The sequence below is a fragment of the Salvelinus sp. IW2-2015 genome, linkage group LG2 (genome assembly GCF_002910315.2).
Source record: "Salvelinus sp. IW2-2015 linkage group LG2, ASM291031v2, whole genome shotgun sequence".
Classification (NCBI taxonomy): Eukaryota; Metazoa; Chordata; class Actinopteri; order Salmoniformes; family Salmonidae; genus Salvelinus; species Salvelinus sp. IW2-2015.
The window spans coordinates 38,739,400-38,882,794 of record NC_036839.1 but is presented as its reverse complement, the minus strand read 5'-3'; the positions used below and the strand labels follow the sequence as shown (position 1 = coordinate 38,882,794).

Below are 143,395 nucleotides of genomic sequence, written 5' to 3'. Positions count from 1 at the left end.
CACCATATACACACCTCCCCTGAGGTACACACCATATACACACCTCCCCTGAGGTACACACCATACATACACCTCCTCTGAGGTACACACCATATCCACCTCCCCTAATGTACACACCATATCCACCTCCCCTAATGTACACACCATATACACACCTCCCCTGAGGTACACACCATATACACACCTCCCCTGAGGTACACACAGACCCCCAAAAGCTCCAGGCCTGAGTGGTTATTATTTCCTACTAACCTTTTCTCCCTGTTCTGGTCTGCACCAGGAATGTCAGAAGAAGCTGGAACATAAACTGGGCTTGGATTCCTATCTCCTGAAACCGGTCCAGAGGATTACCAAATACCAGCTCCTGTTGAAGGTATATAATCTTTAAAGATCTAATCTGCATTTGGGGAAACAGCACCACTGACTCACCTCTCTGCCCCTCATCCCCTAAATTCCATCCCTCATCAGCCCAGCTTTATCCTCTCTCCTTCACTTCCTCATGCCTTAAAGCTGAAATCCATACAAGGGGACACAGCACCACTGTTCGCCCCTCTGCCCCTCATCCCCTATAGTCCATACCTCATCAGCCCAGCTCCATCCTCTCTCCTTCACTTCCTCATGCCTTAAAGCTGAAATCCATACAAGGGGACACAGCACCACTGTTCTCCCCTCTGCCCCTCATCCCCTATAGTCCATACCTCATCAGCCCAGCTCCATCCTCTCTCCTTCACTTCCTCATGCCTTAAAGCTGAAATCCATAAAGGGGACACAGCACCACTGTTCTTCTTTTTGTTTTGTTGATGAAAGAAGCATCCAGCATCGTGGTAAAATAAAGTTGCAGTACATATTCCGATGTTCTATCGTGCGTGCAATGATGTCAGATGGCGAAAACTGTGTTGGTTGTTTGTAGTAACTTCTTTGATGTTGTAATATCCCAAAGGGACGTGGTAGTTTCACCAATTAAGGATTCTAGCTTTGTTGTCTCAAACATTAAAATATTTAGGTCCATATTAATATCCTTTGTACTTTGTTCTTTATACACCATTCCATTACAGATCCAAAACGTCAATGTGTGTCTTTGAATTGTAGGAGCTGCTAAAGTACAGTAAGGGCTGTGAGGGGTCAGAGGCCCTGCAGGAGGCGCTCACCTCTATCCTGGGAATCTTGAAGGCTGTCAATGACTCCATGCACCTCATTGCTATCACTGGATACGATGTGAGTTTATCATCGCTCAACTTCACATTGTATGAAATGTACTGCATATTGTATCAAATGTATTGCATATTGTTATGAAATGTACTTCATATTGTATGAAATGTACTGCATATTGTTATGANCATATTGTTATGAAATGTACTTCATATTGTATGAAATGTACTGCATATTGTATCAAATGTATTGCATATTGTTATGAAATGTACTTCATATTGTAGGAAATGTACTGCATATTGTATCAAATGTAGTTCATATTGTATCAAATGTACTGCAAATTGTATGAAATGTACTGCATATTGTTATGAAATGTACTTCATATTGTATGAAACATATTCCTTTCGTGGCGTCAACATCACATTACATCAGAGATGTGAATATTACATGAGTCAGCAGCACCATAGCTTATGATGACACATGAACTTTCTCCTGACCTGTGACCCCTCCTCTGATAGGGTCACCTGGGTGACCTGGGCCGGCTGCTGATGCAGGGGTCATTCAGCGTGTGGACGGAACACAAGAAAGGTCACGCCAAGGTCAAGGACATGGCCCGCTTCAAGCCTATGCAGAGACACCTGTTCCTGCACGAGAAAGCCCTGCTCTTCTGTAAGAGACGCGAGGAGAACGGGGAGGGCTATGAGAAAGCCCCCTCCTACAGCTTCAAACAGTCCCTTAGCGTGAGTCAGTCAGTCTGTCTGTCTGTCTGTGTTGTGTGTCTGTCGGTCTTACCAAGTGTTTGATATTGCAAGTGAGTTAAAATAGATGTTTTAGAAGGTAACATTTTCCAACACGGTATGCCTTCTACCAGATGAGTGCTGTGGGCATCACTGAGAATGCCAAAGGTGACAACAAGAAGTTTGAGGTCTGGTGCAACTCACGAGAGGAGGTGTACATTGTGCAGGTGCGTGACCAGCACTCAAATCCTGCCCATTCGACTGCTATAGATTACATGACAATGTATTTATTTTTTACAATGATACACAAATCACATCTGACTCTGTTTGGAATGTAACACATATATCTGCACTAACCAGTAATGGGTTTCATCGTTGTAATTCAGGCCCCGACGAATGAGGTGAAAACGACGTGGGTGAACGAGATCCGGAAGGTTCTGACAACACAGCTGGAGGCCTACAGAGGTAGACCTGGGGTCATATAGTATTTGTTTTCTTTCTAATACTTAGAGTGTATTATATTCTAATTACATTGAGTATTACATTGTTCAGTGCTCATGATAAGGTGGGACTGTGGTAGATCTCCCTGCATGTCTTCCAGAAGCCAGCCAACAGAGGTCGTCAGACGGACTGTTCCAGTTCCCTCCTACCGCTGGAGAACCTGTCAGCCTCGGGTCAGTCACCTGACACATATTGACCAATCACAGACCCCCTCCCACACTTGTCCCATATCAAATCAAATTTTATTGGTCACATACACATTGTTAGCAGATGTTATTGCAGGTGTAGCAAAATGCTTGTGCTTCTAGCTCCAACAGTGCAGTAATATCTAACAAGTAATATCTAACAAATTACACAACATATACCCAATACTCACAAATCTAAGTATAATAAATATAAGACTATATACATATGGTCGTGCCATGTCAGAGCGGAACTGACTAAGATACAGTAGAATAGTATAGACAAACAGTATATACATATGAGATGAGTAATGCAAGATGTGTAAACATTATTAAAGTGACTAGTGTTGCATTCCATATTGACCTATCACAGACCCTCTCCCACACTTGTGCCATATTGACCTATCACAGACCCTCTCCTACATTTGTCCCATATTGACCTATCAAAATACTTTAAAGTACTACTTAAGTTGTTTATTTGGGGTTTCTGTACTTTACTATTTATATTTTTGACAACTTTTACTTTACTACATTCCTAAAGAAAATGATGTACATTTTACTCCATACATTTTCCCTGACACCAAAAAGTACTTGTTACATTACAGGAAAATGTGGTCTAATTCACATACTTATCAAGAGAACATCCCTGGTCATCCCTACTGTCTCTGATCTGACGGACTCACTAAACACAAATGCTTTGTTTGTAAATTATGTCTGAGTGTTTGAATGTGCCCCTTGCTATCCGTAAATACAAATTGTGCCGCCTGGTTTGCTTAATACAGTGGTGCCCAACCAGGGGTACTAGGTCCCCTGAGGGTACTGGGCCTATCCACAGGGGGTACTAGAACACCTGAGGGTACTGGGACTATCCACAGGGGGTACTAGAACACCTGAGGGTACTGGGACTATCCACAGGGGGTACTAGGTCCCCTGAGGGTACTGGGACTATCCACAGGGGGTACTAGAACACATGAGGGTACTGGGCCTATCCACAGGGGGTACTAGGACCCCTGAGGGTACTGGGACTATCCACAGGGGGTACTAGGACACCTGGGGGTACTGGGCCTATCCACAGGGGGTACTAGGACACCTGGGGGTACTGGGCCTATCCACAGGGGGTACTAGNCACAGGGGGTACTAGGACACCTGGGGGTACTGGGCCTATCCACAGGGGGTACTAGGACACCTGGGGGTACTGGGCCTATCCACAGGGGGTACTAGAGAAGAATCATGAGACCAATGGCCTACTGGTAAAATGCACATGAGGGGGTACTTCAGGGGTCCTCCAGGCAGAGCAACATTCAGTTGGTGGTACAGTAACTGACAAAGGTTGGGAACCACTGGCTTAATAATTTAAAGAATGTGAAATTATTTATACTTTTACTTTTGATACTTAAGTATATTTTAGCAATTACATTTACTTTTGATTAGTAAGTATATTTAAATCCAAATACTTTGACTTTTACTCAAGTAGTATTTTACTGGGTGACTTTCACTTTTACTTGAGTAATTTTCTATTAAGGCATCTTTACTTTTAGTCAAGTATGACACTTGGGTCGGGGAGGTACTTAGATCCAGACTCATTGTGGAGAAGATACTAACGTCCGTGGGCATGACGTAGCTTTTGGCCGGTGCAAGGAGTCTGGGTAGCCAAGCAACTTGTCTTCGCCTCTCTTGCACCAATGAGAAGGATTTATTTTCCAGTCTAGTATGTCTAGTATAAATCACATGGTTCTGTGTTTTGTGGGTACAGAATTGATCATGGTTATAACCTGAACACAACATGTTGCGTACCCTCAGTGGGTTGCAGTGTGTTTCTGACTGACCCGTTTCATCCTCCTGTTTCCCCAGTTCATTTAGAAGAGAGGAGAGGAGCATGAAGGTGAAGAAGGGAGAACCCAGCAACCCTGACGCTAACTCCTCCCCAAAAACCAAAGGTGAACAGAAAGGGGGGGTAGGAGGGTCTGCTGTATAACGCAAACCCAGCTCAGACCACCACCTTTCAACTGGGTCTAATGCTAAATTCAGCACTATTCTTTACTCTCACCTGTGTCTAATACTTATCACTTTCCTAAAGCTTTCCTTGTTCATCTAAACAACACTAGCTTCTGACTTTTACACTTTACTAAACTTTGCTTCTCCCTCTTTGATGAGATGACTAATCTTTCTCTTCACTTTCCTCTCTTACACCTTTTTCCCTATGTGGTCTCTTCTTTCTATTTCGGATGTCTTTCTCTCATTACTGCACTTTCTATCTTTCGCTCCCTTTCTTCTATTGTGTCTCACATACCTCTCCCTGTCACTCTCCTGTTTCTCATCCAACTCGCCTCTCCCTCCTTCCCTCTCTACCCTGCTCCTCTCCTTCTCCTGGCCCAGACGAGGCAGTGACCAGTCCTACCTTAGACAGAGCAGCAGTAGCTAAAAAGCGTTTTACCTTGCAGGGCTTCAGCAACTTCAGCAAAGGTAATAGCACTATCTCGCCACCAGGGGCTGCCATAGTACCTTACGTTACTACATCATGACAGGACTTTACAAGGCTAATGTCAGCACTGTAGCCTACAACATGAAAAAAATGGCATGCTTCCTTCCACAGACCTCTCACCTCCTGACAATAAAAGCTTAACTTTACCCAGGATGCCTCTCTCTCTGCCAGGTACAGATTAGTGTCTAGAGAGGTAACTTCGTCCCATAGCTTTAGCCGACCAATTAGAGCTGTACTGTAGCTGATAGTGAATAGACCGCTTCAGACCCTGTATCTCTGTTTTTCAACCCTGTGGTGTGTGCTACTACTGACAGAGTAGACATACTTCCTGTAACTTCCACTTTAAAGATGTGCTACTACTGATTTCTACTTCCTGATAGTGTCTAGCTGCTCCTCTTCACTCTCTCCTCTTGTATTCGGCTAGGTTCTGCCACAAGCCCTGACCATAAAACCAAACGTCATGAGATAAAGAGTGATCCCACTCCGTTCGGCTTCAAAGGTACACCATCCCATAATAACTCTGTTCACTGACTCTGTGGTCGACCACGGTCACTGTATTTGATCCTTTCGACCGTGGTTGGTCAGGGTGATTGTTTTACACACAGCAGTTTCTCCCCTCAGACAAAGAGAACATGGTTCATCAGGGAATCTATGAAACATTGTGTTGACTGACAGGCAACAGTGGTCGTAGTTACCACGCTCGGTCATTTACTGTGGTTGAGCACGTTCGCTGCGGTCTATCCCTTTGACTGTGTTTCATTGCGGTCGTGTGTATCTATCTCTCTCAGACCCAGGACCTCACGCTCACCTCCACCTGGGCAGAGTCAGGTGGCTCAGCACCTCGAGTCTCTTACAGACCAAGAGGAGAGGTAACCGTACAGCACTCGACTGGACTGGTTTAGACTATTGAAATGTGGAATGATCACAAAATGGCTGCCGAATTTCCTTGAGAGGTTTGCCCCACATCTTTCTCACTCCCTACACACTGTGTTCCCAGGCCTGAGTGTGTGTATGCACATGCAATACATTTATCAAGAAACGGGCACGTTCCTGGTTGCTTAGTGGTGTTGCGGTTCTGAATGGTCCAGCACGATTACTGTAGGCTCACTGATGGCTTTGTGGTTGAGTTCCACTGGACTTGGTCCTGTTCTCTCTGATTGTGGTCCACCCCGTCACTGACCGTATCTGGTCTAGCAGAAGTTGCTGCAGTGCCTGCTCTCACTCTCTGTGTGTGTTGTGTGTGTGTGTGTGTGTGTGTGTCGTGTGTGTGTGGTGTGTGTGTGTTGTGTGTGTGTGTGTGTTGTGTGTGTGTGTGTGTGTGTGTGTGTGGTGTGTGTGTGTGTGTGTGTGTGTGTGTGTGTGTGTGTGTGTGTGTGTGTGGTGTGTGTGTGTTGTGTGTGGTGTGTGTGTGTGTGTGTGTGTGTGTGTGTGGTGTGGTCCACACCATACTCTTATGTCCCCTCTCTCCCTTCCTCTCTAGGATGGGACCAAGGGCTCTCTCTCATTGGAACGCCAACGAGGAGAATGATGGGTACTCTAGCACTGAAGAGCCCCTAACCTCAGACCTCTTGAGGACGAGGGGGGAAAGAAACTGGAGTGTGTATCTGTGTGATGATTGTCATCCACTCCAAGCTGTTTTGTAAGCGCCACGTACAAAACCGTTTTAAAAGAATAGTTTTACAATCGACATACAATGTAACACCCTATCTTGACTGGGTTGTGCAGTGTGCAGGAAGTTACACAGTGGTGTCTGACTATGAGAAGTGCAGCGCCCAGGATCTGTCAGTCAAGAGTGGTGAAACGGTTTCAGCTGATCAAGGAGGGAGAAGATGGACCAGTTGGTGAGAATATTACCTCGGACACTGGGTTTCACACAATCACACAATCACAATGAGTCCTATTCAAAAAGGGTAATATTCATTAGGACACATCATAGTAAAAGGTAGCTAGTGAACATGATGATGGGCGTACGGGGTTGTGTGTGTTTTCTGGCAGCATTTGGTGTTGTGATAGAATCTGAAGACTAAGCAGGAGGGCGGGTGGCTGCTGCCAACCTTTACACCCTGATTGGAGAGTCCACGTCTGTGCCAGTTCTCTCACCAGCTCAGGTACAACTCTCCATCTAGGTAACAATTATGTGTGTGTGTTGTATCGCTATCTCTCCTAAACCATCTCCTCTAACCTTCTGTGTGTGTGTCTGTGTCTTGTGTTGGTCTGTTGTCTGTGTCTGTGTGTGTGTGTGTGTGTGTGGCGACGTGGTTGTGGAGTTGTGCCCATTTACATATATTAAGCCTAATAAGGTCACACCTTCATGATTCATGTGTGTGTGTGTGGTGGTACATATATATATATATACACACATATATGTGTGTGTGTGTATGCATATATATATATATTGCAGAGGGCAGTGGCTCAGGGAACCTCAGCACTTCATCCAGCTGCTGTGAGACCAACACCAGCTCCTCTGACATCAAGCCCTGAACCCTCCAACCTTCCCAGGCCACATCAGGCCGCCCCTGGTCTCCGGAGCCGAACGCTACAGCACCAGCTGGTGGCTCCCCCAACAAAGCAGTACTTTCTCCCCCACCCAAAACCCAACTTTCCCAACTCTCCTTACCCAGAGGCAAGCCCCTGGATTAGGATACTGGTCAGCCACTTCAAGAAAATGCCAACTAATGCCAGTGTTCCAGTGACCAGTCTATAGATAGTAGTGTCATTGATTAGAGAATGGATCTGGTGCCCTGGTGTAATTGTAGAGACACAGTGCAGTGTTTGTATTAAGAAGCTACATTCATCCATCTATCCATCCATCCACAGGATGAGCAAGTGGAGTATGAGGTCTAGGATTGGTGAAGGGTGAACTGTTCCTAGATCTGATCGTCAGCTATGCAAGCAGACCTGGGGCAGGCTAATATCAATGGCACTACGGCAGACAAAATGCCATGGACAAGATGGAACCTGACATAACCAATAGAATTTGAATAACATTCTAGAATGAATTAGAATTCTAATTCTTTGAATCTGATCAGGTGTCAGTGATGACATGGATCGTGTTGACCCGGTCTTGTTGTACTGTAGGCCTGTGTCACTGTTACAATTCTGTTGGTCCACATCATGGTACCTTTGATTGTCTAGAATTAGACAAGACTCTTTGTATTTTTCAAATAGAAAGTTATTGTAAATAAAAAGATTATGAATGCAAGTATACCTTGTTTAGCGTTTCAGATTGTTGCTCTGAGTGTTGCCAGTCACCTCAAACATGTGACCATGGAAGTAATCAGTATGACCTATGGTAGTAGGCCTATGACTATCTTATTGCCTGTTGGACAGTGAGGAGACACTGTGCATTTGAAAGCTGAGGGATGTGAATGACTAGTTATGTACTTTGATAAAGATGTTATTCTACATATTTCTATCTCTGTAATGTAATCTCTCTCTACTCTTTCTCCCTTGCTTGGCCTTCTTCCCTCTTGTCTTCTTAATTAGCTTACCCTGTCCTGCAACAGTTTTGTATGACTCAGAGTACAGGAGGCTGCTGAGGGGAGGACTACTCATAAAAAGGCCTGGAATGTAGTGAATGGAATAGTATCAAATGCATGGAAACCATTTATTCCGTTCCAGCCATTACTATGAGCCCTGTCCTCCCCAATTAAGGTGCCTCCAACCTCCTGTGATTCAGTCACAGTATTCACTGTTGGTTGTCCTCGTCAAATAACTTTGAGATCCCTTTTTCATCCACTCCACCGGCTGTCCAGTCACACATGTATTAAACATGACTTCGGATGTATGCTAGTCATTTTACGGGCATTTCTCCATGTGTACTGTGAACTTTCCTCCTTTTGTTAATAACTCAGAATCCAGTGTATAGTCTTAAATTATTTATTGCTTTACAATCATTTATAAAGATAGTTTATTACCTCACTCTTTTCTTTCAGAAAGTCTCTGTCAGCATTGTCTGTTTTTTTATATTAAAAAGGACTTTGTGTCTGTGTTAACTAGTGATGACCCTAAACCCCACCTATTTCTACAATTTATCCTAAAATGTCCCACACAATCATCCTATTTCCCAAGTAAAAATAGCCTTTGCATGACCAAAACATAGCCCATAATATATTTACACCATTAAAATGCTCAGAATTGAAGAAATTGTACATTCATCTCTAACTATCAGGAAGCCTGAAAGAGCGGGCTGAGAGGGCGGAGCTTATATTCATGAGCTCGCCTTGACTGACAGCTCTTTGAAAACRCCCTTGTGGCCTGGTAACAAGGTAAACAATCCTTACCTAAATTGTAATGTAGAACCCATTTTCTCTGCAAAATGCTCTCATGGCCTTGACGTGTGTCACGTTTACATATCATTCTAGATGTACAGTTGCACTGTGTTTATGCATATATTAGTCCAATRACAAAGCTGCATGTTTCCAAAATAGAATACAGCATTCCTTTTCTCCATATGAAGTTTAGTCAGACTATTGCTTTGTAACTAATTACAGAATACACTTCACAAGAATGAGTAAAGCCCGAGACACCTTAGAAGCGTAGACATGTGTATGAAAACATATGAGTGTACTGGACAATTTATTGGTGCCTCTTCATTAGCATTATAAATAACAATATGTTCAGAATTGTATGTATTGATCATTTACAAATTAGGCCAGCACAACCGAAATATTGATCAACATAAAWTAAGGTGAGATAATGGTGAGACATCATTTGACATTTAAAAGATATTAGAGCCATATGCCTTATATAGCCACCCAACAGTGTGCAGGACCCCTTGACTCATACAATTTGTAACACTGCTCTCCTGTCCGAATGCTTGAAGAAACAATACAAAGTAACAAAGTGTGATGTCATATCACGTAAATTACTTTGACTTTAGAAAACTCAACCACCTACAGAGATTGATGGGACCTGCATACCCTGCTTCAGTCAAGCAGGCTTCAGTCATCCCCAAGACTGAAGTGGGAGACAAATCCAGCTATGGCCGCCTCCTCGTCAGGCCTCTCACATGGGGCCGACAGGGGTCCTGGGATGGACAGCTAGCACAGCTTCCACATATGCGGTGCTGGATCAAGGGTGACCTTGTTAAAGAGGAGATCCAGGAGCCTGTCTCAGTAGCCTGTAATATTTTTTTTAAACAAGGGAAATGTTTGTTAAATGGATAGTGAATTTTATTTATTWACTGTTCCGAGTTATGACACCATCAATTCATTGATGTAGTGTTCTACAATGTGTTTTTGAAGTACCTGATCTTGTACTGTAGGCATCAGTAACGATTACTGACTGCGTCGCCCCTGTGTCTCGTAAGATTTGTATAGGCTTTTGATCAGCTTGTTCTCCAGTTAAGGAAACACAACGGCAGAGATAAACGAAGCATAGACAGGATCCGGTTTCTCAAATGCTGAATCAATAACTCGGGCCAACGGACGAGMCAAAGACTTGACTAAACTTTTCATTTTTGGGGACGGTGACTGGGACCGTTTCGGTTTATTATTCAAAACCGGGCAGTCTGCAATCACGTGACCCTTTTGGTGACAGTAAAGACATTCACAGATTTCATGAAAAGGCTTAGGGTTGTCAGAGGAAAAGCGACCTGAACGAGGCACTGATGACCTAATCGTTCAGCCTTAAACGAGGCGCACCAAAGACAGTCTTGTGTGTCAAAGCGTATTCATCTGCCAACACTGCTGCCTGGACCAATGTCGCCACTTTCTGAACATTTAAATGAACTACAATTCTATCAGGCAGGTTGCTGTTAAAATCCTCCAACAGCATCAACTCCCGAATATCAGCAAAGGTGTTAGCTTTGCTGGCTGAACACCAGCGATTAAACAGACTCCTTGTCCCTAGCAAACTCAACAAACGTACGGTGAGAGTGTTTTTTGTGGTTCCTGAAGCGCTGTCTATAAGCTTCAGGCACCAACTCATAAGCCCGCAACACGGTAGTTTTAACTGTATCATAGTGTAAACTGTCTTCCAGCGAGAGAGCAGCTACTACTTCCTGGGCTTTACCAGACAATTTACATTGTAACAGGAGCGGCCAAACGCTCAAACGCAGGGAAATATGAATCAACTTCCGACTCTCGAAATGGAGGGACTAAAGCTATATTTCTACTCACATCGAAGTGGGCTTGATAAGCAGCTTGTGGAGTTGCACTGGAACCAGCATCTAGCTCCAGTTGTCGGATCCTCACCTCCTTGTCGGCTTCTATTTTCCTAATTTCAAGATCAAACTGCATCTGTCTCTCTTTATCTTTTTGCTGCATTTCTAAATGGGCCAGCCTCACCTTCAGCCTAGCGGTCCCGTCTGAACGACCCGAAGCAGAAGATAAAGGGTCAAATCGGGGCAATGTAAAGGGGGTACGAGCAACCCCTTCCTCCGCCCTGTCCTCCGACTTGGCATCGGAAGGTCTACCCATCTCCTCTCCTGAAGCCTCCCGCTCCTCATCTTGCAATGAGAGAATTCGTTCTCTCACTAAACCCTCCCTGATTAGCACCAAAATCTCAGCCTTTCTCAGGGATAACGATTCCATAATGGTCAGCTACAGCGAAAAGGTCTACTTTCCGCAACCGCACCAAACTATCAACAGAGGCCACTTCAATGAACTTGGATAGCTGAGGTAGCCATCTTGTACACTGCAGACTACTGAACACAATAACTAAACAAGTCATCCAAACTCACAACCTACCATCACACCTCAATCACTAACCACAGAGAGCTCAGTGCAGCAGGGTCCGGTGGGTTTAATGGAATCCCGGATGAGCCCCCATTATGTTACGCACACCTCTAGGAACACTCAACTCCCTACTACAACTCAACTCCCCGTGGTGTGAAAGAGGTACGGGACGGCAGGTGCGAGTAAGGATGACAAAAGCCAGAGAATTTACCGTTTACTAGGAATTTATTCCTTCACGCGGTAATATGGGGAAAAGGGGCTGGACGGAACCAAAGAAAGTAAATGTCAAAGCCTCCTCTCCTATCTTACCTGCCTACCCACTACCTAACTAGCACCACCTGGTGCACTAACCAAAATACAGGGGGTGGCCCACCCAGGTCTTACCTAGTGTGCCTAGACAGTGAATACTATGGGTTATGTATGCCCGTAGGCCTCTTGCCTTAGCACTCCCTAGGTGCCTTCCCCACTGGGAGCAAATGAAACAGAATATTATAAACAATTTCACAAACAAACTGAGAAACACAGGACATCAAATAAGCTCAATCTGACTGAGCAACAAACTCACACAGAACATACCAAAGCTGCTCCCGTCAACTACTAACACAGGCAGTTTTGATATGTACTGTCTCACTCTCAACAACCAACAAATGATATAGCCATCAGCCTCCTCCTTTTGCTCAGCAATCATCTCCCTCTGAGAACAACCAACACAGTATATAGCCATCAGCCTCCTCTCCCTTCTGAGCAACAGAACTCTGCCTTATATCTTCAGAAGGAGTTGGTAATTGGAGACAGCTGCATCCTGACGAGGGGGCAGGGTCAGCTCTCCCATCATCAATGGGGCTGACCAATCAGCTGCTTGGGGAGAATTTCAGGAAGCTATTTCCTGAAATACATACATGCAAATACACAAACCACAACACAGAAACTGGGGAATGTAACACTGTGTCACTGTTACAATTCTGTCACCCCCAAGATTCATGGTTCCTTTGATTGTCTAGAAATAGACAAGACTCTTTATTTATTTTTAAATTAAAAGTTAATGTAAATAAAAAGATTATGAATGCAAGTATACCTTGTTTAGCGTTTCAGATTGTTGCTCTGAGTGTTACCAGTCACCTCAAACATGTGACCATGGAAGTAACCAGTATGACCTATGGTAGTAGGCCTATGACTATCTTATTGCCTGTTGGACAGTGAGGGGTTACTGTTATTTGAAAGCTGCCGTGCAGAGGTTTTTTCCTGTTTTTTTTATTTTTTATTCAGGGGAGTCCAATTGAGACCAGGGTCTCATTCACAATAGTTCTCTGAGAACAAACAACTCACAAAATGATATTTCAATAAATCAATGCAACAGCAAAAAATAAAACTACAGTACACAACCAGCCAACACACTAATAAACGTCCGCAACCAGCCAACACACTAATAAACCTCCGCAACCAGCCAACACACTAAATAAACCTCCGCAACCAGCCAACACACTAATAAACTCCGCAACCAGCCAACACACTAAAAAACGTCCGCAACCAGCCAACACACTAATAAACGTCCGCAACCAGCCAACACACTAATAAACGTCCGCAACCAGCCAACACACTAATAAACCTCCGCAACCAGCCAACACACTAATAAACGTCCGCAACCAGCCAACACACTAAAAAACTCCGCAACCAGCCAACCACTAATAACCTCCGCAACCAGCCAACACACTAATAAACCTCCGCAACCAGCCAACCCACTAATAAACCTCCGCAACCAGCCAACCACTAATAACCTCCGCAACCAGCCACACACTAATAAACGTCCGCAACCAGCCAACCACTAATAAACTCCGCAACAGCCAACGCACTAATAAACCTCCGCAACCAGCCAACACACTAATAAACCTCCGCAACCAGCCAACACACTAAAAACGTCCGCAACCAGCCAACACACTAATAAACGTCCGCAACCAGCCAACGACACTAATAAACTCCGCAACCAGCCAACACACTAATAAACCTCCGCAACCAGCCAACACACTAATAAACGTCCGCAACCAGCCAACACACTAATAAACCTCCGCAACCAGCCAACGCACTAATAAAACCTCCGCAACCAGCCAACCACTAATAAACCTCCGCAACCAGCCAACGCACTAATAAACCTCCGCAACCAGCCAACGCACTAATAAACCTCCGCAACCAGCCAACACACTAATAAACGTCCGCAACCAGCCAACGCACTAATAAACCTCCGCAACCAGCCAACGCACTAATAAATCTCCGCAACCAGCCAACGCACTAATAACCTCCGCAACCAGCCAACGCACTAATAAACCTCCGCCAACCAGCCAACACACTAATAAACCTCCGCAACCAGCCAACGCACTAATAAACCTCCGCAACCAGCCAACGCACTAATAAACCTCCGCAACCAGCCAACACACTAATAAACCCGCAACCAGCCAACACACTAATAAACCTCCGCAACCAGCCAACACACTAATAAACCCTCGCAACCAGCCAACACTATAAAACTCCGCAACCAGCCAACACACTAATAAACTCCGCAACCAGCCAACACACTAATAAACCTCCGCAACCAGCCAACGCACTAATAAACCTCCGCAACCAGCCAACACACGAATAAACCTCCGCAACCAGCCAACGCACTAATAAACCTCCGCAACCAGCCAACACACTAATAAACCCTCCGCAACCAGCCAACGCACTAATAAACCTCCGCAACCAGCCAACGCACTAATAAACCTCCGCAACCAGCCAACACACTAATAAACCTCCGCAACCAGCCAACACACTAAAAACTCCGCAACCACAACACTAATAACACTCCGCAACCAGCCAACACACTAATAAACCTCCGCAACCAGCCAACACACAATAAACCTCCGCAACCAGCCAACACACTAATAAACCTCCACAACACTTGCAAACCTCAGTGAGTTCATTCCCATCCTCAGCCTCATCCTCATTCCTCATCGTGTTCTAAACTGCCCTTTTGGCACCAGGGATTCAAGACTTAATGTTTGTAAACTATTCCAAACTTGGGGGGGGGGTTAAAACTAAAGACTGATTTACCTGCGTTGGTAGAGACACGAGGGACGTCAAGAGTTAACCAACACCAACCCTGTGAGTAGGTTAGGTGCCCCATATTTTTTATAGAAGTGAGATGTTGGAAGCTTGTGCAAAAGAGCTTTGTAAAATAATAAGAGAGAAGTGAAGGGATCTATGGAAATTAAGGAGGTGCGGCTGATCTGATAAATGATGCAGTGATAAGTATTAAACCTGTGATAAAGCAAAGCTCACTATGGTACACTGCATCCAAGGGTTTTACAGTAGTGGCTGCTGCATTCTGATAAATGTTGTCACCATATAATCAAGAGCTGGCAGGAAGGTTTCCTGTACAACCTGCTTCCTGCTCTAAGGAGAGGCATGATATTTTTCTATAAAAAGACACCTACTTTAAATCTCAGCTTCTTAAATAGCTCAGTGTTTTTTTTTTTTTAAATGTCTAATTTTTGAAAAGCCAAGATAGATATTTATAGACTGGAACCTGCTTGATGAAAGAACCATCCAATGCAAAAATGTGTAAACCATCAAATATTTCTAGGAGAATTACACTGAACACAAATATAAATGCAACATGTAGTGTTGATCCCATGTTTCATGAGCTGAAATAAAAGATTCCAGAAATTTTCCAAAAAGCTTATTTCTCTCAAATGTGTTTACATCCCTGTTAGTGAGCATTTCTCTTTTATTAAGATAATCCATCACCCTGAGAGGTGTGGCATATCAAGAAGCTGATTAAACAGCATGACGATTACACAGGTGCACCTTATGCTGGGTACAATAAAAGGCCACTCTAGAATGGTCACACACACAATGCTACAGATGTCTCAAGATGAGGGAGCATGCAATTGGCAGAGTTGTTGCCGGAGAATTTAATGTGCATTTCTCTACCGTTAGCCGCATCACAACCACAGACCACATCTAACCACGCCAGCCCTGGACCTCCACATCCGGCTTCTTCACCTGCAGGATCGTCTGAGACCAGCTACCCGGAAAGCTGATGAAACTGTGGGTTTGCAATACCAAAGAATTTCTGCACAAACTGTCAGAAACCGTCTATGGGAAGCTCATCTGCATGCTTGTGGTCGTAGCCAGGGTCTTGACCGGAGACTGCACACACAAGACGTAACATAGTAAACGTCAATCCGGGACACTCAAATTAGTATGATGCGTTACCATAACACAAGTTACGTAGGGTGGTTGGTTGGGCGTGTAACACGAACATCTAGCAACCAAAAGTTTGCTGGTTTGAATCTCATCACGGACAACTGTAGCATTTTAGCAACTACTTAATACTTTTTAGCTACTTTGCATGTTAGCTAACCAAATCCAAATGTATTTGTCACATGCGTCGAATACAAMAGTTGTTGACTTTACAGTGAAATGCTTACTTACGAGCCCTTTCCCAACAATGCAGAGTTCAAAAGTAWGAAAATTTGGATAAAAAATTCAAATGAAATAGTAACATCATGAAATAACGAGGCTACAGTATATAATAGGAGTGCCCCACTGAGTCAATGTGCAGGGGTACCAGGTCATTTACGTAATACAGTGCATTCGGGGAAGCATTCAGACCCCTTGCCTTTTTCCACATTTGGTTACGTTACAGCCTTATAAAATGTTTGACTTTTTTCCCTCCTCATCAAACACACAATACCCCATAATGACAATGAAAAAACAGGTTAGAAAGTTTTGCAAATGTATTAAAAATTAAAAATATTTACATAAAAGTATTCAGACCCTTTGCTATGAGACTTGAAATTGAGCTCAGGTGCATCCTGTTTCTATTGATGATCCTTGGAGTCCACCTGTAGCAAATTCAATTGATTGGACATGATTTGGAAAGGCACACACTTGTCTATATAAGGTCCCACAGTTGACAGTGCATGTCAGAGCAAAAACCAAGCCATGAGGTTGAAGGAATTTTACGTAGAGCTCAGAGACAGATCTGGGGAAGGGCACCAAAAGATGTCTGCAGCATTGAAGGTCCCCAAGAACACAATGGCCTCCATTCTTAAATGGAAGAAGTTTGGAATCACCAAGACTCTTCCTAGAGAACCTGATGTTCTTGGTCACTCTGACAGAGCTCCAGAGTTCCTATGTGAAGTTGTCCTTCTGGAAGGTTCTCCCATCTCTGCAGCACTCCATCAATCAGGCCTTTATGGTAGAGTGGACAGATGGAAGCCACTCCTCAGTAAAAGGCACATGACAGCCCGCTTGGAGTTTGCCAAAAGGCATCTAAAGGACTCTCAACCTGGCACCATCCCTACGTTGAAGCATGGTGGTGGCGGCAGCATCATGCTGTAGGGATGTTTTTCATCCGCAGGGAATGGGAGACTAGTCAGGATCAAGGGAAAGATGAACGGAGCAAAGTACAGAGAGATCCTTGATGAAAACCTGCTCCAGAGCACTCAGGACCTCAGACTGGGGAGAAGGTTCCCCTTCCAACAGGACAACAGCCCTAAGCACACAGCCAAGACAACGCACAAGTGGCTTTGGGACAAGTCACTCAATGTCCTTGAGTGGCCCAGCCAGAGCCCGGACTTGAACCCGATCAAACATCTCTGGAGAGACCTGAAAATAGCTGTGCAGCTATGCTCCCCATCCAACCTGACAGAGCTTGAGAGGATCTGCTGAGAAGAAATGTGAGAAACTCCCCAAATACAGGTGCCAAGCTTGTAACGTCATACCCAAGAAGACTCGAGGCTGTAATTGCTGCCAAAGGTGCTTCAACAAAGTAAAGGGTCTGAATACTTATGTAAATGTTTTTGTTTTATACATAAACATTTCTAAAAACCTGTTTTTGCTCTGTCATTATGGGTTATTGTGTGTAGATTGAGGGGGGGAAATCAATTAAATCCATTTTAGAATAAGGTTACAACGTAACAAAATGTGGAAAAAGTCAAGGGATCTGAATACTTTCCGAATGCACTGTATGTACATCAGGATAGATAATAAACAGAGTAGCAGCAGCGTATGTGAAGAGTGTGAAAGTGTGTCTGTGTGTGAGGCGTCAATGTGTATGTGTATATTTTGTGTGTGTGAGCGTATGTAGCGTATGTAGTGTGTGTGTGTGTGTGTGTGTGTGTGTGTGTGTGTGTGTGTGTACAGTCAGTGAGTGTGCATAGAACCAGTGCAAGAAAGTCCGTGCAAAAAAATAGGGGATCAATACAAATAGTCCAGGTAGCCATTTGATGAACTATTCAGCAGTATAATGGATTGGGGGTAGAAGCTGTTCAGAAGCTTTTTGGTCCCAGACTTCGTGTTCCAGTACCACTTGCCATGCGGTAGCAGAGAGAACATGGGTGGCTGTAGTCTGACAATTGTTAGGGCCTTCCTCTGACACTGTCTAGTATAGAGGTCCTGGATGGCAGGGAGCTAAGGGGAAAGAGGCGTTGTGCCCTCTTCACGACTGTGTTGGTTTGTTTGGGCCATGATAAGTCCTTAGTGACGTGGACACTAAGCTCTCGACCCACTCCACAACAGCCCCATCGATTTGAATGGGGGCGAGCTTTGCCCTCTCTTTCCGGTAGTCCACGATCAGCTCTTTTGTCTTAATGACATYGAGGGAGAGATTGTTGTCCTGGCATCACACTGCCAGGTATCTGACCTCCTCCATATTGGCTGTCTCATACATTGTCGATGATCAGGCCTACCACCCTTCGTGTCGTCTGCAAACTTGATGGTGTTGGAGTCATGCTTGGCCACGCAGTCGTGGGTGAACAGGGAGTACAGGAGGGGACTAAGTACACACCCRAGGGGCCCTTGTGTTGAGGGTCAGTGTGGGAGATGTGTGGTTGCTAACCCTCACTATCTGGGAGCGGCCCGTCAGGAAGTCCAGGATCAAGTTGCAGAGGGAGGTTTTCGGGCCCCAGGTCCTTAGCTTAGTGATGAGTTTTGAGGGCACTATGGTGTTGAACGCTGAGCTTTAGTCAATGAACAGCATTCTCACGTAGGTGTGTTCCTTTTATCCAGGTAGGAATGGGCAGTGTGGAGTGCAATAGAGATTGCGTCATCCGTTGGAGCGGTATGTGAATTGGAGTGGGTCTAGGGGTTTCTGGGATGATGGTGTTGATGTGAGCCATGACCAGTCTTTCAAAGCATTTCATGGTACTAATGAGTGCTACGGGGAGATAGTCATTCAGATAGGTTACCTTGGTGTTCTTGGGCACAGGGACTATGGTGGTCTGCTTGAAACATGTAAGTATTACAGACTGGGTCAGGGGGAGGTTGAAAATGCCAGTAAGAGACACTTGCCAACTGGTCAGTGCATGCTCCGAGTACACGTCCTGGTAATCTTTGTGAATGTTAACCTCTTTAAAAGGTCTTGCATCGGCTACGGAAAGCATGATCACACAGTCGCCCGGAACAGCTGGTACTCTCATGCATGGTTCAGTGTTTCTTGCCTCAGCGAGTATAAAAGCCATTTAGCTCGTCTGGTAGGCTAGCGTCGATGTGTGCAAGAGGGTCCCTGGTTCGAACCCAGGCGAGGAGAGGGACGGAATCAAAACTGTTACATACACATGCCGCGTTCAACCAGTTAGCAAGTCAGAAATGCCTAAATTTCCTATGCGGATAAAAAGTTTGGATGGGAAAATGAATAATTTTGTCAACGAAAAGTGATAAATAGTCATCAAACACCTATTTTCCAGTGGCAATTGATGAGAGGATAACTGAATAAATTTACTATCTCCAAGGCTAAAATCTGACTAGTACATAGACTGTCTGGACAAGAGTTTTTGGAGAGATTGAGACCTTTTCAGTGTAATTTGTTTGGTCAAATCAAAAGCATAGAGGACATTAGCAGAATTGTAAGGCCAATGTTGCAATGCTGTTATTGATGGAAAATAAATACATATCGTGCCCCGGTCATTCACTAGTCACCGCTCTGCCCGGCAACCGTTCCCCAATCTGGCGGCAACAAATGATTGATGCAAATAAGGCACACGCCATGGCTACTCTCCCAATGGTACAAGCTGCCGGTAGAAAAAGGGGCAACATTTGGAGCCACTTTACTAATCGTGTCGATTCAAACAAGACCGAATGCAACGTTTACACGGGAGAAGACAGCGTTTGCACCCACAAGTTGACGGGGGAAAATACTACCAACCTCAAGAGACATCTGAAAGCGCATCATCCCAGTATATACAGTCAGGTAATGACAGGTTAAACACTAGATCGTTTGTTTGCTGCAACCTATCAAATCCACTTCTTATAACAGAACTTTGATTACAGTATAACTACAGTAAGTCAAGGGGTGTGATTTTGAACACATCTGCTGCAGAGTAATGTGTTCTTCTGCCAATTTGGCTGTTGGGATGAGACTCAAATACTCAATCATGGACACTTACTGACAGTTTAATCGGCTTTGCGTGATGTATTGTTGCCCCTCCTTCTTGCCCTTTGTGCTGTTGTCTGTTCCCAATAATGTTTGTACCGCTACCATGCTGTGTTGTCATGTGTTGTTGTCTTAGGTCTCTCTTTATGTAGTGTTGTCCCTCTTGTCTTGGTGTATTTTGTCCTATTTTTATTTATATATTTATATATATAAATAATACATGTTTTAATCCCAGCCCCGTCCCCTCAGGAGGCCTGTCATTGTAAATAAGAATTTGTTCTTAACTGACTTGCCTAGTTAAATCAAGTAAAAATGTAATAAACATGTGATAGGGGTGCAGGTAGCCTAGTGTTAGTGTTAGGCCAGTAACCGAAAGGTTGGTGGAACAAATCCCCGAACTGACAATGTAAAAATCTGTCGTTCTGCCCTTGAACAAGGCAGTTAACCTACTGTTTCTAGGCCGTCATTGTAAATAAGAATTTGTTCTTAACTGACTTGCCTAGTTAAAGGTTAAATAAAAAATAAAAAATGTAATCTAAACTAGGATGTTATGCTGAAAAACATGTTAGTAGGACAAGCTATGTATGTTTGTGGAAGTGAGTGATTTGTTTACTATAGGTTAACCTAATGTAGCAGGCATAAAAGAAAACACCTGAGCGGAGTTCCCACATCCGGTTTTCAGGGGAAAGGTAAATTAGGTTGGGTTGAATTAGCTGTATCCCTGAAAACATCTGGTTGATGGCAGGGTGACTATAGGTTAATTGGGCAATAAAAAGATTGATGTGACTAAAATGAACTTCATTGGCTGAATCCCTCCTGGTGATCAAGAGGGATCAGCCAGTTGTGAAGAAGAAAATTGACTACTTCAAAATGGAGATAGCCTCAATACTGTCAGACACTATATTGACACAGATACAAAGATGAGTCCTCTCGCTCTATGGGCTTTATCCTAATGCAACTGTGCAGCCAATTAGCATTGTCCACTTTAGATATAATGCCAGCAGCCACTTGTGGATTGACATCTCTAATGCAGTTCCACCTCCAACACAACCACTATGCGGATATCGGCTAAAGCAGATATGATTGAATAGAGCCTTAAGGGCTGGATTAAAATCTTATCACCCAAATATCGTGGAAGATCTGCGTTAAAATTTAACGGTAGTTTCCGATTGAGCCTACCTATGTTGTGTTTACCCGTGAATGCAGTCTCCGTGACAATGGGAACGTTGCTATTAATTGTCAATTTCGCTATAAAGCGGATCTTCGGCGCTACAGGTTGAATAGAGTCCTAGCTCTCAAACTCTAGGCGGCGTTCTGCCTTTTCCCGATTTACGTTTACTATGTTACGTCTAGTCTATGAGACCATTGTCTTGTCTCCCTTGTAATACAGCTTTCGAAACATATAGCCCTTATGGCGAGAAGGAATACTTAAAATAAAATAACACACTTACTGTAGCAGATTTGAATAGATCCATACAGCTATGGGTGCCTCCATCCAACGAAACTGCACTTCCAGAGTAGGCGCACGCTAGATAGCTAATTAGCACAGGTGGTCGCCTCCGTTCTCCGTTATAGTGCTGTAACATGGCGATATGCCCGTGTGGGGACACTAACCCTATAAATGTGTATCAATTTAACTTTTTGTTTTCTAGCTGATAAAGATAATGTCCTTATGCTCCCAAAACTGTACCACAAGCGATGTGTGTTAATGTTCAGACCGAGCATCCGGGCTCTTAAAACTCCTACAAAATACGCCTTTGTCCAATGACTAGTGTAATTTACATTTACATTTAAGTCATTTAGCAGACGCTCTTATCCAGAGCGACTTACAAATTGGTGCATTCACCTTATGATATCCAGTGGAACAACCACTTTACAATAGTGCATCTAACTCTTTTGAGGGGGGGGGGGGTTAGAAGGATTACTTTATCCTAAATGTAATGCAACTGAGAGTCAAGGGCTAATAGAACCCTATATCAACCAAAAAGTGCTCAAATGAACAGTGTAAAGTGTGTGTATTGCATCTTATCGGGTTTTGTATTGTTGTAAATGTCATTCTAGAATGCGTATAGAAGCCTACAGCTAAACTATTCTTTGCTACGGTAGTTTGCAGCCAGTTTACATCACATGCAGCGCGCATTGACACAGTTAAAACTACCCACATGATAACCCTACCCGCACAGCCAGAGAAGACCGAAAAAAATGGAAAGCAAAAAGCATATCACGGAAAACCAGAATTTGACACAAAAGATAAAAAATAGGGAGCTCAGAATCGTGAAAAACAGGGCACGAGTTAAATCAAATGTATGGGATCATTTTGGAGTAATCGTTAACGCTGACAAACAACATGTGGATGGATTCGCAGCATGCAAAAAGTGCAAGCGGGTGTTCGCCTATGATAGCCATAGAACAGGCACTTCCAGCTTGAAAAAACACATTGAGAAATGCACGGTAAGTCTATTGATTGCAGAGTAGCAAATTGTAGTGCAAAACGTGGAGCTTAAAATGCGCAGCAGGAAGGACAATTGTGGTTAGCTCGGGTTGTGGCCGTCGGTTCAATTCCACATGGTTCGGGTTGGGGTAGCAGTCTTTCCTAATGGCGGTTTGCAGTCGGGTCCGATAGATCCGTTTGTGCGGTTATGATTTTTTTTTTTGGGGGGGGGGGGCTCAAATTGGACTGTTTATGTGCGTGTGAGAATGAAAATAAAATGCGTGCTATTGTCAAGCAGAATGCTTGATTTATTATTTTCAAATGTTGCTTTTGTATGTATCGGCTATGTGGAGTGGTGAAGACGTTCACTTTTAATCCCAGCACATGCGCAATGAAATGTCGCAGATCCAGACGGCTACTAAAGACCGTATTTAGCGGTTGAGATAGCTCAAACTATCCTTCCATTACACTAAGAACCAGCAGTTGTGAGATATGGAATGTAGAAGCAGAGACCGTAAAAAATATAGAAGTCACACGTGGAGATATTTCAATGAAATATCTTCCGAAAGTGTGACTTGCAAGCTGTGTGCGGCTGTTCTGAAGCGGACGAGCGGTAGCACAACATCCATGTTGAACCATTTGGAAAGGATCCATCATCTGTCGCTAAGACATATCAAAACACAGCGAGAGCTGATGGCGACCGTTAGAGGTAAGAGTCCTGTAAGTGTTTTATTTATTTCTTAGGTAGGCTACTACAGCAAACTCATAAAAGTGTGATATCTGGACTCTTCACAAAGACAAGTTTCTCTTCTAGCTCCGCTTGTAGGCCTACCGTAATTACTCAGAGGTTGCCATAAACCTTTTTTGTATGGAGGTCAGTGTGTCGAATTTGGTCAACAAAAGTTGCTTGCTACTTGAGGCTTATTTGATCGAAACGAAGTTTAGTAATGGTTAGGTTGTTACGAATGCACTGATAAATGGACGCACGTGGCAATTTGAGAGAAACTATCGGGAGTTGTGCCTTTTTTTCAACGCGAATCTGCCCTCTAATTTGCTAGAATGGTCCCATCTGATCTCCATATTTGAGGATATGTATTTCCATTGTTGTAGCGGTCACTCGACTATCTTGTCGAAATAATATAAATTATTTGGTCACTCTCACCAGAGAGGAAGAGACGAAGCGAGAGGGTTCATTCCCGTCAAAATCTGTCCGCGGGAATACAGCGATAAACCGACTACATTCCCGCCTTTGGGACAACGACTTCCATTGTTAGGGCGGAGACAAAACCATCTCGTCATTATATACAGTATCTGCGCTCACATTCACGCAGCTCTTTTGGTGAAGGTAACCCGTAGGTTACTCTGCTGTTTTTGTTGTTTATTTGTTCTCTTCATTCACAATGTCTACACCAAGTTCACCCAGCTTTGGTTCAGCTGTGTGGCACAGCTTCGACAGAATAGAAGCTGCACTGGCAAAATGTAAACACTGCGACCGGAATATCAGATGTAAAGGAGGTAGCACCAGTGGCATGAAAAGGCATTTAGAGTCTCGGCATCAGGTAAACTGGACCTCCGAAAAGGACTAACGTTACCAGAACAAATTTGAGACCTCCGTCTTTTCTGACGCTGTGCTGGTAACCAGACAAAAGCAATGGAGCTATAGATATTGGAGCGCCCAAGAGACAGTAGGTATAAAAACGAGTTGGCACTAAATAGCTATACATTTGCTGATGTTAAGAGCTATATTTGAGACGATCAATACAGTTCTTGGAGTTATATTATATTAATTAATGACTATATTAATTCATGACTAATCTATCGATTCAATAATCATGCGCACATTTCCGTTACATGGATTTGCGGATATCCGCTTGTATGCCAGCCGGGAATTATTTTATTTTTTATCGATTTGACGTTCTGTTAAAACCGCGCTCTAAATAGTGTTTTTTAACTTGCTAATTTGGCTAGTGCAGCAAAGATCTAAAGGAAAGGTTTTGACTAGATAAAAGCTGTCACAATTTAAAACGGAAGCGATGTGACGTGCTCAAAGTAGCACATCTTAGATGTATTTCACCAGAAAAGGCATTGATATGTGTATATGTCGGCTATACAAAGCAGTACTCCGATACAACAACGGCAGAATGTTAAACCACATCAAATACAAGCACCCAGCCATCGTAACAGAAGCTTTAGGTGGTAAATCAAAAACGACCGTCGGGGTAAAGTAGAGAACTATTATTATTATCATCCACCATGTTAGTTTGTCCATCGAATATTAGTACATGTTATTAGGGTACCCGTAAAACTTAAATGAAACGCTGTCTCAAATAACCGTCTAACTGTCCCTTTTAATAGTCGACATACCCTAGTTTAAGCATTTAAAATAGCCTACTCTAATCATTCCAATCCCGATTTAAAATGCAAATGCAGTTTAGCGGGTTGTTAGGCAGACTTTAGGACCATGTGGACGCCTAAAAACATGAGGCAAGGCTGTTTGTACAGCTAGATGGGTTAGTTGACAACGTCACCAACGATGCGGAGATTCAATGGGCAGAAGTCCTTATTTTGTGTTTCTGGATGGCCAGATTGCTCGCATCAATGAAGCTCCATGTGGGGAATCATAGGTTGCTCGTTTCTGCTAGTTTTATCTCGTTCTTGATACCATGTCTATGCTAATATTGCAAACATTCGCAAGCTAGGTAACCATCGCTCCCGTGTRGCACAGTGGTCTAAGGCACTGCATCTCAATGCTAGAGGGGTCACTACACACCCTGGTTCGATTGGAAGTCCCATAGGGCGGTGCACAATTGGCCCAGCGTCATCTGGGTTAGAGTTTGGCCGGGGTAGGCCGTCATTGTAAATAAGAATTTGTTCTTAACTGACTTTCCTAGTTAAATAAATGAAACGAACAATGTATTTGATACAAGTGCTTATAGTGCAAGTGTATTTGTTTTCAATAAACATTGGAGACAAAATAAAGTTCGCATGTTTTCGACAATTTAAGCCAACCCCGTCGGTTTTGCCCCATAGTTACTAAACAACCAACTATGGCTGGCAGGCTTTATGGAGAGCAGTGTTGACAACTATTTTTCAGTGAGATCTATTGGCGTTTTGATTTGTCGCTATATGTTGTTTTGCCATTGCTGCGATGACGTCACACCACCAGTTTACCTTGCTGCAGTCCCCGCCGAAGTGTTTAGTAGATGACTTTGGCTAAGTAACTGCTGTTTGACGTGACATGAATCTAAATTAGTTTTAATCTCGGTGCTGAGCTAGTTCATAGCATTTAATTATTGTATGACATGTTGTAGAATGTTAAATCCCATATTGACTGAGGTGAATGAAGCTATAGCAAGGAGATAATGTCTGGAGTCCATTTTGTTTGTTTTTGCTGTGCTCCAAATTATATTTGAGAGTTTGAATTATGTAGGAATTCAGTTAATAAGCTTCAATTTTATAAAAATTCCTTGGGAACTTAGGTTTATCTGAAATGTTGCTAGCCATGGGTAGTCTGACTGACACCTAAATCAGTGTCAGCTTCCTTGCTGTGTGGTCACGTGGGTCGTGTCAGCCAGACTAAGCAATGGCGCCACCAAAAAGAAAGCACATCAAATTCCCAGAATTTGATCCAAAAGGAATGAGAATGGAGAGGGGGGGGGGGTAAAAGTAAATTAAAGGCTCAATTAGAAGCCTGTCTCTAATACCCAGCAGTTGTGTTCAGTGGTTGAAGTAAATAAACGCCCGGGGTATTAATTGAAGTTTACGAGTAGTCTATAAAACCACCCAACAAAATCTTCAGGGACCACATGTACAATTTTAAAACAAAAAAGCAGCTCAACCACTTGTTTTGGTATACATCTGGTGGGCGACGATATACTGAACAAAAATATAAACACATCGTGCAACAATTTCAAAGATTTTACTGAGTTACAGTTCATATAAGAAACTTTTTTTAGGCCCTAATCTATGGATTTCACATGACTATGCAGGTGTGGCGTTGTGACAAAACTGCACATGTTTGTGGCCTTTCATTGTCCCCACATGTGTAATGATCAGGCTGTTTAATCAGCTTCTTGATATGCCACATCTGTATGGTGGATGGATTATCTTGTCAAAGTCGAAATGCTCACTAACAGAGATGTAAACCAATTTGTGCACAAAAATTTAGAGAAAAAAGCTTTTTATGGAAAAATAGATACATTTTAATAAAATCAGCTCCTGAAACATGGGACCAACACTTTACATGTTGCGTTTTATATTTGTGTTCAGCGTATTATGCCGTTAATAGTAAATCTTATTGGAACATGACATACCATGATGTTTTCTATTAATGCTTATGTGGTATGAATGATTTTTCAGTCGTTGAAGTACAGCAAAAGAGAAGCTGCAATAAAGGAAGAGAAGACCCTGTCAAAGAAGAGCACACACGAGGATGAGGAAGATGAGCCATGCCCTAAAAGAGGGATGTCAAAGTGGGTACTTTAATTTACTTTTACCCGGTTAGTGTCATTGAGATTAAACATCTATTTTGCAAGAGACCCGGCCAAAATAGCAGCACACAAAACATGTACAACAAAGCGCAAAGCGCTGCAGTTGAATAATGTCAGTTTACTCATTGGTTTTGGTAGAAGGGGTTCCACTAGGAGTCAACACATTGACAGCTCCCCAATTCAGTGTATCATGTTTATTGGATGTTTAAACAATGGTAACACGTTTGTGTAGGCCTACTGTATTAGATTGTCAGAGACCATAATCTAATCTGACAGACTAGTTATATTTAGTTCATATAAATGTGTGATTTTAGTATTTTTTTTAAATGGCCAAGCCTTTGCCAGACTGTTCTCACGGTTTAACTTTGTATTTCTGTGTTCTTAACATCCCCCAGGCAAGAACCCAATACTTCAGAGATAGCCTTGACAGAAGGTTGGTTTCTGTTGTTGTATTAAGTTTCAATCCAAGATGTCCTGTGTAGTCAAATATGTGATCTTTCAGATTGTCTCGTAAGAAGAATATTGTGGTTATGTCTCTCATATACTGATTATTTTATGCTGTAGGTGGGGCTCCAGAGCAGTTTGAGTTTCAGTATGGACTTGAGGGACCAACATTTAAGAATGAGAATGGGGAGGTGAGTTGGGAAAGCATTGCTCAAATGAATAGGTTTTCTTTTACTCTTGTAGTTAGCTGCAGTTAGCCTGGGTACCAGTCCGTTTCTGTTATCATTCAACTTCTTGTCATGCCAAAAATTATGCTTGGCATGACAGAGTGGCATGATGGCACAAACAGATCTGGGACCAGGCTGAGTTACAGCACCTTTGCTCCTCATTTCTTCTACTCAAACCTCTTCCTTTCTGTCTTGGCAGTCCTCCAAGAGCCATCTGTCCATCATCAAAGTAGAACAACTGGACTCCCTCCTCCCAGACCAAACAGGTGTGTGTGGGGAGTTGGGACTATAGTGAATGTGTGCACTGAACTAAACAGTGAAGCAAGTGAAAATAATTTGCGGTAGCATTTGGACTATGATTGATTTACCTAMCTATTTACATATCCAATGTGCACTTATCAGGAGTTGACTCTTCCCCTTTCTGTTCCATCCCCAGACTCCAGCTGTGGTTCAGGGTCACCTGGGGATTCGGGGCCTCCTGGCTCGTCTGGTTCTGGGTCCAATTCTAGTCCGGCTTCACAGTTTTTCAGGAAGTGCCACCAGGCAGGCTGCACACAATTCATCTTCTCGGAGTTCGCCTCCCGTCTCAGCACCATCACTGAGAGGATCGCATCCCAGCAGGCCAGCGAGGAAGGTGAGATTGAACACCTGAGGAATTAAAGGGCACTAAATGGAATGATACGGGCGACTCCTTATAGATAAAACGGCTTGGTACGGTTGTCGGCTAACTAACCCGGATCAGCTAACTTAACCGGAGCATGCACGTTTTCAAAGTGCACTTGTCAACTGTAGTGTTGCCCATTGTAAAACTGCTCCTTGTTGGACGTGTGCTTGTAATACATTTTCATGTTAGTGTCAGTATAGGGGTATGATTCTCGCTTGGTGGTGCGAGAGGTCATGGGTTCAAATCTCGGATAAGCCCCCATTATGTTACGTACGCCTCTTGGAGGAGGGAACGCAACACCCTGCTACACAACTCCCTGTGGAGTGAAAGAGGTATGTGATTGTGGTTGCGGGTAAGGATGACAGAGGCAGAGAATATTACCGTTTACAGGGAATTTATTTCCTTAACACGGTAAATGTGGGGGAAAAGGGGCTGGATCAAAGCAAAGAAAGTTAGAGCCCCCTCTCCTACCTACCTGTTAACGTCACCTGGTGCGCTAACCAAAATACAGGGGGTGGTCCGCCCAGGTCTTACCTAGTGTGCATAGACAGAGTAAAGACTACAGGTGTATATACCTGTATGTATGCCCGACAGGCCTCTTGCCTAAACACTCCCACGGTGCCTTCACCTTCCCCCCTGGGAACAAAAACTGAATAATTACTAACGTAAAGTAACGTTAAAGTAAAGTAACGTAAAACAATTTCAATAATCAAAAACACTAAGTCCTTTTGGCATATGTAACCGATGTGAAATGGCTAGCTAGTTAGCGGTGGTGCGCGCTAATAGCGTATCAATCGGTGACGTCACTTGCTCAGACCTTGAAGTAGTGGTTCCCCTTGCTCTGCAAGGGCCGCGGCTTTTGTGGAGCGATGGGTAACGATGCTTCGTGGGTGTCAGTTGTTGATGTGTGCAGAGGGTCCCTGGTTCGAGCCCAGGTAGGGGCGAGGAAAGGGACGGAAGTTAAACTGTTACACATACCTCAGAAGTAGCGGCTACAAAATACTTTACAACAAATTTACCAGACTAACAACCAACACAGCACATACAAAGAAGCTCCCTCCTAACAAAGGAACACTGGCTTTTCAAGCTGCAGAAGGAGTCGGTAATTGCAGACAGCTGTATCCCCTGACGAGAGGGTGGGGTCAGAGCTCCAATCTGCAACCGGGGCCGACCAATCAGCTGCTTGGAATCCAGGACGCCATCCTGAAACACACACATACAAACCCACAACACAGAAACTGGGGAAAGTAACAATATTAACCTAAATAATTTCCTGTGTTCACAGATTTCAACCTCACCCTGAAAGTGCTGGAAGCCTCTGGGATGCTGCCAGACATCTTTACCAAAAGAGACCAAGGTAAAGTATTTTAACATCCCCAAAATGTTTTGCTTGTCAGCAATCAAGTTTTCAAGATGTGAATCTTTCAAAGGGGTTGATTTCTGTATTTTGAAAGTTACATATCTTGAAAAATTGATTGCTGACAAGTAAAACATTTGGGGACTATGTCAACAATGGACTAATGAAACAAATACCAGAAGATAGTTTTGGGGTGGAATTTTCCTTTAAGACAAAATACACACACTTTGTGGTGCATGGAATAAAGTCCCCATAAGTTAGCTCCTCATAGGAGTTCTGGTTCAGAAGTACAAGTAACCTTGCCTGACACCTGAAGAATGATATCTTCCCGAGCTAATGCCTAGGCTTAAGCTCGATGGGCTAACACAGTCATGTGGCATGCAGGAGTCCCTCCGGGCTCGTACCCTGACCGGTCACACCCACTGGCCAGTAGTCAGACACAGAGCCCAGAGAACTGCTGTCACCCTGATGCCCTGTTTGTTTTATTCCTTTTTCCAGAAATGGAGAAGAGACTGAGGGAGCTACAGAGAGAGACTGTAGCGGTGAGGACAGCCAGGTCTGCCATGAGAGATGCTTGCGTCATGAGCTTTACCTCATCATGACGGAGCACCGCTGAAGATCAAAGCGGTTTTATAAGGCGTTATAACCAGGGCCTGGAGTTTCTGACAACTTGACTGAATCAAATCAAATGTATTTATATAGCCCTTTGTACATCAGCTGATATCTCAAAGTGCTGTACAGAAACCCAGCCTAAAAACCCAAACAGCAAGCAATGCAGGTGTAGAAGCACGGTGGCTAGGAAAAACTCCCTAGAAAGGCCAAAACCTAGGAAGAAACCTAGAGAGGAACCAGGCTATGAGGGGTGGCCAGTCCTCTTCTGGCTGTGCCAGGTGGAGATTATAACAGAACATGGCCAAGATGTTCATAAATGACCAGCATGGTCAAATAATAATAATCACAGTAGTTATTGAGGGTGCAGCAAGTCAGCACCTCAGGAGTAAATGTCAGTTGGCTTTTCATAGCTGATCATTAAGAGTATCTCTACCGCTCCTGCGGTCTCTAGAGAGTTGAAAACAGCCGGTCTAGGACAGGTAGCACATCCGGGGAACAGGTCAGGGTTCCATAGGCGCAGGCAGAACAGTTGAAACTGGAACAGCAGCACGGCCAGGTGGACTGGGGACAGCAAGGAGTAGTCATGCCAGGTCGTCCTGAGGCATGGTCCTAGGGCTCAGGTCCTCCGAGAGAGAGAGAGAATTAGAGAGCATACTTAAATTCACACAGGACACTGGATAAGACAGGAGAAGTACTCCAGATATAACAAACTGACCCTAGCCCCCCGACACAAACTACTGCAGCATAAATACTGGAGGCTGAGACAGGAGGGGTCAGGAGACACTGTGGCCCCATCCGATGATACCCCCGGACAGGGCCAAACAGGAAGGATATAACCCCACCCACTTTGCCAAAGCACAGCCCCCGCACCACTAGAGGGATAACTTCAACCACCAACTTACAATCCTGAGACAAGGCCGAGTATAGCCCACAAAGATCTCCGCCACGGCACAACCCAAGGGGGGCGCCAACCCAGACAGGAAGATCACGTCAGTGTACTCAACCCACTCGAGTGACGCACCCCTCCTAGGGACGGCATGGAAGAGCACCAGTAAGCCAGTGACTCAGCCCCTGTAATAGGGTTAGAGGCAGAGAATCCCAATGGAGAGAGGGGAACCGGCCAGGCAGAGACAGCAAGGGCGGTTCGTTGCTCCAGAGCCTTTCCGTTCACCTTCACACTCCTGGGCCAGACTACACTCAATCCTATGACCCACTGAAGAGATGAGTCTTCGGTAAAGACTTAAAAGTTGAGGACCGAGTCTGCGTCTCTCACATGGGTAGGCAGACCATTCCATAAAAATGGAGATCTATAGGAGAAAGCCCTGCCTCCCGCTGTTTGCTTAGAAATTCTAGGGACAGTTAGGAGGCCTGCGTCTTGTGACCGTAGCGTATGTGTAGGTATGTACGGCAGGACCAACTCGGAAAGATAGGTAGGAGCAAGCCCATGTAACGCTTTGTAGGTTAACAGTAAAACCTTGAAATCAGCCCTTGCCTTAACAGGAAGCCAGTGTAGGGAGGCTAGCACTGGAGTAATATGATCAAATTAGGAAGGTATAGGACCTGGAGTATTCCATGGTCCAATCCCCTCGTCAGGAAAAACAGATCCTCCTTTTAACCGAAATGTAAATATTTCAAACCTTTTGTATTTGACATATTTTCTACCCATGTTCAAACTTGAACTCTGTGACATTTGAATGCAGTTTTTCACCCTGGCCACTAACTTGAGTGGCATGTTATACATTAAATTAGTAATATAATCTTTTGACAGACATTGTTTCTGAGGTTATTGGTGATGTTAGTAGGTGATCCTTAGTCTCCCTCTGTACTGTATGTTATATGCTCACTAACCCTTAACAGACTTAATATATCCTAATATACAGAATGTGCAAATTAGTAGATCAAATGTTTTATTAACGGTTACTATGTCTGTAATATTTGTGTTGTGGAGAAATGACCAGGCAGGAGACGGGAGTACAGTTAGTTTTCGTTTAGTCAAACCTCTCGGTTTGGCACAACCCAAGGGGGGCGCCAACCCAGACAGGAAGATCACGTCAGTGACTCAACCCACTCGAGTGACGCACCCCTCCTAGGGACGGCATGGAAGAGCACCAGTAAGCCAGTGACTCAGCCCCTGTAATAGGGTTAGACTATGTCTATGTCTGTAATATTTGTGTTGTGGAGAAATGACCAGGCAGGAGACGGGAGTACAGTTAGTTTTCGTTTAGTCAAACCTCTCGTGCTCTACAGTTCCCGGGCACACTAGTGCGCATGTGCATTTCCTATTAGGTGTAGTAACGTAACACTGTCGTAATACATCACCGCTTAGTAACAGTATAGTAACTAATATAAACAGATGTAGATCCCAGATACTACAATGTCCACTAGTAATATAAGATAAATTATTTAGAATACACTTTAATATAGTATACTTGTGAGTAAAGTTGAGACCTGTGACCTTCTGGGAATGAATTAAACTTGTTATGTAAATTAGTTGTGATTATTTCAGATGGAAAAATGTCCTGAACTTTACTTTTTTATATAGTGAAAGGTACAACTTACAAAGTTTCTGCACATGCTCTACAGTGGAAAGGGAGGAAACAACTAGGGGGCAAAGAGGATTTCTCAGAATGTATTGTTATACCAGGGTTCTGCAACTTTTCTGAGAAACATATTTAAACATTTTCATTGGACATAAAACACCAGGAAATGAGCTCCAGTTGATTTTAATTTAAGAAATATGTTCCCAACTATTCATAAGCTAAATAGAGACACGTGATGGTAACAAACGTGAGCAAGGTTTGAAATTAACCACAGACCACGTGTATGGTCATGTGGGCCAGCGGTTTGCTAATGTCAATGTTGTGAACAGAGTGCCCCATGGTGGTGGGGTGATGGTACACCATTGCATTTTATCGATGGCAATTTGAATGCACAGAAAGACCATGACGAGATCCTTTTCTTTTAGGGCGTCTTTGACCAACAGATGCATATCTGTATTCCCAGTCATGTGAAATCCATAGATTAGGGCCTAATTTATTTCAATAGACTGATTTCCTCATTAATTTAGTAAAATCTTAGACATTGTTGCGTTTGTATTTTTGTTAAGTATAGTTGACGATCCCTGCCGTTTACTGTGGTTGGCAGTGCACAATGCCCTCTTGCACCCCCAAGTAGAATGAAACTAAAACCACACCGAGATTTGTCTCGACAACATTTCTGAAGAAGCGAAACCGGATGCCCAGCCAACACGGAATTTCGAAGTGGCGGACTGACAACGGAGGTTGGCGCGAACAATTTTCTGATTTTGGGAAGTTGTTGCGAAAGAAAATACACGAACACCTACAGGATGGGTACCGATCAACATGGTAAGAAAGTCCAATGCGTACTTTGTCAAACGTCCGAGGAAAATCGGACAACTGGACCGCTATCAACGAAAGGTTCTGTCACCGCTCACCAGAACTGCTTGGTAAGATTAAAAGCTCTATTGCTGCGACCTGTTATTGAAACTACGCGGGTAATTTAGCTTTGGTTGAAGATGTTGGTACTGATAGGCTAGTAAAGAGAACTAAAACGAGTTAACAGGGTTTTCCAAACTCGGTGCACGTTTGCGTTTTTGCGCCAGCACTCGAGGTCCCCCAAGGGATCGTTTTGGTGTATTCCCTATACACTACACAGCTGATTAAAGTAATCATCAAGATTTGGTCATTTGAATCAGCTGTGTAGTGTTACGACCGAGTTTGGGAAACACTGAGCTAACAAGCTGTGGTAAACCCAGTTGACAGTGGGGCCACAGGGTTTCTAAACCCAGAGGTGCAACATCGCGAGAGTTCCGGGAACGTTTGCGGAATATACCGGTTTAGGAAGTGCGCGCTCTGGACGTTCGTAAATTCAGAGCATTGTCAGAATGTCCATTCGTAAATTCAGAGCGCACACTTCTCAATTCTAAAGCACAACATAGATTCGAGCCAGTGTCTTAGTTGAACATTTTGTTGCTCCAACCTCGTGAAAGTGACACATTTACATTTTTGTAAAAAAACAACTTCATATCGAAGGAGTGCCTTTGATTTGACAGCGTGCACATGACCGTTATGCCTTTGCTAGACAACGTCGCCATGACAATGCCTACAAGTGTGATCGAGGGATTTCTATTGGAGGAGCAGTTTTAGCCCATCTTCATACTGTACTGTTTTTGGTGGGGCACTATTTGGGCATGGTTACGATAGGAGACCACTAAAGAAGGACACCTTTACAGATTAGATAGGCTGCATGTGTAACGGATGTGAAATGGCTAGCTAGTTAGCGGGTACGCGCTAATAGCGTTTCAATCAGTTACGTCACTTGCTCTGAAACCTAGAAGTAGTGGTTCCCCTTGCTCTGCAAGGGCCGCGGCTTTTGTGGGGCGATGGGTAACGATGCTTCGTGGGTGTCAGTTGTTAATGTGTGCAGAGGGCCCCTGGTTCGCGCCCGAGTCGGGGCGAGGGGACGCCATAAAGTTACACTGTTACACATGGCTTTGTGGTTTACTTTCCCATTTAAATTCTCAATGCAGTTAGCACTAGGCAAAGGTCTTCTCTGGCCTAGGTTGGAGATGTGGGCCAGTTATTTGGGGGTAATACTGAACGATTAACCGAAATATTTTTTTTGTTATTAAATAACGGAGGTCGATTCCATTTAGTTCGTTTTATTTTTTTTGTGATCCCAACGCGCTTTTTCTCTAGAGAAATCAAATCATTCATGAGAGAAATCATGTCAAGAACGATGTGGGACGCTGGGCGAAAGGGAGTTTTCATTAAACAAATATTCAACCTAGTTCAGTGCAAACGTAATAATTAACTACAATGACCATAATCCATTGGGCCTGTTTTTTTCCGTTTCGTAATTAGTTCAACAGCCACAAAGTCATAAATCCCTCCTACATTAGGTCGGATGCTCGTAGATCGCATGAGAGAGGAATGTACACAACAACGACGAGATAGAGGGGTAGACAGTTTGAAAGTATTCCTCGTCATCTTTGAAGAACTAGTCAAACGATATAGTCAGACAACTCTGCAGCTAGCCTAGCTAAATAGRGTGGCTAAAGACAGGACAGTACGGGGAGTACAGAGAAAGGTCAAATCAAATTTGATTTGTCAAATGTGCCAAATACAACAGGTGTAGGTAGACCTTACCATGAAATGCTTACTTAAAAGCCCTTAATCAACAATGTAGTTTCAAGAAAATAGATTTAAGAAAATAAACTTAAGTAAAACAATAACGAGGCTATATATAACCTTAGGGGTTAACAGTACCGAGTCAATGTGCTGGGGTACAGGATAGTCAAGGTTATTTGTATATGTAGGTAGGGGTAAAGTGACTATGCATGGATAATAAACAGCGAGTAGCAGCAGTGTGAAAACAAATGGGGGGAGTGTCAATGTAAATAGTCCAGGTGCCTATTTGATTATTTGTTCAGCAGTCTTATGGCTTGGGGGTAGAAGGAGCCTTTTGGACCTAGACTTGGCGCTCCAGTACCGCTTGCCATGCAATAGCAGAGAGAACAGTTTCGCTTGGGTGGCTGGAGTCTTTTTAACATTTATTTGGGCTTTCCTCTGACACCGACTAGCATAGAGGCGCTGGATGGCAGGAAGCTTGGCCCCAGTGATGTACTGGGCCGTACGCACTACCCTCTGTAGCGCCCTATGGTCGGATGCTGAACAGTTTACATACCAGGCAGTGATGCAACTGGTCAGGATGCCCTCAATGGTGCAGCTGTAGAACTTTTTGAGGATCTGGGGACCCATGCCAAATGTTTTCAGTCTCCTGAGGGGTAATAGACATTGTCATGCCCTCTTCACGACTGTCTTGGTGTGTTTTGACCATGATAGTTTGTTGGTGATGTGGACACCAAGGAACTTGAAGCTCTCGACCTGCTCCACTACAGCCCTGTTGATGTTAATGGGGGCCTGTTTGGCCCTCCTTTTCCTGTTGTTGACGATCAGCTCTTTTGTCTTGCTCACGTTGAGGGAGAGGTTGTTGTCCTGGCACCACACTTCCAGCCTATAGGCTGTCTCGTCGGTGATCAGGCCTACCACCGTTGTGTCGTCAGCAAACTTAATGATGGTGTTTGAGTCGTGCTTGGCCACGCAGTCRTGGGTAACAGGGAGTGCAGGAGGGGACTAAGCGAGCACCCCTGAGGGGCCCCCGTGTTGAGGATCAGCGTGGCAGATGTGTTGTTACCTATCCTTACCACCTGGGGGCGGCTCATCAGGAAGTCCACGATCCAGTGACAGAGGAAGGTGTTCAGTCCCAGGGTTCTTAGCTTAGTGATGAGCTTTGTCGGCACTATGGTGTTGAACGCTGAGCTGTAGTCAATGAACAGCATTCACACACAGGTGTTCCTTTTGTCCAGGTGGGAAAGGGCAGTGTGGAGTACAATTGAGATTGCGTCATCTGTGGATATGTTGGGGCGCTATGCGAATTGGAGTGGGTCTAGGGTTTCTGGGATAATGGTGTTGATGTGAGCCATGACCAGCCTTTCAAAGCACTTCATGGCTACAGATGGAAGTGTGACGGGGCGGTAGTCATTTAGGCAGGTTACCTTAGTGTTCTTGGGCACAGGGACTATGGTGGTCTTCTTGAAACATGTAGGTATTACAGACTCGGTCAGGGAGTTGACAGTTGACAGTTGGTCCRCGCATGCTCTAAGTACACGTCCTGGTAATCCGTCTGGCCCTGCGGCCTTGCGAATGTTGACCTGGCTAAAGTTCTTGCTCACATCGGCTACGGAGAGCTGTTTGGCTGCTACTGTCTGAGCAGAGATGAGATGACTTTAAGGAATTCAAAATAAAGTAATAAAAAAAGTAATATACAAAACTGAAACAATGTATTATTTCATAGTAATTTCCTATTCTATTTATGTCTACCCCAGGGTTTCCCCAAACTCGGTCCTGGGTGTCCCCCAACTGCTCCCCAGAGGCATAGCGGTCTAAGGCACTGCATCTCAGTGCTACAGACCCTGGTTTAATCCCTGGCAGTATCACAACTGGCCATGATCGGGAGTCCCATAGGGCAGTGCACAATTGGCCCAGCATCGCCCGGGTTAGGGGATGGTTTGGCTGGGGTAGGCTGTCATTGTAAATAAGAATTTGTTCTTAACTGTCTTGCCTAGTTAAATAAAGGTTAAATAAATAAAAAATTGTGCTGAGCGATTACAGTGCTTTTCTAGGTCGTTTTGGTTAGACCAGAGTTTCCCAAACTCGGTCCTGGGGCCCCCACTGGGTGCACGTTTAGTTATTTGCCCTAGCACCACACAGCTGATTCAAATAACCAACTAGGACCGAGTTTGGAAACCCTGCATTAGGGGAAAAAATACTCATCAGCAGAGCGGGGAGAAAATCCCCCACCCCAAAACATCTTCCCGCGGCCTTACATGCCTTATGAGTTTAGTACAACTATCATACCCAATCAGAACCCCCAAAATAACTTTTTTCCATTGTTTGTTTGTAAACAATGTAATTGTAAACACACACTGAATGGCTTCAAAACATGGTTAAAACTAATGTTGATCTCATGGATGGTCAGTCCTCCCATCTGTGAATTTGATTGTTTACCTAACATTTAGACCTATTATGTCTTTTATTTGTATTTGTATTTTTGGGGGGAGATACGTGTTATGTAACCACTCAAACTCATAGATGCAAGGACTGACCATCTATGATAATCCCAGATTGTTGTTTGAATCCCAGATTGCCTCTTTAACTCTCTGCTCTTCCATGTGTTGTCTGAATTGCAGCTGTATTCCTCAGGGATTATTTGCCAGAATTCGCCAGAGTTTGACGACCTGTTTGGTTTCTCTGTGGAAGACGTCCTTATCGAGTTGAAAAGGGGAAACAGACTGGTGAGGTTATTTTATTGTTTCCCTTGGTTGTTTGAAGGTTGTTTGAAGGAATTAAGTCTGTTTTCGTCAGATCCTCTAGTTATGTATTATGTTTAGTTATCTAATGTAGCCATTACAAAACAAACTGTTGCTTACTGTACTTTTTGTCCTACCCAGATTTGTTACAGATGTAAGAGGAAGGGTGCCACGGTGGGATGTGAGGTGAAACGCTGTAAGAAGTCCTACCACTACCCCTGCGCTGTGCGAGATGGGGCCCAAAACTTCGATGACCATAGAGAAGAGAAGTTTACGTAAGTGCAAGGCACAACGTCTTTTCTTTCTAAACAACTGTGAAATATATTTTTCAACTTCATTGCAAATGAGAGGTGGTTCTCACTGACCAATTTAAAGGGATACTTCAGGATTTTGGCAATGAAGCCCTTTATTTATTTAGTTGAAATTTTGCAGGATGAATTCTTTTGAGATGCACCATCTTGTTTTCAAGTGTCCAAATGAAAARGGCAAAAACAAACAAACAATAATTATCTACTTCCCCAGTCAGATKAACTTGTGGATGCCATTTTTATCTCTCTGCGTGCAGGTGGAAGTTGCATACTAGGGTTAGCGCAATGCGCTACCATAGACTTTCAGTCATTGCGCTAACGATAGTTAGCATTGGCTCACGAAACTACCTCTAACGTCCTTCATACTGGATGCAGAGACATACAAATGGCATCCATGAGTTCATCTGACTCTGGGGAAGTAGATAAAGGTCATGAGCATGTTATTAAATGGGTCTCTATGACTGTCTCTGTGTTTTACAGGTTGTACTGTCAGAAGCATAATCTGGAGATAGCAGGTGAGGTGGCTGGTTCATGCCTAGGGGCTACCTGAGGACCTGTTAATATAGTAGTCATCAATTGATTTGTTCATCCCAATATCCATCTGGATGTGTTTAGTTGATTTAAATACCTATTAGTCAATCAGGGCAAATCTTCCTGGCTTTGTACACAAACACGCAGCCTCTGCCGGTCCAGCTGGCAGGTCCAGCTGGTAGGTCCAGTAAGTTATTGAGGTGTTTCTTTGACATGTTGATGAGGGATGTTTCTGTCTCAACACAGCAACCAATGAAACAGTGAGTAGAGCTTTGTCTTTCAACGGTGATTCAGACACAGCGATGAACAACAATGGAGAAACGTCACCCAAGGTCTGTATTCCACTGACTGAACTGTAATAACACACATACAGGACAATTGTGGAATGGATAGTTAATAGCTAGGCCTATATATGACTRATTACCTGGTCACTATCCCTGTCCGCTGGCCATCATTGAACTACATCATCCAGCTAAATTCTAAGAAGCAAATACAAATAAATGAATCAATTTCCGTTCCCATTTCCAGTTGTTTTGTCTGGTCTGTGAGAGGAAAGAGGAAAGCCTCAGTCTAGAACACATGGATAGTGGCATTGACAAGTGAGTATGAGGAGGTGTTTTTCATTCCAAAACAACATCTTTGCTCCTTGATTTCTATCATTAATGTCAGTACAGTGCTTTATTATGTWGTTGTGAGAGCCTGGCATGTCTGTCTCTGTCACCTAGGTTGTATTGTGAAAAGCATAAACCACAGTCGTTGCAGAAAGAGCTGAAAGGTAAGTCATTTGTCTCCAAWKACTCACATCAACATAGACTTGACTTCTCCTTTGGTTGTGTTTCCCTGTAGTTTAAAGATCAGATTTATCATGTAGAAATGTMTGTTTCMATTGTAAAGGACTTGATGCAGTGGCAGGACCCTCATCTTCCCATAGTGACTCCAACATGTCTACTAAACGACGGCAGAAACAAACACCCAAGGTGTGTATTTAGCTGTTGAGAATGGATGTATGTCTGCAGTTAAGAAAGTCATGGAACATGCTCATGTAATCATATATGATAATATAGTGAACCGTAATCTCTTTGCTTTTGCTGTTGAAACAGAGACGATTGAGCTGCTCTAGCACGTGAGTATGGGATTCTGTATGTTGAAGTTGGGTGATCTGTTTCTTTGATGCTGACCTGCCCTGTTCTGTTTCGCTTTTTGAGTGCATGTAGCTTTATTAACATTCTTTGCTGTCAAAAAGTTAAATATGTCTCTTTAATTCTCTGGGCACTATTTTTCTGAAAAAGTAAGTTGTTACTTTTTCTGTCACAGACCGGAAGTGAAATCATCAAAAAAGTCCAGAAAGGGAAGCAAGAGTATTCAGGACGATTTCTCAAACTCAGGTTACTTTATTCTTCCAGTAGGATCCCTTTTCATTATCTTGATTATTGTCGATTTATATTTATACTGAACAAAAATGTAAACGCAACAATTTCAAACATTTTACTGAGTTACAGTTCATATAAGGAAATCAGTCAATTGAAATAAGTTCATTAGGCCCTAATCTATGGATTTCACATGACTGGGCAGATGTGCAGCCATGGGTGGGCCAGGGAGAGCATAGGCCCACCCACTGGGGAGCCAGGCCCAGCCAATCAGAATGGGTTTTCCCCCACAAAAGGGCTTTATTACAGACAGAAATACTCCTCAGTTTYATCAGCTGTCCCAGTGGCTGGTCTCAGACGATCCCACAGGTGATGAAGCCAGATGTGGAGGTCCTGGGCTGGTGTGGTTACACGTGGTCTGTGATTGTGAGGCCGGTTGGATGTACTGCCAAATTCTCTAAAATGACGTTGGAGGGGGCTTATGGCAGAGAATTAACATTAAATTCTCTGGCAACAGCTCTTGTGGACATTCCTGCAGTCAGCGTGCCAATTGCACACTCCCTCAAAACTTGCTACAGTGCTACAGATACACTTGCTACAGAGACATCTGTAGCATTGTGTTGTGTGACAAAACTGCAAATTTTAGTGGCCTTTTATTGTCCCCAGCACAAGCTGCACCTGTGTAATGATCATGCTGTTTAATCAGCTTCTTGATATWCCACACCTGTCGGCTGGATGGATTATCTTGGCAAAAGAGAAATGCTCACTAACAGGGATGCAAACACATATGTGCAAGAAATATGAGAGAAATAAGCTTTTTGTGCATATGGAACATTTATGGGATCTTTTATCTCGAGAAACACTTTACATGTTGCATTTATATTTTTGTTCAATATAGTTTTTACAAAGACGAGTGTTACATTGCATTAATTAGTATTTGTGTATGTTCTGTAACAGACGGAGATGTGAATGGAATTGACATGGAGTTAGCCCCTTTGGAGTCTGATCTAGAAGACGGTGTGTTCTCTGAACACAGGTAATGATGATGGTGCTCCAGTCTGGTATCAATAAAACTACTTTCAATGGTGGCAGTGCATGTTTAGTCTGATGGGTATGAAAACCCAATCATGAGACATGTAATCTTTTCAGTGTTGAGGCGGTTCCTGTGTAGGCCAAATATTCTAGAAAGGGAGGGAGGGAGATAACAGTTGCCTGCCTCTGTATTGTACAGTGACGTTAGAAAAATAATATTTCTCTCTACATCCCAGAAATCATGCTGAGGCTCTCACCACAGGTAAAACATGTCAGAGTACACACACACAGCATATTGCCAGGAGGTTTAATATCAAACCTGATAATAACAAAACCACTGTGGTTTTCCTCAGGATGTCAGCCAGAACCTGAAAACAGAGACGATAGCGATGGGGACCATACAGTCATAGACTCAGTGAGTTACACAACTCTGACTATTCTTGTCCAACACTTCCTGTGGCATTACTGTGTCTCTATCCTKGTCCTAAACTATTGGTTTGATCATTACTGTGTCTCTATCCTGGTCCTAAACTATTGGTTTGATCATTACTGTGTCTCTATCCTGGTCCTAAACTATTGGTTTGATCATTACTGTGTCTCTATCCTGGTCCTAAACTATTGGTTTGATCATTACTGTGTCTCTATCCTGGTCCTAAACTATTGGTTTGATCATTACTGTGTCGCTATCCTGGTCCTAAACCATTGGTTTGATCATTACCGTGTCTCTATCCTGGTCCTAAACCATTGGTTTGATCATTACTGTGTCTCTATCCTGGTCCTAAACTATCGGTTTGATCATTACCGTGTCTCTATCCTGGTCCTAAACTATTGGTTTGATCATTACTGTATCTCTATATTGGATGCTGAGTCTCAGAGTCTGTTGCTGCCTGTGATGCTGTGTGTGGCGTCTGAAGAACCCTCTCAGGATACAAACATCTCAGGTAACTACTCACCTCCTACACTCCTTACTATCCCTACTTATCAGTTTAGTCTTGGAAAAGCTTTGATAATGCAGACATTTTTTGTCCTCTCTCCTCTCAGTGTGCAGTTCTCAGCCGTGTTCTGCGGCTAGTCCTGGTTCACCTGTCCTCTCTGGACATGGCAGCTCTCTCACACTTGGTCCCATATCATCCGTCCACTCTGGTCCACTCAATGTCACCAACACACCTACTCGTACCAGTCCACCCGTCCCCCCTGATTGCTGTTTCACCCCTGTGTCCTCTCCACACTCTGTCTCCAATCGTCCTCCGGCTGGGCCCGGAGGCCTGGGTTCACCTATTGCTTCTGGCTCTGACTCTGCAGCCAGCAGAGTGTTCTGGGGAAGGTGTAACGAAGCAGGCTGTACACAGTCCATCTTCACCACCTTCTTCTCTGACATGGTCAGCATCTCCAATAGGATCCTGTCGGATAAGGCCAGTCAGGAGGGTGAGTGGCACGGTTGGGTTGTATAAAATAAAACCAATGAATCCATGTTGGGAGCATATTGTCAGAATCAGTGACTTTGTTTCTCGCTCTCAGATTATGATCTCTCTCTGAGAGTGATGGAGGCTTCTGGAAAATTATCACAGATGCTCTCAGAGCAGGAGAGAGGTGAGAATTGGTGGTTTAATTACTGGTGTACAGGAGTTTTCATAGCATTGTGTGAATGTTAAGGCTTCTTATTTTTTTAAAGCTTGTGAAATCTAAATCTAATGTATTCTCCCCCTTTGTTCAGAGTTTAAGAAGAAGCAAATGGAGTTACAGAGAGCTACGGCAGCCATAAGGGATGCCAGGTCAGCCCTGAAGAGATAGGCAGCCCTGCCAGATCAACTACAACCCCCATAATCCACCTTCCCCCATTCAGTTCATTGGCATCACAAGATTTTATGGAGTGCATTATGCAGCCATATTGAGAATTTGTTTTCACGTAGTTCCACTTTCTTACCTTGTCAATATTATAATACCCCCCCCAAAAAAGTTCTGTTGTTGTTTATACTGTATGTTCAACCTCCGAGACCCAATTATGAAACAAGAGACTGCCGTTTTGCTTGCCAGTAACAAAAGGATGTTTTAACTTTAAACAATATATATTTTTATATAAATAGGTCCCAAAAAGTGTTGCTATTGTGTTGATAGCAAGTATACTAAACATTAAGAACACCTTCTCTTTCCATGACATAGACTGACCAGGTGAAATCTATAATCCCTTATTGATGTCACTTGTTAAATCCACTTCAATCAGTGTAGATGAAGGGGAGGAGACAGGTTAAAGAAGGATGTTTTAGCCTTGTGACATGGATTGTGTATGTGTACCATTCAGAGGGTGAATGGACATGACAAACGATTTAAGTCCCTTTAAACGGGTATGGTAGTAGGTGCCAATCATACTGGTTTGTGTCAAGAACTGCAGCACTGCTGGGTTTTTCACACTCAACAGTTTCCCGTGTGTATCAAGAATCGTCAACCACCAAAAGGACAGCCAGCTTTACACTACTATGGAGTCAACATGGGCCAACATCCCTGTGAAACTCCTTCGACACCTTGTAGAGTCCATGCCCTGATGAATTGAGGCTGTTCTGAGAGCAATGGGGGGATGCAACTCAATATTAAGGTGTTCCAAATGTTTAGTATACTCAGTGTATATTTGTATGTGAAATCGTTGCATTGCGTAGTACCTCAAAGCATTCATTTTTATATCCCGGACTGAAATGTTTAACGTCTTCTGTACTTAGAACTTCTTATAATCTACATGATTAGGGTTCAGAGTTATTCCTAAATCATATGGGTAGGAACAACTTGCATGTGTCTAATTGCTCATCCACTTTTCTTTTAACTGCACTGTTACATGTTTGCACACTTTTTATTAATTCAGCAATAAATGAAGAATCAAACTTGTCTGTGGCAGATTAGAGTTTCCCTTATTCTGAGGTAATAAACACCACACTTGGATTTGAACCATGAACCTTCTGCATGGCAACCGGCATATTATGCCCTCCACCCTCACTATTACATCATGCTGTAAGCTATGGTCTAAAGTACTTAAGTCGTTTTTGCGGTATCTTTACTATTGATATTTTTGCCAACTTTTACTTTACTACATTCCTAAAGAAAATGTACTTTTTACTCCATTTTCCCTGATACCTAAAAGTACTCGTTACATTTTGAATGCTTAGCAGGACAGGAAAATTGTCTAATTCACATACTTATCAAGAGAACATCCCTAATGTCTCTGATCTGACGGACTCACTAAACACAAACGCTTTGTTTGTAAATTATGCCTGAGTGTTGGAGTGTGCCCCTGGCTATCTCTCCAAAAACATAAATGGTGCTGTTTGCTTTGCTTAATAAGGAATTAGAACTGGTTTATACTTTTGATACTTAAGTACATTTTAGCAATTCCATTTACTTTTGAAACTTAAGTATATATAAAATCAAATACCTTTAGACTTTTACTCAAGTAGTATTTTACTGGGTGACTTTCACTTGTCATTTTCTATTAAGTCATCTTTACTTTTACTCAAGTATGACAATTGGGTACTTTTTCCACCACTGTAACCACTGGTCCCGTGTGGCTCAGTTGGTAGAGCATGGYGCTTGCAACGCCAGGGTTGTGGGTTCATTCCCCACGGGGGGACCAGGATGAATATGTATGAACTTTCCAATTTGTAAGTCGCTCTGGATAAGAGCGTGGATAAGAGCGTCTGCTAAATGACTTAAATGTAATGTAATGTAAGCCTGGTGTTTAGGCCAATCAGATAAGCTCTGAAAAAGATCTGATGTGATTGGTCAAAAGAACAATTAGTGAAAAAATATACAAATTGGGCTTCCTGTCCAAACACAATGCAATCCACGCTCGTACTTTGATTGGGATTCAATCATGTTTGTAGACAAGCAGCTTTCAAAGGCAAAGTTACCGTGTTCCAGGACATTGGATTAAAGGTCAAYGCTGCATATGTCGGTTCATTTGGAAACTACTGGAAGTCAAGTGCACTATTTTAGCATAGTTTCAGATTGCCTGCCTTTATTAGGCTATTGTGAAAACAGGTATACCTTTAAGAAAGGACATCAACAAGATTAGTTTTATAAAAAAAAAATTACTCACCTGGGGTGTTTTCAGTTGGATTAAACGTTTGCTGCGTTGAGTGACGGTTTGTACGGAAGGAATCCTTTCCCCAAAACGTTCTTCAACGTTCTTGAACAGACTTTGGAGTCTGTGTCATGTCATTGTCATAGTTATGTCATAGTCATGTCGTGGTCGTAGTCATGTCATTGTCATGTCGTAGTCATGTCATTGTCATGTCATAGTTATGTCAATAAATGACTGATTGTTGGAATGGAATCATAACTGGAACCTGACACTCGTATTTACTGACACTCGTATGTCAGTAAATATATCTACAAATGATTTTTAATAAGCATAATAAAAATAGGCAATTATAATATTCCTGTACAGCTGAGATACAGTATAGTGCATACATTACTGAAAAGTAACAATACCTTACGTCTGAAATAATCTGTAACATCTTTCAACACAGGCTGAAAATACTGCATCCAATAACTCAGCCAACCCAATGTTCTCCGGGAACTCTGGCATGGTTCAAATTCACCCCCCTGCACAGTGTTTTGTTGTTGCACTTTTTAGGAATGATGTGATTTCATGTGGTCCACAGATGTATCGCAGAAGATCCGTGTTATATCTCAATTGAAATTTAAAGGCAATGTTCCCGACGTGTGCTCAACTATGCCTCAACTTGGCTTAGATTAATGACAACATGTAAACTATATTGAAAAAAATACATTTTCACAATGAGTACTTGTCGCAATTACAGCGTTACAGTTGTTGGTTAGCTAGCTAGCGAATTTTTWGCCATATTAGCATTGACATGAAATCAGTCAAAACACCTAAAAACAACACATGGCATAAAACTAGCCAAAACGAACCAGGTACGATTCCGCCCATGGCAGCTTCGTGTCRTTGTCGCTAGCTAGTTGACCGTTCAGAATCATCACAAAGCACGGCTTCATCGATGCGTGCGCAGAATTTTCATGATGTTGTCGGCACAATCGGAAATTACCTTTTAACCTTTCACTGCTACCAAACCCGGATCCGGGAGCACMCCCCACAGTAAAAAAGCTGACTAGCATAGCATAGCATAGCGTCACAAGTAAATACAAGCATCTAAATATCATTAAATCACAAGTCCAAGACACCAGATGAAAGATACAGATCTTGTGAATCCAGCCATCATTTCTGATTTWAAAAATGTTTTACAGGGAAGACACAATATGTAAATCTATTAGCTAACCACGATAGCAAAAGACACAACTTTTTTTTCTCCACCATTTTTTTCCTGCATGGGCAGCTATCACAATTTCGACTAAATAAAGATATATATATATAGCCACTAACCAAGAAACAACTTCATAAGATGACAGTCTGATAACATATTTATGGTATAGCATATGTTTTTTTAGAAAAATGTGCATATTTCAGGTATAAATCACAGTTCTACATTGCAGCTGCAATCTGAAATAGCGTTGGAAGCAGCCGGAATAATTACAGAGACCGACGTCAATTACCAAAATACTCATCCTAAAACATTTCTGAAAAATACACAGCATACAGCAAATGAAAGACCAACATCTTGTGAATCCAGCCATCATTTCTGATTTTTAAAATGTTTTACAGGGAAGACACAATATGTAAATCTATTAGCTAACCACGTTAGCAAAAGACACCACTTTTTTTACTCCACCAGTTTTTTACTCCATCAGTAGTGTAAGAAATTGTAATAGATACTGGAAACTTGTTTTAACAACTTCTCAACACAAGCTATACTTGACACAACATGCACCCATCCCCCTCTTTACCCCCACACTTCGTACCCTTAATGATAATAACCACAGACCCACACACACTCCCCTCCCCCATGAACAGGCCCCTGCTAAAATAAAACGCACAYGCATTCTGCTCAAGGTTGAGACTCTAAGACAAAGAACTATGTTAAGAGCCAATGGAACGTCGACATCAGGCCCGAACAGGACTACCCACGACCCAGATCGACCAATCAGAAGGCCAGACTACCAGATTCAACCTACGTCATTTACTGCATATATAATCTGCACAATATGTTTAGGGCTCTCTTTTCCGACGATTCCATACGAGTCAGACAGAACGGGGCCGTGCAGCACGATTTGCCAGATATCTTTACATTGAATAAACTGTCTTACTAAATACCGATCCAACCTGTCCAGTGTCTTGACTTGGTCTCATTTCTCTAGTAACGAATCATCAACAGTAGCTATCACTAATTCGACTAAATAAARATATATATAGCCACTAACCAAGAAACAACTTCATAAGATGACAGTCTGATAACAAAGATCCCGTGTGGCTCAGTTGGTAGAGCATGGCGCTTGCAACGCCAGGGTTGTGGGTTCATTCCCCACGGGGGGACCAGGATGAATATGAATATGTATGAACTTTCCAATTTGTAAGTCGCTCTGGATAAGAGCGTCTGCTAAATGACTTAAATGTAAAATGTAAATAACATATTTATGGTATAGCATATGTTTTTTTAGAAAAATGTGCATTTTTCAGGTATAAATCACAGTTTACCATTGCAGCCACTATCACAAAACTCACCCAAAGCGACTAGAATAACTACAGAGAGCAACGTGTATTACCTAATTACTCATCTTAAAACATTTCTGAAAAATACACAGCGTACAGCAAATGAAAGCCCAACATCTTGTGAATCCAGACAATATTTCAGATTTTCTAAGTGTTTTACAGCGAAAACACAATATATCGTTATATTAGCATACCACATGAGCTAACATCACCCCAGCATTGATTCAAGGCAAAAAGCGCGATAACGTTATCACCACCAAAATATATTAATTTTTTCACTAACCTTCTCAGAATTCTTCAGATGACAGTCCTGTAACATCATATTACACAATGCATATAGAGTTTGTTCGAAAATGTGCATATTTAGCATCACAAATCGTGGTTATGCTATGTAATCAGTCAAAACATGGCATGCATTCTGGCCGGCGCCATCTTGGAAGGGCACCTAAGTTTACGATTATTTATCGATTAGATTGACAAAAAAAATACAGGTTGGACAGCTAATGAAAGATGCATTGGTTATTAATGCAACCGCTGATTTAGATTTTTAAAATTAACGTTACTAGACATACAGTGTGCGTTACAGCCAGACTCTGTCTCTTATACACATCTAGATGTGTATAAGAGACAGCTTCGTTCCTTGCCCTTTTATAAGCTCTGAGAAATACGTAGAAACACCATTCCACTTCTCATTGGTTACTGACATCCAGGAGAAGGCGGGTGCAGTTCATTTCGATCCATAGGGCACACACAGAGCTTTAAACTGATCTGAGAACAGAGACTATTTTTCTGACCTTCGCATGTCCTGTCATGATTTTCGCTGTAGAAAGAGTTCTGGTTCACCCACAGACATAATTCAAACGGTTTTAGAAACTAGAGATTGTTTTCTATCCAATAGTAATAATAATATGCATATTGTACGAGCAAGAATTGAGTACGAGGCAGTTTAATTTGGAGACGCAAAATGTCGAAGTTGAAACAGCACCCCCTGTAGCTCTTCCGCGATATGGATTGAATCCAGCCCTATGACAAGACAACCATTTTATAACCTGAGACCCTCTTAATTTTGGAGCATGGATATCACCAGAGTGATATCTGGCCATAGTGATAAGATACATACTAAATCTCACACACTCCCACAACCCACTGCACATCCGGAAGTGCAGACGTGCTCCTCACTTGTCAAGAACAAACTCAATCCACACGTACGATTGGAAGGAACAAAGGGAAAATAAAAACACTGGCCTCCAGAGACGCAGGATGAAACTACCAAATCGCAAAGGGAGACAGAAGATGATATCTAATACGTCCTCAGAACAATTCTTTAACTTCTCTAGGATAGATGGGACGGTAGCGTCCCACTTGGCCAAAATCCAGAAAAAATGTAGCACGCCAAATTCAAATATATTACTATAAAAATCAATCTTTCATGAAATCACTCATGAAAGACACCAAATTAAAGCTACACATGTTGTGAATCCAGCCAACATGTCTGATTTCAAAAAGGATTTACGGGGAAAGCACACCAAACAATTATGTTAGCTCAGTACATAGCCACAGAAAAACACAGCCATTTTCCCAGCAAAAGATAGTAGTCACAAAAACAGAAATAGAGATAAAATTAATCACTAACCTTTGATGATCTTCATCAGATGACACTCATAGGACATCATGTTACACAATACAWTTATGTTTTGTTCGATAATGTGCATATTTATATCCACAAATCTCGGTTTACATTGGCGCCATGTTCAGAAATGCCTCTAAAATATCCGGAGTAATTGCAGAGAGCCACGTCAAATAACAGAAATACTCATCATAAACTTTGATGAAAGATACATGTTTTACACAGAATTAAAGATACACTTGTTCTTAATGCAACCGCTGTGTCAGATTTAAAAAAAACTTTACGTAAAAAGCACACCATGCAATAATCTGAGACGGCGCTCAGATTTAACAACATTTTTCCACCATGTTGGAGTCAACAGAAATACGAAATTACATCATAAATATTCCCTTACGTTTGATTATGTTCATCAGAATGCACTGCCAGGAGTCCTAGTTCCACAATAAATCGTTGTTTTGTTCGATAATGTCCATTACTTATGCTAGCAAAAGTAGCTAATTGGACATGTGTAGTACACGTGTCCAAACGCTCGCGCAGATGCAGGCAAACGTCGGACGAAAACTTCAAAAAGTTATATTACAAGTCGAATAAACTGGTCAAACTTAGTAGAGAATCAATCTTCAGGATGTTGTTATCATATATATCCAATAACGTTCCAACCGGAGCATTCCTTCATGTCTGTATAAGTAATGGAACGCAAGGCGATATCATGAGGAAAGCGCGTGAGCAAGAACTGGCAATCTGCCAGACTAATGACTGAAACACCTCCCATCCGGCCACACATCACACTAGAGGCTTCATTCAGCATTCTACAGACTGTTGACATCTAGTGGAAGGCGTAGGAAGTGCAAACAGATCCATATATTACAGGGAATTGAATAGGCGATGACTTTAACATCGACCAGTCTCAGAATTCTCACTTCCTGCTTGGATTTTTTCTCCRGTTTTTGCCTGCCATATGAGTTCTGTTATACTCACAGACATCATTCAAACAGTTTTAGAAACTTCAGAGTGTTTTCTATCCAATAGTAATAATAATATGCATATATTAGCATCTGGGACAGAGTAGGAGGCAGTTCACTATGGGCACGCAATTCATCCAAAAGTGAAAATGCTGAAAATGCTTAACAACCCTAATACAGTGGTTAGGGTAGCTTCTTCTGAATGTCCTTTGCCACCAATATCATGTGCAGTAGACACAACCAGAAGCAGGCACTGTGGCTAACACTAAGGCTAACGGGACAGCTGGATGGCTCTGTATCAGACTGCAGGCCAGGATCTTGTTAGCGCAGCTTTAGCATAGCCCCCTTTGAGGGAGACTGTGGGAGGGGAATCCGCGTGKTTCAGTGGTCAGTTCTGGTTCCAGAGCGTCTGGCTCTGCAGATTAACTCTTTGAACAGGATGCTTTGGATCTGCCAGAAGGCCGCAGTCTGGTTCACCGCCGTCGGGTGGTGCACACAGAACTTAAAGCAGAACTCCTCCAGATCCGAGAAACACGACAGGGTTAAACAGGAAATAGCAAGTTAGCACTCCAACCATCACACCGGAATAGGAATTAAGCCAGAACTCAAACTGACSCTAACCCTCCTGGGTCGTGTTCAATAGGCACGAAATGGAAGAAAACGGTCTGAAACTGGGGGGGTACTAATTAAACCTGTCCAATGACAAACGCTCGTCCTTCTTTGCTACGGTGTGCCCTAATGAACACGTCTCTGGAGTAGGCTTGGTAGAAGTTGCTCCTAACCACAGCTACAGGGTGAAATATGTTAATGCAGATTGGATGAAGGGTTACCTGTTGCTAGGTATGAGGTGTGGGGGTGGGACTGACCTCTGCGTCGTGGCACACAGTGAGACTCTCTTGATGATGTACTGACAGACGCTTCAGGCGGTTGTCACAGTAGGCCATGGCCAGGTCCAGCAGACCTAACACAACGATACAGGATAGACAGCCTGGTTGTCACAGTAGGCCGTGGCCAGGTCCAGCAGACCTAACACAACGANTAACACAACGATACAGGATAGACAGCCTGGTTGTCACAGTAGGCCGTGGCCAGGTCCAGCAGACCTAACACAACGATACAGGATAGACAGCCTGGATCACTGTTGACTTTGGATGTTTGCTTGGTTATGTGTATGTATTGCATGTTTCTGGACCTTTATAACTCAATGACCCTTGGTCTATAGAGGAGTTATACCCCAATATATGACATTGACTGGTAGCAGTCAAGCTCTCACTGAGTCTTTAACCCTTCCCTATATTGATCAATCCCCTTGTCAGTAAGGCTTGGTGGGTGTGGCTGTGTATGGGGCTGACCAATAGCGTCCTCTGAGGGTAGGTCTATTTTGTCTGTGTAGAACAGGGGTGTCCAACAGGTCGCAGCCCACCTATGAGTAAGTAGCTGAAAGTATACATGTTCCACTACAAACTGTCATAAACAAATCTCACAAGAAATCTACTCAACATTTACATAATTCCACCCCTGGTTAACCACTATTGGCTTAAAAGGATCGGTGTCCTGCTAGCGGGACAACTTCCGGTGAAACTGGAGGGCGCGCAATTCAAATAAATAATCATAAATATKATGTATTTTAAACATTTAGGTACATATAAGTGTCTTATATCGGCTGAAAGGTTAAATTCTTGTTAATCTAACTGCACTGTCCGATTTACAGTAGCTATTACAGCGAAAACATGCCATGCGATTGTTTGAGGACGGCACCCCATATCAAAATATTTTTCCACTGGCACAGGTTTCATACATTCTCATATAAAGATTAAATATTCACTTACTTTTGAAAATMTTCCTCTGATTTGTCATCCAAAGGGTCCCAGCTATAATTTGTATTGTCGTTTTGTTAGATAAAATCCTTCTTTATATCCCAAAAAGTCTGTTTAGTTGGCGCCATCGATTTGAGCAATCCACTCGTTCAACTTGCAGAGAAAGGAATCTGAAAATCTACCCCTAAACTTTGTTTCAACAAGTCAAAATACGTTTATATTTACTCCTCAGATACCCTAAAATGTAAACAAACTATAATATTTATTTCGGAAAGAAGTATGTTCAATAGGAAACCAATTTTAGCAGGTGCGTAATTTCTTCATGGAGCGCGCAAACACRAATTTCAAGACTTGGTCCTTCTAGTAAAACTGTTATTTCTTATTTGTTTTTGAAGTTGCAAACCTGAAACCTTGACCACAGATTGCTGACACCATGTGGAAGCCATAGGAATTGCATACAGGGAGCTAATTTTCAATATGACATTTCTCTTGCATTTCTAAGAGGATGGTCTCTCTCAACAACAAAAAAATCCAGTTTGTTTTTCTTTGGATTTTCTCCTACCACATCTATTGTGTTATATTCTCCTACATTATTTTAACGTTTCTACAAACTTCAAACTGTTTTCTTTCCAATGGTAACAATTATATGCATATCCTGGCCTCAGGTCCTGAGCTACAGGCAATTTACTTTGGGCACGTCATTCAGGCAGGAAATGGAGAAAAAAAGGGCATAGCCCTAAGAAGTTTTAAAAAGTCAAACCTAACACAATATCTGCCAATACATTTCCAGCAATATTGCATGTCTGTCTTTGGTGTGCACGTTTGTCTATCACTCTGTGTGTTGCCAGTTGATGAGGTAACCATCTTGTGGGTTAGAAATACTTTCCCCACTCCTTCTCAATTAAATGTTACCAGATATGCATCTGTTGGTCACAAATACCCTTTAAAAAAAGTTAGGGGCGTAGATCAGAAAAGCAGTCTGTACCTGGTGGGACCAGATCAGAAAAGCAGTCAGTACCTGGTGGGACCGGATCAGAAAAGCAGTCAGTACCTGGTGGGACCGGATCAGAAAAAGCAGTCAGTACCTGGTGGGACCGGATCAGAAAAGCAGTCAGTACCTGGTGGGACCGGATCAGAAAAGCAGTCAGTACCTGGTGGGACCGGATCAGAAAAGCGTACCTGGTGGGACCGGATCAGAAAAGCAGTCAGTACCTGGTGGGACCGGATCAGAAAAGCAGTCAGTACCGGGTGGGACCGGATCAGAAAAGCAGTCAGTACCTGGTGGGACCAGATCAGAAAAGCAGTCAGTACCTAGCTTTGAGATGTTACTTCAATATATCCACATAATATCCCTACCTCATGATGCCATCTATTTTGTAAAATGCACCAGTCCCTCCTGCAGCAAAGCACCCCCACAACATGAGGCTGCCACCCCCATGCTTCACGGTTGGAATGGTATTCTTTGGCTTGCAACTATCCCCCTTTTTCCTCCAAACATAACAATGGTCATTATGGCCAAACAGTTCTATTTTTGTTTCATCAGACCAGAGTATATTTCTCCAAAAATTAAAGCTTTGTCCCCATGTGCAGTTGCAAACCGTAGTCCGGCTTTTTTATGGCGGTTTTGGAGCAGTGGCTTCTTCCTTGCTGAGCGGCCTTTCAGGTTATGTCGATATAGGACTTGTTTTACTGTGGATATAGATACTTTTGTACCTGTTTCCTCCAGCATCTTCACAAGGTCCTTTGCTGTTGTTCTGAGATTGGTTTGCACTTTTCGCACCAAAGTACGTTCATCTCTAGGAGACAGAAATCGTCTCCTTCCTGAGCGGTATGACTGCTTCGTGGTCCCCTGGTGTTTATACTTGCGTACTATTGTTTGTACAGATGAATGTGGTACCTTCAGGCATTTGTAAATTGCTCCCAAGGATGAACTAGACTTGTGGAGGTCTACAATTTTTTTATGAGCTCTTGGCTGATTTCTTTTGATTTTCCCATGATGTCAAGCAAAGAGGCACTGAGTTTGAAGGTAGGCCTTGAAATACATCCACAGGTACACCTCCAATTGACTCAAATTATGTAAATTAGTCTCTCAGAAGCTTCTAAAGCCATGACATAATTTTCTGGAATTTTCCAAGGTGTTTAAAGGCACAGTCAATTTAGTGTATGTAAAATTCTGACCCACTGGAATTGTGATACAGTGAATTTTAGGTGAAATAATCTGTCTGTAAACAACAGTTGGAAAACTTACTTGTGTCATGCACAAAGTAGATGTCCTAACTGACTTGCCAAAACTAGTTAGTTAACAAGAAATTTGTGGAGGGTTTGAAAAATGAGTTTTAATGACTCTAACCTAAGTGTATGTAAACTTMCGACTTCAACTGTAGGTCCTGGATTGCAGGAAGCTTGCCACCAGTGATGTACTGGGCAGTACACATTACAACAGTGGCGCTATAATTGACACATGCTTATATCTCTTGATCTGTTGTACTCAGAGTGATGCAATTTGGCACACATGCTCAGGGATGAGTCTAGTTAACCTGTATGATTCAGTTTGGTCGCATGGTGGCACTGTTGGATAGGAAAAATCATTCATGCAAGCTCATAGCGGCCATATTGTTTTGAACAATTGTCTTGGAAAATATATTGTATGAAAATGTGCAACTATAGCTGCTATRTACCAAATTTGGTCCCCCAAAAAGTGTCCAAAATACATCAAAAGCATATTACATTGCATGATCAGTTTGATTTTGAGTTCTGATATTTGGCAAGTGTGCTAAGCAGTACAGAAGTAGCTCATCCTATGGCAATATGTCCAATTTGTCCATATTTTCATTCTAACCTAGCACAAACCCAACTAATCATCAAGTCCTATTTGAATCAGGTGGGTTAGTGTTGGGCTGGAACAAATATGTGCAACCTGAGGAATGGATTGTGAAACACTGACCTTACCTGTGGTCAATTCTTAATCAGGTGACCTGAGACATAGGTAAAAAAAACTTGATACTGTTTTAATGCAGAGTGTCCGGAAGTGAGAGACAACAAATGATGTGACTTGTCAACATTCAGCAAGATCAATTGAATTCAGAGCTGCAGAGGCGGTCACTTTCCTATGAAATAAATAGGGCGAAGGTCACTAGAGCACTGTCTGACCTGACAAACACTAGACACAAGTCTAGATCATTTTGGCATAACATGCACAGAAATCGAAATTGAATCATTTTTTCAAGAACATCAACAAAAACACACATATAGTCAGATGCTTGGTAAACAACAGGTGTGTAGACTAACAGTGAAATGTTTATTTACGGTTCTTCCCAACAATGCAGAGAGAGAGCGAAAATAGAGGAATAATACAAAAGTATTAACACGCAACAATAAAAGTGTTACCGTGGCAATATACACAGGGTACCTGTACCTAGTAGATGTGCAGTGCTACGAGGTAGTTGAGGTTGATATGTACATACTGTATAGGTAGGGATAACGTGACTAGGCAACAGGATAGGATAGCTACCCAGACGTACTACTTAGCAGTCTTATGTTTTGGGGGTAGAAGCTGTTCAGTGTCTTGTTGGTTCTAGACTTGGTACATCGGTACCGCTTGCCGTGTTGTAGCAGACAAAACAGTTTATGACTTGACTAGCTGGAGTCTGAACATTTTTAGGGTCTTCCTCTGACACCGCATGGTATAGAGGTCCTGGATGACAGCAGCGACCATAAAATAAACACCCCCCAAACATGAATGATGCCATAATCCTCATAAGTCAGGTTTTGCAAGAAGCCTGATCTCTCTCCTGATCACTCAGTTAATCATGGGGGGTTATCAGAGGTTTGTTCACTGCGCTTGAACATTTGCTACATTGTGGAATGTTTTGTACTGAACAACAGGTCTCCTCAAAACATTCTCTTGCGTACTCGAACAGACTTTAAGATACGGTTGCTCCCGTTTGGTGGCTGTGGCAAGGTGTGGGTTGAAGCGATGAGTGACGTATTTAAAGGGCAGTGGCCATGTTAACAGCGTTCCCCAACCTCCCTGTTTTTCAACTGTTCGTTAAGTACATGTCACGTTCATATGAAGAGATTCGGGAGACAGGCGCAGGAATGCGTAATAGGGTTTTTATTTAGCCCAAATTACTGCGAGCCGTGTAAAGGTACAGGGACGAAGACCAAACAAACAYGTACACAAAACACAGGGTTGAAACCCAAACAAAAGAGCGAGGAGTACCTCGAATCAATACACACACGCACAATGATTAACACACAGGACRAGACCCGTAATAACCTGCGCAATCCACAAGGGCACGAAAGCCCAAAACACGGGTACTCACACGCACAATGTAACAATAATGGACAGCCCAATGGAAACCAAAGGGCACACTTATACAAGTACAATCAGTGGGAATAGGGGACAGGTGTGCGTAATGAAAGTTCCGGAGTGATCCGTGACCGTACAGCAGTTTCCGCACCAGAATGTAACAACGTACTGAACGCAGCCCAGTTGATTCAGTGGGTGTTTCCTGTTTTATTCATTCTCATCTAGGCTCAGAACAGAAGTACATTTAATACAGATCCTTGGTCAGATTGGCTGTGCCCTTCTGTTTGTTTGATAACAAGCATGTTTAACTCATCTTGTTGCCCCTCATGTCAGCAAATTGCACCTCCATCTCCCATTTCTGATTTTAGTAGCTCTGAAAATAAATTACCCACAATCAATTTCTCATCAACTACTTGAATTATTTAACTGCCATAGGTGTAACCCAGATGAAGCCAATGCCATGGTTACCATCCCCAGGGATTGAGATCCCAGTCAGCTGGGTTGATTAGTCCAATGGGAGCTAGCGCCGGCTTAGAAAGCTGCATGCAAACACATGAAAATAACTAGATGCTATCTCACTTGGTTATGACTGTTCAGTGACATTCAGCTGTGCTGTAGGAGCCTCCATTTCAGCACAAAAGGTGTAATGGCAAGCAGCTGGATTACATACTCACAGACCAACACAATAAAGAGGGATCAGGACCTTGCTGATAACTGAAGACGTGATGATTCATTTCTAACTAACTGATCTGCTCCACTCATTGGACTATTAAAGGACAAGCTTGGATGGACTCCAGCCAGATCTGCAGAAACCTTCATCTTTCATAAAAACCTCAACGTCCTGTCTGACATGGGCCTGGCCCTGTGCAGACAGTCTCACAGCCACACGGCCAAAGTGGTTCTAGTGGGCCTGGACGGGGCGGGGAAGTCCACCCTCCTCCACCGCCTTCAGAGGGGCGAGCTGGCGCACACCACCCCCACCGTAGGCTTCAACGTGGGCTCGCTGGAGCTGGACTCTGGCCCGGAGCTGACCGTGTGGGACATAGGGGGCCAGGGTGGCATGCGCGCCCAGTGGGGAGACCACATGGAGGAATGCGATGCCCTGCTGTTTATGGTGGACGGGGTAGACCGGGTACGGATCAGGGAGGCAAGGGCGGCGTTGGGGCAAGTGCTGGGGGATGAGAGGGTGAGGGGAGTACCTCTAATGGTGCTGGTTAATAAGATGGACCTCCCAGAGGCGATGGGGCTCCAGGAGGTGACGGGTGGGCTGGGGCTGGAGCAGTGCTGGGACAGAGACTGGGAGGTGCAGGGGTGCAGCACTCACAACGGGCTGGGGCTCCAAGAGGCCCTGGACTCTCTGGCCACACTGATCAGAAAGCGCTGAGGGGTAACTCAGACACACACACGAGGATATATGGAAAACTTTGGCAAATACACAGATCAATGGACAAGGCATGGGCTCTCATACAAACAGGTAAAGAAAATGTGTGTGTGCCTTTGGACAAAAGGGAACCTGTGAAGCTTTTCATAAGCTAACTGTGCTCCTATCACTAACTAGCCCCATGTCGCACAGTATGTATCATGCCAGTAGGTTATTTGAATATAGAAACAGTTGTGACATTCACTATGAAGGAAACTATTTAATGGGACTTGAGAATCGCAGATTGGAATTAAATGGCTACTTTTATCAAAAGGACAAAACCCAACGGGATCGTCCACCTGTTTTTACACTCACTCTAACAATGACATGTATTTTACATTCAACTAATCTCCCCACAGCAATGTCACAAGTGCCACTCATTTTTACAATTTACAGAAGATGCAGTATCCTTCTACACCACAAGGTGGTCTCCTTATTTAGCCACAACTCAGTCCTGCTGGTCATAGTTTCTCCCTGGAAGTTAAATCAATGGTTACTACTACAGATTGAAGTGTTGACACTACCAGAYTGAAGGGATTGGTGATATACAGTTACATTAAAATAGAACCTTTAGTCGTATATTCAGTAAAGCCGATTACTTTCATTGGTCCTAAGTATTTAAGAGCAAATGTGTCAGGTATATTTATCCAGGTAGCATGTACAGCAACTCTAAATCACATACATGAGAGCATAGTCACCTTGTACCTTCTTTCAGAATAAGAATCTCTCACCAATTTTTCCAGACACAGACAATACACCTTGATGTTACTGTATCAATCAGAAAGCTTGCAGCAGGGAGGATCCAATGGCTRACAGCACGTTTATTTTGGTTAGGATCAGTAGTACAGAGAACATGTCCTGAGGATGAGATGAGAGGAAGTGATGTCATAATCCCCTGATTAGCAGAATGTGGCGTTGATGGGTTTGTTTGTGGTGAGGTGAATGTACAGTCTCTTCAAAGTATTTACACCCCTTGGAATTKTACAGATTTTGTTGTGTTACAGCCTGAATATAAAACAGATTAAAATGTTGATTTTGTGACACTGGCCTAGACACAATACCCCATAATGTCAAAGTGGAATTGTTTGGACATTCTTACAAATTCTTTAAAACTTAAAAGCTGAAAAGTCAAGTCAATAAGTATTCAACCCATCTGTCATTTCAAGCCTCAGTAAGTCCAGGAGTAAAAATGTGCTTAACAAGTCGCATAAGTTACATGGACTCACTCTGTGTGCAATAATGGTGTTTAACTTGATTTTTGAATGACAACCTCATCTCTGTACCCCACACATACAGATAATTGTAAGGTCCCTCAGTCTGGCAGTGAATTTCAAACAGATTCAAACAAAGACCAGGGAGGTTTTCCAATGCCTCGCAAAGAAGGGCGCCTATTGCAAGAACGGTAAAAAAAAGAAGCAGACATTGAATATCCCTTTCAGCATGTTGAAGTTATTACACTTTGGATGGTGGATCAATGCACTCAGTCACAACCAAAGATACAGGCGTCCTTCCTAACTCCGTTGCCGGAGAGGAAGGAAACCGCTCAGGGATTTCACCACGAGGCCAATGAGGACTATAAAAGAGTTTAATGGCTGTGATAGGAGAAAACTGAGGATGGATCAACATTGTAGTTACTCCACGATACTAAATGACAGTGAAAAGACAGCTTGTACAGAATAAAAATATTCCAAAACATGCATCCTGTTTGCAATAAGGCACTAAAGTAAAACTGTGAAAAATGCAGCAAAGAAATTAACTTCATGTCCTGAATAAAAGTTGTGTTTGGGGCAAATCCAACATCACTGAGCATGGTGGTGGCTGCATCATGTTATAGTATGCTTGTCTTCAGCAAGGACTAGGGAGTTTTTGGGGGAGGGATAAAAAGAAACAGAATAGAGCTACTGTAAGCACAGGCAAAATCATTGAGGAAAATCTGGTTCAGTCTGCTTTACAGCTGATACGGAGACAAATTCACCTGTCAGCAGGACAATAACCTAAAACACAAGGCCAAATATACACTGCAGTATCTTACCAAGACAACATTGAATGTTCCTGAGTGACCTACTTAGTTGACTTATCAGCTAGAAAATCWATGGCAAGACTTGAAAATGGCRGTCTAGCAATGATCAACAAACAATGACAGAATGAAGAATTTTTAAAAGCATAATGAGCAAATGTCACACTTCCCAGGTGTGCAAGTCTCTTTAGAGACTTACCCAGAAAGACTCACAGCTGTAATCGCTGCCAAAGGTAATTCTACATAACTCAGGGGTGTGAATATTTCTGTAAATTAGATCATAGTATTTCCTTGTCTTGGTCATTACGGGGTATTGTGTGTAGATGGGTGAGAATTTGTTGTTGATTTAATGTATTTTGAAACCTTTCTCAAGACACTGTAGTTATAGGAGGAAGGAGGGGTGATATGTCAAAATGGGTTACAATTATCAAACAACAGAATAGGAGTAGAACAAATCGCTCTCTTCAGCAGAGCACAGCATTGACTACTCTAGTGGCAGACTCCAGCAATATGAGACACCACACGAACATCTCCCATTCTGGATGCTCCAACAGCTTCTAGCATTTTGTTTCTTTTCTCATTAGTACATTTGTCGTTGAGATTTTTTTTGTTTCGTAGAAATTAAAAACAAAAAAAGGCACAATGAATTTCCACTCACGTCTTTAATGTGCACAAGAGTTAAAAGCATCAGCGAGCCACCTTAAAAGAGAAGAATTCAATCTAAAATGTATAAATGAAAAACACTGACATTTTATTAAGTTCTTTAAAAACAACTTTTCTCTGGCAAGTAAGAATCTTGCAACAAACATAAGCTTGTATCGTTTTCTGATACAAGACAAAGAAATTGTAATTCGTTAAAGTGGCTCGGTCCGTCTAGGGATAGTTCACAACACCCTCTAGGGTTTTGTTCATCAGTAATAAACAATTGGTTCCCAAACAAACCTGGGCAGCTTTGAACACCCCCCCCCTATTCCAAACCCACTCCTTACAAATCCTTCCCGGCTTTTGCTGTGCGCTGTTTGAATGGGCCATAACAGAAGCCCTCACACTTCCTAGATCCTGGAAACAAACTGGGACTGGCTCTTGGACGGTACAAAGACACAGTCTGTCCCTACAGACAGACATAACTGTTCTCAGATTCATCAGCATGTCATCACAACACATTATGAATGTCAAWTTTTTTTTTGAATGAAAATCAAAAACAAAAAACCCAAAACGTCAAAGGAAACCTCCCCGTCCATCTCTGACAATAAGTAGCCAATGTTATCGTTCTGCAGAGTGAGTCTGTTTCAACAATGACTGTTCAGCTGCAGCAGCTTTGTACAGGCTTTATGGAAATATATATATTCTCAAAAGACGAGTTTAAGAGAGATACACATTATTCAGGATGCTTATGAACTGCGACCTCAGTTAAAAAAATTAAAATAAAGTTCTGTATAGGTCAGAGGTCATGTTCTATCCTCTGTTAGTCCTGTCTTCTTTCCGCAGGAAGAGAGAAAAAATGTATACTCAGACATGTGCATAAGACAGAAGAAAATCTAAAAGTAAAAATAGTAAACCCGGAGGCTCCACATACTTGACCTAGAGAGATAGAGGACTCCTCTTTGTTTCTGTGCCATTTCTGTGATTGCCTCAATGGCRCCACCCATGTTATCTCCATATTAAAAAGTAGTCCATTTTGGCTGTTCCCTCCTGATGACCCAGTTGGACATTACTCCAACAGGGTCACCAGGAGGGCTAAGCCAATGAATTTGGAAGTTCCACCCAGTTGACTACATTAAAATTGTGGAAGCCCTCAATGGCTCTGCTCATTCTAATATGACCTTTAGCCACTAGAGGCCTCAGTCATGTTCTATACCTGGACCAGAAAAAGACAAACCTTGCAATATTTTCTATTTCAACATAAAATACACATTTTTTATAAGAATGGGGTAATACTTTTTGTTGTTGTTGCCAAATATAAGTTTGTTTTAATTTTCACAGTCAACTCTTCTGTTGGAGTTCTGACAAGGTGTTTCTGATGCATTCCGGATCTTACAAAGTCTGGACAGGTATTTTACATATCAGCTAACCAACTCATGTGTTACAGCAATCTGTCAGTCGATGACGTGGCACACAACCATTAGTTAATGCAAGGAGTGTCTGCGAGACCTATGACATCACTACCTGCTCTCCACAGGAAGTGACATCATTTCTGCAGCAGGATTTCATGTCCTCTGGGAAACAGGGCTACAGTGTTTTCCTCATGGACATTGCATCATTGTACCGGTCCCATTATGGCGTCTGTGAGAGAATAGCAGCGCCATTGAGGCCATCTCCATTTTGAAGTAGTACATTTTCTAATACTTCTATGAGTTTGTAAACAAACTAAAAGGGTGCATACTGCCACCTGTAGTGTGTTGTTTGAACAGGTATTAAGCCAAGGTTGGCTGCCACCTGCAGTTATGAAATGTTTACTCACGAGTATAATTCATTGGCTGATGACCTAGATGGAATTATGTGAGCCTTCCTTAACCCATAAGAAGTCCCACCCAGTTGACTAGAAGCGAGACATCCCACTCTCTCTTTTTCCAATGGTAGTCAATGAACTAAGTAGACCAGACTCAGCTGCTACGCATTGGTGTCTATGGGAGAGCCACCCCATAAAATTTTTTCCAATGGAAAACAGCCTGAGTGACCCATTTATATTTATCCACCATCTTRGTTTAAAATGGTGAAARTCTTCAATGGAGTTGCCCATGTTAAAATGAGCTTTTGGGCCCTAGAGTCCTCTACCATTCTCTGTGGTTTTCCTCCAACCTCAGGTTGCCAGACCTGAAAAAAATGAAGCTTTTTTATTTTGCTCTCCCCTGAATTAGAGCAAAATTGCAAAACAATTATATACTTATATGAACCAGTTTTGCAGCATTATATATATTTTTAATTACATGTATTTTTTTATAAATAAAAATCCATAACTCATGATTCAAGAGAAGTCAAAAGCAAAAATAAAAAATAAAAATRAAGTGAGTCAAAATGTCTTGTCAGTCAGCCTGCCTAAAAACCTCTTCCTGCCTAAATCCCGCCTCTTCCTGTCCTAGGACTTTGGGGAGGGGGACAGGGTCCATGCCTGTTCATTGTTTCGCTCTGTGGTCAACATCTTTAATTGGGGGCACTCGGACATCAAGGGAGAGGGAGAGCGAGCGAGCGAGCGAGCGTGTCCACGACCAGGGGACAATCCAGAGGTGAAGCACAAAAATAAACCGCAAATAAACAGCAGTATCCTTTCCCAGTCTGTGATATTGTTTTCTAAAACAAATATGCACAGAAATTATTCCCAAGTGTCTTCAACTGTGTGTTTTGTGCGTGTGTGTAGTTGTGACATTTGGCAATTCAAAAATATTGCCTCAAAAGGCTTTTTCTTCCTTTGTGATTTTCACGTGACATTTCAAAGCATTTGCTAAGATTGCCTGAGATCCTCCCCACACGGGTGGCCAGATTGTACTGGTGCTGGATGAATTACCTGGACCCATTTGTATTGGGTTGCCAGGTTGTGGTGGCAGGTGGTAGTTTTAAGTAACCCTTCAGTGCAGAGGTGGTGTATTGTGGAGTTGGTGGGTGAATCCTTCAATCGCAAGGTGGGTTGCCATGTTGGAGTAATAGTGATGGTAGTAGGTGGGTTCAATCCTTCTGTATTAGGTTGCCAGATAGGAGGAGAGATAGATGGATGAATGTCTGGGGTGGGTTAGACAGTACTAGTGAAGCTGGATGGACCGGCTCCTAGAACTTGAACTCCTTCTGCAGGCTGGAGGTGGAGTCAAAGTTGAAGGTCCCTCCTTGGGTGGCTTCAGGAATCAAACTGGGATCCTCATCAATCTAGGAAGGAGAGACAAAGAAGAGGAATGGTGAGGGMTGTGTGCGTGTCAGCGTTTCTGTTAGCTGGTAAAAGACGATAAATAAACATGTGTGCCGACCAATTGTCCAGGAGAAAAGGTAGAATCCCATTGCAAAACAATGCTTTTTAGCCTATTCATTTATGGAAATACAAGTTATGTAAATACATTTGACTGGTCATGCTTAAAAATCGATCTAGGTTAATTTGCTAAATTTAGTGGGATTAAATTGGCACGTGTGTATTTGTGTTAGTCGTTATGTGTCCTAATATTTATCACACGCGCACAGCATACAGATACAGAGGCTAGTTTAAGGGGGAACTCTGTCAGACAACAAGAGGGCTGCTGCTACAGCTCTTCAAAGAGCTTGTGATGGAACATTTTATGTTGGTGCTTTTCTATTTATGAATTTCTGTGTTCTGTGTTTGTGCTTTTCTAATAACCGTTCATGTAAGTGACTGAACGAATCCTCACTATCAGTATCTGCAATTCAGCTTAGAGAGCAGAGAAGAAGCCTTGTGACGTATTGGTCTGTCACATGAATGACGCAGACGTTAATGATGAATTATGAATAAGCTAAATCATGCAAATATAACTTGTCTGTATTTAAAAGAGATCTAACGGGACTGCCCCGGAGGAGCTCCTAATCAACATGTGTACTTGGTGCATTGAGTTGGTTGAAACCTCTCCAATTAACAAAACAAAGATTCCTTTAAGTTTGACTTTGTCCCTGGTGTAGAATTTCCACGACAAGCTCATTCATTGCCGCTGGAGTCCAATCATTGCGTAACAATTCTAAATTCCAATCAAATGTTAAAAACAGGTAGATGGCCACAATTAAAAAGAACTACAATTTTTACACTGAACAAAAATATAAATGAAACATGTAAAGTATTGGTCCCATGTTTCATGAGCTGAAATAAAAGATCCCAGAAATTTTCTATATGCACAAAAAGCTTATTTCTCTCAATATTGTGCACAAATTTGTTTATATCCATGTTAGTGAGCATTTCTTCTTTGCCAAGATAATCCATCCACCTGACAGGTGTGGCACATCAAGAAGCATGATCATTACACAGGTGCACCTTGTGCTCGGGCCACTAAAATGTGCAGTCGTCTCACACAATGCCACAGATGTCTCGTTTTGTGGGAGCGTGCAATTGGCATGTCCACCAGAGCCGTTGCCAGATAACTTAATGTTAATTTCTTTACCATAAGCCATACCATTGATCATGTTTGGGATGCTCTGGATCATACGTGTTATAGCATGTTCCAGCTCTCACCAATATCCAGCAACTTTGCACAACTATTGAAGAGGATTGGGACAACAGGCCACAGTCAACAGCCTGATCAACTCAATACAAAGGTTGATGTGTCGCGCTGCATGCAGCAAATGGTGATCACACCAGATACCGACTTTTTTTTAAAGGTATCTGTGAGTACAGATGCATATCTGTATTCCCTGTCATGTGAAATCCATAGATTAGAGCCTAATCAATTTATTTCAATTGACTGATTTCCTCATATGAACTGTAACTCAGTAAAATCTTTAAAATTGCTGGATGTTGCGTTTATATTTTTGTTCAGTATAATTCAACTGGTAAATGAAGCACGCTTCCAATTCATGTCGATTGGTAACGGTAGGCAGTCGGTGAAGCGCGTAAAAATGTCTGTCCTCGGTTTCAGGATTAATGGTCTGGGGCTGTTTTTCATGGTTCGGGCTAGGCCCCTTAGTTCCAGTGAAGGGAATTCTTAACGTTACAGCACACAACGACATTCTAGACATGTCTTTGCTTCCAACTTTGTGGAAGGTCCTTTCCTGTTTTAACATGACAACACCCCTCTGCACAAAGCAAGGTCCATACAGAAACGGTTTGTCGAGATCAGTGTGGAAGAACTTGACTGGCCCGCACAGAGTACTGACCTCAACCCCATAAAACAACTTTGGGATGAATTGAAACGCAGAATGCGAGCCAGGTCTAATCGGCAAACATCATTGCCCGACCTTACGAATGCGCGTGGCTGAATATAATTAAGTCCCCACATCTAGTGGTTATGACTTAACAGCCAGTCATAAACAGTTTGCAAAAACTCTTTCTTGCCCTGCAGTATTGGAAGACTAAGGAGTTTCAGAGAGACTTTTGCTGGCAAAAACTCTAAAACGGCCAAAGAATGAACTTCGGAACAATATTCATTAGATAGGAATGTTATTAATGGTAAGACAGGATCGAAAGAATAATCCTGTCATATGGTTTATTATTTTGTGTTGTCAAGGATGGTATGACAAAGTAACTTACTCTGAAAGTGCACACGTCCTATGTATCAAGTTTACATCTAAATGTGGTATAAAATGACTAAATATGAGAATACTTTTGTGAAGATAGCAATGTGGTTTTAGCCTTCTAAATGAGAATAGTTATTCATATAAACTTGTGCCCAGTCAGTAGCCAGGCCCAAGTGAGCCCAGAGTTAGCGTCAGCATGACGTAACGCCCCTTTGGCCAGAGTGCTTAAAAGGACTCGCTAAGAATAAACATACAGACCAAGCAGACGGACGGTGTAAACCGGACGTCATGAATGGTTAAAACTACAAGACCAAAAAGACGCGAGGTCGCGGTCCACACGTTGAAATGGTTAGAAGCGTTGTACTGAGACCAGACAGCGTGGAGCGGTGGCTACACGGCTGGAAATGGTTTCAACTCCACAGACCAGCCGACACGAAATGGTTAGAAACTATGAAACTCTCAATCTCTACAGAAAAAGATAACCTCACCTAGGAGACCAGAAACACCCACAGTCTGCAGCTGTGCATGTAAAAAGTGGTCCTAGAACTTTGACTAAAAGACACGAGGTGGGAAGGAAGAATCCCTCCCATACAACAATTGGTATGTCTGAAGTATCTATTCTAACGAACACTCCAAGACCAGAGAAGCTCTACAACTAAGGACATTGTGACCTCTGGTGGATAATCAGAGCCTTACATCGAGCCACTACCCATAGACGGATCGATTGGTTTCAGAGAGACAACAGAGAAACACATCTACGCGTAAATATATATTGCATTTCTAATCTGAATGAGCAGTGGTTAAGGTGCTAAGTATACGTATTTCCGTGAGCGCAGCTTCCAAAATGTATGTACAGTAAGTTGACTCTCTCCCTCTCTTTCCCCTCCCCCTTATGTAACAAGCCGTCWTACGGTGTCAGTTCACTAGGGACTTTTATCTCATGTAAGTGTGTACGGGWATTCTGTGTTATTATTTATTAAGCCAATTTGTGTATTGCTGATTCATCAATGAGGTTAGTGTTCTTTCAGATATCAAGGAGTATGCGACGTTCAGAATGAGACTGATATGAGGTAATAATAAATTCATAATGGACTGTTATTGATGTAAGAGATATCTGTATATCTTTAGAGTTTAGTCAGGAGATCGCAACTCGCTAAACACCTTTTCCTGTGGTGCACCAAATGTCTAATGAGTTAATTGTTACATGATTCATTTCAATCGAGTAACAATTAAACATACTTTAAACACAGTCATCAGATGAATGATAGTCACGACACCTCCTGGTTGTATGAATTTGTGATCTATCGTCCCACAACAGTCCCAGAGTCTGTTTAGAAAAGGATATTTATTTCTCGTAGCGAACGACAAGCTGGTCAATAGAAAAGGTCAACTTTTCTACTCTGGTGGATAGTAGATTGACAGGCTAGTGATTTTGCTGTTTGTTACTGGTCTTGTTGTCTGAGGAAAAGTACATGTGGACAGTTATTCTAACATCTTCAAAGTTTGCATCGGAATTCAGTAAGAAGGATGCACGCCGTTGCATGTTCCGTTAAGATTAATTACCTTAATCAAAATGTGATTTGTATTTCTGAGCACCGTGGGTAGACACCCTAATCAGGTTACGCACCCAATGCATATGGGTCCGGGTTAATGAAAATGCTGCAGGTCAAATGTCTGGCGCCACATTTTCCTAACAGAAGCCCTGGACTGTGTGTGTGATTTATAACTCACATCGTCGCCTGAGAAGTACTGGTCAATAATCTCGAAGGCTAGTTTGTAGATCTCTTCATTCTCATGTTGCTGCAGATTCTCAATCTTCTCCAGACCTGAGCGGAAAGCAGATCAGAAAGCAACAATTCACCTCAGACACACAGTACCTCCTCTAACCATCATGAGAACATGCAGGCACACACACACACACACACCTCCACACTCCTCTATGATCTCAGTGACGGTGCTGGCCTCGTCCCCGGCCATGATGAGGACGTTCTTGAGGCCGTCTAGGAGCACCTGGACCACCTGGGAGTCCTTCACTGAAAGCAGGCTGCAGAAAGGAGGGACTACATTCTGCTGCACCAAGTACTCCACCTACACAAACACAGCAGTAAGCAATTCTGACAAATCACTGCTGACACTTATGATTGAACCTGCTTACACAGTCACTGGCATTAGACTAGATCATAAACTCACTGGTCTGAACGCTCCAGAGGCCCTGGCATGACAATGCAGCCCCATACCTGTCCATGTCTAAGTCAATAGTCTATCTGATAGAGGTTGCAATGTGTGTGACAGACTCACCTGGTCTTTCCGGCCACTGATGGTGAGGTTGCTGATGGTCCACGCTGCCTCCTTCTGAGTCCCAAAGTCCCCCTGGAGACACACGGGCTGTCAGCACTACGTAACATATCACTACACAGCAATGACAGGAAAATCATCTCTCTCAGGCTCACACAGACACCAGCCATCTAGGCACGGGGGAGCCAGGCCCACCCAATCAGATATATCCTGTTTTATCATCTCTACTAGACAGTGTTCCAAACAGGCAGAGGTAGGTAGTAACACAGTAAAAGTAACATGTACTAAAGTAAATTTTTGCTTGTAGCGGCACAACTGAGGGGAAGGAGAAATGCCCAGCCAGCCAAGAAAAGATCCTTCAAAGCAGAGAGGTTTGGAAGAGGGTAAATCCTACCTTGGCAAGAAAAATATGATTTGAGTTCACTATGGCAATTGAGATCTGCACTGTTTATTTATTACCTGAATACCAACCTTGATGTTTTATCCCATGCTGAAATCGGTGTGATTTGCATACTAGACTAGTGACATTTCGATATGGATTGTTGTAAAACTTACCTGATCTTCCTTGACATTTAATTCTGAGTTAAAATATTTAACATCACACTTGGAGTAAAATGTTTAGGACACATTCACCATCACATGTACTTGTAATATGAAATATTTCTCTCATGAATGCTATTGAAATTGTGAAATTATTCAGATGTCTCGAGTACCATTTACCTTTTCATGAACTTGGCCACATTGATAGATATTAAAACAACTTTGAATAAGACTAATTTAAACTGTACAGTCTACRGATTTTCTTTGATGTCAGTCTTCATGGGAGACTACCTGTGCTGGAGGACATCTGCGATTTAGCATTTTTATTAGGTTCCCGTTAGCTGCTGCTAACACAGTCGCCATAAGATGGTGCTGGCAGGCTTAAATAATACATTTATGTCAAATAAATTGCACTAAGTTGTTTTTCTTCTTGCTGTCACAGTTTACCATTAGGTGTTAAAAAAAAAAAATACCACACAAAATATGTAACTAGTACTGAAAAAGTTGTGACCGGAAACTTTTTTACTATTTTTTAAAAATGTAATTAACCCGTCCACCACCCCCTTTAAAAATATGTTTTACTCTTACTTGAGTAGTTTAAGAGGGCTACGTTTACTTGAGTAAATCACAATCTACTGTAGGTAACAGTACATTTACTTAGATTTTAGGTACTCTACCCACCTCTGCAAACGGGACATTATTTGTATTTTTACCTAAACATGCAAATACCATCAGATAGAATTCATAGCAAGCTGTGAACTGGCATGACCTTCAGATGCACTGGCATGACCTTCAGATGCACAATGAGCATTGTATTTGGTACAAATCATTCCCTAAGTTCTAGACCTCAGATGAATCTGGTGATGAACGGTGTGGCTGTTGAACAAGCTGAGGAGACTAAATTACTTGGTGTTACCTTAGATTGTAAAAACGGGTCAAAACATACAGGTTCAATGGTTATAAAGATGGTGAGAGGTATGTCCGTAATAAAGTGATGCTCTGCTTTTTTGACACCACACTCTAAAAAGCAAGTCCAGCAGGCTCTAGTTTTGTCTTATCTTGATTATTGTCCAGTCGTGTGGTCCACTGCTGCAAGGAAAGACCTAGTTAAGCTGCAGCTGGCCCAGAACAGAGTGGCACGTCTTGCTCTTCATTGTAATCAGAGGGCTGATATAAATGCTACRCATGCTAGTCTCTCTTGGCTAAGATTTGAGAGACTGACTGCATTACTTCTTTTCATAAGAAACAATGTATTGAAAATCCCAAATTGTTTGCATAGTCAACTTACACACAGCTCTGACACACACCAGAGGTCTTTCACAGTCCCCAAACCCAGAACAAATTCAAGAAAGCGTACAGCATAATATAGAGCCCTATTGCAAGGAACTTCCATCTCATATTGCTCAAATGAACAGCAAACCTCGTTTCAAAAAACAGATAAAGCAACACCTCAGGACACAACGCCTCTCCCCTATTTGACCTAGATAGTTTGTGTGTGTGCATTGATATGTAGGCTACGTGTGCCTTTAAAAAAATAATGTATGTAGTTCTGTCCCTGAGCTGTTCTTGTCCAATGATGTTTTGTATTATGTTTCATGTTTTGTGTGGATCCCAGGAAGAGTAGCTGCTGCTTTTGCAACAGCTAATGGGATCATAAAAACAATTTTTGTTAACTTTAATTAGCTTTAAAAATGCAAAATTCTCTCTCAGCCTCATGGCAAAATGTGTAGAACAGCATGAGATTGTGTTGTCACGATACCAGGCCAAGTATCATGATACCACGGGGGAAAACTTCAGTGGCCTAGCATCCTGTTCACCCTAATACAACATATTTAATTTAAAGTTCACATTGTTCACCATATAATAGAATACTGAGAAGGCCTACCTATGATGTGGCTGGAGGAATGACTACACGTGCATAATGATTTGAATGTCATTGTGGCAGTAAGCAGAAAACACTGCATGAAACCACCTTTACTCTTCAGTTAAGACTCCCTCCCTCACTCATAAACACACACCCCTCTCTCCCACAAACACGTACACACACTGTTCCCACCTTTAAAAGCGTTAGGCACCAAACAGAATGTAAGGAGCACCAAAAATATATAGATTTTTACACTTTAGGCTTCCATTAGGCCTATAAGAATCCTGTGCCAATGAAATTTTCTTAGAACTACTGTCAAGTTACCATGTTGTTAGCTAGCTAGGTAACATGACTGAACAAAGTTGTTTGTTATCAAACTAATAATTAGTGTCCGGGATTAGTTTAAAAACGGCCCTCGACATGGTGTGTGAAATTATATCAAATGCGCGCGATTTAGCGCAGAAAGAACAAAAAGTATCTCCGGTAATATGGGTCATATTTTTAACCGTTTGAGATCGAGACGAGACGTTTTCTTTCCTGTAAAGCTGCAGACATGCCTCTTGCAAAACGGGGTTTCCTCTCTGGCACTGCTGCATGACGGTGAATTTGCAAAGCCTATCAGACTGGCCTGTACTGTTGGTTATACAAGGGATGAAATTATACAATGTATCAACTTTTCTCACTCTGCTCCAATGTATCACATGTAACAGAAGACTGACTAGGGTCGGCATCCTCCCCGTCATCACAGCTAAACTATACTTAAAATACTGATGCAGGAAGAGCGGACAGAGAGAAGCAGGTGAGTGGTGGCTGGATTTGGATACGGCTGGCTGATTACAGATGCCACACGTGATATGCAGACATTATCGGACTAGCGCATACAAGAGACTTGTTGATGTTGCTTAAATACAACTGAATTTATAAACAAAACTGATTTAATAAACATTCTATAACAGGCACGAGTACTTCATGGCAAAATGTGTAGAATTGCAGGAAGTTTTTTTGGGCACACCCAAATAACACATTTCTGGCTAYGCTACTGACAGACGCAGACCACAGATCTCTCACCTTGGCCAGTTGGTGGATAATCAAGGGGATGAGTCCTGCGTCGATCACAGCCTGAACCTGCTGCTGGTTCCCAGCYGTGATATTGGACAGGAACCACACTGCTTCCTGTAGACGAACCAATCACAGACAGTTATGCCACAACACTTCCTATTAACGGTCCAATCTCACAGTCAAACCAAACAATTTCCTGTTGGCCTGCTAATCATGGACATTGGCTTCTCCCCTCCCCGTTTCCGTTCCCTCTCTCGGGGGAGTGTGTGTGCTCTACCTTGTTGATCTTCTCTTTGGGGTGTGTGAGCAGGTTGGGGAAGTGGGAGAGGACGTCACAGTTGAGAACCATCTGCGTCTGCTCGTCTGTCCCTGTCACGATGTTGCCTACTGCCCTCAGCGTAGCAGTCTGCAGGAAGTGACATCACAGCAGGTCAACACCCAATGCCAGCACGTCAGAAAAGACAAGAAACACACCCTGATTTATTACTTATAAAACGCATTGTTTCCTCCCTTCCTTGAAATGATCACTGTATGTTGTAAGGAAAGCTAGGAGTTTCTTCAACATATGGCTGCAGTTTTACTAAAATACACCTAACCCTCATGATCAGTAAAGCCAAGGTTTTCATACTTGTTGCTTTTAAATAAAATGTTATTGGTCACATGCAATAACATCTGCTAAATATGTGTAAGTGTAGCGAAATGCTTGTGTTTCTAGCTCCAACAGTGCCATTCCAATCAATGATTCATTTTATAAGCACACCATCTTTCATGCCGTCCCTAGGAGGGGTGCGTCACTCGAGTGGGTTGAGTCACTGACGTGATCTTCCTGTCTGGGTTGGCGCCCCCCCTTGGGTTGTGCTGTGGCGGAGATCTTTGTGGGCTATACTCGGCCTTGTCTCAGGATGGTAAGTTGGTGGCTGAAGATATCCCTCTAGTGGTGTGGGGGCTGTGCTTTGGCAAAGTGGGTGGGGTTATATCCTTCCTGTTCGGCCCTGTCCGGGGGTATCATCGGATGGGGCCACAGTGTCTCCTGACCCCTCCTGTCTCAGCCTCCAGTATTTATGCTGCAGTAGTTTATGTGTCGGGGGCTAGGGTCAGTTTGTTATATCTGGAGTACTTCTCCTGTCTTATCCGGTGTCCTGTGTGAGTTTAAGTATGCTCTCTCGAATTCTCTTCTCTCTTCTTTCTCTCTCTCGGAGGACCTGAGCCCTAGGACCATGCCTCAGGACTACCTGGCATGATGACTCCTTGCTGTCCCCAGTCCACCTGGCCGTGCTGCTACTCCAGTTTCAACTGTTCTGCCCGCGGCTATGGAACCCTGATGTTCACCGGACGTGCTACCTGTCCAGACCTGCTGTTTTCAACTCTCTAGAGACAGCAGGAGCGGTAGAGATACTCTTAATGATCGGCTATGAAAAGCCAACTGACATTTACTCCTGAGGTGCTGATTGGCTGCACCCTCGACAACTACTGTGATTATTATTATTTGACCATGCTGGTCATTTATGAACATTTGAACATCTTGGCCATGTTCTGTTATAATCTCCACCCGGCACAGCCAAAAGAGGACTGGCCACCCCTCATAGGAAGAAACCTCGAGAGGAACCAGGCTACATTTTGGCCTTTCTAGGGAGTTTTTCCTAGCCACCGTGCTTCTACACCTGCATTGCTTGCTGTTTGGGGTTTTAAGCTGGTTTTCTGTACAGCACTTTGAGATATCAGCTGATATAAGAAAGGCCATATAAATAAATTTGATTTGATCTATACCACAGTGTGTTTGGGTCTAAGTCTGAATGTTATCAGTTACCATGGTAATTGTTCCCAATTCTATGGCTGTCCCCTGTTGAGCCATCTTACCTGAACTTTGACCTCCTGGTGGCTGAGCAGAGGCACGAGGAAGGGGACTACGCCAGAGTCTATCACCATCTGAATCTGCTCGTTCCCACCATCAGTCAGATAGGACAGAGCCCACACCGTGTCCACCAGGATCTACAAAATGATGTCATCAACGAGTCCAATAAGTGTTGTTTTAATAGGGCTGCTGATGTCAAAATTATGGTATGCGAATTGTACCATTTAGGGGTAATGAAAATACACTTCCACACTTACATTTATATCTGTGTGGTATAGAAGAACACACAGAGCTGGAAGAATCTGGAAAAGAGAAAACAGTTTGAGATAGAGGAAAGATGGTGTGAAAAGCAGACTAGAAATGTGGTCATGTAAGGTATGTCGCTAAACATTCCTCCTAGTGATGAGAGTCATTTGGCTGACTGGCTGGAGAAACTCACTATAACACTGCTCACACATTGAAACACACACGGTACCCACATGTACATACCTCCTGTACAGTCTSCATGAGGGGAGGTGGCTCCTTGTTGCGACAGAGGTTGACGATGACCCAGGTGACGTTGCGGAGGAAGGAGATGGGGATGGAGGGGTTAATGAAGGACAGCAGGGGCTTGACCACGCCCAGGGATATGACGTAATCCCTGCACTGTGGCCCGTCGCCTGGGGGAGAAGCATCACAGGTCAGGGGTCATCATTTGGGCACAGCGTTTTTCCTGGTTAGGTAGTGAGCTATGACAAATACAATTAAGTTAAATGAAGACTCAGCAATATGAAGTAGATGCAGAAAGTCAGTTCTCTCAACAACAACAGAACGTTGAAGCGCAAGTTCTCCACTGTTTTGGTGCCCTGGCTACTACGCTGTGAACAGCGTGACGCGAACCCGTGCTCATGCGCAGACACTGCGTGTGACTGTGTGAAGGCAAAGTCCAATATCTGCGGTGCTGCTCGTGGCAACGTCATTTCGCTGATATGCTGACCACCCCATTCGTTATGCTCGCACGGCAAAATAAATGTACACATACATGTTATTCAATCATTTCATCCAAACTGCAAATAGAACTTGGTTCCATTTGACGCTGGACGCGATGCAAGTCCCACCTCTACCAGCTCCTCATTGGTTTTTAGGAGCATATACCCACATGGGTGACTGAAAGATGAACTGAGGTCCACAATCCAGTCGGTGGTGGTAATGCACCTTAAAATTGGTTGCCAACAGCGATATAAAGTCCACAGACGACTGGAGGAGAGATTACTAGAAACTTTTATCTGTGGATTAATTGTCTGAGTAGAGAACACACGATTGTGTGACTCAAAAATGGGTAAGAATTCTACAAAGACTTCGCGCATTTCAGGTAAAATAACAACTCAAATGTTTATATCACAAGACAAATTAGCTAGCAACAGCAAGGTAGCTAGCTAAATGTCCATGAATGTTTCATGTGTTTTGACCTGTCCCAAAATTAACATAGTTGGTTCAGAGTTAGTTTGGATATTTCAACCTGCGTATCCTCATCTGGTGTGATTGGACAAAAATGAACATGCGCATGCCAGCATGTATAGTCAGCATGTATGTATCTTTACTCACCTATGATGTTGCCTAGTGCCCACACAGCCTGTTCACACACATTCTGATGGGGAGATTGGAGCAGTCGCAGGAACAGGGGAACAGCATCTGTTCGTACACACACACAGAGAGAGTTAGGAATTGACATATCACAATTTCACACTAGAGGTCGACCGATTAATCAGAATGGCCAATTAATTAGGGCCCGATTTCAAGTTTTCATAACAATCGGTAATCGGTATTTTTGTACACCGATTTGCCGAGAATTTTTTTTTGTACACCTTTATTTAACTAGACAAGTCAGTTAAGAACACATTCTTATTTTCAATGACGGCCTGGGAACGGTGGGTTAATTGCCTTGTTCAGGGGCAGAACGACAGATTCTTCATTGTCAGCTCGGGGATTCGTTTTTGCAACCTTCCGGTTACTAGTCCAACGCTCTAACCACCTGCCTTACATTCAAATCAAATGTATTTATATAGCCCTTACATCAGCTGATATCTCAAAGTGCTGTACAGAAACCCAGCCTAAAACCCCAAACAGCAAGCAATGCAGGTGTAGAAGCACGGTGGCTAGGAAAAACTCCCTAGAAAGGCCAGAACCTAGGAAGAAACCTAGAGAGGAACCAGGCTATGAGGGGTGGCCAGTCCTCTTCTGGCTGTGCCGGGTGGAGATTATAACAGAACATGGCCAAGATGTTCAAATATGACCAGCATGGTCAAATAATAATAATCACAGTAGTTGTCGAGGGTGCAAAAAGTCAGCACCTCAGGAGTAAATGTCAGTTGGCTTTTCATAGCCGATCATTGAGAGTATCTCTACCGCTCCTGCTGTCTCTAGAGAGTTGAAAACAGCAGGTCTGGGACAGGTAGCACGTCCGGTGAACTCCACGAGGAGAACTTGCACTCCACGAGGAGCCTGCGTGGCAGGCAGACTACCTGTTACTTGAGGGCAGCAAGAAGCCAAGGTAAGTTGCTAGCTAGCATTAAACTTATCTTTTAAAAAACAAATCTTAACATAATCACTAGTTAACTACACATGGTTGATGATATTACTAGTTTATCTAGCGTGTCCTGCGTTGCATATAATCGATGCGGTGCCTGTTAATTTCTCATTGAATCACGGCCTACTTCAACAAACGGGTGATTTAACAAGCGCATTTGCGAAAAAAGTACTGTCGTTGCACCAATGTACCTAACCATAAACATCAACGCCTTCCTTTAAAATCAATACACAAGTATATATTTTTTAAACCTGCATATTTAGTTAATATTGCCTGCTAACATGAATTTCTTATAACTAGGGAAATTGTCACTTCTCTTGCGTTCCGTGCAAGCAGTCAGGGTATATGCAGCTGTTTGGGCAGCCTGGCTCATTGCGAACTGTGTGAAGTCCATTTATTCCTAACAAAGGTCGTAATTAATTTGCCAGAATTGTACATAATTATGACATAACATTGAAGGTTGCACAATGTAACAGTAATATTTAGACTTAGGGATGCCATCCGTTAGATAAAATACAGAACGGTTCCGTATTTCACTGAAAGAATAAACGTTTTGTTTTCTAAATGATAGTTTCCGGATTCGACCATTTTAATGACCAAAGGCTCGTATTTCTGTGTGTTATTATGTTATAATTAAGTCTATGATTTGATAGAGCAGTCTGACTGAGCGGTGGTAGGCACCAGCAGGCTCGTAAGCATTCATTCAAACAGCACTTTCGTATGTTTGCCAGCAGCTCTTCGCAATGCTTCAAGCATTGCGCTGTTTATGCCTATCAACTCCCGAGATTAGGCTGGTGTAACTGATGTGAAATGGCTAGCTAGTTAGCGGGGTGCGCGCTAATAGCGTTTCAAACGTCACTCGCTCTGAGACTTGGAGTAGTTGTTCCCCTTGCTCTGCATGGGTAACGCTGCTTCGAGGGTGGCTGTTGTCGATGTGTTCCTGGTTCGAGGAGAGGGACGGAAGCTATACTGTTACACTGGCAATACTAAAGTGCCTATAAGAACATCCAATAGTCAAAGGTATATGAAATACAAATCGTATAGAGAGAAATAGTCCTATAATAACTACAACCTAAAACTTCTTACCTGGGAATATTGAAGACTCATGTTAAAAGGAACCACCAGCTTTCATATGTTCTCATGTTCTGAGCAAGGAACTTAAACGTTCGCTTTCTTACATGGCACATATTGCACTTTTACTTTCTTCTCCAACACTTTGTTATTGCATTATTTAAACCAAATTGAACATGTTTCATTATTTATTTGAGGCTAAATTGATTTTATTGATGTATTATATTAAGTTAAAATAAGTGTTCATTCAATATTGTTTTAATTGTCATTATTACAAATAACAAAAACTTTTTTTTATTTTTATATATATATATTTTTAATAATCGGCTTTTTTGACCCCCAATAATCGGTATCGGCGTTGAAAAATCATAATCGGTCGACCTCTATTTCACACACAACGATAACAAAACAGAAGCCTTAGTGAAGCCCAGACAGACAGTCAGAATAAGAGCAGGGCAGAGAGACCGAGCCCAGACAGACAGTCAGAATAAGAGCAGGGCAGAGAGACCGAGCCCAGACAGTCAGAATAAGAGCAGGGCAGAGAGACCGAGCCCAGACAGTCAGAATAAGAGCAGGGCAGAGAGACCGAGCCCAGACAGACAGTCAGAATAAGAGCAGGGCAGAGTGAGATGCTGAACTTACTGGATTTGACCACAGCCTGGGTCTGTTGTGAAGTACCAGACGCTATGTTGGTCAGGGCCCAGGCTGCCTCGAACTGGAGAGACGGACTAGCGCAGAGAAAGGAAGGAAAGAGTGAGAGAAAGAATGAGAGGCCTTCCACTAATATCAACCCATCTTCATCCTAACCCCACACACCCCCCCCCCCCTATTGTCCTGGGTATGTCTCCATTCCTGACCACAAGGTCCTCTGTGTGTGTGTTGTCCTGAACACAAGTTCCTGGGAATGGGGAAATATTTTGTTTGGGTTGGCTCCAGAGAAATGGGCCAAGGGACTGTCCTGTGCCTGACACACACACACGCACACACACCTTATCTGCATCATATCTCCTAGACATGAATCCTGTCAGACTACAGGGTTACCTACACACACACACAAACCTTATCTGCATCATATCTCCTAGACATGAATCCTGTCAGACTACAGGGTTACCTCCCAGCAAATGTCCCAACAGTGCATTAGTAGAGACAGTCAAAGGGAGGACATTGGTCTGAGGCAGCAGCAGACTCACTTGTCATCTCTCTCCAGACATTTGACTAGGATGGGCAGGACGCCCGACTTTATCAAGTCATCAATGGGAGGGTTTCTGTCACTGGAGAGGAGTTTTCTGACGGACACAAAAACAGGAAGTGTTATGTTTGAGTCATGGAATAGAAAACAGGGTTTGAGMGATACAAAGCAGAGAGAAGGACAAGGTGATCACACATCTTACTATACTTGTGAAAATAATATTTTCCCTAACCAGCACCCAAATTCTAACAATAAACTTAACCCCTAAACCTAAAAATAGACATTTTACAATTGAGGATCGGCAAAATGTCCTCACTTCTCAGATTTGTAGTTGGTTTACTATTCTTGTGAAGACTTCTGATACTCACAAGTATAGTAAAACTTGTACACACACTTTTACCTGGCAGCCTGTACGGCACTGAGCTGGAGCACAGCGTTATCACTGGTGGCGTTCTTCAGCGATAGAGAGAATGAGAAAACACGTTACAGCACCGCACTCAGAGGATGGTTTTTAGTTAACAAGTAGACGTGTGTACATGAAGTTGAGGCTGACCTGCAACATGACTTCTAGTGTGATGTTTTGCTGTAAAGACAGAAGGGACAACATCAGTACCAGGTTACAGAGCAACAACATGGGGGGACGGGATACAATTCACATAAATGGATGTTTAACAGATCTGAGGAGACACAGTGCTGTTTTCCCTGTGGCTGCTGCTGAGTTGGTGTGTTGACCGGCCGGTTGAGGCCGTGTGAGCTCACAGGCTGAGAATGTCATGCTAGCCTATCACTACAATAGACATCACCACACTTCACCTTGTAGCAGCTAAACCAGGCCAGACCAGGSACTATTCCTCATTTCAGTAGCTTAGTGACAGGTCTCCAGTCAGCAGGATGAAAAAGCTTCTCTGAATTTACCATTACATCCCCCTGTGTATCCCCATACAGTGCATTCAAAACTATTCAGAGCCCTTGACTTTTTCCACATTTTGTTACATTACAGCCTTACTCTAAAATTGACATTTTTGTGTAATACATATTTTTATTGTTCTCAATCTACACACAATGCCCCATAATGACAAAGCAAAACCAGGTTTTTAGATAAATCTTTAAAAAAGTACACTGAAATATCACATTTACATAAGTATTCAGATCCTTTACTCAGTACTTTGTTGAAGCATCTTTGGCAGCCTTGGGTATGATGCTACAAGCTTGGCACATGTATTTGGGGAGTTTTTCCCATTCTTCTTGGCAGATCCTCTCAAGCTCTGTCAGGTTGGATGGGGAGCGTTGCTGCACAGCTATTTTCAGGTCTCTCCAGAGATGTTCGATCTGGTTCAAGTCTGGCCTCTGGCTGGGCCACTCAAGGCAATTCAGAGACTTGTCCCGAAGCCACTCCTGCATTGTCTTGGCTGTGGGCTTGGGTTGTTGGAAGGTGAATCTTCCTCCCAGTCTGAGGTCCTGAGTGTTCTGGAGCAGTTTTTCATCAAGTACCTCTCTGTACTTTCCTCTGTTCATCATTCGCTCAATTCTGACTAGTCTACCAGTCCCTGTTGCTAAAAAACAACCCCACAGCATGATGCTGCCACCACCATGCTTCACCATAGGGATGGTGCCAGGTTTCCTCGAGACGTGACGCTTGGCATTCAGGCCAAAGAGTTGAATCATGGTTTCAAAAGACCAGAGAATCTTGTTTCTCATGGTCTGAGGCTTTAGGTGCCTTTTGGCAAAATCCAAGCAGGCTGTCATGACTTTTACTGAGGAGTGCCTTCCGTCTAGCCATTCTACCATTAAGACCTGATTGGTGGAGTGCTGCAGAGATGGTTGTCCTTCCGGAAGGTTCTCTCATCACCAGAGGAACTCTTGAGCTCTGTCAGAGTGCCCATTAGGTTCTTGGTCACCTCCCTGACCAAGGCCCTTCTCTCCCGATTGCTCAGTTTGGCCGGGTGGCCAGTTTTAGGAAAAGTTTAGATGTTTGTAAACTTCTTAAATGGAAGAATGATGGAGGCCACTGTGTTCTTGGGGACCGGCAATTTTTTCGGTACCTTTCCCCAGATCTGTGCCTCGACACAATACTGTCTCTGAGCTCTATGGACAATTCCTTCGAACTCATGGCTTGGTGTTTGCTCTGACATGCACTGTCAGTGGGCCCTTATATAGACAGGTGTGTGCCTTTCCAAATCATGTCCAATCAATTGAATTTACCACAGGTGGACTCCGGTCAAGTTATAGAAACATCTCAAGGATGATCAATGGAAACAGGATGCACATAAGTTAAATTTCGAGTCTCATAGCAAAGGGTCTGAAAACTCATTAACAAGATGTTTTTAAATTTGTAATACATTTTCAAAAATTTCTAAAAACCTGTTTTCGCTTTTTCATTATGAGGTATTGTGTGTATATTAAAACCTTTTCTCAATATAGGGGGTGCTGTTTCAACATTAGCATTTATCGTCTCCAAATTAAACTGCCTCATACTCAATTCTTGCTCGTACAATATGCATATTATTATTACTATTGGATAGAAAACAATCTCTAGTTTCTAAAACCGTTTGAATTATGTCTGTGGGTGAACCAGAACTCTTTCTACAGCAAAACTCATGACAGGACATGCGAAGCTCTGAAAAATTGTCTCTGATCTCGGATCAGTTTGAAAACTCTGTGTGTGCCCTATGGCTTGACATGAACTGCACCCGCCTTCCCCTGGATGTCAGTAACCAATGAGAAGTGGAATGGTGTCTCTACGTGTTTGTCAGAGTTTATAAAAGGGAGTGGAGTGAGATGACCCTTCCTTTTGACGCTCGCCAGGACGCAAGGGAGGACATCAGAACGCATGCTCAAAAGCTCTCGTTATTGATCAAAGATCTATCCGTCTGTGATTTAGTTCGATATAGGTGTTAGAAACATCATAACGAAGTATTTGAAACCGATTTATATCAGTTCATGCGAGTATATTGCTATTTTTCGAATTTCCTTAGTATTGCGTTTGACGATTTGGGCATGTGTGTGCCGTGAAGCTATCGTTAGCTGCTAGTTCTGAAGTTGAGGAGGTCGTTTTACAACAAAGCAACGATACTTTTGGACAAAGGACACAATTGCCCAAGATACTGATGGAAGCTCGTCCAAAAGTAAGAGTTATTTATGATTTTATTCCGTATTTATGTGGAAAAATGTAAACGCATTTTTCGGCCATTATTGCGGCACTAGTCTGGCTGTAACGCACACTGTATGTCTAGTAACGTTAATTTTAAAAATCTAAATCAGCGGTTGCATTAATAACCAATGCATCTTTCATTAGCTGTCCAACCTGTATTTTTTAGTCAATCTAATCGATAAATAATCGTAATCATAGGTGCCTTTCTAAGATGGCGCCGGCCCGAATGCATGCCATGTTTTTGACAGATCAATTGCATAACCAAGATTTTTGATGCTAAATATGCACATTTTCGAACAAACTCTAATGCATTGTGTAATATGATGTTACAGGACTGTCATCTGAAGAATTCTGAGAAGGTAGTGAAAAATTAATATATTTTTGGTGGCGATAACGTTATCGACCCTTTTGGCTTGATTCAATGCTGGGTGATGTTAGCTCATGTGGTATGCTAATATAACGATATATTGTGTTTTCGCTGTAAAACACTTAGAAAATCTGAAACATTGTCTGGATTCACAAGATCTGTGTCTTTCGATTGCTGTATGCTGTGTATTTTTCAGAAATGTTTTAGGATGAGTATTTTGGTAATTGACGTCGGTCTCTGTAATTATTCCGGCTGCTTCCAACGCTATTTCAGATTGCAGCTGCAATGTAGAAATGTGATTATACCTGAAATATGCAAATTTTTCTAAAAAAAAACTATCCTATACCATGAATATGTTATCAGACTATCATCTTATGAAGTTGTTTCTTGGTTAGTGGCTATATATATCTTTATTTAGTCGAATTAGTGATAGCTACTGATGCAGGAAAAAAATGGTGGAGAAAAAAAGTGGTGTCTTTTGCTATCGTGGTTAGCTAATAGATTTACATATTGTGTCTTCCCTGTAAAACATTTTAAAAATCAGAAATGATGGCTGGATTCACAAGATCTGTATCTTTCATCTGGTGTCTTGGACTTGTGATTTAATGATATTTAGATGCTTGTATTTACTTGTGACGCTATGCTAGGCTATGCTAGTCAGCTTTTTTACTGTGGGGGGTGCTCCCGGATCCGGGATGAGTACCAACTAAAAGTTAATGAGGATTAAAAAAAAAAAGTTGAATAATGCTGTAACGTAACAAAAATGTGGAAAAAGGGAAAGGACTGAATACTTTGGATGCACTGTACATCATACAAACCATAAAGAGACCAGGGGGTTTAAGACCCATGTCTAGATTACAATGTCACACATAGAAATGGATTGTATAGCACGAACACAATGTCTAATGTCATTTGATCTCCAGGAGGGTTGGCCACATCTGTCCGGCTGGTACTACCTGACAGATAATCTAGGCAGTACATTTCCATCTGTAACAAGTCTCTCGTCTTAGAGATAGCCAGCCCAGCGCAATAGCAAATGGGTCGCTAAAGTGACATCACACCCACCCCTTTGAAGTCAGAGTCTATGTCGGAGTCCTCAAGACTGTCCTCCTGTGGGACGTTCCTCTTCTTCAGTAGATGCTTGTCTCGTTTGTTCTGACCGAAGAGAGGGAGAGATTAAAGAACAAACCAACACATTGATTAATACTGAAATATATGACAGAGTAGCAACACTAACTTCTACAGCACCAACACTTAAGTGCAAGCTGGATATCGGTCGAAAAACAACTGACCCTCGCATCCCTAGGATGTGTGTCGTCTGTCTGCCCAGAGACATCTGGGGTACAGTTGGGGACAAAGTACAAACCCTGTGTCGCTATGGGGATGTCCTCTATAAGATTACTCAACTTTAGATACAGTGCTTTCAGAAAGTAATCACACCCATTGACCTTTTCCACATCTTGTGTTACAAAGTGAGATTAAAATGGATGTTATTTTATTGTCGTCAACTACCTACACAAAATACTAGAATGTCAAAGTGGATTACATTTTTATAAAACACAATACATCTTGGTTTAGATCAGTATTCAACCCTCTGAGTCAATACACGTTAGAGTCACCTTGAGCAGTTGGGGAATATGTTTATTCTGTGCAGGCTTCCTTTTCACTCTGTCATTTAGGTTAATATTGTGGATTAACTACAATGTTGTTGATCCATCCTCAGTTCAATCACAGCCATGGTGAAATCCCAGAGCTGTTGCCTTCCTTTCCTCTAATTGAGTTAGGAAGGGCGCCTGTATTTTTCTAGTTACTGGGTGTATCGATACACCATGCAAAGTGTAATTAATAACTGCACCATGCTCAATGGGATATTCAATGTCTTTTTTTAAAGACATCTACCAATAGGTGGCCTTCTTTGCGAACCATTGAAAAAACTCCCTGGTCTTTGTTGAATCTGTGCTTAAAATTCACTGCGACCTTACAGATAATTGTGTGGGGTATAGAGATGTGGTAGACATTTAAAAATCAAGGTAAACTCTATTATACAACACAGAGTGAGTCCATGCAACTTATGTGACTTGTTAAGCACATATTTACTCCTGAACTTACACTACGTAACCAAAAGTATGTGGTTCCTGCTCGTTGAACAACTCATTCCAAAATCATCGAGTTGGTCCTCCCTTTGCTGCTATAACAGCCTCTACTCTCCTGGGAAGGCTTTCCACTAGATGTTGGAACATTGCTGCAGGGACTTGCTTCCATTCAGCCACAAGAGCATTAGAGAGAGGTCGGGCAATGATGTTGGGCGATTTGACCTGGCTCGCAGTCCCAACTCATCCCAAACGTGTTCGATGGGGTTGAGGTCAGGGCTCTGTACAGGCCAGTCAAGTTCTTACACACCGAAAAAACTTTCTGTATGGACCTGGCTTTGTGCACGGGGGAGTTCTGCTGACACAGGAAAGGGTTTTCCCCAAACTGTTGCCACAAAGTTAGAAGCACAGAATCACCTAGAATGTCATTGTATGCTGTAGCATTAAAGATTTCCCTTCACTGGAACTAAGGGGCCTAGTCCGAACCATGAAAAACAGCTCCAGACCATTATTCCTCCAAACTGTACAGTTGGCACTATGCATTGAGGCAGGTAGCGTTCTCCTGGCATCTGTCAACCCCAGATTCGTCCGTTGGACTGCCAGATGGTGAAGCGTGATTCATCACTCCAGAGAACGCATTTCCACTGCTCCAGAGTCCAATGGCGGCGAGCTTTATACCACTCCAGCGGACGCTTGGCATTGGTGATCTTAGGTTTGTATGCGGCTGCTCAGCCATGGAAACCCATTTCATGAAGCACCCAACGAAAAGTTTTTGTGCTGACGTTGCTTCCAGAGGCAATTTGGAACTCGGTAGTGAGTGTTGAAACCGAGGACAGACGATTTTTACACGCTACACCGGTCCCGTTCTTTGAGCTTGTGTAGTCTACCACTTTGCGGCTGAGCCTTTGTTGCAGAGCTCTTCAGTCAGGCCATTCTACTGCCAATGTATGTCTATGGAGATTGCATGGCTGTGTGCTTGATTTTATACACCTGTCAGCAACGGGTGTGGCTGAAACAATCGAATCTACTAATTTGAAGGTGTGTCCACATACATACATACAAAAGTATGTATATATGAGCATTTAGGCTTTCTGTAACATGTCGGTTCAATTATTTACTTATTTTATGCCGGCCATGTTATTTTAGTGTGGGGCAAACAGAGAGAGAAGAACGTGTGATCGAGAGGAATCGAGAGCTGTTGCGTCGCGAGATATCTCTACCTGAAAATACATTATCTAAATGATTGATAGTTGGTATTCAGCAGTCATAAAAGTAAGCCTTATTTACTTTGAAGAACTAGAAAAAAGTGATTTTGTCAGACAGCAGCTCTATAGAGATGACTTGGAATGAAATAGTCAAATTCAATATACACAACAACCAAAATATTTTTATTAAAGTAAAGTGAATGACAGGTAAGTGATAACCAGTAATGGGCAGTCACCATCATGGGACTGTGCTGTTAGGGTATTCAACCCACATGATGCATAGCATATTTAAAATGTTGAAAAAAATCATAACCGAACTAACCTTAAAAAGCACTAAGAGACACACACCAACTGTAAGGCTCCTAGGGTACAGTGAAACACACACCAACTGTAAGGCTCCTAGGGTGCAGTGAAACACACACTTCAACTGCAAGGCTCCTAGGGTACAGTGAAACACACACCAACTGCAAGGCTCCTAGGGTACAGTGAAACACACACCAACTGCAAGGCTCCTAGGGTACAGTGAAACACACACCAACTGTAAGGCTCCTAGGGTACAGTGAAACACACACAAAAACAAATGCAGACGCAACAAAGATGAGCAGACAGACACACTGGTGTTGAAAAGAGTGTGAAAGACACACACAGCCGCTCGGCATGTGAGTCAGTGGTAGGAGGGATATTCCCTTGGCCTACATTCCAGTGTGTGCTACAGTGCCGGGCCATGCATCACTGCTGGCGACTAACCAGCCCTGTGCTGCTCTCTGCTCCGGCAGGCAGTAACAACAGACCCTATTCTCCCTCACCCGCTATCACCCATCAACGGCTATGTCTCACTCTCTGTATCAGTGGTAACTTCCCTCAGTTTCCCTTCCTCAACCAAGTGACTCAGCAAATCCCAATCAGCATCATGAAGTAAAAAGAGTGAGCGACAGACTCAGAAGCCTTGACGAGGGGGATTGTTTTAACGTCTGAGAAAAAAGAGGGGGGTCTAGCAGAGGAAGATAGTAGGGGGGAGGAAGTAAGATTCAAAGCCATGAACAGGGTACGCTTTTGCGTCAGAGAGATCACAGAGTCAACATGAGAGCAKCGAATTGTCAGACATATGAGTGACAGAGATAGCTACGTATCACAGGAGGGGGGTCAGAGCAACCCTTCAGTCTCTGGCTCTTTACAAAGGTGTAAACAGAGCAGCTGCATGACTACCATACTAATTGGGTGTATTGTATCCAACACAGTACAACCTGTATATTAAAGTATTCAGATTAAAGCCAATTTTTGCTTGATCTGAAAATGTGGTGGGAAGCTCCGTATGGAGGGTGTGACGCAATTTTGGAGCCCCTGGAGGAATGCAGAKGCCAAATTGAGCTCTGTACCAAATGTTTAAACAAATGCGGAGGGCTCCGTATAGCTCCGCATTGACATGATTGGTTGACGGGTAGCTGGGGGCAGGGAGGTCCTGTATAAACAAACTCACTTCCTTGAGAACTTCCTTCACAACAGCTCTGCGAAACGCAAGTACACTATATACAGTACCAGTTGAAAGTGGACACACCTACTCATTCAGGTTTATTTATTTATTTTTCTCTACATAGAATAGTGAAGACATCAAAACTATGCAATAACACATATGGATTCATGTAGTAACCAAAACATATATTTTATATTTGAGATTCTTCAAAGTAGCCACCCTTTGCTTTGATGATAGCTKTGCACACTCTTGGCATTCTCTCAACCAGCTTCATGAGGTAGTCACCTGGAATGCAATTCAATTAACAGGTATGCCTTGTTAAAAGAAGATAAGAAATTCCACAAATGAATGCGTTTGAGGCAATCAGTTGTGTTTTGACATGATAGGGTGGTATACAGAAGATAGCCCTATTTGGTAAAATACCAAGTCCATATTATGGCAAGAACAGCTCAAATAAGCAAAAAGAAACGACAGTCAATCATTACTTTAAGACAAGTTTCTTCAAGTGCTGTCACAAAAACCATTGAGCGCTATGATGAAACTGGCTCTCATGAGGACAGCCACAGGAAAGGACACAGAATTACCTCCGCTGCAGTTCAATTAAATTAACTGCACCTCAGATTGCAGGCCAAATAAATGCTTCAGGGTTTAAGTAAGACACATCTCAACATCAACTGTTCAGAGGAGACTGCGTGAATCAGGCCTTCGTGTTCKAATTGCTGCATAGAAACCACTACTAAAGGACACCAATAAGAAGAAGAGACTTGCTTGGGCCAAGAAACGTGAGCAATGGACATTAGACCGGTGGATGTCTGTTCTTTGGTCTGATGAGTCCAAATGTGAGATTTTTGGTTCCATCTGCCGTGTCTTTGTGAAACGCAGAGTAGGTGAACGGATGATCTCTGCATGTGTAGTTCTCACCGTGAAGCATGGAGGAGGTGTGATGGCGCTTCGCTGGTGACACTGTAGGTGATTTATTTAGAATTCAAGGCACACTTAACCAGCATGGCTACCACAGCATTCTGCAGCGATACGCCATCRCATCTRRTTTGAGCTTAGTGGGACTATCATTTGTTTCTCAACAGGACAATGACCCAAAACACCTCCAGGCTGTGTAAGGGCTATTTGACCAAGCAGGAGAGTAATGGAGTGCTGCATCAGATGACCTGGCCTCCACAATCAGCCAACATCAACCCAATTGAAATGGTTTGGGATATGTTGGAGTGAAGGAAAATCAGCCAACAAGTGCTCAGAATATGTGGGAACTCCTTCAAGACTGTTGGAAAAGTATTCCTCGTGAAGCGGTTTGAGAGAATGCCAAGAGTGTGCAAAGCTGTCATTAAGGCAAAGGGTGGCTACTTTGAAGAATCTCAAATACAAAATATATTTTGTTTTAGTTACTACATGATTCCGTGTGTTATTTCATAGTTATGTCTTCACTATTATTCCATTCTGCAAATAGTAAAAATAAAGAAAAACCCTTGAATGAGTAGGTGTCCAAACTTTTGACTGGTACTGTATATACAAAAGTATGTGGACACCCCTTCAAATTAGTGGATTGGGCTATTTCAGCCACACCCGTTGCTGACAGGTATATAAAATTGTGCACAGAGCCAAGCAACCTCCATAGACAAACACTGGCAGTAGAATGGCTTTACTGAAGAGCTCAGTGACTTTCAACGTGGCAGTGTAATAGGATGCCACCTTTCCAACAAGTCAGTTTGTCAAATTTCTGCCCTGCTAGAGCTGCCCGGTTAACTGTAAGTGCTGTTATTGGGAAGTGGAAACGTCTAGGAGCAACAACGGCTCAGCCTCTAAGTGGTAGGCCACACAAGCTCAGAACGGGACCACCGAGTGCTGAAGCGCGTAAAAATTGTCTGTCCTCTGTTGTAACACTCACTACTGAGTTCCAAACTGCCTCTGGAAGCAACGTCAGCACAAGAACTGTTTATCGGGAGCTTTATGAAATGGGTTTCCATGGCCGAGCAGCTGCACTGCACACAAGCCTAAGATCACCATGTGCAATGCCAAGCGTTGGCTGGAGTGGTGTAACGCTCGCCGTCATTGGACTCTGGAGCAGTGGAAACAGGTTCTCTGGAGTGATGAATCACACTTCACCATCTGGCAGTCTGATGGACGAATCTGGGTTTGGCGGATGCCAGGAGAGCATTACCTGCCCGAATGCATAGTGCCAACTGTAAAGTTTGGTGGAGGAGGAATAATGGTCTGGGGCTGTTTTCCATGGTTAGGGCTTGGCTCCTTAGTTCCAGTGAAGGGAAATCTTAATGCTACAGTATACAATGACATTCTAGACGATTCTGTGCTTCCAACTTTGTGGCAACAGTTTGGGGAAGGTTTGTCGAGATCAGTGTGGAAGAACTTGACTGGTCTGCACAGAGCCCTGACCTCAATCACATCAAATACCTTTGGGATGAATTGGAACGCCAACTGCGAGCCAGGCCTAATTGTCCAACATCAGTGCCCGACCTCACTGATGCTGTTGTGGCTGAATGGAAGCAAGTCCCTGCAGCAATGTTCCAACATCTCGTGGAAAGCCTTCCCAGAAGAGTAGAGGCTGTTATAGCAGCAAAGGGGGGACAAACTCCATACTAATGCCTGTGATTTTGGAATGAGATGTTCGAAGAGCAGGTGTCCACATAATTTTGATCATGTAGTGTACGAATGCCCTGACTTCTGCAGAAGCCGTATCACTGTAAATGCTGCAAGGCCAATGCAGGCGTCAGATTGACCATGTAGCGCCTTTTAACAGGCAAGCACACCAAGCATCTCAGGATAGATTACATCTGAAAATCATTTTAAATCTCTGTTAATCCCTAGGATGTAGTGTGTTAGTGCTCATCACTAAGTCTGATAGAGTATACAGATACAGTACACAGGTCTGCAGATCAAGGTGATGTGGAGGGAGTGGCTGAATGACTAAGGTGAATAAGAATTGGGCTAACAGTTTCAGGGGTCAGTTATGGTCAAGGGCTCCATCCAAACTGGGATTCCCATGAGATCCCCGGGAGTCAGTGATGGGTGGGGGGGGAATTTATACAGTTACATATCTGGATATTATTTTTGACTATATACAGTGGGGAGAACAAGTATTTGATACACTGCCGATTTTGCAGGTTTTCCTACTTACAAAGCATGTAGAGGTCTGTAATTCTTATCATAGGTACACTTCAACTGTGAGAGACGGAATCGAAAACAAAAATCCAGAAAATCACATTGTATGATTTTTAAGTCATTAATTAGCATTTTTTTGCATGACATATGTATGGACGGAGAGGAATACCAGTCTGTCTGGGGCAAGACACCGGGTGAGAAAGAAACAGCCTGTTTAAAGGTCTGTGTAAGCAGAGAGGTGAATACTAATACATTAATATAGAGAGCAGTAGAAGCACAGAGTCGTGCGTCACCAAAAATACTAAAATCAGGCTTCTTCACTCACCTTTCTCAGTTCCACTGTCACGTCATTTCGATGTCTTCTCATAGTCTGGAACACAAACGAAGCAATATGAGAAAGAGAATCATTCATTTATAAAAACATTTTTAAGGAGAGTTATTCATAACATCTCTCTGGACTCAGGTCAGAACATAGGAATTGAGGGGACTAATATGTAAACTATAGGCTAACACCATAACAGTAACACCACTGGATGTGGTTACGGTTCGGGTTAATCAATGTGTTTGTGTACCAGTATTAGTGAGCGTGTCCCTCTGCAGCAGAGATATGGTGAGAAATGTGTTTGAAACATTGAATCGGAATAGAATCGCATCGGCACCTAAGTATCATGATAATATCGTATCGTGAGGTCCCTGCCAATTCCGAGCCCTAACCGGTGTGTTCGTAGTCCACTCATTGCTGTGAGCTGGTCTCAGATCTTGTGACTTTCGCTGCGGTTCATATTGCCATCCTAAATAGCCCCTTACGTCACGTGGGTCAGTAACATCATACACTGCCTTGGTCTGGTCTTACCCCTGTCTAGGGAGGCTGAGGTGCAGAGAACCTGAGTGAGACACCTTCTCCTCTCTCTAACAACCAGACAGTGTCCCAGTCAGGGCATCGGTGTGAGCATCGACTACATCAGCAGAGGGCCAATGTGGGTCGATGCAGGCTTTTGTTCTAGCCAAGCACTAACACATCTGATTAATCTAATCTGGATTCAGATTAAAGACAATGATTAGTTTATTCATATATTAGGCTGTAGACTAAACATARCTTGACCAGCGGGCAGTGTCCTGAGCCAACGGTGAGTGTTCCCCCCTGGATACAGTGACCTGGGATGAACAATTAAGTCCAAAGCCACAACACTGAATGAGCAAGTCCAAACATGTTAGACTTTACAGAGCAAAGCAGATATTTGATAAGTAATGCTGGCTGCATCTCACATGATGTCCCATAAGGCTGTTTAGTGAGAGACAGTTGAACTGGGAGGAATTGGCCAAAGTTTCCCCTTCTGCTAGAGCAGGGTCAGATCATCCTAGTGGTTAAGGTCAGGATTTGGGTTAACCAAACTCATCCTAGATCTGTGGCTATGGGAAACTTTAACCTCGACCAAACCCCAATGAATTATTTTCCCACTGCCCACCCCACTACTAGAGAGTGTGTGCCAAATTGTTTCAGTAATCAACCATTGCAGGAACACACAACTCTCTGGTCCCAGATCAGTGCTTCTTAGGGCTTATTCTACCTCCTGGCCCCTCCACTAGGCCCCAGATCAGGTTGTACCTCCTGGGAGAACCCAAGCTAGACATCTAGGATGCCAAAAATAGCCCTAGTGACGCACTTTGCAATGTCTGCCTGTCCATCATAGTAGCCATGTGTTTGTAGCGTTAGCTTGCGGTTTCAAAACAACCACTTATGGGACTGGTCCACATCCCATGGTTTTAGATGGCACCCAAAGACAAATCAACTCCTAACTTCATCTACTATTTAGAAAACTCGTTCCAATGGGAACCTTCATACACTGGGGATGTCTGAAAGATGACTATTTGTATAACTCTGTAAAGATATAGAACAGTTATTGTCAAAGATACCATAGCTAACCAATATAAATACGTGAAGTCAGTATGCCATAGTTAACATTGACAGCATTAACATTGACAGCCATAAGATAACGACCTAACATTATGAGAATAAAAAGTTGGTGTGTGTGGTGGAATTAGCAAGTAAACCGATTCAAGTTAATAACGTTAGCATGCAGTCCTAACATAATAATTCAATCGACATATTACCCGAACTAGCTAACTAGCTTATATAAACAACTATAAGATCATTTACTGCACGGGCAGTCGTTCAAAAATGCCTATTTTAGCTGGTCACAGTTAACGTTGGATAGCTCATTATTGTTGGACAAGGCAATGGTACTAACCAAAAAAGATATCGAGCTACTGTAAGTTCTGAACAGGGTTCAGTTAGTTAGTCTATGTAGCTAATACATGCTTTTGCTAACTACCGTCTTTGGATTTGGCGAGTTGGGCTGTCAACTATATTCTGCTTTCAAAACAGGTGGTAGCTAAGTTAACTGCTAAGGTAATCAGCTACGTAATAGTTCGTCGTTAGCGAAGCCGTCTGAGCACATTGCTAGCTTACTTTGCTTGCAAGCTAGCTAGTTTGCTAACAAGGCTTCATCAAAAGCTTGTCAGACAAGGCCGGTGAAGATAGCCGGTGTCTAAAGTAAAATCCAACACGAATCACTGGTAAACCGCTCTATCCAAATGCATCATACCTCGACATCGCGTCCCTTGTTTTTGAAGCTCTTGATACGGTGGTTATCCAAGTCGGCGTTTTCTGCCATGTCTGTTTGCTTGGTTCGTGAGTACTCCGGCGTTTGATCTCCAGTGAAAGGCAGAGCACTGTAAATATACTGCTGAGTACAGAGAGGCGACTAGAGGTAATTCAGATCGGTAGTATGAGGGAGGAGCTCGGTGACGGGCTATCCTATTTTTGATGGGATGTTTTAGAAATGGCGCCCAAGGCCATCACCATGGTTATTTTTAAAATATCATTAATTTTAAACATTTTGAAAATCTGCAGACACCTCAGTAAATCATGTACCTTGGCTTAGCCAATAAATATTTTCCCATCAGGATTTTGACCTATTCACTACATGGTACACGGTGTCATAAAGGCATCAGTAAGAGGCCTGTGAATAAAATCAAAATCAAATCAAACTTTATTTGTCACTTTATTTGCCGAATACAACAAGTGTAGGTAGACCTTACCGTGAAATGCTTACTTACAAGCCCTTAACCAACAGTGCAGTTCAAGAAGAGCTAAGAACATATTTACCAAATAAACACAATACAATTAAAATAACGAGGCTACTGTATATACAGGGGGTACCAGTACTGAGTCAGTGTGCGGGGTACACTGTGTTTGGACCATGATAGTTTGTTAGTGATGTGGACACCAAGGAACTTGAAACTCTCGACCTGCTCCACTACGGCCCAGTCAATGTTAATGGAGGCGTGTTTGGCCCACCTTTTCCTGTAGTCCACGATCAGCTCATTTGTCTTGCTCACATTGAGGGAGAGGTTGTTGTCCTGGCACCACACTGCCAGTTCTCTGAGCTCTTCCCTATAGGCTGTCTCATCGTTGTCGGTGATCAGGCCTACCACTGTTGTGTCGTCAGCAAACGTAATGATGGTGTTGGAGTCGTGTTTGGCCACGCTGCCGTGGGTGAACAGGGAGTACAGGAGGGGACTAAGTACATACCCCTGAGGGGCCCCAGTGTTGAGGATCAGCGTGGCAGACATGTTGTTGCCTACCCTTACCACCTGGGGGCGGAAGTCCAGGATCCAGTTGCAGAAGAAGGTGATTAGTCCCAGGGTCCTTAGCTTAGTGATGAGCTTCATCGACACTATGGTGTTGAACGCTGAGTTGTAGTCAATGAGCAGCATTCTCACATAGGTGTTCCTTTTGTCCAGGTGGGAAAGGGCAGTGTGGAGTGCGATTAAGATTGCATCATCTGTGGATCTGTTGGGGCGGTATGCAATTGGAGTGGGTCTAGGGTATTCGGGAGGATGCTGTTGATGTCAGCCATGACCAGCCTTTCAAAGCACTTCATGGCTACCGACGTGAGTGCTACGGGGCGGTAATCATTTAGGCAGGTTACCTTCGCTTCCTTGGGCACAGGGACTATGCTGGTCTGCTTGAAACATGTAGCTATTACAGATTGGGTCAGGGAGAGGTTGAAAATGTCAGTGAAGACACTTGCCAGTTGGTCCACGCATAAAAGGCATTTAGCTCGTCTGGTAGGGTCGCAGCACTGGGCAGCTCGCGTCTGGGTTTCCCTTTGTAGTCCGTAGTAGTTTTCAAGCCCTGCCACATCCGACGAGCGTCAGAGCTGGTGTAGTAGGATTCAATCTTAATCCTGTATTGACGCTTTGCTTGTTTGATGGTTCGTCTGAGGGCATAGCGGGATTTCTTATAAGCGTCCGGATTAGTGTCCCGCTCCTTGAAAGCGGCAGCTCTAGCCTTTAGCTTGATGCGGATGTTGCCTGTAATCCATGGCTTCTGGTTGGGATATGTACATATTGTCACTGTGGGGACGACGTCGTCGACGCACTTATTTATGAAGCCGATGACTGAGGTGGTATACTCCTCAATGACATTGGATGAATCCCGAACATATTCCAGTCTGTGCTAACAAAACAGTGTTCGTTTGTGTGCTTACTATTCACATCAAATTGTGAAAAGGGGAAAACAATAAAAAATATATATGTAGTTCTATAAAAAACCATCTCCATTATGAAATGCATGGCAAGGTTTGTATGATTCCTTTATCAAAGCATGCCTTATGGTGTTTTCACATTGTCAGTCCTCTTTAAAGTGAACTCTGGGGTAAAGAAAAAGCTAAATAACTCAGTTCACTTTGTATTCATACTGCCCTTGCCTTTAAATGAGGACTCAACTCTTTTGCCAGTTCACTTCAACTATTTAGAAAGGAACCAATATCCTTTTCCAACATGCACTCTGTGTTTTAACAAAGTGTAGGACAAGCTAGATATACCTACTTACATTTTGGAAGCTAATAGACTGCATTTAGTTAAAATATGAGACATAATAATTGTAATCCGTAGTTACTATTAACATTTGATTGCTATTTATTCTGTAACCAATAGAATAACTGCAAAATAAATTATGCTGTAATTGAAAATTGTACACCCAAGGTAGGCTACTGCTCCTTTAAGAGCAAGAATAGATTTTGTGCCCTGTTGTGATTCTCACCAAATCTGTTGTCTACTCACACTATTCAAACCCCACAATCAAATAATAGCTTAAAGCTCTCTTAGCCTTTATATCACATATTGCAAACAAATAATCTGAACTAAAAACATCCTTGACAATCACTAATCAATATCCAAAAACAGCAACAACAAAAAATCCGCAAAACTGCAGATCAGCTTCTCTTTTGTGGCAACAATGTCAGGGTTTATGGCAGGGGAAAGGGTGTTGCAGTAGTCTAGTGTGTCAGGGTTTATGGCAGGGGAAAGGGTGTTGCAGTAGTCTAGTGTGGTCGAGGGTTGTGATGGCTGAGGTGGAGAAGAGGGTGTTGCAGTAGTCTAGTGTGTCAGGGTTTGATGAGCGGGGAAAGGGTGTGGATTCGGCAGAGTCAGTCAGTGGTGGATCAAGGGTGTTAGTGGCAGGGGAAAGGGTGTTACAGTAGTCTGAGTGTGTCAGGGTTTATGGCAGGGGAAAGGGTGTTTCGGTAGTCTAGATGGTCGACAGGGGTTTATGGCAGGGTTTAAGGGTGTTACAGTGTAGTCCTACGGGTTGTGTCAGGGTTTGATGGCAGGGGAAAGGGTGTTTGCATGTAGGGTCTAAGTGTGACAGGGTTTATGGCAGGGTTAAGGGTGTTACAGTAGTCTAGTGTGTCAGGGTTTATGGCAGGGGAAAGGGTGTTGCAGTAGTCTAGTGTGTAGTGTAGGAATAAAGACCGCACTGAGTTCACAAAAATTGTCAGAAAGTGACCAAGTGTGAAAGCACCCTTAGGTGTTGTGCCAAAAGCTTAGCCACAATTTGTTTAAGCTGAATGTTTTTAACCTTCTCTAAAACAAACACAATACCCCCCCACATACTATTAAACCAATGAGTTCCAAAATAGTTAATGCTTCTAGAGACAACAGTTTCTTTATTGTATTCAACAATAAGTATTCAGATGTGGGTTAATATTCAACATACATCTCATTAGTGCAAACTAAAACAAGCGTTTCACACTTCAAAAGGAGAAATGTGGTCATCTGATGGTTGAAATAAAATAGGGTAGGACAATGTCACATCCACAAATACAGGGTTGGGGAGTAACTGATTACATGTAATCTGATAAYCGCCCAAAAAATACTAATCAGTTACATTAACAGCAAAACTGTCATAAAATCACAGAATTTAGAAAAACTAGATTACTTCTTGGATTACTTTCACATTTTCTAACACCTCTTAAATGGAATGTAATCCAAATGTAATCAGAATACGTTACGGAGTTTGGGCAATCCAAAAGTTATTACTCTGACTAGAATTTGACGGGTAACTAGTAACTGTAAAGGATTACATTCAAAAAGTAACCTACCCAACCCCAATTTGGAATAACCATCAGAGCCGTGACAAATTACTTTTAATGACAGATCATGATCAAAATATGAAAACTCTAAATACGGATAACTAAATCAATATCAATTATTAGGGAAACAAAACATTGAACATTAGTGTCAGCTATAAACAAATAAAATGTGTATATATATTTTGGGGTGTATGCCCCCACATATCAATATGGCATTAAGAGTTCATTGAGATTCCATAATCAAACCATACATAGGTAGCAGTAAAGAACACTCAACATGGCTTCTGGTCCAGACCAATGGACATGTGTAGTGATTGCACAACAATACTGTCAGACTCAACACCTAAACATTGTTTAAACTCTTTTCAGAAAGAAGCAGCAACCATAACAAATTGTGGCAATGCAGGATGATTACAACTGAAGCAAAGCAATATTGACTAACTTGACTGTCTTTCAGCTGCAAATGCACACACACACACACACACCACTTTGGCTACTCAATGCCCTTCACTGCTGACTTGGGATCCATTTTCTTACTGTTCCAGTGTTGGCATCAACCAAGAGCTAAACCAACTGGACCCAGAACAGCTTTAAAGCAGAGTAACCAGAACACATACAGAGGGACACTCAAACCAGATGGAACGAGGGTAAGGGTCACAGATCTCTGCAGAGCAACAAGGAGCACTGAGGGTTGTGTGTGTGTGTGTGTGTGTGTGTGTGTGTGTGTGTGTGTGTGTAAAGGCCTGGAGGTATAAGGAGGTGCTGGTCAGAAAATCTGCTGCTCAAACAGAATCTTCTCAAAGCCTTGCGGCGCCGTATGGTAGAAGTCACTGAACTGGCAGTCTAAGATGGCGCTGTCATCCACTGGGACAGAAGAGAAAGATCAAATCAACATGGGTTCAAGTCAGGGTTTCATGAGGATACTTTAGCAGGTATAACTCACTGACTGGATCTCAATTTAGCACTTCATCGTTAGTAACCACATGGGAAATCCTGTGTGCAACAACAAATAAACAGTAGTATTAAATTACCTTAACATCGTATGCTACCAAAAGGAAGGCTGTCAGTTTCAGCTTTGTACTTACTGCCCTCTTGTGGCAGAAAAATAGAACCACCATAAATAATTTTGGGGCAGATTTACTAGGCGTTTGAGCCTGTTTTTTTCCCACTGGGAATTAACAAAATGGAGAGCAAGTGTTAATATATATTATGTTAATACAAGTTAAGAGAAATAATAAAATATGAATAAAACTTTGATATTGGTGGTTTTCCCTCCTGAGAAAGTAAGATTCATATCAACATGTCACATGCTCTGAATACAAGTGTAGACTTGACCGTGAAATGCTTACTTACAAGCCCTTAACCAACAGTGCAGTTCAGGAAGAGTTAAGAAAATATTTACCAAGTACACTGAAGTAAAAAGTAATAATAAAAAGTAACACAATAAGAATAACGAGGCTACAGGTTAGTTGAGGTAATGTGTACATGTAGGTAGGGGTGAAGTGACCATGCACAGATAATAAACAGCGAGTAGCAGCAGTGTACAAAAGAGATGGGTGGGTCAATGTAAATTGTCCAGTGGCGATTTGATTAATTGTTCAGCAGTCTTATGGCTTGGGGGTAGAAGCTGTTGAGGAGCCTTTTGGACTTGGCAATCCAGTACCACTTGCTGTGCGGTAGCAGAGAAAACAATCTATACTGTGACTGAAGTCTCTGACAATTTTATGGGCTTTCCTCTGACACTGTCTATTATATAGGTCCTGGATGGCAGGAAGGTTGGCCCCAGTGATGTACTGTACCGTTCGCACTACGCTCTGTAGCGCCTTACGGTCAGATGCCGAGCAGTTGCCATACCAGGCGGTGATGCAACAGGTCAGGACGCTCTCGGTGGTGCAGCTGTAGAACCTTTTAAGGATCTGGAGACCCATGTCAAATCTTTTCAGTCTCCTGAGGGGGAAAAGGTTTTGTCGTGCCCTCTTCACGACTGTCTTGGTATGTTTGGACCATGAATGTCCCTGTGCATGCAGCTGTGTACACACACACACACACTCACCATAAACCACTGGGAACACGGTGCCTCTGATCCCTGAAGCTGGACAGTGCATATTCTTCCCATTCAGATAGAGATTCAGCTCCACATGGTCGTATGTGATGCCCTGAGACAAAAAAACAACTGATTAGATTCCCTGTACACCTTCTGACTGAATTTCCCCTTAGCCTGTGCAGAGACAGCTTGACAGGAGTGGACCCACCCACTTCACCTCTTCCGCTCTGACTGCAAGCATGACTGTGTAGTGTTTGGAGAACGTGTTTATTGTGTAGTTTAAAGCTAAAGACTAATGGTTCTTTATTTGTATAACCTGGATGCGTTACTGAGCAAGTAAGTTTGTCGCATTCCTTTCTTTGCCCAGGCATTTGGTGTTGGACTGCCTTTTGTTTATCAGAAGATAATAATATTGCTGTGTCAATTATGCCATGTGCTTTCCTTGCTTTGTTTGAGATGTTATAGAGCATGTTCATTAACGCTTTAATAAAGACCTTGAGTGTATGTATAAAACCAGCTTAGTTGCGCTCTACCAGACCAGTCCACTCACCACAATGTCCCCCTCCTGTGGAAGGCTATTGGCAGGGAGGCGGTTCTTCTCCTCGTTGTTGTGATACATCGAGCCATCATGCCTCAGGACAAGGCTGTTGATGTCCTGCCCCATGGGGACCTGGTTCAGGTTCACCTTCTGAGTTGCCACACCTATCCCCCATATACCTGCACACAGATGTCAGAACATTTAAAAACAAGCTTGCCAACACAAACCGTACAGTGCTGGTCTTCAAACCATTTTACTTGAAGTTCAGAGGTGGAACTATATTGGCATATGGTCATTTTGACTACGAGGAGAGCATTCCTTCTAGTCAATGTTTTGGCTAGCTTTGACTGGCTTTTTTTGCTTTCCAGTATAGCTTCCAGCAACTATGGTTGGTGTGTAACCAGGCTGGTGCAGTTCTGGACAGTAAGTATGTAGACTTCTACCCACACGTACCCCCAGTAGAGGGTGTGTACTGTAAATCCTATAACCACTGGAGTGGACCGAGGGGAATCTCCTCTGCCTGTAGCCCTGATTCCGCCAGATGGCGCTATTATCCTTACGTCGTTTGTCATCGACGTCCTGCATTAAACTGCAGAGCTGGTAATACACTCGTGTTCCCTGCGACCTGTTCGTACATAAAACATCATCCATTCAGGCTGCAAAGGCGTCATTTTCCTCCTTAACCTGATTTAATGGCCTAAAAATGGTTAATATGCATACTGTCTTAACAAAACACAATATTCCAATGCAGCCAATCAGGTTGAAGCAGTTTGTTTACCCCAGGATGAATGCGATGCGCAGCAAGTAGCATTAGCCACTCTAGCATTGTGGTGAAAAAATGTGTTTTGTTAAAACGGTATGCATAATTTCCCAGCTTTTTTAAGCCGGCGGACCATTAAATTAAACTACTTCTCCAGCCTGAATGGAGGATGTTTTATGTACGAACCGGTCGCCGGGGGACAAGTGTATTACCAGCCGTGCAGTTTAATAAAAGATGATCTATTATATTAACAAGATGGTCGAGTGAACACTAACAATATAAATACATGTCCTCAAAGGCAGGCGAGAAGCAACACCAGGTGGGACCATTATAGCCAATGAGAGGGCAGATAAGTGTGAACAGCACAACGTTGCCGAAATGCCACGTGCGTCCACTTATTAGTACCTTCATAACAACCTAACCATTACATAACTTATATTTGATCAAATAAGCCTCAGGTGCCAAATTAGAAATTCAATTTGTTGACCAAGATCGATACTCATTGACCTCCATACAAAAAAATCCTCACTTCGTGGACAGTTTTTGGGCAGGGTAAACCCTTTCGCGTTGCCTCTTCCTGTCTGGTTTAATACAAATGACAAACGACGTAAGGATAATAGAGCCATCTAGCGGAAGCAGGGTTTTGACTATGTGGTATAAAGCTATGACAGGAAGTGACTTAGATTCAGGTTAAGAGAATTAGGTTACAGTTTGGAATAGGGTTAGCTATAATCTGAGAGAGACTTCCGGGAATGCTTGCGAAACACACCTGTATGAAAGACTATGGAGAATACATATGAGTTCATCATAGGAGAGCTGTAGCGCCACCCACCGGTGATGTGAAGTAGATGCACGCTGGGCGATCTCTGAGAAATAATTAACTGAACAAAAATWTAAAAAAACTCAACATCCAACAATTTTACTGAGTTACAGTTCATATAAGGAAATCAGTCAATTGAAATAACTAGGCCCTAATCTATGATTTTCACACAACTGGGCAGAGGCGCAGCCATGGGTGGGCATAGGCCCACCCACTGGGGAGTCAGGACCAGCCAATCAATCAGAATACGTTTTTCCCCACAAAAAGGCTTTATTAGAGACAGAAATACTCCTCAGTTTCATCGGCTTTCTGTGTGGCTGGTCTCAGACAATCCCACAGGTAAAGAAGCAGGATGTGGAGGTCCTGGSCTGGCGTCATTACACATGGTCTGCGTTTGTGAGGCCGGTTGGACGTACTGTCAAATTCTCTCAAACGACATTGGAGAACACGAGATTGTAGAGAATTTCACATTCAATTCTCTGGCAACAGTTCTGGTGGACATTCCTGCAGCCAGCATGTTAATTGCACACTCCCTCAAAACTGTTGTGTGGCATTAACTGCACATTTTAGAGTGGCCTTTTATTGTCCCCAGCACAAGGTGCACCTGTGTAATGATCATGCTGTTTAATCAGCTTCTTCATATGCCACACCTATCAGGTGGATGAATTATCTTGGCAAAGGAGAAATACCAACAGGGATGTAAAAAAAAATTGTACACAAAATTCTATAGAAATAAGCTTTTTGTGTGGATGGAAAACTTTTGGGATCTTTTATTTCAGCTCATGAAACATGGGACCAAAACTTTACATGTTGTGTTTGTATTTTTGTTCAGTGTAGAGAAAGTACACAAGCCAAGTGATAAATTCCAGCAATCTTTAGTTAGCATTCTTTGTTTTAGCCAAGATCAGTGTGCGTCCTTCARAAATGTGAGTTCATATTTCTTACGCTTCATGTGTTATGGATGCACTCCTAATTTTTATGCAAATTTGTGTTTTTACCACAAGCTAGCAACTGTACGCTTGCTAACCCCGTTTGTGTCTTCTCATTTCAGACATTTAGCATTTAATTGTATAGTAAAATGTCCACGCCTCGTTATATGCCCTGTGGTTGTATACGGTGCAGATTATGTGGGTATGTTGTTAGTTATGAGCCTTGTGGAGATATATATACATACAGTACCAGTGTATGGACACCTACTCATTGAAGGGTTCTTCATTTTTTACTATTTTCTACATTGTACAATAGTGAAGACATCAAAACTATGAAATAACACATGGAWTCATGTAGTAAACAAAAAAAGTGTTAAACAAATCTAAATCTATTTATATTTGAGATTCTTCAAAGTAACCTCCCTTTACCTTGATGACAGCTTTGCACACTCTTGGCATTCTCTCAACCAGCTTCATGAGGTAGTCACCTGGAATGCATTTCAATTAATTGGTGTGCCTTGTTCAAAGTTAATTTGTGGAATTTCTTTCCTTCTTAATGCGTTTGAGCCAGTTAGTTGTGTTGTGACAAGGTAGTGGTGGTATACAGAAGATAAGCCTATGTGGTAAAATACCAAGTCCATATTATGGCAAGAACAGCTCAAATAAGCTAAGAGAAACTACAGTCCATCATTACTTTAAGACATGAAGGTCCGTCAATATGGAACATTTCAAGAACTTTGAAAGTTTCTTCAAGTGCAGTCGCAAAAACCATCAAGCACTATGATGAAACTGGCTCTCATGAAAACAGCCACAGGAAAGGAAGACCCAGAGTTACTTCTGCTGCAGAGGATAAGTTCATTAGAGTTACCAGCCTCAGAAATTGCAGCCTAAATAAATGCTTCAGAATTCAAGTAACAGACTACTCATTATCAACTGTTCAGAGGAGACTACGTGAATCAGGCCTTCATGGTCGAATTGCTGCAAAGAAACCACTACTGGCCTTTCTAGGGAGTTTTTCCAAGCCACCGTGCTTCTACACCTGCATTGCTTGCTGTTTGGGGTTTTAGGCTGGGTTTCTGTACAGCACTTTGTGACATCAGCTGATGTAAGAAGGGCGTTATAAATACATTTGATTGATACTAAAGGACACCAATAAGAAGAAGAGACGTGCTTGGGCCAAGAAACACGAGTAATGGACATTGGACAGGTGGAAATCTGTCCTTTGGTCTGATGAGTCCAAATTTGTGATTTTGGTTCCAACCGCCATGTCTTTGTGAGAACCAACCGCCGTGTCTTTGTGAGACGCAGAGCAAGTGAATGGATGATCTCTGCATGTGTGGTTCCCACCGTGAAGCATGGAGGTGTGGGGGTGCTGGTGACGCTGTCTGTGATTTATTTAGAATTCAAGGCACACTTAAACAGCATGGCTAACACAGCATTCTGTAGCGGTACACCATCCCATCTGGTTTGAGCTTAGTGGGACTATCATTTGTTTTTCAACAGGACAATGACCCAACACACCTCCAGGCTGTGTAAGGGCTATTTGACCAAGCAGGAGAGTGATGGAGTGCTGCATCAGATGACCTGTCCTCCACAATCAACCGACCTCAATCCAATTGAGATGGTTTGGGATGAGTTGGACCGCAGAGTGAAGGAAAAGCAGGCAACAAGTGCTCATTATATGTGGGAACTCCTTCAAGACTGTTGCGAAAGCATTCCACGTGAAGCTGTTTGAGAGAATGCCAAGAGTATGCAAAGCTGTCATCAAGGCAAAGGGTGGCTACTTTGAAGAATATTAAACATATTTAGATTTGTTTAATGCTTTTTTGGTTACTACATGATTCCATGTGTTATTTCATAGTTTTGACATTGTCACTATTATTATATAGAAAATAGTAAAATACAGAAAAACCCTTGAGTAGGTGTGTCTAACCTTTTGACTGGTTCGGTGCGTGCATATATTTGCAGTTGTGTGAGGATCGTGGTGCTGTGTGGCTGCACCCATCTGATCTTTCATTAGTGAAGTCACAGCCGTGTTGTTAGGCTGTATTGTCCTGTGCAGCACATAACCTATTGCAGCCGTATTCTTTATAGATCATGTAATTGGAAGTTGTATTAAGCTTATACCGTCCATTTACGATTGTATTTAATTTTTCAGAACCACACACACTCTTGGTTAAAACAATTTAAACCATACCTTAAAGTGCCTTAACACATACTCTGTGCTGTGCCATTCCTGCTTTATGTGAATCAAGGTTATTAAACCACCTCAACTGGAATCCTACCAGTCTGTCATCTGTGCCCTTACAAGCACCTGGGAGAGAACACATTGTGCTCAGAAAACACTAAGAACATACAGTCCAACAGGTCCTCCTACACTTCAAGGCCAAACAGACCAGGGTTTGGAAAGTCAATAAGAAATGATAAATTCTTCCATAGTTGTTCATTAAAAGGCACAACCTAAATTCGAGAAAATGTCTTAAGTAGTTGAACATGCCATTACTCAAACCTCGTGAAAAACGGACACGTTTTAATTTGTCAAAAACAACATCGAAGGAGTGCCTTTGATTTGACTTAAATGACTTAAATTTGAAGGCATGCACATGCGCAGTTCAGCGCAAGATGACCGTTAGACCCGATGACTAAAGTCGCCATGACATCTCACACAAGTGTGATCGGGGATTTTTATTGGAGACGCAGTTTAATCCTATCTTCATAGGTCATGGCTAGAAGGGATCCAGCTTTTTTCAAAATAACGTTAAGTGTATTTTAGGTAACCCTAACCTAATGATGCTAACCTGCTACGAAAAGTAAAATCTGACGTTAATTTGTCAAAAGATGGATCCATTATAGCCATGACCATCGTCATATTGTAGCTGTAGGCCTGTCTTATCCTAACCTGTTACGAAAATTCACTAAAGACAAAAGTTGGATTCAGACGTCCATTTTATAGCGAGGGACACATTTCACTTTACATCTGGTAAGTATAGTTTCTAGAGATTATACATATTTTGTTGACAGTCCGTTTTTTTTGGTGATGCCGGCTATATTGTAAAGTTAAGGTTATTTCCCGTCACCAGCCACCAGAATGAATTACAACTCGGGGAGTTATTATATTATACAAACTCCCGATGTTACGTCCCAAAGCTRCACTGCCTGATGCGCGCACACCAAAAGACATTCCCCATAGTTCCTTATTCATTTTATCTCCAACACAAAGACAGACAGGTGGACAGTAACGTTATCATGGACTCATCTTCAATCATTACCTGTGGACTGGATCTTGAACTCAAAGTAACTCTTGTTTTGGTGCAGGGGAGCGTTGGCGAGGCAACCCCCGGTGCCACATATCCTCCGGCGCCACATATCCTCCGGCCACTCTTCACGATAACCACATCCGTGCCTGTACAAGAACATATCAATATTTGTATTTTATTTACGACGGCGTTGTCAAACAGCCAGCTGGACAGTAGCTAGGCTAACCCCATCAGCATTCTCTCGAGGATTTACAGCTTAAAACAACGACCCGTCAGAAAGATTCTCTCACCCATATGATGCGTGTCTAACTGAACGTTAGGCATTTCTTTGAGGGGAATATGCCCGGTTCCCCCATCTCCGCAGCATCCCAGACAACACGTAAACAGTGCAGCCATTCTTGTGCTAAAATATTATCCGGAAATGGTCACGCCGACGAAGTCAATAAGAGCTGAAGGAGCTCATGAGAAAAGCTACCATCATAATGAAACAGCGACACATGGTGGCAGTCATACCACATTGTCATGAGCCATATATGCGCGCCTTTCCAATGCGTCCAATCACATTGCTTATAAAGCAGCGGCTCCTGATGGCATGGAAACAAGGGAAGAAAATCAAGGTCAAAATATTTTTTTACACGTGACTTAGTAGCTATTGGTTATCAATGTGTCAAGCTTGGGACACATGGCATGATCAAATTTGTGTAGAGTGGGAATTCCATCTCCTATCAAATAACGGGGCAAATGTCTGTAATGAGCACCAATATTGTTGCTGGGTAGGCCTACATGTCGTCAGTTAAAAAGGGAGCCAGTTCAGTAGCCTATCACCAAGTCTTTTGAGAGCACTTCCAATAGGCTACTTTGTATCCATGCACTGGGTATCAGTGGGGATGAAAATTACAATGCAAATTTACATGCACTATTGCCTGACGTTCAAACTTCACACATAAGAATCGATTAACGTTACTTCAAGTTCATAATGACGTATACAAATGGTGCGATAGAGGCAGTGATCAAAAGCCGGGTGACTAAGAACCTAGTGGTTGACAATCTTTCACGATGTAAAAATGTTTTGCATAGCAACAGCCCGCCTCCCCTCTCCAATTTGCAGGGATCCTCTATATTTTTCCTACTGAAAAATAAAACGCATCTTGTTCTTTAAAATAAAAAAATATGTACTTAAAAAAACGCTGCCATTAATATCACTGAGATGTTTTTACTTTCTGCGCGCCACTGTATCAGGCGCGTACTATAGTGCGCGCTATTTGGAGCTGGAAGGATCGCTAGTGTAGTGCTGTGGCCATGAAAGGGTTAATTTTTTCTCCCGGAAAGGGCGAAGTCTGCACAGCAACAAGCGCCATGATTGCGTTGCACTGTGCGTCTCAGCAGCTGGTAAGTGTTTTTTTTTTGGTCCAGTTGCATGTTGCTATACGCTTGCAAAAGCTGTCATAACCATCCTCAATACCTTGCCAATAGGACATACTCTTGTGTGATCTAATTTATAGACTGCAACTTGTTTATACTGAGTGGTAATCGTTGGTGGAAGTTTGTGTTTATGCAGCATAGCTTATATTGCTAAGGATACGTTTCAGCGGGCTATTAACATTAAAGCAGAAGTCAAATCTGAAGTGAGTGGGAACTTAGTCGTTACCATCTCATCTATATATAGACCAGTTGGATGAAACGGCTGTGTCGTGATTGCGTGATATCCCGTCTCATGAAAAAACCCATCTAGTGTGAACACTAGAAAGTAGGTCGTTGAACATAGGAAAAAAAATAGGGACCGTTGCGAATGGTTTTTCACTGTAGCCAAATAGTCTATGCACCTAGGCATGATGTTCCACTGCGCTTTCTACTTTCATATTTTACGCGGGTACATCGACACCTCTCATTTTCCTTTTTGAGGGTGGCTGAATTTTAACACCAGTCGCTGGAGTGGATAGTCTGTGCGTTTTATCCAAAATGTTGTCATGCGTAATTCTAGTGATGTCCATTTCCACCATCACTACCTGTGAATTATTGCGCTGCTGGGTGATGTAGCTAAACAAACGGGTATGTTTAACTGACGGATAGTGTATTGATCTATTATTTTCGATTTGTTCTCCACTCAATCCTGGCTGTATTTTATTTCAGAACACCATGGAGCTTCTAGAGGAGGACCTGACTTGCCCAATTTGCTGCTGTCTCTTTGAGGACCCCCGAGTTCTGCCGTGCTCACACAGCTTCTGCAAGAAGTGCTTGGAGGGGATTCTGGAGGGGAACAACCGAGGAGCTGTTTGGAGACCCCCGTTCAAATGCCCCAGTTGCCGCAAGGAGACTCCTCAAAACGGCATAAACAGCCTCCAGATCAACTACTCGTTACGTGGAATCGTTGAGAAATACAACAAGATCAGAGTGTTACCCAGGATGGCCCTGTGCAAACACCACAGTGGTCAACCGCTTAATATATTCTGTGCCACAGACTTGAAACTTATTTGTGGATTTTGTGCAACAACTGACGACCATAAAGGACATACATTCTGTGCCCTGGAAGACGCGTACGAGCAGGAGAAATCCGCATTTGAGGAGCTGTTCCAGGGAGTGGAGAGCTGGCACAGCACGGATATTCTATCCTGCCTGGAGACGCTGGAAGCCAGTAAGAAAAAGGCGCTCCAGTTAGTTTCCAGGGACGCAGAGAAAGTAACCGACTATTTTGTCAAACTGATCAACGCCCTGGACCACAAAAAGAACGAGATCCTCTCCGATTTCGAGACGCTGAAGTTGGTGGTGATGCAAGCCTACGACCCAGAGATCAATAAATTGAGCGATGCGTTGGAGGAGCAGAAGCGTGCTCTCAGCATCGCCGAGTCCTTCAGGAATGTGACCGACCCCCTTTGCTTTCTCGAGCAGATGCAGGAGTTCAGGGAGAAGTTGCGCGTTGTCCGGGAAACGCCGCTGCCCTCCCGGACAGACATGGACGTCGGTCCCCTGGTCAGGAATTTCGACGTCAAAAACTGGGACTCGATGAAGCTCAAAGATGTGGACAAGCTCTCCGTTCCGCACGAGAGTGGCGTGTATAGCTCAACGACCCCGCATTCCGGTGGCAGAGCGCTGGGGAAAGTCATCGTGTTTTTTGTGTGCCTTTTATGCACCCTGGTTCTTCTGCAGCCGGACAGCCTGACCGCGGTGTCAGCCCAAATCTCCTCGCTCGGCCATGCCTACCTGCCAGTGCTGGCTGGATGGCTGGAACTGGCTCACGGTGCGTGGCAGTGCTGGGGAGAGGTAGTGGATGCCTGCGTTGCCTGGTGGATGCGTTTTTGAACTGTATCCTGAACCTCTAAGACACCTGCCGATTTTCTTGACCGCCTTGTAAACACAACTAGCGAATTTCTTATCCGTTGTAAATTTCTTTAGATTTCCGAGTGTTATTTTTGCTACATGGATCTGAAGCAAGCTATGTCCAAGCTATAAGTAGATTTATAGCAAACACTAGAAATCTAATCAAGTATTTACAAGCACATATGTATCATGCTTTGTGAATGTATTTATATATATCTATATATCTCCTAAACGTAGAACAACAATACAACACTAAGTTAAATCAAAACACTATTGCAGTACATTAAATGTTATTTGAGAACAGCTATTTTGGTGAGTGTTAAGCATCAACTCTGACCAGTAGCACCATCCATCCTTCTCCAAGCCATATGATCGATCACACAGGTCATAGTCTGTCACCTCAGGATATGTTTTACTATACATTCCACAGGCTAGATTATGTAGGATAGGCCTAATATTTACATCGAGTTTAAGTGTCTGAGTGTYGTTTATTTTTGCCTTACTTTTAATGACCATCTGTTGAGTTGTCATAATGCCTCTGTCACCAGACTCATTTTTTGCCAAATAAAACATAAATTTGGTCTTTTCCGTCATCTTTATTTTTGAGTGACTGAGGGATTTCACAAATTGTGGAGGCACTTTTTTTCGCACGTGTAGGCTACTTTACCGGTCAAGGTCATAAGTGAAGACTCAATTGGTGCGCCTGCTCATGTGAGATGAAATACCGACATTGTGACTATGAAATACCATGCGCTCGTTTGATGTTTGCCTTCCCTGTGGATCGGTCATCACTGCGCGATTTAACCTCCACGGGGGCCAAGGTTGAATGTTGCATAACTAGGCCTTTAGAAAAAAATCGTCTTCGCTTGTCTAAATATAACTATATAGTAACTTAATTTGCATTATTCAAAAACATTATGTTTTGGCCTTTAGGACTAGGTTACGTTAAGACCACATTGACGATTGTTTTTTGGGCGTATGCATTGGGCCTATACATTTGTTTTGTGCAAAATTAAAAGGCAATGAGCCAAATCTAATTCTGAAATTCCAYTTAGAACAACTAATGATACATGTATGGGATTAAATAGATTTAATCAACTGTCCCAGTGAATGTCAATGTGTGCGGAACATTGAATGGCACGGATWGTCATATGGCCATGGTTTGCCTACTGGCCCGTTATGCAGTCTATGCATGTTGCAAGTAGATGACGGAACAGCAATTCTTACTTCTAACAGGCTATACTCAATAATTCCATCCCATATGCAACATTGTCTAGAAGTAATAGGCCTATARCTACAAAAACGAATCTAATTTTTAGTTTGCAGAAAACGTATAGGCCTATACAGAAGCAACTATATAGGCCTACATTGGGCCATAATTTATGAAATTGGGCAGTGCATCCATTGGACGTGTCCATTGGACATGTGCGGTTAAAATTTTTCTGAAGGAACGAAATCCTGATGGAAATCCCAGGATCAGACCACAACAAAAACCTGATGTAAGCACCGACCAGAATTCAGTACCAACGTCACGGCATGTATAGGCCTAGGCTATATATAGCCCAACTGTTACCAGGCAAATAAGGGATGAAMATKTAAAGTTGGTCTTTCTCTTTACTATAATAACTCAATAATATATATCTAATAGGCTACGACTTCAAATAAATACATATATACTGACATTATGAAATTTGGCAATCGATGCATTTATCTAAATACACCCAAAATATTGGGTGATGCCATGATGACTTGGTGCCAGCATGCATAACGATCTTATATGATTATCGTAGGCCTACCGTATTTTTCTAACAATTCCTATTAACTCTTAAAAATCCAACTAAATTCAACATATTGAATAATATTCAGTGGGAATAGCATAAAGGGCTACCCTAATGGCCTATGGTGCGCAATCAACAGAACTGTGGTTCCGAAAGGCCTTTTTGCAATTAAATAAGCCACTGAAGTCATATTTAGACCACAAAACGTTATCGACCAAATAAATTATATTACAGTACTATTATAATAAACATCAGGCGTTTAAGAATATATTAGAAAAGCTATAGCCTATAATTCCTCTCCGTAAGTCTGACTACTGAATTGTATAATTTCTAAAGTAAAATGATTTGTCTCACATGAAGGAACATGTGAATGCATGGCCAGAATAAAACATTTAACAAATGATTGGTAGTCTATAGCCGAACAGATTAAATCAAATGAGCAACGAGATATTATACAGAATGCCTGACAAACACTTTTGGATTCCCAAAAATACTAAATGTTATATTTAAAAGGCGTTTAAGACGTAGCCTAAATACGCCTTTAACTAAACATTCTTAAGTAATTGCACAACATAAAGCATGGCAGTCATTTGGCAGATTATTAAAATACATTTGACTATGTGAACAGGAATTAATAAAACGAAATGGGTGCTCTTCAAAATAGTTTGAAGAGAAAATACCCAAAATAGCCTAAATAAAAAGTATAATGTTCTTTCGATAATAACCTTCAGTGACAAAGGTTGGGAAGTAAAATATAAATGCATAGGACTATTTTCGACCAGGGTAAAGCAGTCTACACCCACGGCCTGTATACAATAAAGTCCCCTGAAAAATTCACCATAGGCGATAGTTAAATTACTTCTGCAAACTTATTTAGGCTATCGTCTTATTTCAGCATTTAATTGATTTTTTTTTCTTCATATGTAGCATTTAAAATATAGCATAACTCCTGGGCTGCATGTGCATACTTTCCGGATGGTAGAGTGCAATGTGTGACGTGCGTAGGCCTATTTGCCCGAGACAAAATGGAACACCTTGCTTTATTTTCTTATAGCAAAAGAAAGTTACAATTAGCCTAAAAATAAGATATGCAAGCATAACCCATGCACTGCTAAAACCATGACTTTCGGTTCATCTTGATAACAGGCGACTGGGTTTAGGGCATGCGTGATAAATTCCTCTAAAATCTGATGATTAAAATCCTTTGTCTATGTTAGCTGGCACAACCAATATGTAGACTATCCGCTTTTAAACATATTTGGGACATTTCAAATAGGCTAGGCCAAGTTCCCTGAAAGGTGAAATGTCTGCTTAAAATAGGCTGATCAAGCATCCAATCTAAATAACAATTGACAGAAAAGTATAGATCAAGTGTTATAGCCTCTCCGCAGATTACATTGGTGAGTGTGATCATGCATGGCCTTGCAGGAACTCGTATTGGCTCATAAAAATATTCCTGACCTTTTTTAGGCCTATATCAAAGTTATGCTAATGATAGGCCTATATGCGACCGCTACTCTACGGTAAAGTCTTCCTGTTTGCCCATGAGCCCCACCCAGATTTTTCAGGTAGTCCCAATAGGCCGACCCGGTGACAGTGGCGGTTCGAGACCAGTTCAACTGGGGGGGCCAAGMTGGGGCCAGTTGTACTGTTAAGGGGGCCAGTTACATTAGACGTTATTGTTGTCATATCGTTTTCTTCACTGTATTGCAGGCAGAAGACCATGTTCATAATCATCATCGTTGCCACTGTCTAATAACGGATGTAAAACAATAGCAAAAATTAGTTATGTAAAAATTATTTCATACTCCACATTTAGGGGGGTCCACAATTGTTGTCACAGGGGCACCCCCCAGAACCACTAGTGCCCGGTGACCTTACCGCTGTAGAAAGGTGTGAAGCTCGCAGGTAACATTCACGAGTGTTTGGCAAAGTGATGATAGATGCTAGAAATATTAGGCTAATTGTACACAAGATTATAAGTCTTCAGCCTATAGCTTGCTAAAATATATAGGCCAATGGCCAAATTCAATTTAGTTATCTGGTCATTTTCTCTGGCTAAAAAAAGAAAATACAACCACGCCCAAAAGCCTCAGGATGAGGGTAAAATTACTATACATATTAAAACAGATCTTGACATTATCAGTGTTTGGAATATTTTTTTWAAATCTGAAAAAGCCAATTTACCCTCTGAATAGGCCCACATATGCTAACCATTCAAATTGAACTGATGCAAATTAGACAACAGTGTGGCTCACTTTAGGCCTACACAGGTGATAGGCCTGTGTGATTGGAACCCATCTTGCATAAAATAAAACTCAGATGATTTGTGAACTTAAATCAGCAGTGTAAGGGTATAGGTCTGGGCAAAAACTGGTTGAATCAACATGAAATGTGGAAACAACCTACCTCCCTCACCCAAAAACRAATTGGATTAGCAAAAAGATTCAAGTTAAGAGCATTTATTTTTTCGCGCCAAATTTTAAAACCTAAATCCAATGACATGGTTAATTTTGTTGATTTCACATTGCATTCACATTAGTTGACAACTCATTCAAATGTAAATCAAAACTAGACATTGGACTGACATCTGCACCCAGAGGGATGGTAGCCTAGTTGTATGGTAACTTAAAAGGACTGAAACATGAGAATAAAATAAAAGGTGCACCCTTTCAAAATGTTTATTAGTAAATGCAGCACATGTGAGTTTACATAAAAAAGTAAAGCATTATGGGCCAACTAAATCATGCAAACAAGTAATTTAATGTGCAAAGATAGTTAAAATGGATATAAAAATGCATGAACATGTTCCAAAGCAATGAATTATAAAATACAACATAGTCCTAGCTGTAAAATGAATTATAAAATACAACATAGTCCTAGCTGTAAAATGAATTATAAAATACAACAGTCCTAGCTGTAAAATGAATTAGAATGGAAATAAAATTGACAAAAGCAACTTAACCTCATGTCTGTACCTGTCATAAAGATGACACACTGCGTCCCTCTCGGTGTCTCCCCTCCTCCTGCGCATCGTTCTCCCATGCGGCGCGTGAGGGATGCATGCAGACAGACTCGAGGCGAGCGGTCAGCTTTGCTTCAGCAGCACGAGCAATACTGGAGGCTTCAGCAGTAGTTTTAACTCCAATATTTACGTGCTGCTACAGCAAGGCAGCCAGTGACGAGGCAGGTGGATCCCAAATACACACACGCTCTTCTGGATGGTTCCACAGATGCCCGTCTGTCCAGGCGTTACTGCTGCAGCACAGTATGGCCTGCATCTCTGTGTAACCCACAAACCATTCTGTGCTGCTACAGCACAACCAGCTCCATCTCATTCACACATCCTCGCAGACTCCAGCTCCCTCTCCTGCATACACTCATCCTGACTCGCTCTCTCCCCTCCTTGCTCTCTCTCGCACATCCCCTTTCTCTCACCCACACATCCCTTTTCTCTCTCTCTCACATCCCCTTTATCTCACACACACCCCCCTCATATATACACACAACTGCCCTCCCTCACATACCCTCACACACACACACACACACACCCTCATATATACACACACACCCTCTCTCATATATACACACACACACCCTCATATTCAACCCACACCACCCTCTCTCATACCACACCACACACCCCTCTCATACACAAAAACCACACAGACACACACCCTCTCTCATACACCAACACACACACACACCTCTCTGCATACACACACACACACACACCCTCTCTTCATACACACACACAACACCACCCTCTCTCATCATACACACACACACTCTACACAGCAAAAACCTACCCCAAACCACCCCCCCTCATTATAACACACCCCTCTCTATATACACAACACCCCCTCTCTCATATACACACACACCCCCCCCTCTCATATACACACACAGCACCCTCTCTACATCTACACAACACCCCTCTCTCATATATACACACACACACACACACACCCCTCTCACATATATACACACAACCCCCCCTCTCTCATATACACACACACACACACCCCTCTCTCATATAACACACACCACCCTCTCATACACACACACACCCTCTCTATCACACACACACACCCTCTCTCATATACACACACCCCCTCTCTCAATACACACACACACCCTCTCTCATACACACACACACACACCTCTCATACACACACACACACCCTCTCTCATATACACCACCCCCTCTCTAATATACACACACAACCTCTCACATATATACAAACAACACCCTCTCACATATACACACACACACACACCTCTCACATATATACACACACACACCCTCTCATACACACACACACACCCTCTCATACACAAACACCCTCTCATACACACACCCTCATCATACACACACACACACCTCTCATACCAACCCCCTCATAACACAACACACTCATCATCACACACACACACTCCTCTCATACACAACACACACTCTCTAATAACACACCATCACACACACACAACACAACACTCTCATACACAACACACACACGCTCTCACATATATACACTACACACACCCCTCTCTCCATATACACACACACCCCCTCTCAATATACACACACCCACTCTCGCATATCCAACACAATACCTCATCTCTCATATACACACACACCCTCTCTCATATACACAACCTTCATATACCACACACCCCTCTCTCATATACACACACACTAACCCTCTATCAAGGTATCAACACGACACCCCTCTCTAAACACAAACTGCGACCCTCTCTCCATATACCACACACACACACACACCTCTCTCATATACACACACACACCCTCTCTCATATAACACACAACCCCCCTCTCTCATATACACCCACACACTCTCATCAATATCACACAACACCCTCTCTCATATACACACACACACACACACACTCATATACACACACACACACCCTCTCTCATATACACACACACACACGCGCGCATTCGGGTCGTCTCAGTGGCTGAAGGGAACTCCAAGACTCTCCAACCATCTGAAAACACAGGGAGGATGGGGTAAAGTCAGGTAATTAGCTAAATAAAGGAAAAACACTTTTCTTTCCTTCTATAACTTTCACGTGTGTGTGTGATTGCTCTATATAGATTTATTTATTATGGCAGATTGAGTCCGGATCAGCTAAATTTAAGGGGAGATGCGGTTTCAATCACTTCCTATAAGGGAAACAACAGGGCCAGTTTTACTAAGCTAAACTATGGTGCAAAGTCTATAAACCTGGCCCCAAGACTTGGGTTAGAGTGAAAAGCATTCATCTTCATAGTCTTTTTTGTTCCCAAAATGAACTGGCCAAAATGAAACCTCAGACATGTTAGTATCTTAAATTACTCAACAAAACAAATCTGATAATTGCAATATATTTAGAAAATAATGCTAATTTTGAAAGAGCTCAGTTCAAGAATGAATGATCTCAGAATCCAATATTACTCACTCCATCCCCTAAAGTCAGAAGAGGTACTACTATGAGACAACAACCATAGCATGACAAAGGGACATGAATATCAAATCTCAATGTCAATGTTACTTGACACTTGAATATGAATAGCCCCTAACACTGCTAAGTAACATTTAGTCTACTGAAAAGAAAACCGTGGTTGACGGACATTGAAGGATGTTTTATACACTGTCATCTGGTCAAAAGGGAAGCTATTGAAAGGCAGGTCAGCAACATATACAAACAGGGTTTAAAGTGACAAGCGTTATGGTGTGGTATTAACTTGCATCACAATTATGGTTACCCTAGTTTCCAAATATCACTTGCTTCTGCTGATTTCATCAAGTCCGATAACCACCCCAATACCACTAATGCACAATTCAACAACTGCCCAACATCACCAACAGATAAAAAGGTAAGCCTGGAAGACCATTAATTAGTTGATGATCCACTCCCCCCTGGCAAGACAGAGAGCATTTTCAAAAATGATCATTAGAAAGGGTGCATGTACATTTTTTTTTTTTTTTTTTTTTTAAAGCCATAAATCTGTAAAACAGAGGCATCCAAAAGGACATGGAATACCACCCCCTTGAACGACAACTGGATGTTGTCAGAGATTAAAATAAACCTTGAGAAATACATCAGACATTGTAGAGCAGAGAATGGGTGTTTTTTTCTATTCCCTACAGGTGTTTATACTGATTAACAAACAATGACGTCATCTGCCATCTTGGACACGACTGTGGGTGTATATAAGGAAATAACCCAGAGTTAACACTGTGCTATGTCGGGAGATGGGCCTCGGTATTACAGGAGCAGAGAAGTGTACACACACCTAACCTAAAATTACACAACATTCAAAACATAGTAACACATTTAGCCTAGTATTTTCAAACAAGATTAGATTCACTCAAGTTATACCAACTAATGAGAAGACATAACGTAAAAGTTATTTCAGCAAAAAATATTGCAAAGTACACCTGCTGATACCAAATGCATGTCTGAATTTGAGATAATTGCACCCGTGGTCCCTTTACACTCTCCCTCTTACGGACACAAAAATATATTTCCAGTATTTCATAACTTATCCATTTCAGATCTTATAGGTTTTCACAGGACTCCATGTTAAGTACGATATACAAAAGCTACATGAGCATTGCTAATGCCTGCTCCATTGTGTCCATAGAACAGAGGCTCCCCGTGAACTTAACCAGGACAGAGACACACACACACACACACACCATCTCTCCCAATATTCATTTGGACAAGGAGGACCAAAAGACATGCTAGAACACTAATGACTGATGGATTTCTGTTTGTTGTGACAAACTTTTTACGTGTCATTTTTCAGAAGGGCGTTACAGGTACAAAAACAATCAAATGCATACAAAAAGATGACCAGCCCATTTAGATGGATTTCTACTTGGATTCATAGACAGTAAGATGAAACCCAGTTTCCTTCATACTGAACACAGCAACAGATGCAATGTCACCACTCAATCTCTCAGAGAATGAGTCAAATAGCCACCGACAACTAAATGTGCAGCACAGCAAACCACAAATTACTTCTAGATATGAGGTCACTTAAATTTGTCCCCTTTTCAAAGGAGGTTTTAGGATTGGGGCTCAACTGCAACAAGCCTATATTTCATGAAGCAGAAAATATGAAAAATAACATCCCAAAAATTTTATTCCATTGATTTTCTACATTTAAGGTTTGAGGTAGAGGATGTATTCTGGTCACTATATAAATACACTCTCTCTCACACACACACACACACACACACGACAGAACTGTTCATTATTGCCTGAATAATATTAATGCTTCAGACTCAGTCATGCACATTGTAATAAAGAAATAATGTGTGTCACCATAACCTACATTTTCCATACCAGCAATTACAGTGTAGACTTCAGTTGATTACATTTCAAGTCAGACATGTGAATGATGTAAAATAGGTATTATTCAAATTCAATAAAATTGCACTCCCAGTTAAATTGAAAAATAAATCTGACCTGAATTTATCTAAAAGAAAACTCTCCACACACACACTCCAGTGCCACTCCTTCAGGCATTCCTCCTCTGACTCTCTCCCTCTTTTACCTATATGACAATCATAAATTAACTCCCATGAACCAGAGGAGTGGATGAGGTCCGACAGTCGCCGGTGGGTCAAGGGGAGTCTTGACTGCAGTCAGTTCTGACGAGGGGTCACTACAACCCAATATCCACACACCCAATTAATCACTACAACCCAATATCCACACACACACCATTATGGCTTTAACCTTTCCCTGCTGTCTCCCTATGAAGGGAGCATGTCTGGACATGTTGCCTCTACTCCTCAGACCTTGAACCCATTCCTACAGCACTCACACCCGCAACAGAGTCACCTGACCCTGGGGGCAAAGGTCAAGTGACCCCTTTCCACTGGGGGCCTCCAATTCAACACAAAATCTTGTTCTGCTGTGTGTGTGTGTGTGTGTGTGTGTGTGTGATAGATATATATATTAGTGTGATGTAGGCTAAATTGTAAATGTAATGACTTAAGACAAAAACATTTTATGAACAAATATGTTGATTGATTGTGATTCTATGGGAGGATGATTCAGTCATTAACTTGATAAAACTTTACCTTCAACCAAAGTCTGGATTTAACTTTGCCCTTAACATTCTTAGCTCGGTTATGAGAATGTTATGCACAATACTGAGTATAAAACAGCCATGATCATTTGTTTTGCCTAAACTATGAATTATGTAAAATGACTACATAAATTATGGAAGCCTGACATTATATTCTGGGAAAGGACTAAGTATGAACTGCAGATGTTATCATACAACTAAAATGGCCCACTAAATAAATCTGCAAAACTAATAATAGGGCAATTTCACTAGGGCTTTATTTTCTAACATCTCTCCGTACACAAGTACCCAGATGAGACCTGGTGTAACTAGACTGAAGTTGAAAGTACATCTGGATACTTGTGTACGGAGAGATGTTCTTGTCCATTATCTAATATTGTTTACCTTCGCAAACTTTAAATCACTTTTCAAAAATATTATATAGGCCTACGTCAAAATACTCAATGTGGTCATGGTGAGTGTAGAATTTACTTATGAGTCGTGTCAAAAGGATGTGAGGAGTTTGCATAAGTAGTTCATCTAACAGCTTTACCAGAGCAGCACGCATGTCATTAGTGGTTCATCTAACAGCTTTACCAGAGCAGCACGCATGTCATTAGTGGTTCATCTAACAGCTTTACCAGAGCAGCACGCATGTCATTAGTGGTTCATCTAACAGCTTTACCAGAGCAGCACGCATGTCATTAGTGGTTCATCTAACCATCTAACAGCTTTACCAGAGCAGCACGCATGTCATTAGTGGTTCATCTAACCATCTAACAGCTTTACCAGAGCAGCATGCGTGTCATGTGACACTGCAATTTTCCTGAAATCCTTACCATGATTTCTTGAACAGAAAAATTATACAGTTTATAAATCACTTAAAATAAGCCAGCTACAAAAATCGAGTCATGTTTAACCAACATCTCAATTCTCAGCATTCATCTAGAATGGGTATGAACTTGAGGCTTGATCCACACTTGGTTTCAAATCCATCTATTTTAGAGTTAATTTCTCCCTAAAAGACTGGAGTGGTGAGTAACTAGCCGTAGGTAACTTTTTTGTACAGGGGTGTGTAGAGGCAGGGGTGGTGGTGGAGGTTCAGTTTATTGTAATTTACACCAGGCCTGTTATCTAAAAATAGTACSCCTTCCCTGCCGTAGAAACACCAGTCATGCAGTTGTGGGCGTTAATCCTGCAACAACGAAAGCAGCCCCATTCCCACTTGTCCAACACACATCCAGTAGTTCCCCAGGCAGGCAGAGACGGCAGGGCAGAGTGACTGACTGGGGTTCCCTCTGCACAACACTAGGACCGGGACAATACAAGTATCGCGATACTTGTTAGCATCGTGGCAAGGAGACAAAAACACAAAGCGGATTTAACTTTAGGAAAACAGCCCAAATGTTGGAAACAAACATGTGATCCAGAGTCCCGTTTATTTTCCAAGCATTACCACACAATATTTACATACAGCAGGTTTTTTWAAATACGGAAACATTTGGCCTGCTTTGTGTTTTTATTTTTGCCAAGGAAAACATCTCGATACTGGTATAGTCCTGCCCTACACAACACCGATGTCAGAGATACACACCATAGACTACACAGTCTCACACACCATAGCCTAAACACAAACTCACACAGTTTCTTCCTTTCTCGAGACCTCACTAAAAAGGGGATGTGTGAAGTGACCTCTTCTCTCCACAGGTTTGCACCACTCTCAGCTTAGTGGCTACCACTCTCAGCCTAGTGTGTAATCTCCCTATTCACTGTCAGGTAGGGCCCTTGTAACACTCCAATCACTAGGCCTAGATCTACTGGGACACCCAACCTTAATACAACACCACATGAAAATATACATTTAAAAAAGTGACATATCAATTGAAAAACAGCACAAAACACATTTTTAATACAATGAAAGTGTTGACTGAGGACACAAAAAAGGGAGTAAAAACACCTGGAATCATGGCCATTGGATAATGCAGAAGAGGTGTAAAATAATATAAAGCCAATCATGTAAAGATTAACGCTAATTGAAAACAAACTACCAGCCTTATCACAACCCTACACCAGTCCAGATGCATGTTGTGAACTGGGGGAGACGTCCAGTCAAGGTTAGGGAGAGGGCTTCCCATACAACAAATTCCCATGACTAGTATCTGCGTGTATATTGAGGAAAAGCATGCCACACACATCCAGCCTCGCATAGCAAACATCTGTCTAGTAGTGTAAAAATCCTACGTTCACACACCTGCCCATACAGAAAACCAAAAACACACTAATGTACATTAGGCCCATGTACACCAAACTTAGCTGACTTCCAAAACACTGCTCACTTCTGGCTCTAGGGGTTTCTCTTGTCAACTCACCACTTCAATAGAGCTGCTGCTGCCGCCTTCACCTCCCCTCAGTAGCCACTACAGGGCAGAAAGCAATCAACAGGAAGTAGACAAAGCAGAAGCAGTGCGACGCCAGCCGTTTCAGAGCTGCGCCCAGACAGACACCTCGGCACCAGACCCACAGAGAAAACTACTAGTAACTGACTACCCTACGTACTGCAGCTTCATCACAACCCTCGCCTGGCCGTAAACACTGATACCGAACCAACGCCTATCGCACTAGTAATCAACACGAGTCATCATCTCACCATGTGAGGAGCAGTCCAGAGAACCAGCAGTGAGGGAGATTACGATCCAAGTTCAGGGTGTGTGTGTGTGAGAATGGATTTACAAGCGACCCCCCCCCCCCCCATCTAAACCACACACACTGCACCCCATCAACACACTTGGGCCAAAACTCACTCCTGACCAGTGTCTAAACTTTCCCTAACTTAAGAGTTGAGCTTGTCTGAAATGCTTTGAGTCCTTTGTCAGTCCCTCTCCATCCCAAAAGCTGGGTTTTGCACAAGGACCTCAAAATATAGACACGTTGAAACAAAAAACAAAAATTTGATATTTGTATTTATTAATCCACTGTTCCTGTTTGTGATGTACCAAGAGGGCCATGACGCTTTGTGATGCTGGGGGCCGGAGGAAGCACGACATCCCCAAACCCAGAGGGATAGAGAGAGGAGGTCAACATGGTTATATTCTCACATCTCCCCTACACGGTTGACTGACAGGGTAGTACCCATCAAATAAAAGTTTTAAAAAATATACGAGTGCTGCTCCTTTGAGTTATTCTAATAGTCAGCTTACAGTTATGGAGTGGCACCCATACAAACAATATGAATTATAAATATTTTTAAATCCAGTTAAAACTCAAGGACCACTTGTGCCACTGACTACAACCAGTGTAAAAAAAARAARAAAAATTTGGTTGATTGTTTGCTCGCTCCCTCACACAGTGAAAAATACTAACTGGAAGGCTAAAGCTAGAAGTACAACACTATTTTCCAATTTTACCACAATATTTTGGGACATGAGTATTTTTAAGTAACTGGGGCAGCAATGTCTACCCGTTTCTTCCCTAAAGTCAAGCCTGAAGTGAATGGTAAAATACAAAATGTGTTTCAATATGAGTTTCAATATGATCAGAAGTCAAACTTAATGTGGAGTATTAACCAGACAGCATTAGTTAATGTAATGAGTGATTTATTTTAATAAAAGGCTACATTAATACCTTAAATATCACATTTACACATCTAGTAAACCATCCCACCACATTTTGCACAGAAAAGCCATAGAATGTCAGCTATAGTGACCGCAACACATGTTGTCCATACAGACTGAGCTSTAGTTACTGTGATAAACCTTTTTTTAGTAGAATATATACACTGATCAAAAATATAAAAGGCAACATGTAAAGTCCACAGATTTGTTTACATCCCTGTTAGTGAGCATTTCTCCTTGGCCAAGACAATCCAGCCACCTGATAGGTGTGGCAAATCAAGAAGCTGATTAAACAGCATGATCATTACACAGGTGCACCTTGTGCAGGGAACAATAAAAGGCCTCTAAAATGTGCAGTTTTGCCCCACAAAAATGTCACAGATGTCTCAAGTTGAGGGAGCGTACAATTGGCATGCTGAATGCAGGAATGTCCACCAGAACTGTTGCCAGAGAATTGAATGTTCATTTCTACCATAAGCCACCTCCAATGTTGTTTGAGAGAAYGTGTCATTACTTCCAACYGGCCTCACAACAGCAGACAAGGTGTAACCACGCCAGCCCAGGATCTCCACATCCGGCTTCTTCACCTGTGGGATCGTCTGACACCAGGCACCTGGACAGCTGATATAAAACTGAGGAGTATTTCTGTCTGTAATAAACACCTTTTGTGGGGATAAACTCATTCTGACCGGCTGGGCCTATGCCCTCCCAGGCACAGGCCCAACCTGTAACTTAGTAAAATCTTTGAAATTGTTGCATTTATATTTTTGTTCAGTACACACACACAAAATATGAACTGCACTAACTTGTGCAAAGCTTTACAATACCCTCAATGATATACAAATGGCATTATCACTTCACCAGTATAAAAATATTAGGACTTCAATACAATTGCTCAGCACACCAATCTGAGACATTGTTTTAAGTAGGGGGTGATGCATGCATGACACAAGCAACTTAATGTGTGAGCCAGTGTGTACATAGCATACCTGTCTGCATCTCTTTATGTATTGGTGTCTCGTCGTGATGTGTGTTTTGTCCTATAATTTTAATCCCAGCCCCCGTCCCCGCAGAAGGCMTTTTGGTAGGCCGTCATTGTAAATAAGAATTTGTTCTTAACTGAGTAGCCCAGTTAAATAAAAACATGCTTCCAATGATAAGCACTTATCTGACATCAACAGTAGCCATACACTTGACATAATACCAGTCACACTCCCAAAATAATAAAAASAAAACATGGATTCTGCTCTGAACTGGTTAAAAAGTAAAAATTATCAGGACGTGTTAAGTAGTATCCTGTTTTATGAGGGAGGCACCATGATAGCATGTTACTGGCCTGCCTGTGATACTGCAGTTGTGGAAGCACACCATGACAGAGCCCTGGAAAATAACCAACAAAACCTGTAAAAACCTGCTCGCATCATGGTGAATTTGAATACTACAGAGTTTGTGCTGCATGGGGTGGTTCTCTATAGACCAGCTACCACCCGTGTGAGCAGAGAGGAGGCACAACTCCACCAGGAAATGGGGGTGGGAGCCCATTTTGCCAGCGGGGCCTCAAAACACAGAATGATGAGTCACAGAATGTCATACTAATGTTCTAGAACTGCACAAACACTCCGTGTTTCACTACCAGCCTACTCAACTGACTAATAATAAAGCAGATCCATTTCCCTTTTTCCTTTTTTTTTTTTTTTGCTTTTTTACAATGAGAGAGCTAGCACTAATATTTCAAACATCCAAGAATATTCATTACATTTATCTGCAACATAATTTAGCCTATGCTAATTTCAATCTACTTCCTGCAAATGCTGCTGTGCAAACATTAGGATCACTTGAGGAAATGTATGATACAAAACTACTGTAGATGTGAGCATTATATGCGCTGCATGGCTTGCTCACAACTACACTGACTTATTGCATTGGAGGGTTTCTTAGACACCAGTTTGCACTTAGCAGTTTAAGTAAACACAAACATACCAATAATCACAGGGGGGGGGGGGGTCACTTGCTATTACTAAAAAACAGTGAAGTACATTTCACATGGTGCATGACATTGTCCAAACACTCATACAAACCTAACACTTCTCTTCAAAATGACGCACTTTCGTTTGGAATGACAATGTGAAATCTTGGATCATATGAAGTTTTGGCCTAAAAAAATTGAAGGTGAAAAAAAAGCCTCATGCATCACCACCTCCACAATGTGGTTTTCTGAGGGATTTTCCCTCATGCTGGGTTCAGCAGAGGTCACAGGAACAAAATGCTATCAGAACTACGTCTATGCTCTAGGTAAAAAAAAAAAAAAAAAAAAAACTCCTATATGCTTTAACTGACTAACTACGGGTAGCCTAATTGATACAGAATGCAAAACATTGTCTTTGTTGTGCAACAACGGTAGCAACAATATATATTGTCTGGGCTTCAAATATAACTGATATTTCGCTGTACATACAAGGCTGTATCAGTATTACACTCCCTGGATTCAACAGCAGGGAGTACATCTTCGGTTATACTGTAGACGACATGTACAGTTTAGACTTAACTCAGTTTTGTAAAATCTTTAGCACAACCCTAAGTAATCAATGTATTGTTACTGACAGAAAAGATCATTGCGACAAACGAATGGGAAAAGTGTGTCTTATTCAACTTTAAATAATTAATTACATTAGTAAAGCCTCAACTCTTGAGAATCCTGTGTATTTTTTATATTAATACACCGCCCCCCACACACAAAATCAAATCTAGAGGAGCCTTTTTTTGCCTCAACGCAAGGCGCCTGGGACCGCTTGACGTGGAAAATGGCCCACGTTCACTCTTGTTAACCCCATTTTCACATCACATGACAGGAGAAGAAACATTTACATCAATTATGATAATTGACAGTCGGGACAATTGACCCCCACTGCAGCGGCGACTAAGGGGGAAGTGCCGAGTAGTCACTTCGCTACAAGTAACTTTTTGTAGCAGGTTAGGAGAGCATTTTCACTAACCCTCAACCTTTTCCTAAACTTAACCTAATTCTCCTAACCTGCTGCTTAAGTTATTCTTACCGCTAYGATAAAGTCGTAGCTGTATCGAAGTGGTGTGTTCATTATTCTTTTTTCCCCCCTCAGATGATTGTTTAGCAAAAATATAATTGTTTGGTGGAATGGAGGTCAGGATTAAAAAAACGACTGAAAGAACAGTGGGTTATTCTGTATGAGCTGTGAAGCAGCTAAAGGCAATGRTGAGGCAGGATTAAAAGCACGAGTGTAGTCTATATATTGTGGTTAAATAATATAATTTCCATGTTGAGTAGGACTACCATTTTTTTCTAGTTTGAGATGTTGCGAGAGATACATGTATGTTCTACACCGCCACGATTTCAGTAGTCTGAAAGACCGGGCAAAACAAGTATGACTCGTATGAGGCTACTTTACCGCATCTGACTCGTGCCAGCAAGCCGCCTCCTCATCCACAGAATAAATCGCACAAGTTCTTGAACTAGCAGTTTAAACTGCAGAAAATGACTCACTCCGGTAGCAAACGTTACATTATAGCATACTTACTATTCAATGCAAATCATCTTCTGACTACCTGGTATCAGTCAGTCAATATTGAAACATTGTATCACAATCAAGCAGCCCTGACACTGCTCGTACAATGTGCAATTTGATTATCGTGTGCTCACGTACAGGATACAGTAGCCAAGAGTTTGGTAAAAATTGCACACTGTGTTGTAATCACAGTCGTTACAATGTGGCACTCAACTGACTGAGCAAACACGCCCTCTCAATCAAAAGGCAAAACACGATAACTACAGCTGATATTATGTCCAATGCAAAAAAAAAAGTATGCTAATAAGTCACGATGAATCAAAAGAATGATAGCAAAACGTGGCAACTGTTACGGCAGGCAAAATCAGACTACCTAAAACGTTACACGACGCAGCTAGTTACTCATAAAGGCAAATTACATCGGGATGGTAAAAACAAACATGACAATCATTGAGTAAATACTGTAGACATTGTATGCCAAGCTGCTGGAATTGTCGATTTGCTAGTTGACTAACAAACGTTCTCTTGTTAGTTAAAACAGCAATCAATGGACACTTACCATAAAACGTTGTATAACGTTTTCAATTAGGCGAATCCACCAATGTTAACTTAGCTAGAAACGTGAAACAAGACTTTTAAATTCCTAAAAAATACATAAAAAAAAATTATAAATCAAACATGAAAAGGTGTCCTCAGCTTTACAGAAAAATCCTTGCAGCGTTTTCAAGAGGTAGCCAACGATATGAAGATTCAGCTTGCAGTGCATGTTGTTGACAGCGGTGCCGACTGGCTCTTCACTCCAGTGCCTCCCGCTTTTCCACCTCCCGCTCAAACGGAACGTTCTAAAATATGACTAAAACGCAAAAAAAATCTAAATTCTACCGGTCATTCTCCACTCAATCCACCCTGAAATATTTTTCTAAAATGTTTGGTTCTTTTTAGAGAGGTCCACTTATTTGTCGTAAATGCATTTATAAACGTTACATTTCTACACAGACGCCAAGTCAGACACCAATTTATTATCGCTAGTAATGCTAACGTTACAGTAGCTGGCTAACTATCTAACGTTTCCCCCGGTTCTGATACGACGTAGTCTTGGCCTTCTTTCCCTTTTCTTTATCCATCGGTGTTCTTTTTCGGGATAATATTTGTATATATTTTTCCGAGTCTCCGAAAATAATGTCCGTCTCTTGCGACAGCTCCAGAGCTCGTCTTGCCTACTCACTGCAGCCGCTCCTCTCAGCTGTTGAAGCAATCGCAGCTCACTCGAAAATGGCGCCGAAAGCTACCCTCTTCATTCAAATTCGTTAGAGCCACCCCTTCTCCCCATTGGGCATATGGGGAGTGTGCTCTGTGTAGCGGATTGGAGGAGAAAAATGCACTCTCAAATGATCTAGCAGCCCACGCAGCGTTCTCTTCAATGGCCAACGGAGGGGGGGAGTTAACGCTTAAGGACCTGAAAAAAAAGTATACAGCCCATATTAAAACGTAAAAACGTATAATAGCCTATATAGTCCTATTTCCACACTTAGGCTAAACACCAATGTTCCATTTAAACTCCGAAGTATTACTCAAATAAAGAGGAGGTGGTTGAAAGATAAGAATTCAGATAAAAAACGGATAATTTCCTGGTTGAACGTCAACAGCAAAAGAGCACAGTAGCCTACGAAATTCACCCTGACAAGGCGAACTGGTGATAACCCTCTTTACTTACTCACGCACCGGGATGTAGACTCAGGCTACTTTCAAACCTTTCAACCGATCCAGACCAGATGTTTTTTTGCTTTTGCAATTGATTTGAAGTAGGCAACACTTTACTAAGAATGTCAGACTTCTTTTCTAACCTTCCTTTGAATGAAAGACTAATCAGACTGCAACTGCCAGACTAAATTATTGGGGAGGGGGGTATAGTCAGTGCCACGCATAGATGTAAATTATGGACAACAGACTTAAAGCGGTGTGTATAGGGAAAGGGAAATAACTGCACTTTCTACCCACCAGCATAACAGCAGCACAGCGCTCGCTCACCCCAATGGTGATGATGCGCCGGCACAACGTGGGGGTTGGGTTTGGAGGAGAGTCGGCGGGCGCCTCTCTCCGTCACTCCCGCTTAATTTCTGCCAGCCATGGCAACTTGCATCGCTGTAGAGTTTGTAAGACTGCTTTGCAGTGTAGGAGATACTTTCTCGCAGACATATGAAAGACAGAGGGAGTTCTCAATGAACATAGGCTATTTGAACAGACACGAGGCCTATAGCGCGAGTTTAGTCTATAGCCAGGCTTGAATAGCCCAGCCGAGACTAACTGAGCGACTTTGTGGGATCCATTCTCTTGCAGCCTGCCTATAGCCGCCAATGCCAAATTAGTTTAGATTCATAATTATCTTACATTGTATGATAGCCTGATTCTAAGAGATAATGTGTGAGAGGCCTATTATATAACTTTGTGCTGAATTGTAGGCATAGCCTATACATAGGGTGGCTGTTTGGTTTGTGCCAAACACCGAAATTCAATAAAACAGGGCCTGAGACTATGCACAGCCGTGTACAGACAGGCCAGGCCAGGACTCGGTTGGGCTGAACAACCTGTCAATAAGCAGCCTGTTATCACCTCCTGCGCTGTGTGCACCTCRGACAAGATAAACACAGACAGCCATTTCATCCTAACACACACCTATTGTATCACCATTCTCACACACAGGCTCCCGAGTGGTGCAGCGGTCTAAGGCACTGCATTGCAGTGCTAGAGGCGTCACTACAGACCCGGGTTCGATCCTGGGCACTATCACAGCTGGCCGTGATCGGGAGTCCCATAGTGCGGCGCACAATTGGCCCAGCGTCGTCTGGGTTAGGGGGGGGGGCTTTACAAGTAGGCTGTCATTGTAAATACAAATTTGTTCTTAACTGACTTGCCTAGTTAAATAATTATTTTTAAAAACACACACCTGTTATGTCTACAATACACCATGGCCCTCAGCATCTGCTCTGCTTAACATCCAGGCCTCATTTTAAGACACTCCTGAACTACTATACAGGAAGGAGAGAGCTAGGGTCAGGTGTGTAACATGGTGACGGGTACAAATACAGACCTACACTTAGGGTTGCAAAATCCCGGTAACTTTCCYCAAATTCTCAGGTTTTCTAGAAATCCTGGTTTGAGGATTCCCGGAATTATAATAATCAGGAAAACCGGAATCCTCCAACCAGGAATTCTGGAAAACGGGAATGTAGGGAAAGTTACCGGAATTTTGCCACCCTAGACAGAGAGGTARACATKTGTTTTTAGACAGGCACTCGTGACAAACAGCTCGGATGACAACAGACAAATTGGAACTCATGTTTCTTCTAACTTTAATCTAACAAAATGAGTAAACTTACAGTTTGTATTCTGCCATTGTCTTCCCCATCCTAATCTTTCTAAATGACATTCAGAAAACATACATTTAATAAATACATAAAGCTGTTCAAACTAACTGGCGGTCTAAGTGGGCTGTATCACAACYGGCCGTGATCGGGAGTCCCGTAGGGCGGCGCACAATTGGCCCAGCGTCGTCTGGGTTAGGGGACGGTTTGGCCGGGGGGGCTTTACAAGTAGGCCGTCAATGTAAATAAGAATTTGTTTTTAACTGACTTGCCTAGTTAAATAAAGGTTAAATAAAATAATTTTAAAACTTCATCTGATTATCAAACAAGTGTTTGAGTTCTCAGTAAAATCTTTCTCTGTAAAAGGCAGTCCACTTTGAGAGAGACACACACAGAGAGAGAGAGAGAGAGAGAGAGAGAGAAGAGAGAGCAGAGAGAGAGAGAGAGCGAGAGGAGATAGGACGTGCATTCATTGTGTACATGCCTGCTGGTACAGTGTGGACAATGAGACTGAAGGGGAAAAATGCTTGTTTACAGATAAACTGGTTTGGACAGGAAGCCAGTTAGGAGGAGCTCCATGTTGTTAAACAGGCGTGTGGAGAGTCAGGGATGACCCAGCTAAAACACCCCATGGCCTGGAGGGAAACTCTGATGCTAGCCTAAGTTTACACACAAGACAACACACGCACACAACTTAACCAGCTATATACAGGATCAATCCACTTCGGTTAAATGCTGTGTTTCTCACAAAGTGAAAAAGAAGAGGAGAAAAGTCAGAGAATAAGAGGGAGTGTGCGAGCGAAACAAATTCACCACCATTGCTAAAAGGTTAAAAGCAACTAGTTGGACAAGAAGATGCTGTTAACTTCTTAGCTTCATGACATAAATCTAGGAGATAATGTGAGTAGTAGCCCTATGGGTCTCCCTTTACTACCAGCTGTACACAGTAGCCTTGCCCAAGCCCAACCCATCCCCGGAATACTACACAGTTTGTTCTGCATTGTGTCACTGTCACATGAGCACACAGTGCACACACACACACACACTGCCTTGCATTAAGGAGGGAGAGATCCTTATGACTCACGAAAACAAGAGTCACATGTCACCACACAAATGAACCATGCTACTCACACTGTTCTGTATCCACAGGGTTTATTTTTTCCCTCGCAGGGCACTAAATGAAATCACATCATAATGCATCCTCTTCATTAGCGGACGTTTGGAACGTGCGGTGCGAAGGGGTGGGGGGGGGGGGGGGACTCTCCCCTGCCTCCTTCCCCTGATGGGTGTTAGTGAGTTGGTGAGTGAGAGTGAGAGTGAGAGGGAACAACAGCCACAGTGTGGTGGTGGCAGAAGAGCAGTGCAGGCACAGTGGGACGACCCAGCACACAGTTGGCCACGCTGGGGAGGCTGATTTAGCCTCTGATGTAATTTGATTTCATGTTAGAAGACTTGCGTGTATGGCCAGGCTGGCTGTAACACTCAGCTGCTTCTCATTGGACGAGTACTTGGTTTTGAGGGTTGCTTTTTCCTCAAGTGACTCTGAGGATGGCCTCCTTCACACTGCAAACAGACACAGGACGACATCGCACCACAAAGGGAAAATTGATGTTGGCAACAAGGGAGTTCACAACACTCCTGCAGTGTCTCATGCAAACATGCATAATACATGTCGGCACACACACACAAAGCAAGGTTTGGCTTGACACTCTGACATGGCCTAGTGTGCATATAAGATCATGATGTTTCGGTTTCTCTACCTCTGTCTGTCCATCCCTCCATCCAGTCATCCATCGTACAGTTTGTAAACCTGGTTGTCCTACCGGTACCTTACCCAGCCACCCACAACTTAGCCATGACAGGGTGGCAGCCATGGCACTCTGGCACTCTAACCATCAAACAGGAAAAGTGTCAATACAGGACCAAGATCGAATCCTACTACACTGGTTCTGACGCTCGTCAGATGTGGCATGGCTTGCAAACTATCACAGATTACAAAGGGAAACCCAGCCGAGAGCTGTCCAGTGACGCGAGCCTCTCAGACAAGCTAAATACCTTCAATGCTCGCTTTGAGGAAAGCAACACTGAACCATGCATGAGAGCACCAGCTGTTCCAGATGACTATGTGATCACGCTTTCCATGTGAGTAAGACCTTCAAATAGGTTAACATTCACAAGGCGGATTACCAGGACTTGTACTCCAAGCATGCACTGACCAGCTGGCAAGTGTCTTCACTGACATTTTCAACCTCTCCCTGACATAATCTGTAATACCTACATGTTTCAAGCTGACCACTCTAGTCCCTGTGCCCAAGAAATCTAAGGTAACCTGTCTAAACGACTATCGCCCTGTAGCAATCACTTCTGTAGCTATGAAATTCTTTGAAAGACTGGTCATGGCTCACATCAACACCATCAACCCAGACACCCTCAACCCATTCCAATTGGCATACCGTCCAAACAGATCCACAGATGACGCAATCTCTATTGCACTCCACACTGCCCTTTCCTACCTGGACAAAAGGAACAACTACGTGAGAATGCTGTTCACTGAGTAAAGCTCAGTGTTCAACACCATAATGCCCTTAAAGTTCATCACTAAGCTAAGGACTCTGGTATTAAACACCTCCCTCTGTAACTGGATCCTGGACTTCCTATCGGCCGCCCCCAGGTGGTGAGGGTAGGCAACAACACATCCGCCATGCTGACCTTTCAACACGGGGGCCCCTCAGGGCCGGTGCCTAGTCCCCTCCTGTACTACCTGTTCACCCACGACTGCGTGGCTGTGCACATCTCCAACGCCATCTTTAAGTTTGCTGTTGACATGATGGTGGTAGACTTGATCACCGACGACAATGAGAAACCCTTCATGGAGAAGGTCAGAGACCCGGCAGTGTGGTGCCAGGACAACAACCTCTCCCTCAACATCAGCAAGACAAAGGAGCTGATCGTGGACTACAGGAAACAGAGGGCTGAGATCGCCCCCATTCACATCGACAGGGCTGTAGTGGAGCGGGTCGAGAGTTTCAAGTTCCTAGGTGTCCACATCACTAAGGACCTATCATGGTCCAAACACAACAGCACAGGCATGAAGAGGGCACGACAACGCCTCTTTTCCGTCAGGAGGCTGAAAAGACTTGGCATGGGTCCTGAGATCCTCAATTTTTTTTACAGCTGCACCATTGAGAGCATCTTGACTGGTTGCGTCGCCGCTTGGTATGGCAACGAATAGACGATTTAGTCTAAATAGAGTAATAAACAGAGTGGAGGAATGGCTTGTTTACAGAGTAGAGTCAACTCCAGATAAATGCCATATGGTTGGGGACTCATGTGGCCTGTGTGCGCACTAAACACTAAACTTGTGCATACAGATATCAGATGCAATTTTTTAAAGAAAAAGTGCATTTTAATGGGGACTGGTGAACCGCAGTGTGCAGTTTACTCTTTATATTATTACTACATTATTACATACAGTGCATTCGGAAAGTATTCAGCTCCCCTGACTTCTTATACATTCTGCCTTATTCTAAAATGGATTAAATGCATTTTTTTTATCATTAATCTACACACAATACCCCATAATGACAAAGCAAAAACAGGTTTTAGAATAAAGACAAAACCCATAAATACCTTATTTCCATAAGTATTCAGACCCTTTGCTATGAGACTCGAAATTGAGCTCAGGTGCATCCTGTTCCCATTGATCATCCTTGAGATGTTTCTACAACTTGATTGGAGTCCACCTGTGGTGAATGTAATTTATTGAAAAGTTTGTGGTCATTCGCACATCCTTAAAAACATAGGTGCTGGGCTAATAAAGAATACTAGTATAGAACAAGAAGGCCCGCACATGGTTAAAACTCCCAATTCACCGCTTTATTTGTTATTTATTTAACCTTCATTTAAATAGGCAAGTCAGTTAAGAACAAATTCTTATTCACAATGACGGGTTACCGGGGAACAGTGTCTTGTTCAGGGGCAGAACAACTGATTTTTACCTTGTCAGCTCTGGGATTCAATCCAGCAACCTTTCAGTTACTGGCCCAAAGCTCTAACCACTAGGCTACCTGCCGCCCCATGTTTTATATCAAGGAGAAAATGACATAGTATCTGACAATATGTAGAGTATTGTGTTATTCTACTCGCACCTTTAAGATCCTACTCTCCATGCTGCTCCGCCACGTTTTTTCCTCCTCCTCATCCCACTTATTGATAACGTTTCGATCCAAAACCGTCAGGTCAAACACACATTTCAAATCCCAAAATATACACATTTCACCTCACATGACCATTGCGGACATGACGCATGGTGGGTGCAAAAAAACATTTGTATATCTCTAATAATTAAATAATAATGAGATGGGTGCATGTAATTGTTCCAGAAAATAATATATATATATACAAAATGACCAAGTGGGTAACCTGGAAGGCAGGACAAATCAAAGTAAAGTAACATATTCAGGTAAGAAATGGTCTGATATCAAACTCTTGATTCAGACTTCTAGGAGACATGGTTCAAATGTAATTGATTGACATGATTTGGAAAGGCACACACCTGTCTATATAAGGTCCCACAGTTGACAGTGCATGTCAGAGCAAAAACCAAGCCATGAGGTCGAAGGAATTGTCCGTAGAGCTCCGAGACAGGAATGTGTCGAGGCACAGATCTGGGGAAGGGTACCAAAACATTTCTGCAGCATTGAAGGTCCACAAGAACACAGTGGCCTTCATCATTCTTAAATGGAAGAAGTTTGGAACCACCAAGACTCTTCCTAGAGCTGGCCGCCTGGCCAAACTGAGCAATCGGGGGAGAAGGGCCTTAGTCAGGGAGGTGACCAAGAACCTGATGGCCACTCTGACAGAGCTCTAGCGTTCCTCTGTGGAGATGTGAGAATCTTCCAGAAGGACAACCATCTCTGCAGCACTCCACCAATCAGGCCTTTATGGTAGAGTGGCCAGACGGAAGCCACTCCTCAATTAACGGGACATGACAGCCCGCTTGGAGTTTTCCAAAAGGCACTCTCAGAACATGAGAAACAAGATTTTCTGGTTTGATGAAATCAAGATTGAACTGGCCTGAAAGCCAAGTGTCACGTCTGGAGGAAACCTGGCACCATCCCTACGGTGAAGCATGGTGGTGGCAGCATCATACTGTGGGTGTCTCACTTCTGTCATCATAAAGTGCTTTGAGAGACAAGTCAAGGATCATATSACCTCCACCCCACCTGTCATCCTAGACCCACTTCAATTTGCTTACCGCCCTAATAGATCCACAGACGATGCAATTGCCATCACATTTATAAACTGCCCTATCCCATCTGGACAAGAAGGAATACCTATGTAAGAATGCTGTTCATTGACTACAGCTCAGCATTCAACACCATAGTACCCTCCAAACTCATCATTAAGCTTGAGTCCCTGGGTCTTGACCCCGCCCTGTGCAACTGGGTCCTGGACTTCCTGACGGGCCGCCCCCAGGTGGTGAAGAAGGAAACAACATCTTCACTCCGCTGATCCTCAACACTTGGGCCCCACAAGGGTGTGTTCTCAGCCCCCTCCTGTACTCCCTGTTCACCCATGACTGTGTGGCCACGCACACCTCCAACTCAATTATCAAGTTTGCAGACGACACAACAGTGGTAGGCTTGATTACCAACAACGACAAGACAGGACAGGGACCTCAGAGTGTGGTGTCAGGAAAATGTTCTCTCACTCAATGTCAGCAAAACAAAAGAGATGATCATGGACTTCAGGAAACAGAAAAGGGAGCACCCCCCGGTCCACATTGACGGGACAGCAGTTGAGAAGGTGACATTTTTTTAAAATTCCTCGGTGTACATATCCCCGAAAAACTGAAATGGACCACAGTGCCTCTTCAACCTCAGGAGGCTGAAAAAATTGGGATGGTCACTGAAAACCCTGACTAACTTTTACAGGTGCACAATCGAGAGCATCCTGTTGGGCTGTATCACCGCCTGGTACGGCAAATGCACCGCCCACAACCACAGGGCTCTCCAGAGGGTGGTGTGGTCTGCACAACGCATCACTGGGGGCAAACTACCTGTCTTCCAGGACACCTACAACACCCGATGTTACAGGAATTCAAAAAGGATMATTAAGAACAATAACCACCCGAGGCACTGCCTGTTCACCCCATTTCCATCCAGAAGGCGAGGTCAGTACAGGTGCATCAAAGCTGTGACACAGAGATTGAAAAACAGCTTCTATCTCAAGGCCATCAGATTGTTAAACAGCCATCACTAGCGCAGAGAGGCGGCTGCCTACCTACAGACTTGATATCATTGGCCACTTTAAGAAATGGAACACTAGTCACTTTAATAATGCCACTTTAAGAATGTTTACATATCTCACATTACTTATCTCATATGTATATACTGTATACTGCATCCTACACTATCTATTCTATACTATCTATTGCATCTTACCCGCTCTGTCACTGCTCATCCATATATTTTATATTTATATATTCTTATCCCATTCCTTTTCTAGATTGTGTGTATTAGGTTTTGTTGTGGAATTTGTTAGATATTAGGTTTTGTTGTGGAATCGTTAGATATTACCTGTTAGATACTGCTGCACTGTCGGATCTAGAAGCATAAGCATTTCGTTACACTCGCAATAACATCTGCTAACCATGTGTATGTGACCAATACAATTTGATTTTATGTTTTTCAGCGGCAGGGACTGGGAGACTAGTCAGGATCGAGGGAAAGATGAATGGAGCAAAGTACAGAGAGATCCTTGATGAAAACCTGCTCCAGAGCGCTCAGGACCTCAGACTGGGGCGAAGGTTCATCTTCCAACAGGACAACGACCCTAAGCACACAGCCAAGACAACACAGATTGGCWTCGGGACAAGTCTCTGAGTAGCCCAGCCAGAGCCCGGACTTGGACCCAATCGAACATCTCAGGAGAGACCTGAAAATAGCTGTGCAGCGTTGCTCCCCTTCAATTTTAGAATAAGGCTGTAACATAACAAAATTTGGACAAAGTCAAGGGGTCTGAATACTTTCCGAATGCACTGTATGTGAGCACACATTCATAGGCCTTCATAAATGCATATAACATAACCTGTCCCTATTGCACTTGTTTGTATCTGAAGACCTCTTCGTCTCTGTGTGTCCCAGAGAGAGAGAGAGCACTAAAGAGACACTCCAATAAGCCCTCTATTGATGTGTGCCTGGTGCCCCTCCCCCTCCCGGGTGCCCCTCCCCCTCATCCTAAAGACATCTGTAGCAGCTGCCCCCTTGTACTCCTGTCAGCAGAGCAGGGGGTGGGGTGGTGTGTGGAGGGGTTAGTGTGTTAGGGCACCTCCCCTTTGGGAGGGGGCCAACCCGCACACTTGTGCAACATCACATTCATGAATGGCTAATAGTCGCTATCAGGTCACCCTGAAAACACAACATCGACCTCTGACCCCTTTTTAGCACAAAGCCAGTCCAATGCAATCATACAAGCCCCTGATGAATCTTCTCTCTCACACACACACACACACACACACACACACACACACAGGTTTCATTTTAGCACTTTCCTTACATAACTGACACACTAGTTGAATTAGCAGCTAGTAAAAAATAACTCTGCCCTAGACATTCATATTATGTCTAGTATAAAAAACAAACATTTCTAAAGTGTGTCTATCACTATCAGCATAGAAAACATACCTTTTTACGTGCTAAATTATATCACATGCTTGGCAAAGCTAAGGACTTGCAGCACAAGTAGCCACAGTCTAGCTGTGGAGTCTCACACCCACTCACACACACACACACACACACACACACACACACACACACACACACACACACACACACACACACACACACACACACACACACACACACACACACACACACACACACACACACACACACACACACACACACACACACACACACACACACACACACACACACACACACACACACATTAAGCGTGCAAAATGCCAGGAGTACAAATGCCATTATACACAGCCAGGGTGCAAGGGAGAGAAGCCTGACAAACTTCTGCTTGGCCCTTTCTCAAACGATTTAGAAATATACAGCGAATATTACCATTCATGTTTCACACAACTTCATAGACCAAACAATGGGTAGGTGCAAACACTTGATTCATTGGTGAATAAGTTTAGGAGTAAGCCTTTGGCGGTCTGATTTCCGAAAAGCGCTAAACTCCTGCGGAAGTCCCGCCTTCCTACTTCTGTACCTCGATGATGTAACCACTTTCCAAATATAGTGTGTTGCCGATGGTTAAGCGGCTTTACCTCTGGCGGAGGCTGCTGTCAGTTAGACGACGTCACTGGGATCGTGTTATTATTGTAAACAGCCCGCCTGCTTTCCACTGGCGCTCTCTGCCGAGCGGACTATCCCCAGTCCTTTGTTCGCACAGTGAAAATACTAGCGCGACAAAGCAAAGGGACAAGAACTGTTTGTCTGCGCTAGTGGTGGATTAAAACACGGGACAACGTTTAAATCCAAGACAGAAACAGGGTTTTGTGAATAAATGACAAGTGGTGGAAATTAATTTGGAGTTGCGGCATGTTGATTATCAATGTATAGCCATTAAACCGGCTACTCGCTATAATAGCCTACACTGCAACCCTTTTATATTCGGTCTATTCTAGAAAAAAAAACWATTTGCACGAATGTCAATTGAGTATCCTAAAATAAACGCTGAAGAATTAGATCTAGAAGGGGTATTTAGGCCTACCAATTATAGGCCTACTGTTGTCAGACATTGCAAGATGACAAGACACCACAAGTAAACAAGACAATGCCACCAGTGTTATCCACTTAAAGAGATTAGTTAATGGCAAATTCCTTTCCAACTCAAAACAAATGAATCAACTTGGCTTCAATAAGGTACAGGTCAGAGTCATGTATTAAAGGAGATCGAAATTCAAGATGAATCTGATGGCACTTTGTGTCCAATTTCCAAGGAAAACAAAGCGCAAACAAACCTATAAACCTATGCTCAACATTTCGTTTAAACATTTAAATCCATCAAGGGGGTGCAACTGGCTAGATCGACGACACAACCCCGGCATCAAAAGAAAAAAGTTGAAAGAGTATATGAATGGTTAATGACACTTACTATGCGCCTTGGAGACGAGTGTTCGAGTGGGGTCACACAGCTCAACTCGCTGCAAGATATACTTAATCATATCTTCTCGATATTTTCATCCACTTGACAACAAGGATCCATGTCCAGATTAAGTGCAGTTTCAGCAGGCTTCAAGGAAGTTGTTCTTTTGTTCCAGTATTTATAGGTTGCGTCAATGTTGCGAAAAGGGGGAGGCGGAGCGGTGGCACAAGAGAGCGAGCGAGAAGCAAAAAAAACAGACTATGAGCGCAAAACATTCGAGTCTGGATCGCACGATGTAGCCAGAAAAAACCTTCTTCAAAATCCCAGACAAAATTGTCTGATCAGATCACGTGCTCTCGAACGACCAGCATCCCTCCAAACTCCAACAGACACGAGTGAAAAGCCCCATCACCACCAAGGGTATGATCTACGGGGCGCTCACCGTGCGCATCGGAGACKGTGGAGTCCTAGCTGGCCGGCAGTCAGATATAGGACCGGGAAATGCACAGAGACGCCACATGCAGACCAAATTCTTCCTTCAGCATCGTGATGACTCACTGACCCAACGTATAGGCTAGGCTGAAGGTGTTCATGCTCCAGTGGTTGGCAAGCTGGATAGCTCCATGGAGTCTCCGTGGAGGGAGGAAACAATTCCAGTTTAAGCTTTAAAGGGATACTTCGGTATTTTGGCATGATGAACTCATGGATACAATTGTTATATATCTGTGTCCAGTCAACACAGTCCAGTATGAAAGAAGTTAGATATAGTTTCGCTAGCCAATGCTAACTAGCGTTAGCGCAATGACTTGAAGTCTATGGGTATATACTAGCATGCTAGCATTTCAGTCCCAGAGACCCATAGACTTTCAGTCATTGCGCTAACGCTAGTTAGCAGTTTCCTTCAAACTGCATGCAGAGACATAAAAATGGTAGGCCTATCCATGAGTTCATCTGACTCTTGGGAATTAGATAAAGGGCCTCAATGCCAAAATCCCTAAAGAGCCCTTTGAGCACTCTAACTTGTTTTCATATAGGCTATCACAACTTGGAAATGGGGTTGAGTAGCATTGAATTGTTAAATCGAATAGCCTGCAAAAGATGGTTCGGAGTGTCCTAAAATCAAAAGGTGAGCTGTCCGTTTCCCGCCATTACTGTTGCATCCTGAAGTTCACTCGTGACAGTGTTGCCACCACCACGAAGCCATGTTCTCATCTCTCCATTTCATTTGTCAAAGATGACAGGCAACAGACGTGAGGGGAATTACTCAAACATCACTGCATCCATAGGATATATTTGTATATCCACAAAATAAAAATATTATGGCAAAATGACGGCCTATGCTTTTACGCAAATGCTGTAAAAGCATTTACGCAGTCTATTCTATTGAATCAACGTTTTCTTGGCCGCGGAGACCGTTTGGAAGTTGTAATAGGTCTAGTGGGTGCAGCGAAATGCTTGTATTAGGCCTACTAGCTCCCATAAAGATGCATTAAGCCTAACTAACAATAAAAAATCCATATAGGCTGGAACTTGAGGTAAATGAAACATACAAAAGACTCAAAACTGTGTGGAATAGTGAAACAACCTTATCTGCAACGCCACGCCCATAGAATTAGGAATTAGAAGACTACTAGTAATTTAATAGGATCTATATGGCTGCGCCTCACTGATGACAGAACAATAACCACCTGCTTCGAGCATACTGGTCCATCACTCCAAGCGCACCATCTATCCAAGCGCACCACATAAACTTCAATATGCTATTACAGGCTATGCGTCCCCTCAAGTATTTTCCATAAATAACTAAACAGGGGGATAGTGAGCAAAAAGGCTAGACTGCCCTCTAACATGAATACAATCCTCAAAAATAAGCAATGCACTTTATAGGCGAGATAGTGTCCAATTTAATTTAGACAATAGGCTACAACGGACCCGCACGTGCAAACGTAGTGTACGTTGATCGAACTGTCCAATTTTGTGAACAATAAAATAGCAGTGTCCTTTCAGAGCGACTTGTCCCTGTGAGATCACCGTTACATCGTTCTGAAAAATATTGCTCACAGAGAACCACTCAGCCCGCAAACTCACAGGGTGACTTTGAGAGAACGAAATAGGATATTTTCATATTTTTTCTCTAAATGGAATAAAGAAGCGACTAAAATAAACTCATAAGGCCTACATGCAAACTGCTGCCTGCAGCTGTGCTGCTAAACTACATTTAAAAAAGGAGAACATCAGCTATAAAGCATGAGGCCACTTGAACCGAATGTTATCCTGTTACGCATCAGAGCCTCTTTGTTTGGTTTTGAAACGCTAAGTCCAAGACCCAACATTTGAGCTATTTCCACTTAGTGCCCCAAGTTCTCCCAGTCTCTGGTTTCATTGGTGTAAATTAGAGTATAGGCGATCAGGCGCCGACAACACAGCCAGTGGGTTGAATGCATTTAGTCTAGGCTACTCATGGCCATTTCATATTGTTATTGTTGCGTTTGTTGCGTGACCTATCCTGTTTGTTGGTCCAGTTCTCGCAAAAATGAACCTGAATATTATTTCAAAATCAAATCCAGTTGTGTCGGTCATGGATTTGAATAATATTAAGGCTATTCTCCAGACTTTCAAACAGCCTCTAAACCATAGGGCCGAGAAGGCCTGCGTGACCAAAGTATCTTGACAGGAGGTCTATGTGCATTATTTAAGGCTAGGCCTATGCAGTCCATAATCTCCCAAAATGACATATTTCGGAATAAACTGCACAGACTAATGGAGAAGTGCATAATCGATACATTAGGCCTATTATTGGCATTGGCCATATTGTTGTCTGAATACAAATGCTATAACAATGTATGCAGGTATTAATGGAGAGACCAGTATCGCTTAATAAAGTTTTATTTTTGAAGGGACGAAGCGTTGAGTAAGTTGATTTAAAAAGTGCTAGCCTATATTTATGGAAGAGAAAAACATTGCTCTTGCACAACTGTTTTCCAGAAATGACCTATTGCTCTCTTTTCCTTCAAATGCACTACTAAAAGAAAGCAAAAGCGTATTTGAGAAAACAGCTGTAAACGTCGAAATATATTTGATTCCGGATAGGGCTGAAAACGTGTTATTTTACACCAATTTGGACATGAATTTCAGCGTATCCAGCCGGCATTTAAACAGCAACCTACGTGGCTATTTTGAGATAGTAGGCTTCTTTATCAAAATAATAACGGGGCCGTGCTGTGTGAATAGTGAATATTTAACATTTTGCCTTATCTTATTGTCTCGTATTTATTTCACCGTGGGCCTATTTATCAAACAAACTGAAGACATATATGGCGAAACATGACTTAAACTTTGTCCTGGTTCTTTTGCATTTTCTACGGTTTTTGTGGGGTAGGCTAGTATTTTTATGGATGAATCCCAATTCGCCACAGACAAAATCGCCTGCTCATATCGAATTGGCTCACCTTTAAAATGCATGGACGCAGATAGAACATTTTGGCCCATCCGGGGAACCCTTAGTTATCGTGGTCAAAATGAAGTCTGAAATAATAATTCCTTACTCAGGTATTTCCTATAGGCCTAAACTAACTTTGTTTGTTGAGAAACAATCGCTGAAAATCTTTGTAGAACATCATCAGACTAAGCATATATGTCTAATCAAGATTCTATGTGAATAAGCATTGTGATGCTTGTAGCTTTTTTCTCATATTTGGAAAAATATATATATAATCTTTAGAAATCTGACCAAAGATTGCTTTCGTAAAGTAGCCAGCCTATAAGAAAGATGAGCTTTATTCAGAATTGCATGAATCTTGAAATCCGCGTAATTCGAAGGGGATCAAAGGGATATTTCATTTCAAAACAGATGTCCAGTCCAGAATGTGCTGTCAATGACAGAATACAAGCATTATATATCTGGAGATACCTTTTAGAAGCGGGAAAAACATTGTGCCAATCTTGTAAACATCTTATAACCGTGAGTTACTTTTACTTTCACTAAGTAGCCTAATGCAATTATCCTACTGTCCACATTGAAGTAACCACCACGCAAGACAGGGMAGGACTCACCCTGAATTAGACACACCAGTGACTGAGGCTAGCAATAACTGTTTAAACTCCGGATATAGGCTAGATAGGCCTACATCACGTACACTCACCTCAATATACCTTTTGTATAAATGACTTACCTTTAGCATCATGATAATGAGTGTACAGTCGTCAGATCATGGGAGAGAAACGGTTACAACGTGTCACTTTAGTTAGGCTAAGCTTAGATTGCCATAGGTCATCATTAATTCACATTCGAGGTTTGATGTAAATCTTGAATTGCAGGTTTTACTGGGAAACAATAGCCTTGGTGATTTATCAAACAAACTTCGGCAAAATGAAACAAACAAACCCCATATATATATCAAGTCTGCAATTAAGATCAACTTGTACAAGTTTTTAGGTTACGAAAACATTGACAGAAAACAAGAGGTGACCAGAACGCGTTGAGAATTGTTTTAACCAAACTCCTCAAATGCCATCCCTCGTTCACTCCTTCGCTGGAGTTATGAGTGGAACATTGATGTCAGCCCGTCAGGGTCACGAGTTCATTGATCGATCAACCTGAGAATTTGATGTTCCTGATTGTCCTCACATTTCACTTCCCGTCTCTCCCATGTTTTTCATTTGCATTAGGGCTATTTGCTATAAGATAGCATTTGTTAGATTTGAAACGAATAAAAATATGATGGTGGTTAYTTTTGTCTAACTGCATAAACGCTTTGATCTGGCTAAGTATTACAATAATTTCGACTAGAGGTAATTTTATGAATACTCATACCACACATACGCACACGCACACAAACCAGTCGCCCACATACTTGTTTGATGTGTTTAACTATGTGTTTGTGTGTGATCAGTTTGCATGTCTGCCAATGCGTCTGTACTGTGTCAGTCCCTGTATTATAACTATCAGCTCATTTGCATGGTGTGTGGGCAGACGTACCGTCAGAATGCAAAAGGGAAAGGGTAATCATTAGACAGATCTGCTGCTCATCTGAAAGGTCATTCATGCCAAACCAGAGACACAGGCTCAGAGCAAAACGGCTGCAGCTCAGAGGTCTAAAGGGCTGCAGCTCAGAGCAAAAGGGCTGCAGCTCAGAGCAAAAGGACTGCAGCTCAGGGGTCTAAAGGACTGCAGCTCAGAGCAAAAGGGCTGCAGCTCAGAGCAAAAGGGCTGCAGCTCAGAGCAAAAGTGGCTGCAGCTTCAGAGGTCTTAAAGGCTTGCAAGCTCAGAGCAAAAGGGCGCCTGCTAGCTCTCAGGGGGTCATAAGGACTGTCAGCTCAGGAGGCTGAATAAGGGCTGCCAGCTCAGGAGCAAAAGGGCTTGCAGGCCAGCTTGCAGTCTACAAAAGTTGTCTGCTCAGGCTCATTGGGTTGTCTGTTCAAAGGACTGCACGTTCTCTTAGTAGTGTCTAAAGGACTGTCACCCGTCAAAATATAGATCACCTTAAAGGTGCCCTGCCACTTCTTCAGTAGTCTAAACGTGCATTATGCTGCAC

General features: G+C 42.7%; 6 protein-coding genes, 2 long non-coding RNA genes and 1 pseudogene across 18 annotated transcripts; 6 read left to right on the top strand and 3 right to left on the bottom strand.

Moving 5' to 3' along the window:
• Positions 1–6,254, top strand: part of LOC111971775 (guanine nucleotide exchange factor DBS-like) — a 63,455-nt pseudogene extending 57,201 nt beyond the window's left edge.
• Positions 6,255–7,059: 805 nt separating this feature from the next.
• Positions 7,060–9,035, top strand: LOC111979723 (uncharacterized). Its single transcript, XR_002879354.2, has 2 exons — positions 7,060–7,156; positions 7,450–9,035. It is a non-coding gene; the product is annotated as an uncharacterized lncRNA (long non-coding RNA).
• A 13,112-nt stretch (positions 9,036–22,147) lies between these two features.
• LOC111979687 (uncharacterized) lies at positions 22,148–32,850 on the top strand. 9 transcript variants are annotated; one of them, XM_024010327.2, is made up of 8 exons: positions 22,148–22,589; positions 26,929–27,041; positions 27,455–27,492; positions 27,624–27,694; positions 27,930–27,996; positions 28,167–28,364; positions 29,680–29,751; positions 30,250–32,850. In XM_024010327.2, the coding sequence occupies exons 1-8, from the start codon at positions 22,341–22,343 to the stop codon at positions 30,351–30,353; spliced, it is 912 nt and encodes a 303-aa protein (XP_023866095.1). In that variant the 5' UTR covers positions 22,148–22,340; the 3' UTR covers positions 30,354–32,850. The 9 variants fall into 9 exon arrangements, with proteins under 9 accessions (XP_023866095.1, XP_023866103.1, XP_023866131.1 ...); XM_024010335.2 differs by lacking the exon at positions 22,148–22,589 and adding an exon at positions 22,615–23,289; XM_024010363.2 differs by lacking the exon at positions 22,148–22,589 and adding an exon at positions 22,618–23,278.
• Positions 32,851–33,584: 734 nt separating this feature from the next.
• phf11 (PHD finger protein 11) lies at positions 33,585–43,307 on the top strand. Of its 3 annotated transcripts, none has more exons than XM_070448979.1 (17): positions 33,585–33,829; positions 38,135–38,239; positions 38,396–38,529; positions 39,043–39,077; positions 39,340–39,425; positions 39,622–39,692; positions 39,819–39,868; positions 39,988–40,070; positions 40,194–40,216; positions 40,408–40,478; positions 41,418–41,496; positions 41,729–41,754; positions 41,846–41,908; positions 42,353–42,433; positions 42,534–42,917; positions 43,011–43,082; positions 43,207–43,307. In XM_070448979.1, exons 1-17 carry the CDS (start codon positions 33,710–33,712, stop codon positions 43,281–43,283), a joined length of 1,560 nt encoding a protein of 519 aa, XP_070305080.1. In that variant the 5' UTR covers positions 33,585–33,709; the 3' UTR covers positions 43,284–43,307. The 3 variants fall into 3 exon arrangements, with proteins under 3 accessions (XP_070305080.1, XP_023866082.1, XP_023866072.1); XM_024010314.2 differs by having other exon boundaries at positions 33,619–33,829; positions 41,846–41,907; positions 42,367–42,433; XM_024010304.2 differs by having other exon boundaries at positions 33,619–33,829; positions 41,846–41,907; positions 42,361–42,433.
• A 14,303-nt stretch (positions 43,308–57,610) lies between these two features.
• Positions 57,611–58,296, top strand: LOC111972520 (ADP-ribosylation factor-like protein 11). The gene has a single exon (XM_070449016.1). It carries the CDS (start codon positions 57,674–57,676, stop codon positions 58,205–58,207), a length of 534 nt encoding a protein of 177 aa, XP_070305117.1. The 5' UTR covers positions 57,611–57,673; the 3' UTR covers positions 58,208–58,296.
• Positions 58,297–63,912: 5,616 nt separating this feature from the next.
• LOC111979636 (importin subunit alpha-4) lies at positions 63,913–93,035 on the bottom strand. The gene is made up of 17 exons (XM_024010244.3): positions 92,875–93,035; positions 90,594–90,638; positions 83,436–83,525; positions 79,406–79,435; positions 79,253–79,305; positions 78,854–78,949; positions 78,306–78,391; positions 75,611–75,697; positions 74,516–74,685; positions 74,284–74,328; positions 74,032–74,163; positions 72,452–72,580; positions 72,184–72,288; positions 68,715–68,786; positions 68,342–68,504; positions 68,148–68,242; positions 63,913–64,115 (listed from the first exon to the last, which is right to left on the bottom strand). Exons 1-17 carry the CDS (start codon positions 92,941–92,943, stop codon positions 64,020–64,022), a joined length of 1,563 nt encoding a protein of 520 aa, XP_023866012.1. The 5' UTR covers positions 92,944–93,035; the 3' UTR covers positions 63,913–64,019.
• A 3,220-nt stretch (positions 93,036–96,255) lies between these two features.
• On the bottom strand, positions 96,256–105,561 carry spryd7b (SPRY domain containing 7b). The gene is given in 6 exon segments (XM_024010285.2): positions 96,256–97,572; positions 98,762–98,864; positions 99,303–99,469; positions 105,069–105,171; positions 105,174–105,202; positions 105,347–105,561. Coding segments are annotated over 6 exon segments (606 nt in total). The 5' UTR covers positions 105,453–105,561; the 3' UTR covers positions 96,256–97,474.
• A 777-nt stretch (positions 105,562–106,338) lies between these two features.
• trim13 (tripartite motif containing 13) lies at positions 106,339–108,952 on the top strand. Its single transcript, XM_024010256.2, is given in 3 exon segments — positions 106,339–106,445; positions 107,187–108,330; positions 108,333–108,952. Coding segments are annotated over 3 exon segments (1,275 nt in total). The 5' UTR covers positions 106,339–106,355; the 3' UTR covers positions 108,374–108,952.
• A 5,250-nt stretch (positions 108,953–114,202) lies between these two features.
• LOC139029298 (uncharacterized) lies at positions 114,203–126,698 on the bottom strand. Its single transcript, XR_011481597.1, has 4 exons — positions 125,951–126,698; positions 114,932–115,162; positions 114,767–114,809; positions 114,203–114,355 (listed from the first exon to the last, which is right to left on the bottom strand). It is a non-coding gene; the product is annotated as an uncharacterized lncRNA (long non-coding RNA).
• Between the last annotated feature and the right edge of the window lie 16,697 nt (positions 126,699–143,395).

Coding starts and splice junctions, on each gene's coding strand:
- LOC111979687 (XM_024010327.2), top strand. CDS start 22,341: ATGGAAAGCAAAAAGCATATCACGGAAAACCAGAATTTGACACAAAAG. Junction 27,997..28,166: donor CCTCCTCCCAGACCAAACAG/GTGTGTGTGGGG, acceptor TTCCATCCCCAG/ACTCCAGCTGTGGTTCAGGG. Junction 28,365..29,679: donor CCAGCAGGCCAGCGAGGAAG/GTGAGATTGAAC, acceptor CTGTGTTCACAG/ATTTCAACCTCACCCTGAAA.
- phf11 (XM_070448979.1), top strand. CDS start 33,710: ATGGGTACCGATCAACATGGTAAGAAAGTCCAATGCGTACTTTGTCAA. Junction 40,071..40,193: donor GGCAGAAACAAACACCCAAG/GTGTGTATTTAG, acceptor CTGTTGAAACAG/AGACGATTGAGCTGCTCTAG. Junction 41,909..42,352: donor CCATACAGTCATAGACTCAG/TGAGTTACACAA, acceptor TCTCTATATTGG/ATGCTGAGTCTCAGAGTCTG.
- LOC111972520 (XM_070449016.1), top strand. CDS start 57,674: ATGGGCCTGGCCCTGTGCAGACAGTCTCACAGCCACACGGCCAAAGTG.